At 40.8% G+C, this 101,408-nt stretch overlaps 4 protein-coding genes across 6 annotated transcripts; 1 reads left to right on the plus strand and 3 right to left on the minus strand.

The window, feature by feature from the left end:
* Window positions 1-8,004: 8,004 nt before the first annotated feature.
* Window positions 8,005-25,169, minus strand: LOC139927989 (gap junction gamma-1 protein-like). The gene is made up of 3 exons (XM_071920323.2): window positions 25,051-25,169; window positions 23,669-23,743; window positions 8,005-9,810 (listed from the first exon to the last, which is right to left on the minus strand). The coding sequence occupies exon 3, from the start codon at window positions 9,751-9,753 to the stop codon at window positions 8,356-8,358; it is 1,398 nt and encodes a 465-aa protein (XP_071776424.2). The 5' UTR covers window positions 9,754-9,810; window positions 23,669-23,743; window positions 25,051-25,169; the 3' UTR covers window positions 8,005-8,355.
* A 7,181-nt stretch (window positions 25,170-32,350) lies between these two features.
* LOC139928014 (putative phosphatase phospho1) lies at window positions 32,351-36,000 on the minus strand. Its single transcript, XM_071920353.2, has 2 exons — window positions 35,942-36,000; window positions 32,351-34,491 (listed from the first exon to the last, which is right to left on the minus strand). Exon 2 carries the CDS (start codon window positions 34,449-34,451, stop codon window positions 33,672-33,674), a length of 780 nt encoding a protein of 259 aa, XP_071776454.2. The 5' UTR covers window positions 34,452-34,491; window positions 35,942-36,000; the 3' UTR covers window positions 32,351-33,671.
* A 7,410-nt stretch (window positions 36,001-43,410) lies between these two features.
* Window positions 43,411-54,900, minus strand: LOC139927991 (synaptic vesicle membrane protein VAT-1 homolog). 2 transcript variants are annotated; one of them, XM_071920327.2, is made up of 7 exons: window positions 54,831-54,900; window positions 54,255-54,719; window positions 49,860-50,067; window positions 46,045-46,215; window positions 45,678-45,767; window positions 44,866-45,104; window positions 43,411-43,690 (listed from the first exon to the last, which is right to left on the minus strand). In XM_071920327.2, exons 2-7 carry the CDS (start codon window positions 54,651-54,653, stop codon window positions 43,493-43,495), a joined length of 1,305 nt encoding a protein of 434 aa, XP_071776428.1. In that variant the 5' UTR covers window positions 54,654-54,719; window positions 54,831-54,900; the 3' UTR covers window positions 43,411-43,492. The 2 variants fall into 2 exon arrangements, with proteins under 2 accessions (XP_071776428.1, XP_071776427.1); XM_071920326.2 differs by having other exon boundaries at window positions 54,255-54,890.
* Window positions 54,901-55,449: 549 nt separating this feature from the next.
* On the plus strand, window positions 55,450-89,375 carry LOC139927984 (rho-related GTP-binding protein RhoN-like). 2 transcript variants are annotated; one of them, XM_071920316.1, is made up of 5 exons: window positions 55,450-55,571; window positions 61,750-61,837; window positions 80,235-80,344; window positions 83,790-83,924; window positions 88,286-89,375. In XM_071920316.1, the coding sequence occupies exons 1-5, from the start codon at window positions 55,494-55,496 to the stop codon at window positions 88,538-88,540; spliced, it is 666 nt and encodes a 221-aa protein (XP_071776417.1). In that variant the 5' UTR covers window positions 55,450-55,493; the 3' UTR covers window positions 88,541-89,375. The 2 variants fall into 2 exon arrangements, with proteins under 2 accessions (XP_071776417.1, XP_071776416.1); XM_071920315.2 differs by lacking the exon at window positions 55,450-55,571 and adding an exon at window positions 60,120-60,423.
* Window positions 89,376-101,408: the final 12,033 nt, after the last annotated feature.

A 101,408-nucleotide genomic window follows, 5' to 3' on the forward strand; every position in this document is an offset into this window, starting at 1 on the left:
TCAAGGGTTCTTCATCATAGCATTTTCATAAGGCCTAACAAATTACATTACATTTTTAATGGATGGAGATTTTTTTCCAATTCCACTTCAGTCCTGCCCTGAAGCATCATAATTCCCTTTCAAAACGTTTTGGCCTTTTATCAACATTCATAACTTAGAATTTTGCTTGCCAATTTTGTCTTTTCAAAACAACACATTACCTCTGGCCTCTTGTGTTTGGTACTGAAGCTCTCTCGGGTCAGCTGTTTCAAGTATAAAAGGACATCTTAAACTACATTAAGGAACAACAACAATACAAGAGTGTTCTGTGGTTGATAACCTGATATTTCTGTGTTGGTCCATGGTAGAGTTCTTCAGTTTATTTCAGCAACACACAGCACACAGCAGCATGGAGCAAAATGTAAGCACTCACATGGTGCCATCTGCTGTAAGCAGAGGTTTACTGCACTACACAGAGGTGAGGACACACACTCAAGAAAAATGTTTTCACAAATTCATATAATAACTTTGCTGTGTGAGATTCTTCTGACATTAACACTCAAGTCAGTCAAAAGGATACCATCCACAAGCAAAATCTTCACTCCCCATGATCGGGCGTTGTCCAAAACACTGTTCCCCTGCAGTCGTTCCTGTGAGGCAGATCAGGTTTTAAGGACTGTCAGAAATACCCACAAACTAAAGCCCATAGACAAGCATGTTATCAAACACAACTGTGCTGCGACTACTCACATTGTTGCGAATGGCTTTTTCAAGTAGGGCCTTCCCCCGGCTGCCACAGCCCTGCAGAGACAAATATGGCACAGATCAGATGATTCATTCTAGAGTATACATTGCAATCACACCCAATGCTGTATTAAAACATCCATTACACTATCATTAAAACTTGGAATCCATAAACTCAGTTTAGGGTTTGAACCATTACCATAACTTTTCATGGCAAATACCAATTCTGAGTACAAAATGAAGTACACACAACTAATAAATCTGTCACAGTGGATGCACTCTGCTTGGTTTTAGTGAAATTCTAACTTCTGTATCAATACCAGTCCAAGTATCACACTTTCAATTCTAATTGAAAGCTACAGTAAAAAAGTAATGTAATAAACAAATTACAGAACAAATGGAACAAATCACATGGAGCATGAAAATTCATCTGAAGCATCATTCTCAGGTCCTGTGTTTGGCAAAATTGATCTGTGTGTAAATACACAGTTTTATCCAATGATGTATGATTGTGAGTGATGTTTTATGCAATCTGAAGATTGAAAATATGTGAAGTTCTGTAACAGAGGTACTGAAAACTGACTCTGAAAAACATCAAATATGGCCAAAACTTAAATTAAGAATCTTGAGGCATACATAATCAGAAGCCAGTGTTTAAGTGTTAATGCTCTAACTTTTATGTGATTTTGCTATTGTCAATTGTTGTATCTTGCTCGTCTGCAACATGCTCATCATGATACTGCCTTTTAGTCTATCTTAAGAGTTTTTTTATTAGGTTAAATAGGAGTGAGATAAACAAAAACATGACTAAATTATGATATTCTACTCCTATTAATTAACTCATGGGTGCGTTTTTAAAACCAGCAAAGTTTTTGTGAAACATGTGGGAGTGAATGCGCAGTACCATCCAGCTCGGTCTAGGAGTGCCAGATCGCTGTTTGTTGATGCTGCTGATGGCACTCTCCCTCTGCTTAGTGGGGCCATGGGCTTCTTCACTCCAATTTGTCCCCGTTTTGGCAGCCACACACCTCAGCTCCTTCAGGCCCTCTTGGCTTCCAGTCACAACGAAGCTCACATCCTTGTGTAGAAAACTCTCAACCCTCTTCAGAAGAAGAAAACAACATCCACTCATCAATCCTTGCTGAGCGACAACAATCATTTTTCGTCAAGCCTTTACTTTTCTTTATACAGAATCTAACTTGACCTTCAGTAGGTGTGGAAGTTGTTATCAGCTGGGTGTCTACTTTTCTAGGAGATCAGTGCCTTGTCTGCAGGGGTCAACAACAGAAAACAATCCACAGGCTGCTTCACATGTTGCCAACTGGATTTGGTGAACAATAGAACTTTGTACAGTAAGTAAGATGAAAGAGGTCCTATAGGCAGCTTAGTTCAAATCCACCTTATATATGCCATTTTGATTGAATAGTTTCAGACGCTTTCAAATAATGTACCAATGTTTCCCATACATAGGCTCATTACCACAGTATTGGCATGGCCACCACAAGTAAAAAGTTGGTCAATGTATAGAAATTCATCTAATGTGCGCATCACGTCATGTCTGTCATCTAGCGATGCTCGGATCAGTAGCATTGTATTCAGTCTGACAGAGGCCCCAGTTGTGAAAACTAAAATGAAACTTAAAATTCTACAATGTGCTCCAAACTCACATGTGTTAGTAGTGGTATTTGTAAACAGTAACTTGATACTTTTTAATCGGAGATGTGTAAAACTGATCAACACTCAGATAGAAACATGAGTGCAGTGCAAAGACTGGCATATCGCCCTGTACACAGCTGGATTCACTGCTCTCACTGTAGGTAAGGCTGCATATGCATATGGCTGGGAGGTTAACAGTAAAGAGAAAATGAGGAGACAGAATTCAACCATTCAAAAATGGTCATTCCTGAATCAGAAATAATCTGCATACTCATACTGGTTTTGATAGAGACAAAACATTGCTCTAAGACTGTTTCTTAGGGAAAAAAAGTAAATGTTGTACAGACTTGACTGAATTTTGCCATCATATCACCACAGGAAACAAGCAAGAGGACTTGAAACTTAACAAAACAAAAAAAGCAAAACTCCATGCACTGGAACACAGTAGTAGTGGTTTTAGCTAGTGCACTGCTTTTAAACCAGAGAGAAATTATTGCCTCTGGCACTGATCAATGCTAAATGTTTAGTTTTCCCTCAACTGTGCCTTTAAAGGCAAACAATGTGACATAATGGCCAAATTCTAGTAGAACATTTTACATGTGAAATAATGTTTTGGACCTGGATCAAACCTGACAACAATTCCTGTACACAATAAAACATTCTACTTTTCTCCCCACAGCATCTGTACAAATCGTAGGATCCACATGCACTTTGCCTTCATCTTCACACATAAACCCCTCTCTCTGCTAACTTACCCCTCCAAGAAGGGATATGGCCTCCACCAGCAGGGCAGCTGAGCGGCTCTTCACACTGTCCAGGTAGAAGCACTTCCCCTCCAGCTTCCTCTGCCCAGGACACAGTGCGCCCAGGAGGCCTCCCTCCTCCGGAAGCTGCTGCTGCATGATCCTGGTCCAGTAAAGGAGCTCAGAGCTTACAGGAGACACCAGGATCCTCTTTAAAAGACAGAGCAAGACACTGGTGTCAATTACATGTTCCATTTTTATACAGCCTGTAATTTTCTCTCTCAAGCTCAGAATTTGAATTGAAAAGAGCATGGCAGCCTGATATTGATTAGTTTATCCCAATAAATAAACACATACATAAATGACCCTGACTTCAACGACTGTGGCAGAGCATATTCATGACCTAAAATTTTTTAATAAAATATTGGCGTGGCTGAGCTTTTTTTTCCAGAGAAGAAAAGTTTATATAGGGATATAAGGGTATGTAGTCTGGTTTCCACTAGAGTGTCAGGTAAGCCCCATTGTCCATTGAACGTAAAGCTGTAAAATGCATTCCGACTTAATAATGGAACTTTTTATTTATTTATTTTTAAATGTACTGAAATGTATTAAATCCCTAGCTTTCTTGTGTGTTCTTTCTCATTGTATGAGACAGAAAGTCCTGTCAAACTCCAGGCGACATGTCGCTGTGTATTGTTGCCTTGCTTATCATTAGTAAACATACACCCCTTGTACACATGACTGGTAACGTGGATACATATGATCCACTAAGCAGCATTTATTTCAATACATGGCCTTTACCTGTTGTTCCTACGATGTACTTCCACCATAATATGGCGTGAGGACAGCATTAAACATTGCGAATTACTTTTAAAAGACATAGAGCTTTATTATGCTAATACAGGGAGACGTGTGCAACATTACACAGAGCAGCTGCAAAACGGCCCACACACAATATAGCTAAGCTAGTTAATTGTTCAATTGCTACAAAAACAGAAAACAAATTGGGGGGCTGCAGATCAAAGTATAACAGATGACATTAACCTAGCTTGAGCAAGTACATCTTGAAGCAACTAAAAGGTTTCTCTAAAAAATATGTTTACTAAAATAGCATAGCTTAACTATTAGCTAGCTAGTTAACGTTAGTTAGCTATTGACCCGTTAGCTAACGTTAGCCATCTTGCGTTAAACTGGCAAACGTCTAAGAATTTAGGCAAGAGAAAATGGTTAGCTAGTTTGCAATCTGGATTAATTATACTAGTAAAATGACTTTAATCTGGTGAAAGACCAAATAAAGGAAACCAGCTCACTTACTGTTTGATTACTGTGCGGAAGATATTACGCAGGCTTCTATTGATTGTACGTCCGTAGGTTAGCCGAGGGGCAACCGCCGCTTTTTTAAAAACACACGCGGAGAAGTGCACATAGTCAACGTCATATCCGATGTAATGCCGCCTTCAAGTGCTTTTTGTACACTCCTCCTTCCGAGCTCCAAAGTGGCAAATGCGATTTGCCCCGCATTCAGGTACTTTTCGTCGGAAATGGGACATTTCAGTGAACCTGTAACCATTTGACTATCTACCCTCGGGTCAGGAGCATTATACCAAATGAATCACACCAATATGCTATATCCCTGCTGCGCACCCACACCCACACCCATCCTGTTTTTAGCCGACTGAAGGAAGACCTCCAGGGCCCACCTTCTACTGCCGTTGGTTGGATGAATGGTTCCATGTTCACTTTCATTCATAAAACATATGGTAAACATTCATTTTTGGTGGACATTTTTTATTGTAGAAATCATTATTTGTAATTGCGGTATTTCTGACAGCGGTAAAGGCAGCATAATACCGCATGAATTACAAAACCTGAGAAAAGTATTCCTTTCTCCTGCAAACAAGGATGTAGTGGAGGCTTACACTCAGATTCTCAACTTTTCTTTGCAGAAGAGGGTTTCTCACCTTTTTAGGGCCGACACGAACCAAAAAAATGTCCTGGGTTATTTGGGTTTCATGATAATTTAAAGCAAAATATTCTATTCTACTCTACTCTTTTCGTTGGTAAAGGGTTGATGTTCTTCTTACTAACGGTGGTAGTTAACACAATTTACTATTGCATAAAAAATTCTCAACACTCATAGGTAAACCATCATCTTGTCATTACAAACCTGAGGACACATATATCACATATATCAAACTATCATTTACACACTGCTTAACACAAACACAACATAAAGCCACATTTCCCTATTTCATCCCTTGAGAACCTAATTAGACTACAACTTTGTAATGATTGCCTAGAAATAGTGAGTAGGACCAACTAACATGAATATTTACTAGCCTTAATGTTAAACACATTTGACCGGAAGATGTTTTTCTTCTCTTTTAGACTATATGCTAAAACTAATACAAACATTAGCTGTGGCATTAGCTGCCAATATACAGTATAACATGCATATTTTCAAAACTTGTGATCAAAGCCAGCCTCTATCCACTGGAACCTCATTGAATAGGGCAAAGATTTCCTTCATGGCCAGCAGAGGGCTAACTGTACCTACTGCCTGTAATCCCCCAGTTTAAATGGAATGGCAACTTAACAGGTGGAGCCAAAAAAATTGTCTCTATGTGGAAAGCTATGTAACATGTATTTAGATATATTCAAATCTGTTGTTAAAAGATGAGTTTGGCCTGAGTTGGAAAATTCACTAACTTTTAACCCAAAGGATAATTCAAAACTATATTTTACTCCAGATATTACAAATATTACAAATGTAAACAAACCTTTTTACAGCCTTGAAATGACCTGTCACATACTGGGATAATAGGTGTTTATGTCAGCATCACCAACAAAGAATGTAAGTAAATATAAGGCAAATACTGCAAGACAACTCTTTATATATTTATTATTATTTATTTATGCCCTTGTAAAATAACTCAAAACATGCACTTTCGTTTTTCATATAAAATATTTTCCGCAAATGGAAACACTGGCACAGTGTGAAGGACTGGCATTAATACATTTCAATTTGAAAATAAGGAAACAAAAGGTACATACTGAATGACATGGAATTCTTCATACTCAACCTGGAAAAACCACAACTCTCAGGCCAGATGTAAAGGTATCTTTTGCCATGTAAAACACACCCTAAAATATAGGATGAATACTTAAACACTAATCAAAAGTATGACTACTTGAACAAAGGGTGAGAATGTCATAGAATTAACTTCAAAACATGTCACCCACTAAAATATTGCCAAGAAAAAACATTTGTTAACAGCTGGACAACAGAACAGAAAGTTTGGATAGTGGTGTTAAACTTTGTCGAACACTGCCATTGACTAATACATTTGAACATCAGACAAAATATTAATAAGAACTACTTATTTGTCTCTCCCCCAAAAGTGACACAGGAGTACTGTAAAATACCAAATGCAAACATTTTGAAAACAAACATAAATGCTTCTCCCTTTTCTCTATGGCTAGAGTATTTCTCCAACATAAAACATAATCAATCCAAATCCTCGCACAGCACCTCTGAAAAAAGTGGCTGATCTTTCATTGGTTTAAGGGTTCTAAACACTTCTTATAAAATATAAGACAATAAACAGTATAAAGTAACCTTGCACATAGCAATTTCACACATGAAGGCAAAGTAAAATAGGACATTTGGATTAACCGTGGAAGATATGTGTGTTAGGCGTTGCTGCTATAAAGTTAACAGCTCAAAACCATCAGCATTTCTTCTGATGTTGTGAGGCTTTGGACAGTAGCTCTCTTTATAAGGACTGACATGCATTTAGCTTGATATGAGGGTTGAAGAAAATAACAATACAATTTTGCATCTTCAGCAACAGCAATATTGTTCAAAGCTTTAACCCCTAGGTGGGGCCCATGAGCGACTGTAGTAATGGTGAATACACATGTATAAAAAATACAATTTATCAAAGTGTTCAACTTGCAGTGTTGCAGTGTCCGTATGAAGCAGCTCTTTGCCTGTTTGGTGAAGTAAGGCACCTTAGATGACAGCACAGAAGCCTCCCATACCCACCTGGGAGCAAAGACAGTGTCATAGCACCAACATCTTACAACAAAAGATATCTAACAAAAGATACAAAAGTTATCCAAATATGAATTATGTTCCTTTATTTCACCTTCTTCTACTGTGGTGTTCAGTGGCAACAAACAGTTATTAAAACAATTGTCCAGCAATGTCATACACTTAAAGGGTTAGGCCAGTCTACATCCATTTTACATTATTTTACAATGGTTTTCTTACCTTTAAAAGTAGCTAGTTAAACAGTAATAGTATATAAATCTTGTGCTGCTGGCTTCTTGCAGCAACTTCACATGTGAATACACTAGAACTGTTAAGAAAATAGTTTGTACTAAATCACCAACTGAAACAAATCATAATGAAATCATTAACATTTTGTGTTTCCCCCAGAATTTTATTATTAGCCAGGTGAAAAAGCCTCTGACAGCATTTAGACAATGTGACACTAAAATTCTCCACTGAAACCCAGGATAAACGTATTAATAATACTGATAAAACATATTTGTGAATACTTATGTTGAATCTAATCAAAATCTTGGAATCAATTCAGGTTATGGCCTTCCCATAGGTAAACTGTGTAGTACTGATCAATTATTCAGTTGAATTATTGATCAATTAAATTCAATTATTCATATTATTCATCAGTCGATTCCAATATATTCCTGATCAACCCTATACATTGATATTAACTGGAAATTGGTCAGGAACTACTTACTGCTGTATATGAATTGTTAAGTTAAGAAAAATGAACTAATATGCTTAATATAATTGGTCCCACACTTTCATAGGGAATATACACTGCTTTCCCTTGGGTCATACTACTATACCAAAAGACCATTTTCCACTTTCTTTGTGTGGGCTAAGGAGCTTACTTTGAGGATTATTACCCAGGGGGATGTTTCAGTTTAAAGAGTTTCGGCAAATAAATTAACTTTTGGGTTCTCCCTTGGCAGAGCTATAGAGGGGAATGGTACAAGGTGGATCCTGACACTAATGTTTTTTCATGGTAAGAGTACTATTGTAAAATCATGTAAAATGGGTGACCTACACCGTGAAGTTTTTAATATATGGACATACAAACTTAAAAGGATAGGCGTGTGTTTGTTTGTGTGTGTGTCTGAGTAGGATATGCATTGTTAAAATAACAAAAAAAAGTCACAATAGGTCACAATCTGTACTTCAGATCCACTCAGAATGCTTTCCCTCTTTGGTGCTACTACTGTTGCTACTGCTCCCTCTGTCTGTGTCCTTGCTGGAGGCGTGTCTGGAGGCCTGCCGGTGCTTATGCTCACGGTGAGGCTTGCTGTGTGTATTGTTGTGGCTCTGCTGCTGGCTGTGTGTACTGTGGCTCTGCTGCTGGCTGTAGGCCTGAGTGTCAGCCTCCGGCTTGTGCTGCGCCTGACGGATCTCCTTATGAAGAGCTCTGCGGGCATCACCCGTCCCTCCTCTGGGCAGGTTGTCATCATTACCGGTGTACTGCTGACGCTCCTCTTGGGCGATATTGACGTGGTTCTGCCGGCACGCCATCTTGGCATTACTGAGGTCAGTGAAGGGTAGTGGTTGGTCATGGTGCCTGTTGGATACCAGAAGAGGCTTGATGGCGATGTTGTACCCCGGTGGAGCTGAAGGTGCATTCCAGGAGAAAGGGTAGCTGCCATAATCCTCTCCGCTCACTCCAGCCTCGTTCAGAGCGTCTGGTCCCCTTGTCAGCCCATACAGCTCCTCCTGAGGCAGCTGCCTGCGGCGGGAGCGCAGGATGTCGAAGATGGTACCCGTGCCCAGGTGGAGCATCTCCCATAAATTGAGTGCCAGGCAGAGCAGCGAGACGGTGTACATGATGAGGAGAAAGATGGTCTTCTCGGTGGGCCGTGACACAAAGCAGTCCACGCTGTGTGGGCAGGGCTGGCCTGAGCAGACGTAGGTGGCAGGCACCGACAGGCCATAGAGGGCATACTGCCCACATAAGAAAGCTACCTCCAGCAAGGAGCGGGTCAAGAGTTGAAGGACATAAATGCGCATCAGCCCGTCCTCCTTGATACGCTGGCGCCCATCATGGCGCACCTTGGCTTTTCCTTTTCCACCGCCAGTGTCTCCTCCTGCTCCTCCACCACCATCACTGTCCACCTCGGCCACTTCATAGATCATCGGGTCTTCCTCCTGGTCATCCTCAGCCTCTTCGATGCCCCTATGCTGCCTTCTCCCTGCGAGGTAGTGCTTCTTGGGTTTCCGCTGGGACAAACCACCCACTCCTCCGCTGTCCAACTGTTCCTCGGCCCGGGCAATTTTGTTAGCAGCGTAGCCCAGGTACATGAGCGAAGGTGTGGCCACCAGAATGATCTGGAAGACCCAGAAGCGGACGTGTGAGAGTGGTGCGAAGGCGTCGTAGCAGACATTCTCACAGCCTGGCTGGCCTGAGTTGCAGACAAACTTGCTCTGCTCATCATAGTAGATGGACTCGCCTCCTACAGCCGTCAGCACAATGCGGAAAACAATTAGGACAGTGAGCCAGATCTTGCCAACAAATGTGGAGTGGTTGTGGATTTCTTCCAGCAGGCGAGTCAGGAAACTCCAACTCATGGTAGTGGCGGGTCAACAGAGCGAGGCAACATACACCTCTGTTTCTCCTCTAGGCTTCTGTGGAGGATTAAAGAGAGCAGAGATGATTAACCCTTGTGCGGCATGCATACAAAACCATATCAATAATATGCACATAAATACTCTCAGAAACCATAAATAGAATAGTATCACTCACATTATCCATTATTAACAGATATATTAAAGCACATATATTTATCAGCTTTTTACAGATATATCAGTAACTTTGCATATTCCACCAAGGCAAAGTAATGGCAATAACAGTGTAGAAAAAGCTCTGAGGTCACATTTTCTGACACCTTACAGTATGTGCATTTTTTAGAAATCTCTTAGTCTCTAAAGAGGGCTATCCCTTTGACCCAACTGTTTTTGGACAACCAAAATTGAGGTACATGCATGATTGTTTACAGTGTTCACAAAAAGTCAGTATCAGGAGATACACTGGAAATCAGCTTTTTTCAACTTTAACAAAAATGATCAACATGAATATTAAATATCATTAAATTTGAGATGCTTACAACACTGCCAGGAACAACAGTGAGCAGTAAAAATGTCCGTTTGGATCTGTAGTCATCAAAATAATATGAAATATGGGTGTCATATTTATTTCTAACAGCTACAACTTTCTCAGAGTGTAGAAATTCATTTCAGCAATTAATTTCACTTCATTTCAAGCCCTATTCTAACCCCAAAGGGTGAGTATTTTGCTAAAATAAAAGACTATAAGCACATGTTGTAAGACAATATAATGAGACAATCACATTTACACACAGCCAAAGAATAACAGAACAGCAGTGAAGATTAAAGTATCAGAGATCTTTTTCAGTTTATGCTGATAGTCTATCTAATTAGGAGTATTAGTGTGTGTGTGTGTGTGTGTGTGTGTGTGTGTGTGTGTGTGTGTGTGTACAATCGACCTCTGCTGCAGCCCCTCTCCTACATATTTATAACTGAAGACTTGGCCAGCTAAATGGACATCCCTCCATGGAAGACACATGCTTACAATTAGTTAGGGCAGGGTGCCAGGCAAGCCACACATTATCGCAATGTAAAAAAAAGACAAAGACCATCCTGCAGTGGACAAGATTTCAGTCAACAGTTACATATATATATAGGCAGGCACACACAAAACTACCAGCATCCATGCATACATGTGTTCTTGTATTCTGTGTAAGAAGATTAGAGATAAATGTCACATTCCCATGCTTCTTTTCCACGCAGCTAACACAGTCGCAGCATAACAAAGGGTCCAGAGTCTGGCTCATAGATTGCCTCATGACAGACAAGGTCCAATTGCACAGTAGCGAATGAGCCAATTCAGTGCTGAGCCTGGGATGCGACCCGATATTTAAGGTGATCAATTCAAATGGCATTATCAATTTAGTGCCCCCAGTTTTCCAGATCCACCAAGAAGCACCCTGCCTTGGCAAATAAACTATTCTCCTTTCCTGTGCTCCTTGAGGCAGCAAGCCCATCCATGGTTTACAGCAACTCTCAATCTCTTTTTTATCCCACTAACAACCTCAATTAGAGTGATTAAAAGTTGATGTGGACTGCTGAACTATGGAATACTCGTCCAGACTGAAAGAAAGTGAAGTGCCCTGGACTAGCTAATAGAGAGAAGCTGCCAATGGAGTAAAGAGGCTCAATTAGTTTAGTTAATCGCTACACATCTTTCCCTTTTGGAATTACTCAAACATAGGAGACCTGCAAAAGTGCAAACAAAAGCAATACATGACCTGAAGTATTGGATGTCAGACGGACAGATTTTATGTTCAATGAGCAAGGAAAAAGCAAGGAAAGCAAGGAAAAGTGCAGATTTGAGACTAACCCAATTAGGAACCTACATTATTTCACAAAAATATAATGACAGGAGCATTTCACTCATCCAGAGAGAGCAGCAAGACCAGCGGGTGAGGTTGGCAAGGTAGATTTGGACTGTGAAGTAGCGATCTTAAATTGTAAAAAGGGGTTGAAGCTCAGCTTGCTGATGCAATGCACTTGAGGCAATCAGTACATCATGAGGTTTGTATTCTGTGCCAAGCAGTGTGATGGGTTCATTAATATGAGAGAGGTGACCATTGGCTGAGAGGAAAGACATTGGATTTGAATGAATTGATTTTGACATGATACATTGGCCTTCCACTTAGGCATGCCCCAGTGCAAAGTCAATATATTAGTTAAAATGGGGGACGGAGAGTCATCCAGCATCAGCAAAATAGCAGACAAGTTCATTTGCAGAAAACGGTTAGAGATCCAAAGCCTTCAAGAAATACGGTACTGAAATCTGACAGACAGTTTGGTCCGTGCAGGGACTGGAAAGAAGACCAGAAAATGATTTGCGTTGCCAAGCTATCACTGTCATTACAGTTCTGCATTATTTTACAGCTGTGGCACTGACAGCTGAGCAGTTTGGGATTTGTTCTGATCAGATTGTGGCTTTCTCACATTTAACTGTTTTGAAAGTGAACCACTAACCATTAATTTAAGTTTTACCTACCTTACCTTTAGGGCAAACCTCAGGCAACCCTTGCTTAGGGCTAGGGAATGCAGTGAAAACTCTACAAGAAATCGAGGCGAGAGAGGACGTCACTGAAGGTCTGCTTAGTAGCGCTGTGCTCTTGCCGCTGGCCATTATTATTGAGTACCAGGAGTGCTGGGCTTTGAGACAAGTCTCTCCATTAGCCTTGATTAACGCACAGAAAAATAGATTCTTTAATTCTCCATGCAGTGTAAGCTACTTATTCTAAATATAATTAATGCACTTGTAAGACTTTCTATCAGCATGAAATGGTGTTCCTTTGCTGTTAATTGGCTTATATTGAATGTTTCTGTATCATATTTGATTTTTTCATCCAACAGGGGAAATAGCACGAGGGTTACTTTCTCTGTTGGATTAATATCTTTAATTTGTTATTTACATTCATTTGAACTTCTCATGTTTATCAATGTCAGTATTTAATTGTCAGATGAAAAACATGTATTCTTCGTCTTAGTAGGAAGGACCAGCCGTAGTGTATTAAGTCTTACCATCCTATATTTCATGTGTACATGCATATTTTTAATGGAATGCATGTTGTTAAGTTGTAAAGTTTATATTTTCATGCTATTAATTGACAATAACTTCAAGAATTTTCCAAGTATGTGACCTAGAGAACTCAAACCAACTCTCATCTCATGAGTGATCTCCTCACTGTGTCATCCTCTGTGGATCCTGAGGATACCAGACATATTTCTGCACACAAACACGGCACTGTGCCAGTGGCCAAGTATGACAACATTTGACAACTTTCAAACCCCTCCATGTTCTCTATCCGTGGGATAGAAGACATGGAAACTGACAGCATATAGGGGTCTGATGAGGAGTGGGACTGACTTCTTCTGCATGGTGTGTTGCATGGTGGGGTTTTCCTTGACCTCTCCATGCTTACTGTAGGAAGCGTGAGGTCTGGACTGACACTTTGTGACAACTCTATTGACTTCTGACACATCTGGAGAGGACAGTTTGTCAAAAAAAAGAGGATGCTGTTATACACTGCTCAGTACACTCATGACTATCATGTTATGTGATTCAGCACAAATTTAGACAATGTGGAAAAAAGTTGAAATGGAGCAAGTGCATTACCATACACAATATTTTTTACAAGACTTTGTGTGAATGACAGCATTTAAGCCAAGTAATAGACTTTCAGAATTTCGTCATTTTGGTTCTTTGAATGAATAGCCTAAATGCCAAAATATATCCTGTTTATTTACTTAGCAATTACCATCTTATTATATATGATTCAGTTAATCTGGTAAAGATAAAATTATCAGCGTACCATCTAATCAAACTGTTGTTGTGAAGGGGCACTGTGATGGAGGACATACTGGATGGAGATGTACTTCAAACCAAATTATAAGGACGTTCTCTCGTCTCCCACAGCCAGTTTTCTGCCTGGGGTGTCTGTGTCATCACTGTAATAGCTGCCAAGGGTAAACTACAAAGGGTAAAATCATATGGGAAAGACTGGAGGAGACTGGACTAGCATTGGTAGAAGGAGCTGGGGTTGCCTCTGGGTTTTATTTCAGTAAGAGTTATAGTCATGTTAACTAGGTTAGCTCTTTCTTAGCTAACACAGTACTAAAACTAAGGAAACCAACATGGAGCAAGGTCTGGCCATGAAAAACTAAACTAATTATAACATATTGGTGTTGGCTACCAATATTAGCACCATCTGGAGCAAGCATGTAGTGGCAAGAAATTGAATAGTGCATAAACTTATCTATTGCAGTGTTACCATCCTGTTTTACTGCTGGCATGCAGGGGCAGGGGAAGTTGTGCATCAGTGAAATATGTCATTCATTAAACACTAGTTGCAATTCTCCCTCATAAAAAGAAATATCAACGGCTATTTGATGGAAAAAAATCTAAACAAAGTTTACTTCTAAGATTACTGCATTTTAAACAACTGTAAGTTTATTTCATACTATTTCAGGTAATTTTGTTTTTTAGCATCTGGTTTCAGATTCAAAATTGTCCTACTTGGGCTGGTACTGGTACAAAATATTGTTATAGTTGCTCATCCCCCAGATCCCCTCACAGTCAAAGCTTTTTGCCATTGAAACAAACACAATATCTATGTAGGATGTAGGAGAGGAGATGAGTTTATGTGCATTGCTTGTACCTCTGTAAACTTTCTGGTATGGAAAAAAACAAAAAATATAATACTTTCCCTGTCTCTTTGCCTCTCTCTCTCTACTTCTCTCTCTTTCCCACACATATACACACACAGAGTAGGCCAACTCTTTGTTTACAAATGAAGATGTCACACACTCCTCTGGTGTATACTGAAAATGTTTCATTTCTCTTTGTTGGCAGTGAAAAGTATAAGCAGTTATTTCTTCAGCCAGATGTAGAATAACCGAAACCACATTCACCCCCCAAATGCAATTCACTGTGGAATTGATCTGAAACGCAACAGAGACAAAGTCCTTTGTCTTTCCTATACATGGGTCTGAAACAATGCATTTCTCCTCAATAACAACAAGTTTATCCTTGATTCCTTTAATAGCTGTGCCCTAAACCTCATGTCTAAACATACCCTTGGCAGTAGTATGCAAAGGAAAGAGTAATGACAACAATGGAATGCTTAACCATAATTGCTATTGTTACTGAATGTCCCCTGATGAGCCGTGCACAGCAGATCATGAATGTGTTTCACCGCTCACGTGCTCCATAGACTAAAAATGTTCCCTTCTTTCCAATAACACCATATGTACAGTATATACAAGCTATAAATCTTTTTTGTGCTAGTGAACGAGTTACATGGCAAAACCTTTGAAAATGAATTGCAAAAGATCAAAAATACATCGCTAAAAACCCTTTTTTCTCTATTCCTGAAAAGTTTGCACAAGATATCGAACAAATTTATAGGGAGGTAAAAACACTCAAAGGTAAATTAAACAGCCACACAAGCATGCATGCACACACGCACACACACACACACACACACACACACACACACACACACACACACTTTGGGTGCTTATAACTGGATCATATGTTAAGAGGGATCATCATAGCATCCTCCACATAGACATGAAGACAGGAGGAGTAATTCAGGGCCATACAAGGTTGGTATTACCCACATTTTCATACTTACCCCTTTTATCTCTTCATGTAGAAGAGAAACATGGCCACCTAGGTACTGGAAGTATTTAGACTACACATTTCACTGAAGGATGGGATGATATTATGTGGTTCCTGACATTTACAGAGCACCACAAATGGTTGTTGTAAATGTAGGCTAGTTGCATTTTTCAAATTTTCTGTAAATGTAGGCTAAATGCTGTTCTGTCATGTCATGTCATCTTGTGATCAAAAGGAGCTTTCTGGTTGTGGTTACGGAGCTACGGTCAAGGGGGAGAGTGAAACATTCTGGGGAAACCACAGAAATGAGTGAATGGTGGGAAATGTGACAACTGCCAACTCAACATGAAGTACATCTCGACAGCAGTAATGGCAATACATAGTAGATTTATGTGTATGTGGGGCTGCAGTAGGCTAGTAGTATATTATGAATGTACAGTAAATAGACAATTATCTGAAATCGTTTCATTTTCAAAACTCTCAGGTCCTTCTGTGACACCTGTATTCTCTTCTTCATATCACTGTGAAATACCCATTCTACCTCCAAATGTATCCAACATTCAGCCATAGACTGTAAAAGCATTCAGCTCTATGGAATATGACAGTCACTGATTTAACTAAAACTATGATTAAATCGGGTAAAGTCATCGTCCATAATGGCACTGTATTTGCACATTAACATATATGGCATTACAGTAATAGCTTCCTTAACATTAGCATTCTCTGCAGGGTAAGCTTGCATTTGCACACATAACATTAGTTAAAAGATAATTTACAATTGTGGAATGTGAACATCAAGCTATTTGACGTGCTGAAAAGTAACTGTATATTTCAACTGCAATCCTCTTTTTTTTTTAAAATGTGTTTTCCCTTCCGTTTATATTTAACACATGATGAGGATGAGCAACATAGTTATGATTAACAGCTGGAACAAAAACTACAATAAGGCTCGCATTAGCCTTAAATATGGCACGGCTACACGCTAACACACTTCTCTGTGCCGTAATTAGCAAGAAAAGGTGGGCTGGGGTAAAGTGCTGCTTTGAGGCATAAGCACCAAGCTAACTGGCTGTGCAGAGGCAGCAGGACACACTAGCAAGAGGGAAGAGAGGAAGAGCACAGAATTAAAACACTGTATGATTCAAAGCAGTTGAGCTTTGAAAGTAGGCTACACTTTCCTCTCTGTCAGCCGTACTTCTCATTTGCGTCCATATTCAAATCTTTTTGTCCTCTCCTGCCCTGGACCACCACACAGCTCACCCTGAAAAACCTCCGTCTGACCTGCAGACATCCATCTGCCCCAAACTAGCTCTGTGAAAGTCTCTCTGACTCACTTATGTAGGCTAAGGAGAAGTCCAAAAGGTTTGGATTTATGGGATAGGCTGTGTTTGCATGTGTGATGTGTGTGTATGTGTGTGAGTTGGGGGGTTTCCTCAGCATAGTGTATAATCCCACAATCTAGGCTCCTGCACTGTCACATGTGAATGAAATGCACTTGACATCCATGTACCAACAGGCGACAGAGAGCAAGACAAACAGAGTTAAGTGAGGAGGAAGCATGCTTGAGGTTGTACTTGGACTGTCACTGTATCAAGTCAATTACGTTTTCACATTGTTGTGCAAAATAAGAAAAAAGGTTTTAGGGCTTCAATCAAAAAAGCCATTCTTTTGATTTTGCTTACAGTTTTGATCTTATGGTGGCCACATTTTTAAGCGGCTCCACCCACACTGGCTGAGGAGGCGTGTGATTTTCATCGAGGTGCCAAACCACGTGAAAGGAAAACAACATATTGCTATTTATCCAATTTTTATATACACATTGTGGATATCGCACACACTCATTTTGTAAATGTACTTCAAATTGTATACTTAATTGGTTACCCGTGGACAGAAAACAGACCTAAGCGGTCCATGCTAGTGAACTTGGATAGAACTAAGTGTCATGAACAACATAGTAATTTTTCATTTTCATTTTTATTCTCCCTTCATAACCTGATCGATTTTGAGCCAGTAGTAAATATTTGGAGCTGAGGGGTACAGGCCATTTATTATATCATTTGTGAATCGAGTTTGGCAGGCTGTCTAATTGTGGTTAAAACACTTCTAGTCATGTTTACCTTCCACTGACATCGGTGTAATGTAGATAAATATGGGTCCATTATGCTCAGAGAGCTGTTCTCTGAGCTCATCATTCTTTGAGCTCATCATTCTTTGAGCTCATCATTCTTTGAGCGTGATTCCCCATAATTTTTTGTTTTGGTCTTGTCCAGTTCAACTACCGTAAGCCTACGCAGTACGCACCTAATAAGTTCAAGTTACATGATTCACTCTCTAATCATGTGTTATCTAATGTAATTTCTATAACCAGATGATAATCAAAGGTCTGAGGCTATACCAGGTTATTCTGTACCTACACTATACATACTATACCATACATACAAGGTTAAATGTCACCCATAATGTACAAAAGAACTAACAATGGATGCACATGATGCCATGTGTAATACAGATTAACATTTTCCTGAAAACGAAACCATTTTCAATCCCGGGTACATAAGCGTTCTCTCTTAGTATTTCTGGGAATCCTGTTAAAAAGAAAATAATATTGCAAAAGTCTCCATTAAAGGCTATATCTCAGCCAGTTCCAGTTCCTAAGCAGTGCATGAGTGCAGCCACGCAGTGACGCAGTGCAGCTTGAGACCTCACATTCAACAAATGGCCTGCTGCACACAGAGACAAATATGCATAAACAAGAAGTGTTAGACATTCCTTAAGTGGCCAAATATTAAAATATAAATGATCACGAAGGCTACTGTACTTTCAGTTTGGATATTTTGCTAATGCAGGTGTGAACCTTGGCATTTTGCTTAATTTGGGACCAGTGGAGGAGTAAATAGGGCAGTGCTCACAGGGCTAGAAGCAATTTAAACAAGACTAGGTGTGCCAAAGGGTGGCTGGGCCATTCTGGTCCGTGCACTCAAGTAGTGACTAAGTATACTATCACTAATGGGTGTTTCACAAGTAGGCCTATATTCAAACAATACATTATATGAGCAGGCCAAGCAATAACACACCACCAGATGAAAACCAATATTTGTGTACTGTCATTAAAATGAAAAAGAATTTATAATTCTACAACATTTCTGTTATTATTTAATGCCTTAAGTTATTTTGGCCACATTTTATTAGCCAAAGAGCTGCTGCCTCCAGAGCCATTTTGGTCAGAAAGCTACTCTTCAGTCCCTGGATGAAAAGAACAAAAATGTACGCCATTATTGCTGCAAGGCAATATTGTTATACAACTATACTTTCTAATTACATATTTGTTTACAACTTCAATACTAGCGGCTAGTGTGTGCTACCATAACTAAAGCAAGCTAGCTAGTTGCTAATATCTATGTTAGTGGTTTTCAGTCCCGGTCCTCGGGACCCAGAGCCCTACTGGTTCTGACCTGTCTCATTAGCAGTCATGCGCCTTCTAAAATTGCACATCTGGCTGTTGTGTAATGTCCTATTTGGCGCCCCAGCAGCACCACTATCACCACCCAAACACAAAAACGGATGGCAAGAGACTGTCTGGGTAAAATCCTTCACATCTCTCATTTTCACCTCATCAGCCAAGCTCATCGCACTGCTGCACAACAGTAATTATCCAAGACTATAATTCAATCTCTTCAAGCACAGATGTCTGTTTGAAGATTATGTAGGACTTACTTACAGTATATTCATTATTACAATTAATGGCCACTGATCCCACTATAGGTTATACACTATATACAATGAAAGCCCAGCACAGACACTTAACCCACTGCACCAGAATTTTTCAAGCCTAATTTGGGTACAGCATATATTATTTCTGTCATTTTTAATGTGCCCAGTCACATGCATGCTAATCTACAGCAAATGAGCACATAATCGATCAGCAAATGTACAATATGCCTTCTGGACTGTGTAAAACATTAGCTGTAACTTTATAGGACAGCAGCCAACAGTGTGTCTCATGCTGCAAAGGGATGAGAGCATGCAGACCCATGTTGGCACAGAGATGAGTTAGGCCCTATGTGTTAAATCTTCTCAACTTAAGCTTGTACTGGTAGCAGGGAACTTGTACTGCAAGTGCACTGGACTTTCTCCTTCCATTCTCTCCATTAAATCACAATATGTAACTTTTGAACACTTTTGTACAGTCAGATTTTTGAAGCTTTGTGTGTTCATTCATTTCCATACCCGCTTAATCCTATTCAGGGTCACGGGGGAAACACCCCTCGACAGTTTGCAAGTCCATCACAAGACACACAGACACATAGACAGACAAACACACTCACATTCACACGTAAGCGCAATTTAGAGTGTCCAATCCACCTGCCTTGCATATCTTTGGACTGTGGGAGGAAACTGGAGGAAACCCACGCAAACATGCAAACTCTAAAACTTTAACACTTTAAATTTCACAGAAAAACGTGCCTTTCCACTTACTACTCATCCTTTCATAGCTATGAAATCTTGTTTTTTTGCAGGGCATTGCTTTTGTTGGGGAATACAGCATGTTGCCACAGAGTTTGGTACACTCTTCTGGACTCAAAGTCAAAAATTGTAGCCGTTCTCCCACAGCTCCGATGCAGAATTCTTTATTGTCATATAACTGTGGTTTGTTCTGTCTGACACTCTGAAACCAAACCATGTCCACACAACAGAGGTGACATAACCTTTCTTGGGGACCTAATTCCTGAAATTCTTTCCTATTTTCAATATCTCAACATTTAATTCTTAAAGGTACAAACACTGTAGGCTTTTCTCTGGCTCCCAAACAAAGATTCACTTTATGGGCAAGGAAGCTGTAATTATGGATGAATGGCTGCCACATTGTTTTTTTAATGAGACTTACACACACACATGCACACAGCACCCACACAAAAACACACATGCATAGTGGAGACAATAGTCATTAAATCTGCTTTACAACCTAAAAACGGGGTCCCCATTCAAAAGTGCATTCCAGAGGGAACATTTATAGACTGACACTTTCTTCCCTTTGATCGTCTTAGTTGTTTCATGGACACACACACACACACAGGATCCCATTAACAGTCGTCTTTAAGAATCTCTCTCCATCCACATCCATTTTTCCAATATTACAAAAGATTCCATTAATGCCTGTCTACTACCATCCCATTTCTTTCCATGTTTTTATATACATTTTTTTATACAAATTCCCTCACCAGCCACAGCTCATCCTCCCACCAACACAAAAGAAACACAGACAGACCCTCATAATTAAGCAAGTGGCCCAAGGACACCGGCGCGTGTGTTTGTAGGTGTCTGTGTTTGTGCGGGCGTGTAAGAGAGGGAAGGAGGCCTCATAATCCACAATGTCTGTGAGGCTTCTCTAATTAAACACTCAAACAGTACAACGCAGCGTTGGTAAAAACCTGGGGAAACACTGGGCTTGCTTTTTTAAGATATTAAAGTAGAGAAGCGTTACAAAAACAATTGCTTACAACACAAGTGATTTTTCACAGAATATGATAGAGTGAAATACACATTTGCAGGTAAAAGGGCTGATGATGGCAAAATTAACTCATTAAATACATGGTGAATGATGCACTTCATCAACTTCTATTACATTTTAAAATCAAGTGTAGTTGCTTTTGAATATTGTTTTGATGCTGTTCATGTTGTTACAGGTATATTCTGCTAAGCAATTTTAATTTAAAAACTAATTAATGTAAAACTTGCTCACTCACTTATACAATCAAGTTTCCAACAGAACTGACACACACACCCAGGCACACACACACTGTTGAAATTAGACTTTTTCATTTTGATATTTATCCTCAAGTAATGGTAGTCTAGTTAACCATCCAGGCATCGGAGAAACAGGAGGAAAAAATTGCAGAAGTTTAGACGCTGGCGCTTTGTTTAGAGCAGCGTAACAGGCAGCCAATCAACAGCCTATATGATACAGAGCCATTGTATTGCTTTGATTTGATTTACTCACAGTCCGAGAGTGTACGGCAGTCAGCAGGGACAAAGTTTGGCAAAGACCAAAGATGTAGGCTAAATTCTGGATCACAGCAGTAATAAGGAAGAGAGTGTTTTTTACTTTGATTATGGCTACAATAAGGTGATTTGTCTGTATTACAACAGTTAGTATAGCATCAGATATCCAGAATTTACATGACATGAGATGACACAAAAGATGTTTTATAATTATTAACATGTTTAATAATATCCTTATCAATGTTTTCCCTGTCATTTTATGCAGCTGTGGTGCTTAGGGGGATAATTCTAGTTTTGTCCCACATCTGTCGCTGTTTGGGTCTAAGTTATGTTTCAAGTTGAGGTTGTAGTGCTAAAAGTGTTTTTTAATCATAATACAATCATTACTTCTAAAACATTCGGACTACACCTATTTTAGTTTTAGATGATTTTATTGTAAGACTAAATTACAATGCTAATTGTAATTTCACATTTTCCCTAGCGCACCACTGCTAAATGAATACAGAGGAAACTGCATCTGAATAGGCAGTGGGATACAAAATCAACCCCACAGACGCTTTTTTACATCAAATTGCTAAATGAAGCCCATTCAATCTCTGCAGAACCTGCCTAGTCTCAATATATGCAGTAACTACAACTCCGGAGGACAGGTTGTTTGTGATTAGTGGATAGAGCAGCAGTACAATGCACCTTCCCAGATGTCTCCAGACCAGACCAGCAGCCTCCTGCTTCAGCGGCAGTAAAAGAACTATTTGAGGCTTGTAAGTTAAAAGAGCACCCAGCCACGGGACATGCCTGTCTAAGAAGGCCTCAAGCTGTGAATGTAACGGTTTGTGGTTTCTTTCAAAGCAGTGAATATTCAAATCCTTAAATGACCATCAAGGTGTATATCCTAATTAAAATCCGTTAACATTTTTTGTTTTTAATTTCATTAATCTGAACTGAATATGTAATTCAGTCATGGTATTCAAATATTTTATTTGGATTAAATAAATTGAATTTGTATTGCACAATGAGCCAACTTAACGGATGAACATGGAAAAGCAGCAGAAAAGCAGCAAAAAAACAAACAGTCCCTTTAGGCAGATGCGTCCAAATGTCACAAATTGATTAATTTATTTGGTATTTAGCCATTTATTTGGCTGTACCAATTAGGTACTGGTTCCTGATTGGCCAGAACCTAAACATCAATAAGCCTGGACAAAAGGCCTTGCTATTGGTTCTTAACTCCTCAGGTGTTTCCTTTACAGCCCAGCGTAATTACGCTTTCTAGGACGCCGCTGGCAAAGACATAGCAATTAACATTATCTGTTTACCTACTACTGCGTTTCAATCATGCCGGAGAAGTTAAAACATTTGAAAGTATGGGACAATTTTACTATAGCAGATGGAACTGTTAATTAATAACACTTAAGATTCTGCATGTTTCATTACTGTATCTAGTCTTGAAGACATGGAGCCCACAGGATATTTTAGGGCCACTTTGTGAGCCATCTAGTCAAAGACGTCAAACCACATACAGCATAAATAAGCAGTGAGTGAATGTATAACACTTGATCTAAACACAAGCATCTAGAGTCTAGAGAGCCAGTTTGTGTACTTGCAAAGACAAGTACATGACACCTTGGTCTGTACTGACGAGCTGAAATGTCTTGGCTTGTGGCTTGACACTTTACTATATTTCCCTTAGTGAGAAAAAAGGAAAAACAGGTACTGGGGCACCAGTTGCCAAGATTGTTTTATAAAATGTAAACATCTAATATCCACTTTTCACAGGTAGATCTCTACATAAATGTAGGGTTACTATAAAAATGTGTTTGTAATTTGCATTGACACCTCGCAATGATAGGAAGTACTGCCCAGACAATACTACATAATTAGGAAAGTACATTTTCTAAAGACAATGTGTTCTTCCTGAAAATGTATAGCAACACTGGAGAGGTTGCTTTGTGAGTATCTTGCATATTTGTAAGTCAGTATATTTGATAAAATGTAGTGTACCACTCATTTCATTTCTCATTTAACCTTTGTTCATGCAGGTTTTGCTGAACATGCACCTTTTACCACACAGTCCTCCATAGTCATCCAGTTATACACGACTGGAAACTGCTCAGTACAACTACAGGAGCAGCTGGAGGATAAGAGCCTTGTTCAAGGGAATCTCAGCTGCAGTTATTGAGGGAAGGGAGAACATTACTCCTACACTTTCACAAATCTTTTTACAAATCTATGGTGTTTGGCATAATTGAAGTAAACAGTCATTACCTGTTTCTGTTTTATCCTCCTTGTCCTCCTTGTTTGCCCGGACCAGAAGTCAAAATGATTTCAAACCCCATGCGCCTGCAAAATCAAACACAGGTGAGGACACCGTAAAATACATGTTCAAACTCCCCCCGTTTTTTTAAACTGACAGGAGAACTGTTAATGGAGTTCAATAGTGGGGTTAAATGGAATTTATCTATATCTAATTATTTTCTTTCATACAACCAGTGTTGTGACTTCTGATTTTGCTCTACTCACACACAACTGATATATGGAAATGTTTTCATGTTTTTAAATCATAGAGCGTTAAGTTCATAACTTTGTCTGACCTCTGGTTTAAAATTTTAACTGCATTCTTTAAAAAAAATGAAATATCGTGATATTAATTATTATTGTGTTAATTAAATAAATTCAACCATAACTGTAATATGAAATGCACACACACACACACAATTTGATTTGGCCTATAATTTCAAGTTAATGACTTCACATCCACTTTCCATGTTTACTTCCTGCCAGTAAACACAGAAACAGTTTTTTCTAAGTCAAGGGTTCCCAAGCTTTTTCATATCAAGGACCCCCACATAGATAGCATGTTAGACCACAGACCCCCATTTGTTAAGCTTTTGTCCTAAGGAATCCCATCTAAGAAGACTTTTGTTGTTGTTGGATATGACTGAGTACAGAATAATGTAATAATGTTTATGTGAGGAGATAACACCAGTGGGGAGTGAACCCTGTGATCCAAACAGTCATTCTTACACAGTAGGCTAACTTCCAGTGAGTGAAATGAACACTTAAATGAAACAAATCAATAATTGAAATGAAATCCTCATTTTGCTGGGGATCCCCTGAAGCCCTCACAACGACCCCTGAAGCCCTCACAACGACCCCTGACGGCCCCCAGACCCCACTTTGGGAGCTAACGTTACTGGTCTAGGTAACTAGGAACAAAACAAATGGTTGTCATGATGAAGTTGCCTTGCTAGACAGGCGGGTTTTTTTCTTTATCTTAACTGGAATATGTCGAATAATCATTTCACACCGCTATTCAAACATTTTTTCGAGAGTTAGCTAACTAGTTAAACACATGTTAGCAAATTTAAAAGATTGTAAAACTGAATAGACTTTGCTTGTTACCTTACTAGCTAGCTACCTAATTAAGTTAGCTTGTAACTAACTAATCAGTTTTGAGAGAGCACGTTGACGTTAGCATAAACGACACTTTGTTAGCTAGCAAAAGTTGACTTACTTGACAATGAAATAAAGACAGCAACATCACTTATTATTTCTGGTATTTATCTTTTTTCCCCCATAAACCTCTGGTCAGTCTTCGTTTAACAAGTTTTCACTAGTGAATCTAACGAATACCACAGCATCCTCACCTTGTCAGACGCACATCTGGCGCCGCTCGTCACGGTCTGAAAGCGGTTCAGCACCTCACAAAACAACCGGCAAGATACTTCAGTCCAGGGAGGGAAATCTTCATCGCCTACACAGCTAAATAAATTCCTCGCTTTAACATTGCTGGCGAATGGTTCGCTCAAAAAAAACAAAAATATCCACAAAGTTTCAAAATGTAGATGTCACCAAGTGTCAAACTGACGTATTGTCCTGCAGGAGAGTGGAGAGGAAGACCGTGAACTGAGCAAGGCAAGTGAGCTGGTGCGATGCAGGAGGCGTGTGTGTGTGTTTGTGTGTGTGTGTGTGTGTGTGTGTGTGTGTGTGTGTGTGTGTGTGTGTGTGTGTGTGTGTGTGAGTGTGCGCGCGAAATTCTAGCATTGCATAGTCTTATAAATAAAGAGCACTTGTGTTACTACCATTGCCAGGATTAATTGGCTCACATCTCTCTTTGGTAAAAAAAATAAATAATAATTAATAAGGTAATGACCTGCTATGGATGTAGTGGAGGGTAAAACCACCAAAAGTCAGTTTACTCAACATTTTATTTGCAAAATGGAGTTTCTAAACACCCATATAACCCATATGCCCATCTTTTTTAGGCTAACACAAATCTCTACGATTTAAATTCCTATACATCATCATTAGTGTCAAACTAATTTAAGTTTTATGACGATATAGTCTTTTAAGGAAAAAAGCTTTTATGAAAGTATGGGTTCACATTGTTTGCCTCGTGATTATCATTATAGTTTTCCCACAGTTGTTAACCACTACATCACTGCCTGCTGCATCCTCTGTATCTGCAGTTACATGCCATTGAAGTCTTAATTGTGTTTGAAATACCAGCTCTACCTCTATGTACAGCCAATCTATTGTTCTCTGAGGTTAAGACTTAGTGCCCTCATTTATTCACCCCTCTGATTACTTTTTACCACTGGCATGTTGAAGATTATCTACTTAAGGAATGAAGCCTGTCTTGTTCACACTCCCTTTATCAGCTCCGGACAGGGCGGATGCACAGGTGCTGCTTTATCAACAAAGCACAGGACAGATCATGGTAAGATAGCTTACAGTGCTGTACAGTGAGTCAAAAACACGTCTAGAGCTAGAGCTGTTTGACGGAAGAAGCTGCTAATCTGTTGCAGTTCCTTCTGGTTCAAGCCGCAGAAAATACCAGATAAAGTTGATTGTCACAGATCACTGAGTCTGAACTTTATGAAAAGGGAGCAGACAAGAGTTCGCATACAGCTGATGTATTTATCCACGCTGTTCTATTTAGACTGAGGCTGAGACTGCACAGACACTAACAGTTTTCTTTTCACCTTCCTTCCAGATACAGATCCTGGATCTGTAACAAAGCTTGTTTCGGCAGGAGCTTTGTGCCTTCTGCCATCATGGTCCTCCACAAACTGCATCAATAATATCATTTTCTACTATTGACAAAATTGTCTTTGTATATCTTTATTGTCAAACTCTATTAAACTCTGATTCTCCATTATTTTTTATCTATCTATCTATCTATCTATCTATCTATCTATCTATCTATCTATCTATCTATCTATCTATCTAATATATGTTTGGTGGTGTTATATTTTAGTTGTGTATTGTATTTTAACTTGTATTTGTGGTCGAGATTGTGATCAAATATTTAAAAATCAACCAAAACTACACGTGGCTTTTTTTTTTTCCATTTAAATTTTTCAGTTCAGAATTAACTTAATTCCATTCTGTGTGCACTTCAACGACTACAAAGATTGTATCTGTTCAAAATCTGTGACTGATGACGTGCTAGGACTCTTGCTTGTTTTATCTCCACTGTTCCTCTCAAGGACGTTAGACCGGCTTCAATTCAGACAGCAGAGCCCACTGTCTCCTTTCTGTCTCTATCTCCCACACTGTAGCAGGTGCAAATCGACTGCTTCTTCCAAGGAGGGGCGTCTCTGAAAGCTATTACCTTCACTCTTAGCCGGCATTGTATTTTTTGCCTATCAGCAGAAGAATCAAACACAGAGGAGGGGAAACACTTAGACCCTAATCAGCCTGATAGCGTTTTGGCATAGGAAGCCCATGTTCTACTACAGAGTGACCTCTTACAAGGCCCAAATCCCTTAAGTGAGTTATGTTTCACCTCGGAAGGAGTAATTGAATGGAGAAAAATCGATGAGGTTATCCATAAAACCAATCATCGGATAGCACTGGCAATTTAAAGCGTCTCAACAGTTTGGGACTCCTCTGTTATTGGCGAGGGAAGGGTCACATCAGTTGGGACTGGTGGTATTTGGATATTGGCAGGGACTCACAGCAGGATGACAGAGAGAGATGGGAGGCTGTCATTGATGACTTTGAAATCCTCAAAGACTATTTGTCATCATTCTTCACAGATTGATGTCAATTAGGTTTTCCCTCCCATTCACTTACCTCCTGAGGTCACTGACAATTGGATTGGGCAACAAGTTATCTTTCACCCATTTAACCATAATAGACACAGAATGTACTCTCTCCCCTAACAATATCAGCCCTAATATGACCTGAATTGAAAGATCAATTCTGGTAATATCATCTGGAGCCGTGAGTTGCATTTTCTCTCTGATAGGAATCCAGACTTAACAGAAAGGTTTTCAAAGCAGACATGCATGAGGGGTGTTGGGAAAAGGAGGGGGAGAAGGGTAGCGAAAGAAAGAAAGAAAGGAGTGAGTGAGTGAGTGAGTGAGTGAGTGAGTGTTTTGTACAGTCAGCTTTTTGCTGGTGACATTATCATTAGGGGCCTGGACTGACAACAGAAAATATAATGGTAGACAAAAACAGTGACACAGAATCACCCGAGGGACCGAGTGACACAATAAATACAGAGAGAAGGAATGAGACGGAGAGAGAAAGAGAGAGAGAGAAAAAAGATAGAGATGTGAGATTAGATGCAATGATAGAGTAGGGGGATTGACTATATCTGATATGACAGAAGGCATTGTGCAAGAGACGGGTAGAGAGGAAGAAGGTAATAGGGACGAGCTGGAGGAGGGGTTAAATGACAAAATGGGCTGAATTCCTTACAGTACTAACTGAGAAAGCTGAATCGGCAAATTGCTCGGCTGACTTCAGCAGCATTTCAGACTCACTACTGCGTGAGCGGAGTGACACGGGGCACGCACCGACACCAAACGTCATCTCCATCGCCAACAGCCTTGAGCCTCCGCTGTCATGTTCTGTGAGAGTTGTTTCATCAATTCACATCAGCATTACTGTAACAGAGGGAACCCGACTTGTGTCACGGTCACTGGGTTTTCTCACTAACCCAGTCTAACAGAATTCCCCGACTGCTGGTAAACTGTACGAATCAAGAAAAATCCTTAAGTCTTCTTGACCACCAGTCATTTTTCAGTTCAGCATATACTGTACTGTACAGCACAGTCCAAAACATAAAGATGTGATAAAGATGAATTGACTTGGCGCCATCTTCAGGTCAAGAGATTTTTGTGCACAGTAGGTCTACAGATGGGTAGATAGATAGATAGATAGATAGATAGATAGATAGATAGATAGATAGATAGATAGATAGATAGATAGATGTTTGTGAGTGCAGTATTTTGTCAAGCAAAATAATGAATGTTGCAGTGAAATAATACAAGCCTAAATATGGCACATATTTTTCATATTTAGTCATAGGCCTGTAGAGATTATTTTCTGGCGTATTTGCTCCAAAATCTGGCCCCTTTTCTTTAATGTTCATTAATTCATTATAATTTCAGTATAATGATGATTTTGTTGAGGACTGTTCCTCTTCAAGGAGAACATTCATTCAGTCTTATATTTTCTATTATGCTGTCTGCACACCAACTGCTAAAGAATTTTGGAAAAATGTCAAAACTTAATATCTGAGCCTCAAGGCCAGAAAAAGTATTTTGCTAAATTCTTCTTTGAGTTTGGTCAATTTGTGCACATATCAGTACAGCCTGAATGAGCCTCAACTTTCTCTAATAGTCTTGATGAAAATGTAAGTTTGGCCTGTAGTTTCTGGGATTCAAGGGATCTAGTATCTGTTTTAAAGTGTGGCTGGACCATTGCATGCTTAAAACTGAACAGGAAGATTCCAGATAGTAGATACAATACACCTATTTCACTTCATGTAAGATACAGTATCAGCCTACACCCACTTCTCTGTCTGTATGCGTCCACCTTCAGCCACTCTCCTAGGCCTTTGGGTGCCATGGTGGTGGCACAGGTTTGCTCATCTCATATTAGTGTAAATTTCTTGTTCCTCCTCTCTCACATGTGTCTGTTTCCTCATTTGAATTCCATGTTGTCACTGTAACTCACTCTACCCCCATTGATATTGTTGTCCTTTATTGCCCCCTACAGTAGGTCCACTTGATGACTTCTTAGAAGAACTCGGCAACAATTCTCTGCACATTTCCTAAAGATGGGACACCCTTTAGACGACTTCAACCTCCCCAAATTAAATTCTATCATTTCTTTCCTTTCCTCTTTTCACCCTCTCTGCACCCCTATTACGGTAGGAGTGCAGAGAGGGTTGGACTTGGTCTTCTCTAGAGCTCTTCTCTTCATGACTAACCTCTCTGTAACCCCTCTTCATAGTTCTAACCACCAGCTTATTTCCTTCCCCTCTCCCCCCCTCTAAATTAGTCTCTTATCCCACCATCGCAGCTTGGTGTAACCTGCCGTCCCGCCGTCCTTCCTTCCTCTCCGCCTCTGTCCACTCCTCGCTCCCTACCCCTGACTCCTTCCTGTCTCTCTCCACCTCCACATTTCTCTCCTCCACTCTCCTCTAGACCCGCCCTTGTGTCTCCACTTGCCCCTTGACTGTCTGAAGCGAACTGAAACTGAGGCAGCTGGGAGAGAGCGGCACATGGCTTGTTGGATGATTTCTCCCACTTTCAGTCTTTCCTCTCCTCTCTTTGCTTCTGTCTCTGCTGCTACATCAACCTTATACTTGTCACCTACTCATCATCCGAGGCTCCTTCTCCCAGCTACCCTCTAGCCCTCCTCCTAAGTTACTCACGCACTTATCTTCTGTTCTCCATGACACTGGCTTGATATTTCTCTATCTTCACTCCCCAGTCAGAAATTCAGAACGTCTTGACCTCATCCCCTGCTCCCTCCTCCAGACCATGATTGCTGATCTGCTTCCCTTCCTGACCACCATGATTGACTCATCTCTGACATTTGGCTGCACACCGTCTGCCTTCACTCTTCTTTTCAAGAAATGTACCTTCGATCGATCTGCCATCAAAATCTACAGGCCAGTATCACTCCTTCCTTTTCTCTCCAAAACTATTGAACATGCTGCCTTTAACCACCTCTGTCACAGAATAGCCTGTTTACCCAAACCAGTCTGGCCTAAAAATGTTCCATTCTGCTGAGACTGCACTCCTAGCTGTCTCTGAAATACTCCACTCTGCTAGAGCTACTTCTCTGTCTTCTTTCCTCATCCTCCCAGATCGATCCTCTGTATAACTGTAACCACCAGATGCTCCTTGCCATTCTTAATGAGCTGGGGATCCGTCGGTCCGCTCTCTCACGGTTTGTTCTTTGTTCCCACCTGTTGGACCGCTCTCATCAGGTAGCCTGGAAAAATACTCTGTGTTCACCTTTTCCACTGGAGTCCCTCAGAGCTCAGACCTGGGCCAACTCATCTAAATTAGATCATTGGCTTGATCTTCATATCTCACAACTTCTCCTACCATTGCAATGCCAGTACTGTGCTTTTCTTTTCTTTCCTCTGACACTCAGGTTGAGGTGCACCTCGTTTTGCCTCCAGCTGGATCTCACCACCTTAATCTTTTCCCCAGGCATCACTATTGGCGAGAACACGCTGACTCCTTCCCAGAACACCAAGTATCTTGGTGTGACTCTACACAACCAACTGATAAGGTAAGATGAGCTCAGTTGATCCCTAAGGGGAAATTGGGGAGGAGTAGAATAGGAGCATGACTATGACACACACAACAGAAACAGATTAATCAGGTAATGGCTTTATATTCCTGTTACAATGATGTATTACACACATGATCTCATTTTTGATTAAAGACACATACACTCAAGATACAGCAGAACACACAAAAATGCCCAAAAAAAAAAAAAAAAAATGTAGCACATTAGCCCAGCATAGAGTCCTGATAACACATTATTGTACTTGGTTGTTGTGAGGCCATAATATTATTTAAAAATGTTCATCATAAAACACTTTAGTTTGGTAATCTGGGGGCATTTACCACAGCTAAAACAGACCAGGAAGTGCTGCTGAAAACATGTTAAGTGTTCCTTCTCTTCACCATCCTGTCAAGTACACAGCGCTAATTATTGCACAAAACTCCATGTAAGTCTTACAGATACACAGGCAATTCAAGTAAAAGTAAGGGCCCTTGTTACATTTTGACAATTCTAGCACCATAAAGCCTAAAGCTCTCCGAACCTTAGTCTCCTAGTCACAAAACATGAATTTATCAGCTATTGATCTCAGACACTATGGCATGGGGTCGAATTCCAGCTGCCTTGATTACACATCTCATAAACATATATATATATATTTTTCATCACAAATGAATATTTTGTTCTTAGAGCAGCAAATTTGAAAGTGCAAATAAACATATTTTTATTAATACCTATTGCTATGTTTGCTTGTTAACACTTTCTTCTCTCCCTGAGAAACTACAAATTAAACACTGGTAAAAGGAAATTTCCAGTATTTGTACAACGTTATGTTGTTCGCTATGGCTAGAAGTATGTAATCAATTAATCAACAACCTTGATATTAATTCGTTTTCCCTTAAATGCCTTCATTAACAGCACTTAGCACATATACCTTATGGTTAGCTGTAATGGACTGAGGAAAGTTATTTTAAATGGATGTGTATTGTTATAAATATTTAAAATACTAAATTATTCCAAACCTCATACTAACATTGACCTAAAATTACTAGACTGGATGAATATCACTGAGTGTTTACATGCACACAGTATTCTGGTTGCTAGCAAAAACAGTATTCTGCTAAAGGCCATTAGCAGAGTATGCCAAATATTAACATGGAAACTGAACTTACACAGGCTGCAAGTCAACAGATGTATACATGCCTGATGGTTTGTATCGGTATATCCCAAGTGTCTGGTTTCCCAAAATCAGGATAGGAACTTCACTAACCCAGGTTATTGTAAACACAAACCAGGACAAACCAGGATGGGACATTTACACGCCACAACTCCAAAACAGAATACTCTACATTTATCCTGAATATTAACAGAATATCGGTGTGCTCATAAACGTACATCAGTATATCTTAATGTTCCATTTTCTGTCAAGAATTCAGTGAGCCGTATGAGGTTACATGTTGAGTCGTAAATGTAAAAAGAGGCTGAAACACTCATAACCATTCACTCCTATTAAATCTTTCTTTTAACTTGGAATAAATACAATCATAATGAAGAGGTTGGCCTATTCATAGAAAAAGACAATTAACCTTTAGCTAATGTCAATATTGACTTGGACTTTAAATAGGCTACAGGTGGACTGGCTGCTAGGAAAGTTAGTACTTTGTGTTAGATGTGTGAAAACTGTTTTCCAATGTTAACAGAGTTGCAGGGTATAATGTTGGGCCACAGTGCAGGTGTATGGGCACAGGCTTGGCTCTCATGTTGGTGTACATTACAGTTGTATAATCAGGCCCTAGATTAGGTATCAGTAACAAGTGGTAGTGAGTGTGTGCACCAGAGCGTCCTCCACAGGTAGTGTGTGTGTGAGTTTCTGTCACCTTATCCCTTTGCTCTTCTGTCCTTGTCCTGTGGGACTCTACATGTGTGGCCTTTTGTCCCCGACAGTGCTATAACACCTGATCCTACTCATCTGTCTCTCGTCACGGCCCTGGATGAATAACTGAAAGTGTTTAAGTGCAGGGTTTTGAAAAGAAACCTGTCAACATAGAGACCCCCGAGGACGGAAGAGTTTAAAGCTGTCACTCTCTGCCTCTTTAGAGTCACCGCTCTCTCACATGTGACACAATCCAAGGCCCACCTAATTATAGATTGCTAAGAAATGTCAGATACAGTGAGTTAGTAAAATCTAAAGCAAATTACATTCATATTGAGGGGGATGGTGTGTGATCATGGGCTGACTGCACTGGATTATAATTAAGTTCACACTGGGCACAACTTTGGTTGAGAAGATCTGCAGCATTTTGAGCAAACTTTAGAACCAGGACTTACTTAGCGCATCATTAATACTGTATATCTCTATCATTGATCCTGATCATATTTATCATAGACCTTATTTATTTTCTAATGTGAGTCCTGTTCTAATGCTGCATACACACTTTAACCCAACAGTGAACATGTCTTGTTACATAACTTTGATCCAAGTAAGTAAAAGGCTTTGATACCAGGCTAGCATTAAAATAAGTGATTCAACTAGATCTACGCACTCTACTTGGCTACATCTTTATACACTGTACCAAGTATGGCTGGGATAAAATCATGCATATCCTGCAGCTCTGCAGGACTGGGGTCGGTGCGCCTTTGCTATAGTGTCCTCTCTCTCTCTCTCTCTCTCTCTCTCTCTCTCTCACACACACACACACACACACACACACACACACACATCTCATCTTTCCTCCATTAGTTTCTTCAGGCAGTCCACCACGTCCTCACCGCTGGCCCAAGGAACGATGTTGGCCTTGAAGTTGGCTGGCTGGATCTGCTGCATCTCCACCAGCAGCCTGTGCATGGGGAAGTCCCTCCTGGGGAAGGCTGTGTCCCGGGGCCCCAGAGCCAGAGAGGGGCAGATGTCATTGGCCCCGTCTCCCACATAGAATACCCTCTGGAAGGGGGCGCCACCGCGCTCCTCCTGCCGATGCGCCAGATACTCCCGCAGGATCACCTGCTTGCACATGTTCTCAGGACAACATGAGCACGAGTGGGAGTGGAAGGGGAGCAGCACAAGCCGGCCAGACGCATCAAAACTGGCCGGATTCGTGAAAATCCTCCGGAAAAGGTGGAGCGCCCCAACGTGCTCCAACCACGTCTCGATGAAGTACATGTTGGCGTCGGAGACCACCACCAGCTCAAAGTCCTGCTGGTGGCTCAGGAGATACTGGAAGAGGGCCGGGAGGCCGGGCGTGGGCAGGATCTTCTCCACCGCCGAGCGGATGGAGTCCTTGGATACGCCCTGCTCAGCCATGTAGGCCAGGACCCGCTGCATGTGCTCATTGTAGTGCCCCTCCCTGTAGCAGTCCTTCAGCCAATCAGGGAGCCGCTGGCCCGGCGCAGCACGCACCACAGCATCATCGCTGCTCTCATTGATGATGGTCTCATCGAAGTCGAAGAAGACCAGAAAGCGCTGGGCTGGTGATGCGGTGTGGGAGAGGTTTGAAGGAGCAGCCATGTCTGGGGTGTGAAGAAATGGGATGGTGCCTTGCCCTTCTCTAAGGTGGGAAGGAATAAAACACCGTCAGTGAATAAAGGTCTTAGTTGTTTCTTTTTGAAGGATAATGGATTCTGAACAGAACACTGCATCATCTGCAACATCCTTTGTTTTTTACCGTAGCCTACTCTAAAAAAAAAAAACTGTTGGCATGATACCAAACTAGTCAGCAATTCCATAGTAAACGTTACATCATACTGTGTCACGGGTTCAATTAAACGGCAGCACTGGACCAACCAGGGCAGAGGAAAAGATCAGTATTTATAACTACTCATAATTAAGTCATAAGCTGTAGGGGAAATGTATGTTTATAAGAGGAAAGTTAGAGATATACAGTTTAAATTAAACAAAAGGAACACAGAACAAACAGGATGTGCAGTACACTTGGTTGAAGTAAACAACCTCAAAGAAACCCATGTGCATTTCAGGGAAATATCAAACTTTCTCTAAATAAAACTTGAAGAATGTTTAAATCACTTCAGCAACCTCTGTTATGCAACACATAATTATCTTCACAGCCATACCAATGAACAGCTCCCACTTGCTGGCAACATTCCAGTACTCCACATAGACATTTATTCACTCCCTTCAGGGGAAAGAGCACATACACATAGGCCAGACCTCGGAGCGGTGCCATATTTATATAGGAGATATGTTTCAGGCACAAAGCTTCCACTGTTGCAGGCTTGCTGTAACTTGAGTGAGGAGAGAGGGTTGGACTTATAGCTGTTACATCACTGCATATCTTGACCATAAGTGGAGCAACTGAGTGGGAATGACAAGCCCCTTATACCGATGTTACATATAGCTTTGGTATGTAGGCCTACATACTGTATATACAAAATGGTGTATATCTATCTATATATATAGATATATAGATATATAGGTAAGTTTTGATATAAAATGTTAAATTAAATGGAAAAATGTACTATATGCCCTAGAAGGCTTCACATTGGTTACCGCATGCAGGAGGTTGATGTTATAGCAGCAGCCATGCCATTTCTTAACCTAGTTTTTGACAGGCCGTTTGAATTAAGCCTGCATGCAGGCTGTCTAAATCCATACCGTTACACCATTGGGGTTTGGTTGACGCCTATCCCGTTAATAGCCTTCAAGAAAGTGTAACAGCGTCTGCGTAAATGTCTTATATTGTACCGTTTGGCTGCACCGACGCATTATGACAAGTGACGCTTCTTTCCCCGCGGCAGCTCCCTTACTAATACGGCATACATACAGACTAAGCTATCTAATTTTAAACCGGGAGAGCTATTCCTGTATGAGAGGTTACCCTTGAAAGTCATTAGCGCGGCTCTCTCACAACTCATTAATCTGTCGGGCTGTTAAAGCGGCAAAGATCAAAAGGCAAAATTAAATAGTAAAATAACCACACACACGGAGACAGAGAAAGAAGAGCTATAAAGAATAACACAGAAATATATATCTCGGCCTACCGGTTTGGGCATGTGAGCAGCGTGGATGGTAGGTGCCCGGCTCCGGCAACCGCATCCCAGTGACGCGGCAAGATTGTTAAAGGAGACTCCCTCAGAACCGGAGAGGGCATTCCCATTTAAGACAACCGAGTCAAGTCAGACAGCAGCAACACAGCACGTCCGGTCAATTCTTTCAAAATAAAACCCATCATCGACGAACATTGCAACGGTTTTTAATTAATAGCCTACATAGTAGCTGCCAAAGAGAAAATAAAGAATCCGTAGCATTATGTCAAAATGTAATTTTCACGGCAGACTGCTATCATTTAGGCCTACTTCCCGTCAGATGACTGCCACAGAATGTTTGATCATGTTGCCATGGAAACGGGTATTTTCACAATTTCAGACCTCGTCAAATTGATGTTTTAACGTGGAAAAGGCTTCATTTATCTGAAAATTTCAATGATAGATATGTTGAAGGTGCTTTTTCCATTGTCTACAAATGAAACATAGCTAGTACCAGAATTCAATGCCAGCCATCTTGGTCCCTATGAAGTGTAGCAATTTTCTATTCATTGCTATTGTATGGAGAATTCCTCTTCTATGGACATTTAGCAGTAGGCTGACAACAACAACAACAACAACAACAACAATTATAATAATAATTGACCTGGTTTTCTAGCCTGTGGAAGAGACACATATAGAGTCATGCATACTGCAATACTGAAAAACACAAGTGGTTCCTTTACTTCCTGCTCAAAATGTTAATCTAAAAATAGGGTTAGAAGTAGAAGATTGGCATGTGTTTCAGCCAGTTGGAGGGTTAACCAGCGGACATTCACCCAGACACGAAATCTGCAAAGTATGTGTCATACAACAGGCTGCACAAATTCTTGGAGCGGCAAGAACAAGATAAGACCAAGAGTCATGTTCTTGGCTGATAGAGAGAAACATAGTGTTATCACTATATGAAAACATGACAGCCTAGAAACTGAAGGAGAGGTTTCAGTGGTACATAACAATTCTTCAACAATTCAAAAAAACTCACATCTATTCTCTGTCTAATTTACAGTCTGCATCATAAGTTAATTACAACCACATATTCTAGCAGATGCGTTTGGGCAGGCAGTTGATTGAATATGAAAAGTTAAATTCAAAATTTCTAGGAGGTTTTGAATTGGACCACAGAGAGCTTGTGTGTGAATGACCCGCCATAACTTTCTGAGGCAATACATGAATATTGTCTGCATTATAGTTTTGCTGCAGGAGGGTATTGAACACCACATAGGCTATATGTTTATCAAGGGTGGAAAGTAACTACATGCAATTACGCAAGTGCTGTACTTAAGTCTATATTTGGGGCACCAGTACTTTTACAAAACTATTTACATTTTAAGGAACAAGTACTTTTAATCCATTTCACTTCATTTTTTGCTCCAGTACACTTATCTGACACTTTCAATTACTGGTCAATTTGAATTAAAAAAAAAATATATTGAACTAGCCAAAAGTAAGAAGCAGCAATCAGAGCCAGCTTAAGGACCACCAACCCTTTTTACAGGTTAATGTATCAAGGATAGATGGGGTTGAAATTATTGTATGATAAAATGTGCTGGTGTGCTGAGTTGGAAGAGGGGGTGCTGGAAAACAGGTGCAGAAGGAGGAGGGGGCATGGGAGATTGTAAAATGGCTGGTGAGGAGCTGGATCTGCTCTTAGGATTTTAGGAGAAAGTGGGAGGAAAGGTGGGGAAATTCAGGTGGCATTGAAAACAGGTGGCTGGTGAACTGGGATCACTATGGGTTACTCAACCAGGGGTAGAGAGTGAGGTAGGAGGCTGGAGCAGGGTGAGGAAGAGAGCTGGCCATCCAGAGAGGCCTGAGGCTGATGGGAGAGTGGACACGTCCAGGAGGGGAGAAACCCCATGAGGGCAGGGGAGCTAGAAGAAATGATGGATGAGTCAGGCCTTGAGGAGGAGCAGCAGTCACTGAAAGACATGGGAGAGGCGGGGGAGCAGAGGGGAGTAGGCCTATCACTGTATTACCACTAGGGTTAGTTAGGCTGATATATTGTTTTGCCGATAAATCAGACCGATTGGTCTTTTTTAATAAAAATCGGATATCAGCCTGTCAATGTTGTCCTCTGCCGATATGATGGAGGTGAGGTAATTTAACTCAACAGCTTTAGGGGTAACAGTCTGTAAAACCTGCAATGCACCCTGCCTTAAGGAGCTGCTAATCCACCTATGAATTTCATTATCCTGGATTTCAATGGAAAGTTTTAGTGTCACCTGATGGTCTAAAATCTGTGTTTCGACCCTGCCAACAATAAAACTCTGGGCAAAACACTGAATACTTGTGTATTGTGGAATGTTTTGGCATTAAAATGGTCAAATTTAGAGACAGTTAATACCAGCACAAAACCTCAGCCATCAGCATCTTCAGTTCCCAAAATATCAGTATCAGCCAATCCATATCAGCCGACCAAAGCCATGTGATGGTGGCAGGAACTTCCTCAGAAGCTTTTGCTGCTTGGGCAGAACTGGAAGCCGGATCAATGATGCTTGAGCTGGGGAGCTTAGAGGGATTAAAAACTGACAATTATCATTAGATGTGAGGAGACTGAGGCCCATCTTCTCAGATTGGTCCAGACTGGCCTGCTTCTTCTGTACTGGCAGAGACACCACAGACAAATACATGCCTGCGCATGCAGATACAGAAACACACAAACACACATTCACAAAGTATTGTACAATATCTATCTATATATCTATCTATATATCTATATGAATTGACACTGTAACACTCTCTAAGTAAGTGATAAAAGAATTACAGGTTTAGGGTTTGGCAATGACTCTCCAGCTATTCCAATATCCAATAATAATTCTACACGCTTTTACGTTTCTATAGACAGCTGACAAAACATCTTTTTTAAAACTTAAACAATGTGATTAGCAATTAATTTATTTTGGGGATGAATTATATACGTATCATGGTTTACACTATAGTTATTAACATGCTCAATGTGCCATAGCTTAACTGACCACAGGGGGGAGCCATTGATTTAGTAAAGACCACATATGCAGCATGAACTCTGAGCTGCAAAAACAGAGAAAAATACTTTAACTTAGGTCAAAACATCTTAGAAATATCTAAAGAAACATACTACACCAGCCATCAGGCTGTGCGATGAGCTGATCCTGGTGCTGGAGAGACCCGTCCCCTCCATGAACCTCATTGATTACCTCGAGGGTACTCCATCGAGGAGCTCAAGGCTAAGGTAAGTGGGTGGAGGGATGGATGTGTGTGTGTATGTGTGTGTGTGTGGTGTCCCTCAGAAGTGCAGATCAGGCCACCCAGGGTCAGCCTGCCTTAAAGAGCTGCAAACCCACTGAGAATTTTAGTGTCCCATGGTCTGAATGTTGTTTTAGAAGAATTTCCACCCTGACAATCTATCTAAAGTTGTATTTCTCTCTATCACTCTCTTTTTTTTATCTCGGATCATAACGAAGCAGCTGGTGGATGCAGCCATAGAGGTTCACTCCAAAGGAGTCTTTCACCGGGACGTCAAACTGGAGTGAAGGAGGAATCTGAGAGACAGTCTACTGGTTTTTCCCCCTTAGTTGAAAGAGGGACACTGTGAATGGGAGACTTCTTTGGATTATGCAAGCAAGAAGTGCAAATGTCCATCATGCATTGGCATCAGCCATAACAATTTGTCGATGCTTTGGTTGTCAACACATTTTTCCCTTTGATCTGAAAAGGTCGCTAGTCCCTCCTGAGAAATAAAGTCACCTGGGGGAACTGAAAAGTCACTAAGTCTAGAGACAACGTCGCTGAGTTGACAACAGTGGTGTCAACTACAGGTCACAGTAAGCTGCCATGACCTGACGATGCTGTAGTTCTTATGGTCACCGGTAGAGGTCAGTTAAAGTCACAGATTACTCTTCATGCTCTGAGCACCATGGAACCAGTTCAATAATTCACAACCTTGGAGGAAGATATTTGATAACACTTTAATAACACATCAGACAAATTAGTGCCACATGAACATAGATAAGATCAGAAGGCATATGCAAGTGTGTATAAAAAACAAGTGAAGACTTAATGTTTATTACATGCTTGCCAGCCGTGAGCCTCTTGGGAAATAATGTAACAACAACAACATTTTTCTGTGACAGTCATGCATGCAGAAAAAACCTCTAATCTTTCAGTAACACCACTTATTGAGACGACAAAAGGTTTGGAGTCAAAAGATTTTACAAGTCATTTGTTTACAGTCTTGGATAACATCATGACTTCTAACTGACAAGATTAATAAACTCGGGATAGAGAACAACAAAATATTTAGTCTATATCTAGTTTATTATACTGCAATTGAAATGTAATGATAATTGTACAGTTTAACAAAAAGTGTGTGGACCTGTGTGCTTCAGTTGTTGCATGGGTCAATGTTCATTATAAACAAATAATTTTAGTAGCTGATTGTGCATATTAGGTGATGATTTGATGATTTTCTTGTTTTACTTGAGGTTTGAGTTTTTTTTTTCTAACTCTTTAAGGCTGTCATGATAAAAATGGTAATATCTTATTTTGATGTATCCAAAATTTGTCTAGATAAGGAGTGATTTACTGTATGCATTGACTGTAATTAGGGTGGTAATCAATTAAGCTGTTGTGGGATGGAGCCCATCTTATTTCATAATATGTAAGCCTACAGTAAGTTTTGTTTATTGACAAGGTTCTGGAATTTTGTAGTTATTTAAAGGTGTTAAGGGAGTTTTTAGCTGACCACTAGATGTCCCTCATTACATGAGCTCATATCAATAGGTTATCTAGGGGTCAACTTTTATTATTGGTTTTGAGTTGTTGCGTTGAAGTTAGCCAATATACAAGATTAGTGTATGTTAGCAGGTTATAATGGAGTTGATTAGATTGAAATTACCTTTGAAGTTTAAGTAATTTTCAATTAAGTTAGTTTTTTAAGTTGTATGATAGTTTTGAATTATTATTAGGGACTATGCCCATAAGAGTAATCTTACATGGGAGCCATCAGACAGCTGATAGGTAACTACCACAGGCATTTAGACATGCAGAGTTCAACAAGGACCTAAAAAAAAACCTACAGTCACTTCAGTGACTGTAGGTTAGGCAACTTCAGTCATCTAGATGGATCTAGATGTAGATACTTGCTCTGCCGGTAAGTAATAAAGAAGCAAGGCATTTTTCTTGAATATCTAAGTTTACACATTAATTTTTTATTATTATGGTTGCAATATTCTGGCGCACAATGGTAATGCTTTATTCTCCCTGACTGCTTGCAGTTGGCCAAGTAGGAGTGTTTGAATGCAATCGCATGCCTTCTCTCAAACCATTTAGCATTTGTTAAATATTTGCTAGCAAAGAATTATAAAATATATCTTCACCAATTGTTCCTTACTTTGGTGTGCAGACTACTGCTTACTGTCAACAAACCATAATCGAATGGCTTGTCATCTAATCATCTAATCTAAAAATAAACTAAATGTTATCCCTTTCCTGCTTATGGTGTCCATATATCAGAGCTGAAGACAGTTAAACTCCTCTGGTGAAAATGCAATACTATGGCTAATTCAGGAGTGTGCATTTGAACTAGCTAGGTTGGTAACATTTGCATCCATCATGCATGGCAGGCATAAGGCTTGTGGGTTCAATACTGGGCAGAGTGTTACCCCAAAAGTTAGCAATTATCCTTGGATGCATGAATAACCCCTACACAGATTTAGACTGCTCACACTGGCAATAAGGTAGTAAGTGTAACTTCATATGGTGAGTGGCAATACTTCTTAGGACCACAAGCACACAAGCAAGCAAGAATGAGACTCCAATCCCCATTCCAAATCCACATCGGGTCTTACTTCATACTAAGAGGAGGAAAACTACCCAAACTTAACAATACTTTTTCAGGTCACTGAGAAAAACGTCACAAATGTAAATAACATTATCTGAGAAATTTTGTTATTAGTCATTTTCTAGACATCAAAACAAAGTGAGCTGGAGAGGGAGAGAGTTTAGAGAGAGTTTAACCCCAGAGACTGACACCAAGCAGTGGGTAGGGGAGGAGGGGGGGGGGGGGGGGGGGGTTGAGTTTGTGTGGGGTGGATGAGGAGGAAAGCGCTCTCTCTCTCCTTTTTGTCTCTGTCCTGTCTTCTGCGTCATCGCATTGAATTACATCCACATCTGGAAAAAACATCTGTATCCTCTGCACACTCAGCCAACTTCTAAGGTCATTAAGCAGATATGCAAAGCAATGAAAATGAATAACATGAAAGGCTAATAATCCATCACTATATAAGAGCTTTGACATGCCACTGATACATAATACAAAATGCTTAGGAAAACTTACAGTTTGACATACAAGCAAAGCATCATCCCATTTTTTCTCCAAAAAGGGTTTAGACTATTTGGAAGAGGAATCCTTGAGTTAAAACCTAGTTCTGTAAACCTGGCACGAATCATTCTGATTTTGAAGAGGCACTGCAGGACTTATGAAGCCGATCAATCACAGGAGAAGCCCTAGAGGAAGCTTCGGCCTTCACACAGTGTGCCAAACTGTTTTAGCACAAGCTCAGCGTGACATTGTTTGGAAGAAAATAACCTAAAAATCTTTGCCAAAGCAGGGAAGTCCCACTCTCATTGTGATTCACAGTTGGCTTGACGGCAGTGGTGAAAGTTGGCTTTTGATTTGTTACACTTATGTGTGGAAAAAATAACAAGCAATCAAACAAAGCACACCAAGATAATGGTCTTGTGTTAATATTAAACAGCTATATCAACAAAACAATCTCACAAGGCTGTTTTTGAAAGCTTCCTCTAGAGTGGCCAATTCATATTAGACTAAAAAAAGCTATCGAATAGACTAACATCATTCATCGAAGAAGGGAGTACATGAAAAGACGCAGTGGTGTTGTCTCATCTTTACACAACATTAGTAGTGGATCACAATCCATGAAATTAGACTAGCAAATCACCACTGCTATTCCTAACAGGTCCTACGTCAATGCTGGAGGACAATACATGGGGTTGGCTGGGTTACTTTAAAAATGCATTCCATTACAGTTACTACTTCATCAAAACTGTAGTGATTACCCAAACTCAGTAATGTATTCTGATCACTTTCAGTTACTTTCAGGTCACTTTCCCTTACTTGAAGTACAAAGGTACACATAGGAAAAAGTGAAAAATTACAAAGTTCAGGAAATTCATTTCAGGTTTGCATACAGACACAAATTTTCTTCTGTGCCTTATTTTATAAATTATAAATGGCCTTCTGCATTTCTCGCTTTTACTTTAAAAGTATTCCCAGAAGCAATCCTCTAATTTTTCCACAAAGATCTGTAATCAGAATACATTCTTGTTTTAGGTAACATAACGGAATACAGTTACTTTTTTTTGTATTAACACCGTTACTAAGCAACCCTGAAATACACTATAGACATATTGCACAACAAATCTTTTTGGGCAGTTGAACAACAGAGAAAATCATTGTGGAAGTGCTTGAAAATACCATTCAAATAAACTCAAATAAACTCTTACTCAATCCTCCTCTGCTTTGACTTCCTCTGTGTTGGCCGCCTCTTTCTTCTCTTCGTTGACGGTGGCTTCTGTTTTGTCCGCCGCTTCTTCCGGCTCTGGGTTGGATTTCGGCTTGTCTTCCTCCTTCTTGGGTTCAGGAAGAAGGACGACTTTCCCAATGTTGTGGCGCTCATGCATGCGCCTCATTGCATCACCCACCTGGCAAAAGACAGAGGAGCAGATGTACAGATTAGACAGTTTTCCTCCTTAAGAAGAGGGAATCCCTGATTTGAATCCCTGGACCGTGCAAAAATCTGTGCAGAAGTGAATAACTAAGTCGCCTGAAAAACAAGTTGCTCAGTGGTCGACAACTGAAAACAGATTGTGATGGACAGGTCCCAGGTGTGAGACTCAGTGTGAAGCAGAGTGTTGCTGAACAACAGCGGCATGCCCAGAATACATTCCCTAGGTAAATGAAGATTAAAAAAATGGGTACTCTGAGGAATATATTATTAATTCAGCTAATTATACATTGTATGACAGGTAAAGACAGACATGCATGCCACCGTGAGCACCACTAATACCTGATCAGTCTTAATGGGGAGAGAGATTTATGAAAATAGTGCATTTCTATGATTTCTATGCTACAATGTCATCCGTACTTCCTATTAATCCCCTGCTTCAGCCATCTGCAAACACACAGACAGGATTCTCCCTCATCACACTCAACATGGAAGCATCCTCTCTGACTACTCCTGAACCCAGTCGGAGACACTCAAAACACAGATATCCCCCCTAATGGCTGATGCCACGGCAACATCACCTCACATCACCATCACCTAGCAACAGCTGCTGAGGACCGTCTCATCTGATGGGGTGACAGAGGCTCGCTCGTCTGCCACAACATGCGAGTGATGGGAAAGAGGAAAACACCACTGGGAGCTTCGAGTGTCTGACGCACTAAAAGCATCAATGAACCTCCTGTTTCTCCCACAGTGGATGAACTTCAACAGCTTTCCTCAGTCCAGTGTGTCACGATGATTAAAATCTTATGTCGGGCTAAAGCTGCAACAACTTGGGCCTGGCCTGCCCACTAGACTTTTTTATTTTTTTTTGGCATTTTTTGTCTTTATTTGATAGAAACAGTAGAGAGAAACAAGAAAGATTATATATAAAACACTTAAAACACTTAAAAATAAATGCTGCATTTGACAATTTCTACATTATGAAATTCATACTGCAGAATACACATAGATGCTTGTTTACTGTAACTACACTAATTTTGGAGATTTTCTTGCATAGATATACATACCAACTTCTAAAATCAGCATACTTAAAAGGCCTACTGATCTGACATCTCAGATAAATGCTACACTGAGATTTGTTACACTAACCTCCTCAAAGTGGTAGGTTGAGTCAATGCGGGGCTTGATCTTCCCCTGGCCGTAGAGCTCCAGCAGCGTCGCCATCGTCCGGATGATGAGCTGCTCATCGCTCATGTGGCCCAGGTGGAAGCCGCACACGGCCTTGTTGGCCTGCATCAGCTTCAGGGTGGTGATAGACAGCTGGTTGTACCAGGTCTTTGCCATGGCCAGCAGGTTCTTCTTCTGGCCCGTCACGCAATTGGCCGCACCTGGAGTGAGGGTAAGGAAACAGAATAGAATAGAATAGAATAGAATAGAATAGAATAGAGAAGTCAGTGAGGCCAGACCATAAATTGCTATTAAAATGTCTAGCATGTCCCTCTAGAGACTGGTTACAGGCTAAAGTTTATCACAGTGTTATGATTTTAATTATGAATAGGGGAATATGTGAGACAACAACAAGCAATAGGGACATTACAAAAAAATATAAATATTTTAGCTGAACATCAGATTCATATCAATTATAGAGCTAAATCCTAAGGGAGGAATGAATGAATATTATTTTGGCTGCCGTTTTCATTTTGAGTCAGATTCCTTTAGGAGGTGTGAGAGTGTGAGCTATAGGCTAGTAGGTCAAGTCTCACACCAGATGTGTGGGTGTTGGCTATCCTTCGAGTCCTCTTGAATGGAAAACTAATTTGTATGCCAAAATGTCAGACTGTTACATCCAGAATGAGATCATTCTGGACTAAGGTTAAACCTCAAGTTAAATTAACAATATGCAGCAAAGGGAACTCAAAGAATGTCTGGAACATCAGTTTTCTCCAGATGTTGTGCCTTACCAAACACTATAAGTGTGCCCATTGGTTTCAACAAATTGTAGCCTTTTTGGGTGTCTGAGCCACCAAGTGGGTCCAGGACTATATCCACTCCTGTGGAGAGACAGAGAGAGAGACAAAGAATGGGTAGAGTACAAGAGTGAGGGTGAGAAACATTTCTTTGTGTCGACTTGAAATGAAAGTGATACCAAAAAAACAAAACAACAGATAAACTGTACAAGGGAAATATGAATTCAAGAAAAAACAACTTGGCCTGTCTGTTTATGGTATTAACTAACAGTTTTGCAAATTGTATTAAACTGATGTTTCATATTTTTGCCTTTACACATTAAAATATGGAGTACAAGATGACCAGAGTTACTTATCTCACCCTTAGGGCTGATTTTGCGGATTTCCTCCACATAGTCCTTGGTGCGGTAGTCGATGGGGTGAGTTACCCCGCCTTGGACAATGGTCTCGTGTTTGGAGGCTGATGCCGTGCCAAAAACAGTCACATCCTGCACAGTCTGACACAGCTGAGTGGCAGCAATACCCACACCACCTACAGAGACAGAGATGACATTACCAGCAACTGTTCTTCCACATGCTGCAGTATAAATAAAGTTCTGCATGATCACTCTCTGTAATGCTAGGTGATTTAACCATGGAAAATGAAAGACATTCTTGTTATTTCAACTTTAATTGTAAGAGTAACTGTAGGTATTTCAGTATTAGTATGGAATGGGCCAAGAATTGAACTGTTAGCTACTCCACATTTAAATTGTTCTCATCTGCCAAATATGAATCACAATCTGAAAAGCCAAGTGCAATAAATACAGGGATTTGCCTGACATTTGTTGGTACAGGAACACACTGACAAATCACATACATAAAGTACAGACAGGCACACACGGTAAGGGACAGCAGGACCTCCTCTTTAGTGCAAGGAGTCAGTGCAGGATATACAATGAATAGTAGAATATGGTACATATTGCTCTACATATCTACATTCAGCATTCTATCATGTATGTATACTGGCAGTGTGGCTCACAGTAGATTACAGGATGTCAGAGTCAAGCGGTGCATTAGAACAATATACCATGAGATATTTGTACTGAATAAGATGGAAATGCATGTACTAAGTTCTGAGCATTGTGGAGCATGGACTTAATTCCTGAGACGAAAGTGGCATAGTGTATAAAAACCTGTGCAATGAAAGGGTAATAGTAGATAAGGTAATAGTAAATATGACGGACTAAACATTAACAGTAGCGGGATTACAGTGAATTCCATCAGTGATAACAACACTGGGTAATAACAAATCGGATGGACTAAACAGTAACAGTAGTGGCATTACAGTCGATTCAGCAAAGGGGGATGATGGGAGGTTTCCGTGTGTTTTAGGATGGTTGAGTCGTAGCAAGACTGGCTGAGATGGCTGACGGCTCTCAGGAAGAAATTCTTGAAATAGCAAACAGGTGCTGGTCTTCATGCAGCATCTCCCAGAGGAAGGGTTTTGGAACTGAACAGGATCACCAGCAGTCCCTCCTGCCCTCTTCTTCACACTGGCATCACACGGCTGATTCACAGAGGTCAGCTGACAGCCGCCCACTCAACCCACTCAACTCTGAAACTTGGCCTTTGAGTGGCGGGACTCAGAGGCAGAAGAGCACTAGAGCGTGATGGTGGATGTTAGGATGCTTACAGTAACTGACCTGCAGAACTGGAAGCAGACTGGTTGTGAAATACTGAACTTACTCAGCTGCTGCAGCAAGAGCGTCTTTTATTCCTTTACTCCTCTGTTCAGGGTGAATTTCAGGCCGTTTCAATTAATCAGTTCTCCAGCCTCAATAACTCACACTTAATGGTAACAAAACTGTGAGGCTGAACGAAGTTGTGATTCATGACACACAGAGAAAACCTTGAAGCGAAGCCTTGAGAAGAAGAAGCTAAGAATGGCGTTCACCTTGTTGCTAAGGAACCACTGTAATTGGTTGATGGGAGCAGTATATCAAATTATAACATGATGGCAAATGGAACAAAACAGAATGGAAACAAAGAACAACATCAAACTCAGTATAACAACAAATGCCAACAGCCACCAGGAGAGCGCAAAGTTTTTGTAATCAGTACTTTTATCCTTCACATCTAAAATATTTCTCCAATTAGGAAAACTTTTCCTGCTTAAATGCAATTTTCAGGGAGACTTTATAAACAACATTTTTCAATAATGTTTTGTAGACTTTACTCTTACTTTATGTCTAAGCCCAGCACAGAATGGATGAAATAATACTGCAATTAAGATGTGGAGAACCATGATATTTGTCCCATTATTGGAGAGTGATAACCACACTCCTAATAAAGCTGTCTGAGTTTTCGCATCAGAAGTTATGACACCTGCCCAATATATCATCAGCTGTTCTTTTTTCCAGCTACTGTCTTTGATTGCATCCAGTCTTCATTCTTCAAGTCTCAGCACTGGATAAATTGTGGGAAAGATACATGGCAGCAACTGAATTACCAATGGAGCAATACGACTGCAGTTTATGACAGGAGGAAAATTATTGGGGTTGCTTGTATCCTATAGGGAAGCAGGTAAATTAAATTTTTTTCCAGTCAATAAAAGCAGTATACAAGAGGAATATGACCAGAACCTTCTTCTGCAGTGTATGCAAACAACTTAATTATTCTCATAATCAAAGTAAAGCAATAACTATACATGTAAACATAGTCATTGATCCCCTAGGTGCTTTCGGCAGAATTTAGAATTGCTTTTATCTGACTTTACTGTCTATACATAATAATTCCATCAAAGGGAGCATGTACCTGCTCCTTGTTATGTGGAGGGTATGTTTTCAGTCCTGTTGCGTGGCTACAGACAATATTTTAAGATAAACAAGACATATTTCTCTTTCATGGTCTTGGAGCTGTTTTTTTGAAATGTCATGTGTTGCCAAAGCAACCATGCCTGATAATGATCTAGTTTGCCATTTTATAAACGAGCTGCCTAGAGGCCGTGTCTGTGGTTCACACACACACACATGGATGTCAACAACTCCCATTCCCCATTCACACACACACTCACACACACACACACACACACACGCACGATATCTTCACCTTTGACCCACGATCTCCTGGCTGATAATTTCCTACACAGACATGTGGCTGCATTCAGAGAAGTGATTAGTGACCTGGAATGACCCAGCTGTAATATTTTACAGAACGACCAGAAGACTCGGAGATGTTCAATGGGCTTATTTGACAAAGCCCAATCTTGTACTATAGACATATGAGCAATTGAGTCTCTTTCTATAATGACTCCAGTCAATTTTAATTGCTTGAGACTTGACTTGATGCATGAAGAGAAGACTTGAGACTTGACCTGACTTGGGTTCTGGGGCCAGTTGCATAAAGCTAGTTTAAGACTAGTCTAAGCCTAAGACTGGTTTTAGATTCTCAGGTTGGACTAATTAAGACTGTCTGTTACTTAAATATTACGACTGACTTATTTTGAGGTAGGAATGTTAGCCACCTTCCCCCTGGCTAATCTTGAGTTAAGAACTTTGTTGTTATGGCAACGAGTCGGCCTAACTGTCAGAGTGGGAAGTTTAAATGCTGAAGCTGTTTCATAAAAGACAGCAAATCTCAGTTTTTTGGAAAGACCTGAAGAAGAGAGCGAGTCTTTAGAGACAGAAACAACCCATTAGAGATCTACAACAATCAAGAAGTTGTAGGAACAGGTAAATATAAGTGTCTATAGCAAGTTTGACTTGAGGTCACATTTAAGTCTAAGACTAGGTCTATCTTTATGCAACTGGCCCCTGGTGACTCAGGACTTGACTTTGACTTGTACTTTGATGACTTGAAAAGGTTTCTAAAGTCTTGACTTGAGATCTTGTGTTTGTTTAAATGACTTAGATTGAAAGTGATGAGATTTATTCCACCGGACGACTGAATTTAAATTCTGTTTTCTGAATTTGTATGGAATGATTGAATTTATTGAAGTTGAAACTGATTATAGAAATCAAACTCATGATGCTCTTACCAAGTTTTTATCCTATTAAAACCATATTGCATTGAAAAGTCCTACATATTTAGTTTTCTTTAAGAAAGAAATTGATACTGGTCTCTTGATTTGTTCTGACTTGCAGTATGTGTGTGTGTGTGTGTGTGTGTGTATGTGCACGTGCCTCTGCGTCTTACCTGCTGCCATGTGGATGAGAACACTCTTGCCTGGCCTGATGTTGCCCATCTCAAACAGCATCATGTAGGCGGTCAAGTAGTTCACGGGGAGAGCAGCGCCCTCCTCGAAGCTCATTGGCTCGGGCATGAGGAAGGTGTGTTCAGCCGGCACGACCGCCACCTCCTGCCACATGCCGCTGCGGATCAACACGATCACACGGTCCCCCACCTGACGGAGGGAGGAGGGAGGAGGGAGGAGGGAAGAGGGAGAGAGAGAACCAAGTTAGTGAGGAGAGAGGCGAGTGGAGACGAGAAGAAGCAGAAGTGAAGGAAGGGAGGAGAGGAAGAAGGAGAAAACAAAGAAAATGGGAGGAAGAGATAGAGAGATAGGGAGGGAGAGGAAGTTGGTGGTGGTGTGTGTGTGTGTGTGTGTGTGTGTGTGTGTGTGTGTGTGTGTGTGTGTGTGTGGTGGGGTTAATTCAGGTCCAATTGGAACACTTCAATATTATTCCACAGCAGCAGAGAGCAGAGCTTATTCATTTTATAATGTAAGAACTCGTAAGAACGTACAATTCAATCAACCTTGAAAATTTAGCACTTTGAGGCTATAAAGGGAAAAACTTGTATGTGATCACAATATAAAAACAGCTGTAAAGGATTATTTCAGCAGCCCAATTTCTTGTGTCAGCCTTGCTCTCGACTATGAGATACTGAAACTTTTTCAGTTCAGCGCTGCTATACGAGTCGGGACAGGGGGCTTATGGGAAACGCAGTTCCTACTTGTGTGTTCTTCCACAGAGAAGTGGCGCTGTAAACATTTCACTGGTGTTGCGAAACATGCCAAAAAATGAAGGGCACAGGAAAGAGGTCTAATCCGACTGTGAATGCTGCAGCGCTTCCTGTTAACACAGCTTCAAGATCGCTAGGCCACGCCCTCTTCCTGCTGCACACACACTCGTGACAATAGACAGATCACACACACACACACAAAGAAATATTTACACACAAACACATGCACACACAGATATATTAACACCATATTAAAACACTATATCAAAAACACAAGGTCACACACACATTTTGCATATCACTGTTGTCATGAAAACCTCATAACTCATAATAGTTTTAATATTTTCCTTTCAATCGAAGGATTACATGTTCTTCTATGGGTTGAGAAAATTGTGCAACCCTTTGTCTTATGACACTCTTTTAAATCCCATTGGATAAATGCAAAATGCATGGTGGTCAAGCAACATGGCTGTTCTTCTCGGCTCCTGGAAAGTTGACATTTTGGAGATTTTGGAGGGTTTCACAGCAACAACATGTAAAATGGACCAGTAGTGTAGCAGCATCTTAAACAGGGATGAAACTGCTACCAATCTCATCACACACCACTAAGATGATCAAAATGCTTATTTGCCAAAACGCTGGTGTATTTCTTTTAAGAAAGCTGGTTGGATAAGAATGAAGGACAGAAATTGCTGTTTCCATCTTGAGCAAAATCAATCAGGATGTGAGGATGAATCAGCAAGAGACTCTGGGAAGGTTTCTCTCTCCCATACAACACGTCTGCTCTATCTCAACTTCACGTGCTTCTTATAGGAAATGGCCTCAGCCCTCTCTGTCCAGGTCTGGCAAAGCCCCGCTGCTTCAGCCAAGAGCCACAGACAGGCCCAAGGAAAACAGGCTCAGCCCCTCTCTCTCTCCAAAAAAACACAGGGCTTGGCTTTCTGCTGCTGTCCGTCTCTCCCTGCGCTGCTGCTGCTGCTGCTGCTGCTGCTGCTGCTTCTGGTGTTGTTGTGGTCTGGTGTCTTGTGGTCTTGCTGCTCCCTTCCAAAAAAGAGGTGTTGGAATGCACCACTCCCCCCTATAGGATTCTTGTTCTTGGAGCATGGAGAGGAGGATGGAGGGAGGAAGGAGAGGAGGGCGGGAGAGGAGTGTAGCAAAGTGAAGGAGGAGGAAGAAGAGGAAGAAGAGGAGGAGGGAAAATTCCAGACTGACACTGAGGGACAGGGAGGAGGTGCACTAGTGCAAGTGTATTTCCACATAAGGACGGTACATGCAGAACTTATTCATAAAAAACAGTATAATGCAAGTGTGTGCATCCATGCCGCACACACACACACACACACACACAGACAGGCCTGAAGGAAATGGCTGATTCAAAGGTCAGGTCTGTAGATCAAGCAGATTGGCTCTTGTCATGACGGTGTTATTGTGTCCAGCTCTCCAGCGAGGCTCTAAGCACCCAAAGGCCTGTCAATATCTTATCTCATTTCACTATTCAGTCAGAAACTGGGCGGCAGGTTGGTTAAGGAGGCATTTGAGTCCTCTAAGATGCGCTGGTTCGATTCTTAGCACTGACAGTGTCCATCCTACAGAAGCAAACCCACATCCGAAAACCTCAGAATGAAAAGTAGCTACCATAAGCGAAATATTAAGTGAGATATCTGAACAAAAAAACAGTTTTCAGAGTCTTTCTCACAGATATGGAATCTACTTTCTGCCTATTAAAACATCTGAAAACAGAAAAGCACTGAAATGCATAAAGTATTTATCTGATGGTAATACTGTGTCCATGTAAAATTGTAACACTGTCTGGATGTAAGAGGATACTCTCTTGACATCTCCTCTGGCAGTTTTTTTTCTTTTTTTTTTTCTTTTCTTTCTTTCTCATAAGTCATGTCTTAACTCTTTATTAACATTTGTTCAACACGAATGGAATTGTCTAATGCACTTTTTGTGTAATTGTCATTTTCAACTGTTTCAATACAAAAAATAAATAAATAAGCCAAGTTTTGCGACATGAGGTAATGGAGGTTGCTTGCAATATGTTGCTGTGGTTTTATCGTTTATATGTCCTTGTAAAAATAAACCTTCCATACACAACCGGTGGCATCAGAGGTAAAAAACTCCCGCTGGAGAGATCTGAACCTTCTCCCTGAAGCGGGGAAAACATCGCTATAGCTGCAGGCAACAAGAAGGCTCCAAATGGGCCAATCTGTGGTTCATTGGATTTTAAAGTGCACATCTCACAACTAACAACATCATGAGCCAGTCTGAGTCATCCCTCCTCACCCTGCCTGTCACTCGCCACTCTATACTGTCCAATAAAGCAGAAATGCCATAAAAACAATAAATAAAGGCTCACAAACCCTGGCAGATATTGATAGGCGGATCTGGGGAATTTTATTGGGTCAGACAACATTTCTCAATTCTTCAATAGGAGGGTTTATGAGTTTAGAGGTGGCGAGGAGGGAGTGTTTGAGAAAGCCCATAGATACTGCAGATGAGCAGCGTACCAAATACTAGCTATTGGACAGACTTCCTAAATCTAAACAAAAAATATTAGTCTTTCCAAATTGTTAACACTTGACCTCTGGAGAACTCTTATCAACCAAATGTAAATGGTAAAAGGTAAATGTAACCTTGTGCTGGTGATAAGCTTGTAAAAACAGATCAAGGACATCCTGTAAATCAAATGTAACAAGTCTTGTAGGCAGTAATGTTACATTCTGCAGCAAGTGAGCCTCTATCCACACAGGTTTCCAAATGCAAAGGTCGCATTAGATTAATTGATTAGACTGATTGATTGGGTGGAGCTTATTCCTACCATTTCTGCTCTTCTATTCTTCATAAATAACACTTTTCACATAATAATTCAGAAGATGTTTAGAGATGCTTCAAAATACACAAAAATTGACCAAAAAATGTATATGTACATATGTATATGACATCCATTTGAAAATATATTTTGGATATATGGGTAGATATGTTGTCAGCAGCACTTAAGAAAGAAGAATGTATTTCCAGTGTCCAAAATATATAATCTGTAGGCTATGTACTCTTTTTTTTTTTGGCAATTTCTGTGTAGGCTATTTTAAAAGCTGAGTCTAAACACATTCTTTTTTTTTTACAGCCTGCAGCCTAACAAGAGGTGAGGTAACGCCCAACTTTAAAATACAGACTGGAATTATGGGACTTATTGATAAGACTTGTCTTAAAATGAACAAATGAGGCAGTCATAACAGCCAGTGGGTCATGATGTTGGTCAGCGGTTCACATGCCGTGGAGAACCGGTAGTATGCAGATTATCATTCCAACCAGTTTTCACTACTTAGCACAACTCTAACAAGAGAGACGGAAACTAATCAGTGAAGTAAGCTGGTGAAGTGTTTTGCTGTAATGATAAAACTCTTGGACAGGGTGGGATAAGAAACAATGTGCCATGATGGACCAATAGGATCTGCAGGTTTTCATCCCAACCAAACACTACACCAGACAGTGAAATGAGCTGGTGCAGTGCTTGGAATGAAACCATCATACTCTTGGCCCTCCCTGGCACATGATTGGACACCTCTGATCTTGGTGCTTACGGAGGGATTTCCCGGGTCTGAGAGAGCATTCGGTACTCACTTTTCTATCCTTCACATCCTCCCCGACGGCTTCCACCACCCCGGAGCCCTCCATGCCCATGATGACCGGCGGGGAGGGCAGCAGCTCGTACAGCCCCTGCCTGGCCAGCAGCTCCGCGAAGTTCAGCCCGCACGCCTTGACCCGCACCAGGAGCTCCCCGCCCTTCAGCTGCGGCTTGCTCTGCGTCTTCACCTGCAGCTTCACCTTGTCGTAGCCCCCGTACCCCGTCAGGACCAGAGCCCGGCAGGGGAGAGCCTCTTCCCCCGCCGCGGGGCTGCTGCTGCCGGACTCCTGCGCCGCATCCGAGGAGGGAGCCGGCGGCGGAGGTTCATCTGGTTTCTTCTCCTGCTCGGTTTGTTGTTCCTGTTGTTGTTCGGCTGCTGCCTCTTCGCCAGACATGATGAACACTTCCGATTTGCGCTTCCTCGGCTTTAAATTCACTAGTTCTGCCTGTTTAGGGCGTTCCTGGAAAAAAGCACTTTATCAGCAAAATCTGGAGGCAAATTAAAAAAAATCGGTTTATACTGATGTATATAGTTTATACTGATTTACAGTCATAAAGTAGATTAAACTTACTGGACACAATCGTATATCCTATGCAAAATCAGGTTATTTCTGCGTGGTTTCCAGTGTACGCTGTCTGCTCAAAAAGTGGCCAGTGTCAAGTCAGCCAAATTCAAAATGGCTGTTCCCGTTTCAATTTCCAAAATAAAACCCCCCTTGACGAGCGTGTTGAAACATTTTGAGTAATATCTCTACATACTAAAGTGAAATAATACAGATATTTAGGGAGGAATATATATATTTTGTCAAGGTCAACGAAAAATATTTTTTTAACCCGAAATTTACTTGTTTATTAAGCACTTTGTCGAGAGGAAATGTCATGAGGAAATAAAATGCCATGCCCTATAATAAAATAACAAATAAATAATACTATTTTTAATATCTGCTTACAGATAGACCTTCACTCCATATTCAATGTAATGATTCCAGTATTCTGGTACGATTTCATTGTTCTGTACACTCCAATACTTGTTCCCTTGAAATAGAAAAAAGTAGACCTATGCTTTTATTTTAAATGTCAAATGCGTAACTTCCTGTATTTTTGCAGCTATCTCCGGTTAGCTTGACGCAGCTGAAAAAGTGACAGATCCGTTGTGTTGGCACGGAGCGCAGAGATGTGAGCAGAGGGGAGTGGCGAGCTTCAAACCACGGAGAGTGGATTACTGGCAGAGAGAAATGGGATTATTTGAGTTTTCAGTTGGAGCAACAGGTGAAGATATGGATGTACAGTATGGGGGCAGTGCTGTTCAGCAGGTAAATAACTGTTACAAGCAATGATTTCCTGGTCAAAAGGTGAGCAAACTAGTGTGTGGGTATCCAGTTGGTGGCCGTCATAATGCAATGGGCAATATAAACAAATCAGTTCTATTTTCAGAAAAGCATTCAGTTTTGACCTTATCTTCATATAATTTATCAGGTTCATGCTAATTAATAGGATGTAGGCTATATGAATTTATTTCATAAAGATCTTTGTCAAAAGGTGGGTTAACACTGTTCTGCAAATAACAAGATAGGTAAATCAAGTTTAGATCATATATAATACTATATATACAATGTATATATTGTGTTTTTAAATTGATGAGGAACATTCTGTTTTGATTCCACAATATTTCAAAGCAAATATCCTAGATTTACTACATTTATCTAACATATGCAGTTTGTTACTTTAAAGAAAAATGTTTGCACAATGTTATCATTACATATATAGGCTACAGTATATTTCAATTACCGACCTCAAGCTAGTCTTTTTAAAGGAAGCAATCAGAGTGTCCTTGGACCCCTATGCAAGAGGTGAGTGCTTCGAAGATGAAACACTGTGTAGCAGTGAAAAACCTGGATATTAGAATGAACATGTGTGTCTATGTATTTCTGTACTTTTCCAGCTGGCAACAGCCTATGGCATTGCCTCTATTACCCAACCACATACACATACATACACACTCACAGATGCCGGCCACCCTGAAATGTCACAAACCTGCCAGAGAGGTTGCTATCTCATCATGTCACTCATAGCTGCGTGTGTCAGATGGGAAGTGAAGGGATGGTGAGACAGATAAAGATGTTAAAGGGCAGGAAATACCTTGTTTAACAGAGAGACACATGGCAGGTCAGGGCTGCCATTTTCTATTTCCTCTCCCCCCCTCAAGTCTGAAATAAACTGTCACTGAGGTATGGAGAAGGGCTCGATCTGGACAGATATGTACACAGGCAAGGGTGTGCATGCATACACACAAGCACACACACACACACACACACACTGTCACATGCATGCACACACACACTTGCATCATACAGCAGATTCATAACAGACTAAATATGGGTCCAAGGGAGATGTTTAACTATTCAGTGTCTTGTGTGTGTCTATATTGCACACACACACACACACATGCACACACATACACACACACGCACACACACACAGTGACCCCAGTTTTTCCACTACCAAAGCCTTTTTCAGTCACATGTGATGTTTTTGATTGCACAATGTGACTACTTGTTGCTGAAGTATTGCAATCTGTTAAAAACTAAACAGCTGCTATCAGTCACATTGCGAATTGAAAGGTCAAAGCCATTATGCATTTCATACCCTTATAATGTTGACATAGGCTACTTATAATTTTCTGCCAAAGGTTTCTACCTCTTATAAGCTATTCATATGTCTTCTCAGACTTTGCCTGGTCCTTATCACGTCCCCCTCCCCCCAGTTCCCCCCAAAAAGGCAGAGAGTCTGGGATGAATCTTACAGCTAACAACCTCTACTGTGTAGAGGAGGATGGGAGGCAGCTGGCTACTTCTGTCTCCACCAACACACCTTTCCACCTCTGCAGCACTTTTGAAGTTTAGAAGCACTTTTGGCTACGGTTAAAATCTTTGAGAAGTTCTTTAAAAGAATATAGCTCATCCCAAAATGAAAAGTCAGTCGTTATCTGCTCTCCCCATGTCAGCTGAAACTCCTTTTGAACTGCAGTTCAAAAGGCACGCACACACCACTCTGGAAGTCTGCTTGTCAGTGATGAAAATATAGGAGATAACGAGGTAAATATTGGACTTTTGGACCCACGGTGCAATCGTCTGGCTACAAAACACTTGCCGTGTGCTGCAGGAGCTGTTTGGAGAAATTTGATGGCCCCATTAACTTCAATACTTCGGGAGAAGGCTGAGGTGGAACTATAGAGGCTCAATCACTGTGTGTTTGGTGGTCTTATACCAACTTCAATGGAGGTTCAACTGACATGAGGGTCAGTAGATAGACTGAAGTAGAGACTGAATTTTCATTTGGGGTGAGCTATTCCTTGAAGTGAAACTTAAAAGAACGAGTGAATTGTCCATTATTTTTTAAAGTCAATTCCTCCTAAAGAGGGATGATCCCCCTCTAGAAAGTGTCAAAAGGGCTACAGAATATGAAAAGGTTTTTTAAAGTTTTGAGTCTGCAGGCTAATTGAAATTATTACTTCTAATGACAACTTGGAATCCAGGAAGGTGATTTTATATCCTTACTGCCTCTGGACCTGACTAACACATGGTTTCACGTTGAGGACTGGATTCTGAGTGCAGGTAAGAGCAATGACAATGTAATGGAAACGTGTGAAACCAGCACATTGCTGTTTCGGAGTGCTTGCCTCACTTTGACCAGAAGGTGGCGCTAAAGACTTGGCAAAGACCCATTTAGTTCCAGTGTGCAGGTGCCTCCAGCTCACAGAAAGAATGATTATTGATCACCGATCTGTAAGTGTGTCTTTTTTTTTGTTGATAAATTTCATATTCATTTGTCCAGAGTGGCTCATACCAAACCTAGTTCTAGTTCCCTTGTTTTGCATTGAAATTAAAGGTATTGTCGAATCGCCACTTATATTAAGTTATAAAAAAAAAAAAAAATTAAAACATCCATACTTTTAGAAAAGATTAAGTCGATTGGGGTTTACAGATGGCGCTGTAGGCTAATTTGTTATTGTCTCCAAACATTTTTTCTTTTTCTTTTTTGTCTGTAGGCTATTTGAGATTATAGTATCTGTTGGTCGCCCGTGCTTTACTTTTACGTTGTGGAACCTAATTGGGATAATTGGGATATTATTACAATATGTGAATTGAATGTTATATTTTTGTAGTAGGCTACATTTTTCAGTTAGCAACATTGGGGGAAAAGATAACGGGGGGTTTTCTAAGTGTCTTTCACCCGATGATTTGGAGAAGGGGCTGAAAGTGGAAAATTGTTCCAGCTGGATAATCTTTGTGTTAGATACGGACATAGAAGGCTGGGGATACAGATTTCTATGCTTACTTGAGGATATCTAATTTATAGCCCAGTACTCATTCAAAACAGAACTTTAAAGCCTGCCAAATACTGCATGAGAAGCATGAAAGCTGTGAGAAAGTATGTAGAAGTCTGTGTTTCAGTATGAATTTATTGTTGCCTGGGAAGTGTTGCAGATTCTGCAAGTAATCAACAGGATAATCATTTTCATTTCTCCACCATTCCATTCCTCTGACTATCATTCATTCAGGCACGAGAGCGCGCACACACAAGCGCGTGCAAGCAAAGACACGCACGCGGATACAGTAAACGTGTGTGTTTATGTGTTGTTGCCTACACGATTGATTGTGTTGTGTTGTTGTAAATGGGTAAGCTATGAATTCCAGTCAGTGATCAGCACAAAGCAACCAACTATCTATATAAAATCAAACTATTCTCATTATAGGTTTTATTTGATTTAGATGATTTATATTGTCCTGAAAAGGTGGATAAAATGATTCACAAGGAAAAGGTGGGTAAACTGAGTAACAGGCCTATCCCTCCACCACATGACTAATTCCAGTGAAAAATAATTCAGTCAGGTGATGCTGTGGGTTACTGAGACAGGAATCCTGACAAGTGACATGCAAACAGGGTTGGGCCCTAAACGCCTGTCACTGGCTGTTACAAACTCGGTGCAGAGGATGGAAACTCACACCGGCAGCCAGAGCTGCGTCAAGCCAGCCGGAGACAGCCAGAATAAAGCCGAAAGTAAGATAATTGGGCCTTCAAAATAAAAGCCCGTTTTTGGATGAAATATACAGTATATATTTTATTGATCCCCATAGGGAGATTCTCCTTTAGCTTGCCCCAGTCCAGGGAGGTCAGAGGTCAGCTGGGAGGGATATTTAGTGTCTTGCTCAAGGACACTTGAGCCAATCCTAACCCCCCCCGCTCGTCTGGTTAAAGGATGGACTGTAACCACCAGGCAGTCCTGCCGCCCCTACTTGTCACTTTGGTGCAGAAGCTCACATTCTGTAGCATTTAGGAACAGCTATGTGACAGCTATGGGTTAAAATTTACCTTTTTAAAATAATAGGCTTCCTTCCAAGCTGTAGGCTATATACAGTATAGGCCTATATATACTATGTAACTACCCTACCAACTATAGCCATATGTATATAGATAGATAAATAGATAGATAGATAGATAGATAGATAGATAGATAGATAGATAGATAGATAGATAGACAGACCTAGCAGGCTTATACAGTATTTGTGGATTGTATTAGTGTGTGTGTGTGTGTGTGTGTGTGAATACATGCAATGAAAAGGACATTTTGGAAAAATTTCTATTTTTTCCTAAATGTGTTTCCATGTAGGCTACTACAGATTCCCTCTTAAATATATTCTCCATTCTCACTTTGGTACTTTGTATTGCTCAAAGGACGTTTCAGCACCTTCGTCAATAAGGGTTTTATTTTGGAAAACCTGACCGGAAAAACTATTTGTTTTTTTCCTGCCGCCTTGACACAGGAGTCATCCCAGTGCTTCACTGTCACCAGTCCAACAGCCAGGATCCCATTGCGCAGAGCATGCCGCCGAGTTTTGACTGGAGCAGCCTGTGGAGCTGAAGTTGTGCCCGCTGGATCTGAAGTGTTGCTCCGGGAGTGACAACGTTCACACCTCCACACTCAACTTGTTCAGGTCGCGTGGAGCTAAATGACAAGTAGGCAGCGATACAAAACCACTCACTGATACACGGGGCACTATGGAGAGCAAGGGAGTCAGCCGCTGTAAAATTGTGGTGGTCGGCGATACGCAGTGTGGCAAGACGGCTCTCCTCCACGTTTTCGCCAAAGACTCGTACCCAGAGGTAAGAGAATATTAAATTAAAGAAGTATTGCAGTCTGAAGGATAACTGATAACTGCAGCAGGGGCGTCAGGTCCCTAAACCCCACGGCACGGCAGAGTCCCTGCATCTAATAGGATGGGTTTCCACTAAAACCTACAAAAACCGCTTGTATCGCCTAAATTTGTGGGAACAAGTAGGGTAATAACTGATGACTGATAAGATATTATTTGGTTAATGTGGTACAGTGTTTGACGTAGGTTACCAAACTCTGTTGCAGACGCACAGCGCAGCGGGAACATCGGTCCTGGATGCTCCCCTGATGTCATTTTTATTTAGATATGGCTTTCTAATTTTCTGGTAGTTTTTTGCTTGATCTTTGCTCTCCATCATAATGATAAAAACGAAAAATAAAACATAACATTTTGAGTTACTTAGGTTTCGCGTCCATGCCCAACTGACGTCCGTGCTACGGCATTTGAAAAGGAAATCCGTTGAGCTCTATGCGCTTTTGCGCATCGCGCGCATCAGCGCCCATCAGTGATACTGCCGTCGGTCAGTTTACCGGACCAGTCTGGTCAGACCGCTCTATTATTGGAACATAACCGGCTCGGTCTCCGCAACAGCCAGTGTGTCGAAGTGCCTTTGAGCAACACACTGAAGCTCTGCCTGCATGTAGACTGTGTGTTTTAGAGTGTCATTACATTGTTTTTAATGTGGAGACCGAAGTACTCTAACATTTCTAATGATAAAAATAAGAAATAAAACAATTCACAGAATAAACAGTTTAGTTCTCGAAGATATTAACTACTCGGCTATTCTTAGAAAATGATTTAATGTAGAGGAATATTAATGAAGTTATTACACTAACACTGAAGCATGTAACCAACAATCAAAACTGAAATGTTCAATGAACATCGACATTGTGCAATAAACACTGAACATTTTGAACATCAGCAGTGAACAGTTTAAACGGATAAGCCTACCTATGGGCCTACAGGTTTTTTTATTGAAGTCCTTGAACTGTTGAGACTAATGAAATCAAAGCATGTCGCCCTAAAACGCTGAATTTGGAAATAGGTCAGTGCTCAGAATTGGCCTCATCTGCTTTCCATGCACACCTTCTCCTGCCTCTGATGTTCATCACTGCACTTCTGCTAGACTTGATAGAATATATTAGGACCCGTTTTTTACCTTACAATACCTTGATAACCTGAATTTACTGCCTCTTGAAGTTATGTTAAAGGCTTAGTCACTAGTCAATAGTCACGGAAGTGTAAAAATGAAAAATTTGACCCTACATAACCCATCAGCTTTGATCTAATTATAGTCACCCATGTCTCATTTCAGAATTATGTTCCCACGGTATTTGAGAATTACACAGCCAGCTTCGAGATCGACAAGCAGAGGATCGAGCTGAACATGTGGGACACTTCAGGTAAGGAGCACTTCAGGTTGGGCTTGAATATCATTCCTTATATTACAAGATTATCATGCCGACGTGAAGGGAGATGAGCCGCATCGAGCCACGCAGGACCAGGCGCTGCAGACTGGCAGTGAAGTGACTCCTTGAAGCATTCAGCAACATCCAGGCTTTGATCCAAAACATTAGCAGCCACAGCTAGAGAGTGTGAGGATAAGCCGTTGGGAATATTTAATGACGTTTGCTGTATTTCAGACAAAATTCACATTACCAGCCGTTCTTTTCTGGGTGTAGACATCAACAGAAAGAGCAAACTGGTCAGTGTGTAAAAATCAACACCATGCCAGTGTTTATATAAGTCCACTCCCATCAGAGATAATTTGACACTTTTAGATGAACAGCAGCATCGGAGCCAGATCAGTGAGTGGACAAACAACCCTCCATTCAACACTTGTCAACTCCAAATAATTGTCACAGAAAAAATCATCACTTATGAACGCTGGAAATTGTGCTGTGGCCATGCCAGCCATGATTTGGCATCATGACCAAAACCACACCACATAGCAAACAGTGTTGATAAGCATTGATATTTCAGTGACAATTATTTTGAGTTGACAAGCACTGATTGGAGAGTTGTTTGTCCAATCATAGAGCTGGTATGACTGTGATATAGCTGTTCAAATCTATTTAAATGTGTCAAATTAACTCTGATGGGTGTGGATATATACAGTATAAACAGTCGTAGCATTGATTTTTACACTCTCAGAGTTAAGTTACCGGTGACAATTTGGCTGTGGAGAGTCATTTTGCATGCTCTAGGCTTAACTCAAACAGCTGACAATTAGTTTAAGTGTATAAACCGCAAACGGTCAGGTTCTTTCAGTCTATTTATGCAAGTTAACTTTCTCCCTTTGAAGGCTGGGTAGCCTGTAGGCCCTTTCTCGCTTCGTTTCCACTTACGCAACAACGCCCTAAAACTTGTTCTCACACACCAGAGTGTAACTTTAATGTGCGCCGTTCCATTTACCTCAACCCATGGAGACAGACGGACCAGCTAGACAAGCTGGAGATTAAGAGCTAGTTTCTGCGGCTTGTGTTGCTCACTGGTTTGGGGACTGCAGTGGGTGAGGCCACTCAGCTGTCTTTGAACAACACCCATCGCAATTATTGGTTGTTTCACTCGCCTTTGTCTCACAGAGCTGTGAGGTGTAGAACAATTACGCCGGGAGAACACTTAAACAGTCATTTTCTCCAACACACAAACAAATGAATGCACCCTTTTGTGTAGGCCTATAGCATATGCCATTCAGTGTTTTATTACATTACACTAATGGTATTGCCTTGTGTACAATAGAAGCAGAGCAGTGTGGGAGCTCCCAGGTGTGAATGTGTGTAACTTTACGAACGTGATGCAGGGTGTCGCTGAAAAAGAGCCTGCACGCTCAGCAAACCTTCCCTTGATAAATAAAGTTTACAAAAATCTATTTCTATCTTGGCATGCGTGCTGCTGTGAAAGAAAACTGTAGAGGTAAAAGTCTGAGGGCAAAGTATAATTAATTGGATTCTTGACAAGTTCCAGATTTGAATGATCTAGTTTATGGCAGGTGATGCATGTCTGACCCTCGCGAGCTTCCTTAAGCTCTCCACAGGCTGGAATGGGGAGACGACGCTTTGCCTCCCAGCGTCCCTGCAAGCTATTCTGGAGCGGTCTCAGGAGACAGGTGCATTGGCACCTACATCAGTATTAACAGTATTCCCCTCGGTGCCTGCCTTTTCTTACTAATGACTGAATAGGGGGATTATAGTGACTTGGCAAGCATACAAGGATCTTGGGCATGTGTGTTTGTAAGTGTGTACTGTGAGTGTGTGTGTGTGTGTGTGTGTGTGTGCGTGTACTGTGAGTGTGTGTGTGTGTGTGTGTGTGTGTGTGTGTAACAGCACCAATACCCACAAGTATTTACTTCTGTTCTCCCTTACATTTGCCATTGCTTATGCAATAACTGTTTTGTTTGAATGTGTACATGCTTTTGTTGCTGTGTGTGTGTGTGTGTGTGTATGGTTTTGCATGCATGTGCAAGCATGCGTAAAAGACAGCCAGGCAAATGTTTAGTGTACAGTGTGTGTGCTGGCTTGGCATGCCAGTGTGTTCAGCTTGCATGACAGCAGGTGAACCAAACCAGTGGGAGTGAGGCTGTGACTGGGAGTTTGACATTGAACAAGTAGTAGGGTATAGAAAAATGTGTTGTTTTTTTTTGTTTATCACTAAATATCATAACAGTTATATTTTGAGTGTTTGACATGACAGCTGCTGGAAAAAGGCAGGGTATAAGCCACAATTACAGACTACTTTCAGGGTGAATTTTCCATCAAAATTTTGAAATATAGTATTTGATAGAGTAGAGTATATCATAGAGTATTTGAAGTTGTATTGCTGGGGGAAATGTACCAGTTACATCATGTCATATTTCAAATTTGTTCAGAAAGTGCTTTTAACAAAACAGATTCCTGACAAAGAGCTTTACAGAGATAACAGAAAACAAACACATCACACATTTTCAGATATGAGGCCAGTGCTCCTGTGTGTGTTTGCATGTGTGTGTTTGTAAGACCACATTTCCCATAAGTCCCGTTGCTTCCTGTTGCTGCACTCCACCTTCCACGGCGGGTGTTTGTTTTGAAGGATAAAAGTTGATAACAGCCCTTGATAACAGTAAATATGCATTTTGACGAGTTAAACTAGTGAAGTTGAAACTATGCATTCAGAATAGTGGAAGTGGAGTAAAGTTGTGTGTATTACTTGCCAAAGTTAAAAGGGTTCCTGTTTTGTGTCGTAAAGCAATCCAGTAGATTTCCCATGAAATGTGACTCAGTGACACACAGTGTAAAATGCAGTGGAAAGGCTGCTGGAGGCTGGCAATCTGCTTAGCAACGGTCTCATTTGTTTACAGCAATCATAATAATGTCTCAGAATTAATGTGCTAAGGATTTATTGATGTTAAAATGCTGCACCAAGCACCTTAAAATCACCAGACAGTCTCATTCCCAGACATTTTGCAGGAAGCTGGATAAGACGATAAAGAGAGAAAAACAAAGAACAGGAGACAAGAGGAAAAAAACAGATTAAGAGGGAAAATAAGAAGGGAAGAGGCATGCCAAGCTGTGTTGTTCAGTCTTACAGAGAGGGAAGAGGAGAGAAAGCATCCAGAAGTGTTAGGCTAGGTGCCAGAGCCAGCCTCCAAGCTGCCCACTCAGTGTGGAGACGCAAACATTGGAATTAATTAATCGGGCACTTGCTGCGTGACCAACCACTTGCCCTCTGTCTCGTCCGTTCTCCATCTCGCCGCACCACCCACTGTCACCTCAGCCTCCTCTCCCGCCTCCCTCCCTCCCTCACTGCCCCGCTCTCGCCTGCCTCCACATGCCCTGCCTCCTAGCCTCCTAGACTAACCTATATTTCTCTTACTTCTTTCCTCCTGCCTAACTTGATTTCTCCCCCAATCTTTCTGTGTACATCTCTGTTTCTCCCCATTGTTCTTCCAATCCCCCTGCCATCTTATCTCTTTCCCTTTCCTTCTTTCATGCAGTGTTGTAGTCTGGACCTTTTTGGCTTGTGACCCCTCAAAACAAAGCGATGCCTAGTTACGACCCCCGTCAAGGCGTGCATATGGTGGTTAACAGTTCAACCAAAGAACAATTTTGGCTTTTCAGGTTGTTTCATTTGCTTAATTATCAGGAGGCAGAGAGGCTGAAAACTATTCAGTATTTCACAGGAAAAAAGTTAAAATTAGCAAAAAATCAGTATATAGTATAAATATGTTTTTTTCCTATCCCATAAATAATTTTGCAACCCCCCAAAATTATCTTGTGACCCCATGGGGTCAAGACTAGGGCTGAACAATTAATACAAAAATTCAAAATCGCAATAAGACCTTATGAAATTTCCAAATCGGAGAAGCTGCAGTTAATTGCTTAAGAGAGAGGAGCATCCAAAATGGATTTCTAAACAAGGGTTTTAGAGATCCGTCTTTGGCCAATGAATCAAATACAATGTTGGTGAAAACCTTCCATCATACTTAAACTCAGTAAATCCTGCACACTGACATAATTTTTTTTTTTAACAAAATAAAAAAAAAAAAAAATTTACAAAAAAATGTAAAACAATTTTAAAGTTCTAAAAAAATGGATGACAAGAAAAACTTGTGATAATATGAATCGCAGTTTAAATTGAAATTGCAATATGCTGTCAAATTATTTCAATTAGATTTTTTGTCAATATCTTTCAGCCCTAGTCAAGATGGAGACTAGAACAATGCGAATCCAATTCAAGACCATGACTGTAATTTGAGTCTGATTTGAGTCGGGTTTGAGTCTGTTATCATAGTGAGGGCTCAAAAGTTTACATCAGCTTCTCAAAACACTTTATTGCTGCTAATTTAAGATTATTTAATCGGCAAATTGTCACATCAGTCACAGACGGGGAAATTACGATACAGTATGATAACCTGAATGCAAGAGAATTGGTGTGAATAAACTGAATCATGCATTAGGCGATGCAGTGGTTATATATTGAAGAAATATTGATTTGAGATGCAAAGCCTGTTGGCCCTCACTTGAAAATAAACAAAATAATTTCTGTACTCAAGTAACAAGTAAAGTTCTCATTTGAAAGCGGCTCCTGCAGTATTTTACTCCGGTCCAATCACAGCAAATAGAAAAACAAATTAGTCTCAGATGATGCGAGTGAAGGTGATTACGATGACACTACAGCTGTGTCTTGAGATAAATTTCCAAGTCTTTGCTGTCTGAGATCAAGTCAAGAACGAGTAAAAATGCCGTCAATTGCCTTAAAATGTGGCTTCAACCGATCTCAAGTACTACAACACTACTTTCATGTCGAGATTTCTCCTCCACTCCCCTTCTTCACTTGATCTCTTCCCTCCTTTAAATTCATTAATTCTTTTTTGAACCCGCTCTTGCTGTCATCCTCTCACCAGTCCCTGCTGTCTATTTCTCTCCCTCTCTCTCTCTCTCTCTCTCTCTGTCTCTCTCAGCTAAATCAAGGTCAGGAACCCCACTCTATTGTGGCAATGCCCTCTCAGCATTCTTGCACTTAATTAGTTTATCTTGCGCTCTCTTTCTCTCTCTCTCTGTCTATCTGTCTTTCTGTTTCTCTCTCACTCAATCTTTCATTTCCCACCTTTCATTTCCTACACCTTTCGACTCCCGTATCGCTGTTATCGTATGAAAACCTTGTAACTCCAATTTTGGGGATTTTCAAACCCACTGGATAATGTCAAAATGCATTGTTCTCAAGCTAAAAAGAGGCTGTTTTTCTTAGTTCCTGAAAAGTTACAAGGTTTTCCTCCACCAGCCTCTCCCTGCTTCTCAATCCCTTCATCCTTTCCCCCGCTCAATCCATCCTGGCCATCTAGCATTCCCAGATACCACATATGGTTCACTCTAATCTGTCTTTATGTGCTGTGACAAAAGAGAGACGTAATCGCCGGAGAATGGGCTGTGGTTGGTGGGCTGAGTGCAATCTCACCATTGATCTGTTTCTATCTGACCAACCCGGCAACTGGCATCAAACGCTAACAACAGATGATCTAGATGTAGTGTGGATGTATGAGGCGATTTGTGGAGATTTTGTGTGCAGGAGAGAGAAAAAGAGATGATGGGATAGAAGGGGGGGGGGGGCTGAGCCTGCCTCGAAGAATGACAGATAGAGAGAGAGAGAGAGAGAGAGAGGTTTTTTTTTTCAGTGACGTGTGCTATCACCCAGTGTGATTTTATATCAGTGGCTTTGCTCTCGCATTGACTGACTGCCCTCTAGGACCGTGTGTGAGTCAGAGCTGCTGTGACTCGGTCTCTGAGGATTTCACTATTCACAAGCATCTGTTCTGGACTGTTATCAACCAGTTTGCTCACATGAGGTTCAGAAAGGTCAAAAAGTAGAATAGAAAAGACTCGAGCGTGACCTTTAGGTTAGTTCATTATCTGGACTTATTAACGAACATGTCGCACAATCAAATTTCATTTTAGAAAACTAGGTAAGTATAATATATACTATTAATTATATAATAATAAATAATAATAAAATTATACAAAAATTATTTAAAAAATTATATAATATAATAAATAATTATATTATATATAATTATTTAATGGTGTGTGCACATATGAAAGACGTAAGGCATGTAGAGATTTATTACAATAAAGCACTCTGCACCATAGTGAAAGGCTTGAGTACATTGGGAAACTGAAGCTCAGAAGTGAGGTTATTTCTAAATGGATGGTACATGTGAAGCCTTATGTAAATGTTATCAGGCCATGCAGTCATTTTTTCTGAATCGGGTACAAACAATTTGAAAAATGATGGATCAAGCTGACTAAAATATCCAAGTACAACTTTGGAAATGAGGTCCCAGATCAGATTTTATTGTGCCGAGTTGTAGCAAAGGATTGGATGTACTGATTCACTCCATGGTTAAGATTGGACATATTTGACTTTAATGCATCTAGTGGCTTCTAAGACTTGGCAAGCATACAAGATGTAGATTTTACATGACTATATTTTGGTGTTAGTATAATTCACCCCATTGATAGCGGCTTCAGACTTTTAGCAAAAATAATTAGCCACTTCTCTGGAGCAGGACCATTTCGCTCCTGTCGTGGAAACCAGGATAACAGGGTGTGAAATTAGCTCTAGCCACTAGTAAATGTTGTGGCGGCTGGTAAGTCTGTCAATTCTACTAGCTATAGATAAAGAACCAGTGTTTTAGAACCTGTGTTTTCTATTGTAACATCTACTGTTGCTGCCAAATCCATTAGCGTCTGTGGCTGGCTGATGGAAAAAAAAGTAGTTTCATGCCCTGTAGGATACTCTTGCCACACACAAAAAAGCAAGCCTCCAAAACATCCGGGCTTCACAGTCGAGCGTGTGAAAGTATTAGGCAAGAGTCAATAAAACAACAGGCTCAACCGGCAGTGTCATGTCTAAAAACACAGCGGACAAGGAGGGAACGTACTGAGGTGTGTCTCCCTGAACTCTGTCCCCCAGGCGTCTTCCTGTTCAGGACTTTCGTGCAACTTTGAAGGTTTAATCTCAACTTTCTGCGATGCTTCCTCAAGGACCGGAGGCCTGACACGCCAGTGAGAGCATGTCTTAACACACACGGACACACACACACGTTTGCATGCACAGAAACACACATTGATACAGACGTAGACTTAGATATAGATATACAGACACACACTCCAGCCGCCCTTTCTACACACTCTTTTCTGTCCCATATCAGTGCTGCATACTGCAACACACCACTGCCTCTGTTTGCCTTTTAAAAACCCTGTTGCATCCATCCATCCATCCATCCTTTCCGTTGAGGGAGTCGGTGGCTGGGATAGCCTTAACAATCCATCATTCATTCATGAGCAGCTTTTATGACCCCAATTACATGTTGGCTCCTTGAAAGCCTACCCAGATGTGCTGTGAGAGAGTGTCTGTGTGTGTGAGTGGCACCTGGCTCCATGACAAAACTGAGTGGAGAAAAGAGCTCGGTGTGTTGGAGCGTTTCAGAGGCTTTATGGGCAGAAGTGCCGATGCCGGTGAAATGGGTTTTTAGTCCAAGCGCTATTGGGGTTGTCTGCAAAACGTGTGTGAGTGTGTGTGAGAAAGTGCTTTGAGAGATTAGAAGAGAGAGAAAATAAATAAATAGAGAGAGAGAGAGAATCTAAGTTGGAGGAATGTGTGTCCGAGTGTCGAAGTGGAGTGCTCCCTTTTAAGTGCTCAAAGCTATGAATAGGAGAAAGTGAGTGGAGTGGAAAAGCAGCAGAAGACTAAAGCGAGTGTCAGTAGGTTTGCAGGGTGCGAGCTTGTGCTCCAGTCAACGTGGGCTGATTCACTCCCGCTCATGGAGCCCATTAGAAGGCCCAGGGTACATTGAAAATCAATGGCCTAGATGCGTCTCCATTGTCATTCCCAGGAGACTCCCTGTCTGTCTCTCAGCCACTGGTGCATGTGCAACTGAGCGGTCTGTCTTAGAGAGCCAGGAGGTCTGGATGAGTCATGAACTCACCAACCTTAACTCTTAACTCCTAAAGGTGACTTTCCTAACTGTTCTCCAATATTGTTTGTATTACATTTACAATCAATATCCATCCGCTACGTTTTGGCCAAACGTCTGACCAATCATCTGTTGTCACATGGCATGTTTCAAAATCCCTTTTTCAAAAGAATATTTCTACTTCATATCAATTGATGCAGAATAAACAAAATATCTTACTAAAACTAATATTTTAAATGCAACTTAAATTGGGTTGGACTGTCTTAGCTATGAAAATCAGTATTTTCCTAATTCAAGAAAGACCAAAAAAATCAAGTGAATATCAATGACATTCAGTTAATTTAGATTAGCCCATGCCAAGCTTAAATAATGTGGGACAATCATTTTCAAAAGCACTGCATGGCTGTGAATTTTAGAAATATAGAAACAGAGATTTTGAAGTGGATACACAGAGGAATTGTATTGATTGCCATCAGTCATTGATTAGACTTTGGGCCAAAACGTAATGGATTAGTCATTATATTATGCTGACTGAAAAAAACTAGTTCGATTTTGTAGAATAATTTGTTTAGACACACACACACACACACACACACACACACACACACACACACACACACACATAGAGAGGGCACTCAAGGGGTCTATCCATCCACTCAGGGAACTTTAAAACCCTTTCTGTCTCTTATCTATAATGCAAGACGGAGCTATGACCACTCCATTCGACCCTCCTCACCCTCGCCATTACTGAGTGAGACTGAGGCTGTGGAGCTGCTGACTCTGTTTCTGCAGCACTGTGATATAATCAGGATATAAACACCAGTGTTTCCTAGTTTCACACTTCAAGATCCTTGTTTTAACAAATGGCTTGTATTACATTATAAGGTGGTACACACATCAGCAGGGATTCACTGATCCCATACTGAGCAGCATGAGCCGGGAGCCAATCGATATTGGTTTATTATGGAAAAAGTGAACATAAAAATACAATATTATCCAGCTGATCCAGTATAAAACACAACAGTTCAGATATTCAGTAAATGGTATTTACTGTTACTTAGACACGAATGATCCCAAGCAAAGTGGGCAAGTTATTGCTGTGTATGGCTTATTAACAGCTGTGTAGTTATTGTGTGTCTGTATTTAATTACTACTCTAATAAATTACTGCAATAATAAAAGGGGGTATTGGAACATTTTCCTTTAAGGAGGAAATGACAAAACCACTATGGAGCAGTATATGATAAAATTTTGACTGAGGAGACATGTTTGCAGAAAGTCCTACTGGATTTTTTTGATGGAAAAATGGAAGTAAAACTGTAACTGATAGCAAATATTTTGACCAAAGTTACTGGATTATAATGTGCATGTAAACACTTTAATATACATATACAACTTGTGATACACATACAGGTTGCAACTTTATCTTTCAGTTCCAGGTTTCTGAGTAGATTTTGGTCTGTTAGGAGGCTTTCACACCTACATTGTTTGGTCCAGATTTTACAAACATTTTGCAAAGTCTGGATCAGGTGTGAACACGCCATGCAGACTCGGGTGCGGACCAAAAACTTGCAAAAGTTTCTCCAAAAACGGGAGGCCTCGGTCCTGTTCCATGTATACTGTGGTACGGATAATTTCTGATGTGAAAACAATTTCGATTAAGACTCACGAGAAAGAAGAAATGACGATATGTGTGTAATGTTTTGTTGGCTCACAGCAGATTGTTTGGATTGTTTTTAGCCAAATTACATCAAAGAGGAAAGAGATTATGACCCTAGCTTGGTCGGTATTGTAATCGCCTAACCAGTAGCGACCGCGGAGTCATTAACGATATTCTTTCCTCTGTTTTTTTCTCCACCGTCGGTAGGGAGACACTCTTTTCTTAAGTGCAAAATGTCACACCTGCCTCTTCGTCAGTATTTTACGAAAACGAACGTATTCCCACTCACCTAATGCAGACATACTGTTGACAGGGGAGTTCTTCTGTCTTGTCTATACTTTCCCCAAGTCATTTGACCCTTCCTTATATAGATTTTAAGCCTTGAAATCTCACTAGCTAGAGAGAAACCTACCGGCTGCCCCAGAGCGGAAGTACATCCGACACATCGCAGAGGATTATGTCGCCAAATTAAAAGTCCCCCGGAATAATATATGGTGTACCATTATAATGTGAAAACGCCCTCTAGTTCGATTTTTTTGCACTCCCACCATCATATCTGTCCAATAGGTCCGCTTGATATTAGGCAATGTGAAACGAACTGGAACAATACAATGTAACAGCCTGGCAAACTCTGGTTGGGACTATTACAGTGTGAAAACGCCCTTATTAGTTTCCTCATTTCTGTTGGCTTCACCATCTGTCAGGTGGGGTGGGAGCAGCTGGACGAGACGTTTTCCTGCTACTGGACAAGATGTTTTGATCGGAGGTTCAGACGTTCTCTATCGTTGCCGTGCGGCGGCGGAACATACGGCTGCGCTGAAGCTGACAGCATATAAAAACACAACAGGAGATGGGAGGTTTAACGCTAAGGGGAGATGCCCAGATGCCAGTCTGTGCCCTCTGTCATTAATCTCAGGGAATCCTGCGGGGGTTACTGCTGATTTCAGGCAAAACTGTGCTCACTGGCAGCGGCTCCCTCTGTGCCCATTGAGCTGTTAGAAATATGCCAGAACTTCACGTAGAGTTTCTCACACTGGCTACATTGAAGTGCAGCCTGCTAATCTGTTACTAGGAGTCACCGAGCTCCACTCTAAATGAAAAACCTCATCTAAACACTTGAGACAGACTAGAGTAATTTGATTAGCCTCTGCTCCGGATTGAAATTTTAATCCTGTTGAAGGACCTTGTGGCTGATTGCATCAGACAACTTCAGCTCACACATTTCATCCACGCCCCAGATAGCAGGGAGTTCAGTTTAATGATTCCTACTTTAAGACGACACCGTAGGTAGAAGACTCACAGTGCGGACTTGTTCAGATCAGTTCATGAGATGTAATGGGTGTAAGTGAGCCATTTACCAAATACACACAAACACACAACATGGAAAACCCTAAGCTATTGTTGCATTGTGGAGGGATAAGCACGCTGAGTAAAGACCATTTGCCTTTTGATGCGATTGTCAGGCTATTGTTTGGTGTAAAAGAAGAGCAAGACATAAATGTGCATGACAAAAAGCAGTGTGTACTCCAGTTAGATGAATACCTGTTGTGTTTACACTTAATGTGTAGGTAGGCCATATTTATGCAGTGTGTCTATTCACAGAAATAGGATCACATACAACATCTTACAATGTTTAATTCCACCATAAAATTGAATTAAACATGGAATTGAATTGACCTAAACACCTATCTACTTGAGCTTTGTGGGCATGCTATTGTTTGAGATTTTGGTAACACTTTACGTTAAGTGTTCATAATCATAATCATATTGTAAACATGAGCGTTTTCTATCAAAGCAGGATATATATAAACTATAATACAAAATACAGTGTGCAAAAAGGTTGAGTGTTTTATGGAATTACAATAGCTAATGAAACTCTCCTGTCACACTCATATCATTTTTCTGATACAATTATAATATGAAAATCCTCATAATGCGCTTATAATAATACACTTCAGGACGTTTGGCGTGTTTTTTTCCAGAGAGTAGAACTTAAACCAAACTGAAATACCAAGCATCAGTTCACAGGTGCAGAATTTATGTTGCGCCAGCATGTAATCTAACAATTTAAAGATTTTATTTCCATTGAGAAGTCTAGGCAAACAGTCTGTGAATGCTATAGTTTTTGCAACACTTGAGACAAAAAAAATCAAGACAGCTCTACTCTACAGATGATATAATCTATATTTACTCACTCTATATAGAGTGTATATACTCATATGTGCTATCGCTATTGATGATTAATTGACACATTTTCTGTAGTAGATTTTCCCTCAACCTAACCCCAACAGCAGCTATATATATTCCTACGTGCCTAGAATGTAAATCAACAGTTTGTAAGAAAAAATGTAAGAAAACCATTTATCTTATCTTTACACCTCAATGGACGGCTCAGTTTAATCAAATACGGTGTACAAAACGGGATAAGGAAGGAAAAAAAAAGAAGATATCAGGCATGACACATTTCATGTTAGAAGGAAGTAGAGCACTGAAATTTGAATTAATTCTGGACAGAGAGAGAGAGAGAGAGAGACAGAGAGAGAGAGAGAGAGAGAGAGAGAGAGAGGAGGACAGTGTCTGCTCTGCAGGGCGTCTGAAAGTGTGTGCATGCATGTACGCTATGTGATTAGCCACGCTGAGAGGGTGTGTGTGTCTAGTGAGCAGACTCCATTACTGTATGATAATCACTGTGGTGGCATCTGAGCATCCAGGTTGAGGCTTGTTTCTCCTCCGTTAGACACCACCGTCATGTTGGGCCCACTTCTCCCTCGGCAAGAGTGTATCAACAATACTTAATCCCTGTGGGGGGCATTATTTCACTGTGTTCAGGTGGTGGCAGAAAAAAATATAGAGATTAATGACGTTGGGTTTTACTGCCATTCCCCCCCCTGGATGTATTTCAGGAAGATAGACCTGGGTGAAAACATGAAAAAAGACACACTTTTGTGACAGAGGCACGACTGTGACAAACAAGGTTTTTAATATTAATGAACTTTATCGTGTTGTGATGGAAGTCAGCAGACCAAGATGTCAGAATTAGAATGATGATTCACATCAACTGATGATTAATAATGCCTTTGTGTGCAAACAACATGTGATGGGGTGCATTTCTTTTGAGTCATGCAGAGCCGTGAACACGGAGCGCTCCGGCTCTGAAACCTAGTCTGATTGTCTGTTATCGCTCACCTTGGAGCTTCCGTCTTGACTAATGAAGGAGATTTTCAAACAGACAACAATGGATGTGGGTTTAATAATGAGTTTTACAACTTGAGACAAAAAGAAAAAAGGAGAAAAAAGGAGATATCTCTGACCACAAACTAGATTTACCTTTACTGTATATGAGCATCGAACAGATAGTATACCTCCCTTTGTTTCTTAATTAAGAAACCTGCCTAAGGGTGCTAATTAAAAGGATAGTTCATCCAGAAATTCTAATTCATAAAAAGTTTCTATCCCTCTAAGCTTTTGCGGTACAGTCTGGAATATATTTACATAGTCAAACAATGTTATAGATCAGGGAAATGTTTTTCGGGGGGGGTGAATTATATAAGGATATAATATGCTCTAACTCCCTATCCTGTGTCAGGAGGAGTGCTCGGCTCTGGTCTCTTCTCACCTCTGCTTTCAGGGTTTTCTTAGGCTAAAAATTCAGCCAGAGGGAGCATCATATGTCACTAACAGGAACTACAAGCCTGGCCACTTCTTTCATGCCAAAAACAGCCTCAGTGTCTTGAACTCTGATGATGCGGCTCGCTTGGTTCAATTATTCCAAATTTGCAAAGCATGTCCGTGAATATGACACTCTATCCATCTCCATTTGTCAGGAAATATGAGTCGCATTTAAGAAACTTGCATAGTTCTCACAAAAGGACATAATTCAGAACACATTACCTGATTCATTACATGATAAATGTAGGCTAGATAACTGTTAAAAATGATGGCATTAAATTGGGATTACATAAGAAAACAATGGGGAATGGGCAACACATGCTGCCAGTGTGTTGTTGTCAGCAACCAAACAGACAAGTGAAAAAAACAGAAACACAACTCTTGTTAGCATCAGACATCAAATATATGACAACCCCATGTGGAGTCACAGCGTGGCATCGCTGTTTCCCAGAATGTAGAATTTTCCTGCGCATCATTGTGTCAAACTGTATGCAGCACCTACACATCTAACACACACACTACTTGACATTTCATTGGCCCCTTGCCAGTGAAACTATAAACACAAGTAACCTGTGCTCACTAGGGAAGGCCGCCGTTAGATAGTGCTGCTAGAAACAAGGATACAGAAAAAACGCCTGTTTATATTGTTTTTTTCTGCTGTTGTTTACAGTTGCTTTATTGTAAACAATGAAGATTATTACCATACTAAAACTGAAGCCTTTCGTGTCAAAGTGTTATACATCCATTCATAAAAAAGTGTTTCAAAAATGATGATTACATCCACAAAAAAGGTAGGTATTTTACTATTTTGCTTGCAAAGTCCTTATAGGGTAATACTGGTGTTTTTGCCAATCGTCTAGGTCAGTGATTCTCAACCTTTTTCATATCAAGGACCCCTAATTTAGTCCACATTAGGGCCACAGACCCCCATTTGATGAGATTTTGTCTCTCAGACTCAAATCTGAGAATATTTTTATTGTTAGATATGATTTTGTCCAGAATTCCATGACTATCTGTATTGTAGGTAAAGAGATAGCAGTGAAACTATGACCAAAACAGTCATTCTTCTACATTCTCTAATTGTGTTAACTTCTTGTAAATGAAATAATGGTGAAGTTTAACAATTCATCAATTTGCTGGGGACCCCCTGGAACTCCCTCAAGCACCCCTGGTGGTCCCCGGACCCCACATTGAGAGCCAGTGGTCTAGGCTGCCCCTCTCCTTGACATTGCTCCTGCTGGTGTCTGCACACAGTCAGCGTAGTCAGAGATATCAAGACTCGTTCTCCTAACTTCAGAAGAAGCCATTTGCTGCCAATCATTTTTGTACAGCATGAAAAACAACTTCAACAGACGATAATCCATCTCAATAAACATGAAGGTTTAATTTGGTTCTGTCAAAGTTTCTTTTATTGTTATTTCATTGAGTGCTTTCACACATCAATACAGTCTGCTTACTGTCACCTGAGACCCACAGCAAGAAATGGAAGGAAATAATAACTCTATAACTCTTAATGAGTGTAACTCTAAATGACACCAGTATTCTCCTTTAAGATAAGACAATAAATGCAGTATTTCAGCGGCTGATGCATCTTCTGTGAGTTTGTTCTTGATCAAAGGGTTTTTAGACGGAGACAGATGGGCTGAAGTTTCATTGTGCTGTGCCAGAACAGCAGGCATCCTCCCATGGGGGGCATCATAGTACCGGTCTCAGAGAGGGTCAAAAAGCCGAACAGATCAATAAACATTAGCTTCTGCTCCAGTGCTGAACATGGATCAGTTCACGTCATGGAACCTTGAGACTGGAGCTTGGCTTGCAGTCTTGTGTGTTTGTGTGTGTGTGTGTGTGTGGGTGGGTGTGTGTGTGCACGCCCATGTGAGTGTGTGCTTCTTGGGAAGGAGCAAGTGAGCATTATCGTTACCCAGGATTATGTTAATACCACGTTTTTGAGGCTTAGTGCAGCTGAATTCATTTTAGGCATTAATGATTTCTTAATTTACTGTTTTTGAAGTATAGTATGATAGCATTATATGAAGTTGCAGACATTGCTGTCACCAAACCAACAAACTTTGATCCTAAAATTCTTATTTCTGAGCATCAGTAGTGAAGCCGTGCCATGCTTCACACAGGATGACGGCCCAGACCTTCACTGTCAGCACTTCTCTGTTATGTTTGGAACGTTAGAAAACATTGATAACATTAGAAACACCTCCTATGTGTGGCTGGGATGTGTAATAACACAAATCAAAAGCCTTACACACTTTGATTTAACAAGACTTTTATTCAAAGCTGGCAGGTATCTGTCAGTTTTATTTATTTGCCAGCCATTTTGTTGTCTGCAACTGTAATGTGTCCCGGCTTTTATGGGGAATAGTTTTCCTCCTCCATTATTTCTGCTTCAAAACAAAAAAACAGCAACAGAAAGCTGTGTAAAATCCCTTTTTAAAATTACATTAAGGCATAATGGAGTTTTCATCAAGTTGTTATTCAGCATTCTGCTATGCTTATTTTTACTCCTCGCCTCGGGAAAAGTTTGTGTGGAACGTACTTTAATTGGCTGAATCTGAGCCTTTGTGCAGAGAACACCCAAAAAAGGACAACTGAAGGCAAACCTGGCAACAAACCCTTGCTGACTCACATTTTATCCGCTGTCACTTGAATCAATGTTGTTTTTCTGCGTTTTCCCCTACAGAATGTTTATAGAAAATGTTTGAGTTGTGATATCTAAGAAGCCTGTAAGAAGGAAAAATATCTCAGCATGAATTATGAACGTAATACAATACACACAATTCACATTATTGTTATTATTATTGTTGATGTTGAGATTTTTTCCTGCCTTTCATTGGTGATGGCTGCCACACATCTCTGTTGGCTGTCAAGCCTTCATATGCAACCAATTAGAGACTTTGTGGTGGGAAGCCATAATGACATCCGGTGCCAGCCAGCCTTCTATACATCTGATATATTAAGAGGCAGAAAATTGTGTTCAGATGTGGGCATCAGAAACAATTAAGCTATATTTTATTTGGGTTGGTCTCTATATGTGTAGCAGTATTAGTTGGGTGGGCAGATACATCATTTGTTATTTTGCAATCGTCGGCAGCAGCGCTAATGATAGCAGCTGACCAAAAGACATTACTCTGCATAGCTGTAGCCTATATAGGCTTGGCTTACTTGCAAAAGTGCTAACTAAGCAGCTCTGCAAATGATGACTTCTTTTACGGCATCCCATAGTGTTGCCCAGATTGGCCCAGCGATATTTCATAAATAGACTTTGCATGGCATCAGGTAGGCTGAGACTAAGATCTCTGTCGCTCCACTCAGAATGAAACGGCAGCTAAAAAGACGAGGTTTCAGCAGCGCTCGCTTGTTTTGACAGTAATTTTCTTCGACTTCACACCATGCGTTTGTCTTTGCCGTTTGAACCGGCTGTCTGGCACGGGCACAAACTTCCTAAACTTTTTGCAAGGTTATTAAAGGTAAAGCTACACTGTGTCGGTAACATTCAGAGGGAATCAGCTGAAAATGGGCCCTTATCCTACAATGCTCTTAGAAGAACTGCTCCTGTGGGTGTATCAAATTTAGACTAAAGCTAAGACGGAAAACCTGAACGCTGAAGATGATCGCAGCTGCTCTCTGATGCAGAAGTCAAGCCGACACAGTGTGAAGCGGAGCTGCAGCTGGTGGCGCTGCTCGCTGCTGCCAGTGGGTGTGTGTGGAAGCTGAGGACACCATGGGTGGTTTATGGGGACTGTTGGGTTCGCTTCAACTCTCTCCAGCTTCCTTCACCTCTCATTGAATTAATTATCCTCATTTGCTGTGTGTCTGTGTGTGTGTGTGTGTGGTTAGTTTATATATTTGCAGCTATAAAATGCTAAAACACAAAGAAGGAAAAATTAAACGGAAATTAAATCAAAGGGACAGAGAATGTGGTTGTGAGTGGGAGTGTGTGTGTGTGTGTGTGTGAGGCAGGAGAGAGAGAGAGAGGATACAGGCAACTGATTTGGGGTCTGGGCACTGTCCCTCGTGGGCTTATGAGGGTTTTTTGTGAAGGTGTGTGTGGGTACATTTGTGTGTGAATGTGTGTGTGTGTGTGTGTATGTGTGAACCCCAGGAGCAGGAATTAGTCAGAAAGACAGGGGAAAGAAAGGTTGTGGCCTTTAGTTTGACATTTTTGACCATAGAAACACGACCACACACACACACACACGCACACACACACGCACTTATGTGTTTTGCTTTGAGGCCACATTCTGACAACACAACAGTCAAATTAGGAATTTGGCCGCTTGTTTCCCTGTCTTGCACACATATGTTGGCCTCCAGGTGTGTTGATGAACTGTGGTTAAAAAGTGGAACGACTCGCTATAGTTGAAGCGTCTGCGTCAGTGTGTTTTACTTTAAAAGTTGGATTATTTTCAGAAGAATTGGGGATTTAAACTCTGTGAATTGGGTTTGCATGTTTGTATGTATGTATGTGTGACAGCGGCTGAAAGTCACTCTCGTCTACGCGCATTCTCTCTTGAATAGATTTTTGTGAAGTTGCCAAAGCCTTGTGCATGGTGACAAAAGAATGCAGTATAGGAGACAATCAGGGTGCTGGAGGGGGAATGTTGTCCCCTCTGGGCAGGAATGTGTCCCCTGGGCCAAGTCACAATGCTCAATTCACACTGGGCCCCCTGCAAAAAAAAAAAAAAAAAAAAATGCCATTCTGAAATACCAGGTGATGCTTTGTGTGAGCCATTCATTATATCACTGTCACATGTCTATCTGCTCACGTATTCAAGACTGTCAGGCTATAGACCAGGGGTTGTGGATGAGGCCCACTCTGTTGATTTCAACAGCCGTGAATTACACCCACGCACTGCCATCCACAGAGTGGGTTAGTGCATGGTAATTACATCTAGTTTTGCCAAAGGTGCGCTGTAATGAGTCATGTGGTGAGAAAAAATTTAAAACTGCATTATATAAAACTCCTTTGGTCATGTCTGTGTGTGTGTGTGTGTTGTTTTTGCCTACAGGTTCGGCCTACTATGACAACGTGCGGCCGCTGGCCTATCCAGACTCGGATGCTGTGCTCATCTGCTTTGACATCAGCCGTCCGGAGACGCTGGACAGCGTGCTGAAAAAGGTCAGTGTCAGATTAACAAGTGTGAACGTGATCCTGTGCAATTTGGCCAAATTTGTCTAAGTTTTTCAGGTACATTTTGCCTTCAGACAGACCTACTAAAACTGTTCTTGTGTGAGTGACTATCTTGATAAATCTAAATTTTCTCTTAATTTTCACAGCTGAGAAAAACATAATCTAAGAGAGAGGATTGACCATCAACATACTATAGAACAGCCACTTTAAGTTTGCAGCATGGTTATCTATATAGTTTAGACAATTCAGAAAATAGCAAATCTACAAATGGGAACACTAAAGAATGGGCTTTCACTGGGTCACATTTCCAAAACCTTGGGGAACCACTGGTGTTCACCTCTCCGTCCCACGAAACAGAGCTGTTTGAGCGTTGAGCATCAAATGCGTGGGAGCGTTCGACGGCGGCTCCTTTCAGTGTTCCAACATTCCTGTTGTCAACGCCATCACTCATCGATGACATCATCAAAGCGAGACAAAAACCCTCATGTCTCTATGGTGGTCTCACATCTTCTGGGGGTCCACTTGAGAGCCAACTTGAACCTTGACCTTATGAGATGCCCTGATTATTCCGTGTTAACAGTGATGAATATACCACTCTCACAATGGATGCTCAGGATGCCAAAGTGACGTGTGTGTGTGTGTGTGTGTGTGTGTGTGGGGGGGGGGGGGGGGGGGGGGGGGGGGGGGAGATGGACTCACACCCAAGCGTTCAGATACAAGTGTTTGGACATTGAATATAAGTGCTTCAGTGGTGGCAATGTCCAATTGTGTGTTGTCTTTGTTTCCGTTTACGGCATTTTTTGAAAACTTATTTTCCCTCTGCGCGCTTCCATTCCATTCCTCAAATATTGGCCTTGAAACAGATAGCACTTCTACTTCGTCTTTTCTTCACACTGCCATGTCTGACAGCCCTCCTCCCCTAACCGACTCTCGCGCCCTCCAATTCTCCTTTTTATATAGAAAGGCAATTTTTTTCCTCAACATTGCTTCTATAAGCTAGAAAAATACCCCTTGACTCCGGATCACTTATCTTTTTCCTTTTTTGTATCCTTTGTTCTCTTCAGTCCAATCTCTCTTCAATCGCTCCTCTAAACCTCCCATGTTAGACTGTCTGTATCTCTCTCTTATCTAGCATCCCCCTACCTAACATCTTATCCCCTTCTCTACCCGGCTCTCACCTTTTTTTCATTCCAACCCTTGCTCTTCATCCAGCAACTTTTTCTCAGCCTTTTCTTTTTTCTTGACTTCATGCATGCATACCTTCATCTCCCATGCATTCTCCTGTCTGTCTGTCTGTCTGTCTGTCTGTCTGTCTGTCTGGTTTGTATGGGGGTATTGGGTTCCTCGTGAATGAAGCGCAGAGGGTTATGAGAGTCGTGATGTGGCAGTCACTACACTTAACCCTCAAGGCTGCTACAGATCCTTGACTTGTACATACTGGATCTCTCATTGTCACTTTTTTGACGGCAGCCAAAGGCCAGAAGCTGCACAGAAACTACAAACACTTGGCATAGCATCAGCCACACACACGCGTACACACACACACATACACACACGTTATTTGCTGATTATGTAAGGGAGTGGAATTGCAATCTCGGGTTTTACCAACCATCGTTTCACTGCTGCTGGATGTAGCACCCAGGAGTCAGTAGTGGAAATACAATAATAACAATACTGCACCAGAGAGTGTTGTTGTACACACACACACACACACACACACACACTGCTTATATTGTTCACACGAGCTTAGGAACCTGATAGTGTTTTGATCTGGGTATTTTGATAACGCACTTACCTTCCCTGACTGTAAAAGTGTTAACTTTTATGACACATTTATTTGCGGATGAAACGTATATGAACGGTGTTAAAACGCTTCCCAAATTGAACTTCTTCAATGAAATTCTTACTACTGAAATTGTGTCAAAAATACTAAGCCTCCGTTTTCAACGTTTGATAAATCAGAGTGGCAGCTCTGACAGCTCGCATTCTGCTCTTTATCTAGGACAAAACTCTTACCATTTCTTACATTAACACAAACAAGAAGTCGCTCATCCCTTGGGTCCTTTGTGACTCATCTAAATTGTTGCCATTCACCAGTCGCACACTGTTTGGTAGAGAAGCCTATTGAAGGCAACAGCTCACAGTGCAAAACAGCACAACGTGCTGCAGCCCGTAACAACAGTGACACAGGCATCTGGGAGAAAGGATCCCTTTGTAATGGAGAACAAATGGAGAAACAGTGCTCAAAGTGGTTGGCTGTGCCATGGTGTGAGGAGATAATGAAAGGAATCTCAGAGAGAAAGAGACAGAGTGAGAGAAAGAGAGAGAGAGAGAGAGGACTCTTCATAGTTCAAGTCATGTCTGTAGTCTCTAATGGGTATTGTCTGTCTCTTACTGCGTCTTCTCCCATGGTACACACTGGCATTTGTTATGTCCATGTGCTCCGTGCTGCTGTGAGCTCATGTTGTAGCAAACCGAACAGGCATATATTATTAAAGTGTTGTGTTGTTATTGTTTTTCTGTTCCGTCCTACCCTGTTCTGTTGAGGCCTGTTTCCATGTCGCACGATTGTCATGTCAAGTGACTCATGGACTCATGGAAACAGGAGATTCCTATGTCAGATTTTCAGATAGAAGCGTGATTCATGTCGAGTTCCATAGATTTATAATTAGTAATGTGCTGCATGTCCTTTGGCTCTGGGCCCTTGAGCTATCAAGGTTTTCACATTCTTTTTTCAAAAATGTACTTTTGTTGGACATTTAGACAAGCTGTCGTATTTTCAGATTGACCGACATTTTGAAACTGTCCAGTGGGTTCTTGGGTCCCCAGGTTTATGATCATATGGAAGATCATGCAAACTTTAACTTAAAATACCAAAGCAAAACCAAAATTAGTTAAAACGTTTTCCCATAACTGTGAATCTAGTTAAGTGCTGGAGTATAAATGCAGTCAATTGCAGTCACTGTGTAAAACAGAGTAATCAGATTGCAGATCCTCTTGAGAAATTGGAGATTATTGTTGCACTTCTCCTAGCCATGTTTGAATGGAAAATGTTTGTTTTTATTGTGAGATCACAGATACAAAAATATAAGATTTTATACTAATTGTTGATAATGGCTGTAGATGATACGATAAGCACTTCATTGGAATAAATTGTTTACCCTCATATTCTATAGATGGTGAAGTAATCCAAAGGTAACAGAGTAATCAGAATGTATTAGTGATTAATATAGTGGATGATGTTAGTGATTACAATTTTAAGCAGGTAATCAATCATCTGTAACAGGTTACGTTTTGAAAGGAACCTTCTCAACCTTGTTAATTAGAGATCTCAGATCAGCAGAAGTTTAATCAATACAGGCTGTGACCCATGTTACCCTCTGGTTATCCATATGTGATTTGTACTGATGTGTGGTTCTCCATTGATCCGCAGTGGCAAGGCGAGACCCAGGAGTTCTGTCCCAATGCCAAGGTGGTGCTGGTTGGCTGCAAGCTGGACATGAGGACGGACCTCAACGTACTGAGGGAGCTTTCCAAGCTTAGACTCATTCCTGTCACCCACGAACAGGTGAGGAGTGCAGCCTTAACCCTTGTGATGTCTTCATATTCTGTATGCTCCCCTTGTCCTCGGGTCAAAAATGATCCGGTCTCACTGTCCCTCCTAGTATAAAGCCTCTTCATTTAATTTTTAACCCAAAATCTATTTTCCAGGTCCAGGTATTCTGTATTTATTCAGTGTACACCACTGTACACTGTACAGTGCTGTACGGTTTTACTGTAAAATATACATCATAAGTGGACTAGTACTGAAGCACCCCTGACTCTTTTTCTTGCTAGGAAACCATTTTTCTCGTGAGAAAAAGAGTGTTCATAGTTACTACAAATCATTTATAAATGTTTTATCAAATTGTATTTAGTCTGTAATTGATTTAATAACTGTCGGGTCAAAAATGACCCAAAGACAATCTTTGTACCCTGATAGTGTACAGCTTATATAAAAATATAAAAAATTTAAATGTTTCACTTTTTCTAATTGTAAGATCACTCCAGGAGAAGTCATTGAATTTCATGCAGAAAAAAAATAATTTAGGAGGTTTTCACTGCTGTTAAACTCAGAAACGGGTCATTTTTGACACGAGGACAACACAAGGGTTAAAGGATAATTTGTTTGTATTCTTCCTATGAAAGCCCAGTCAATATGTGTGAACTCTCTCCCTAAAGATAGAGACAAGAAAACTAAGACATGAACTTGTTACGTCATCAGCATGTAAAATCTGGAGCTGGAGCAGATTTTCTTCTTATATATGGAACAAAACAACTATCATTATCAACTCAGCATCCCTTTTTTTTTAATTCACTGCGCAATCATCCATCAGCTCCAGTGATGCAGACTCACTGCAAAGGCTTACATTACATTTTCTGCAGTTGGAACATCTGTCAAGACAAAGAGAAAAACAGGGAAATCTCTCATAGATTTCTTGTATCCATTACTTTAACTGAAATTTAGAATTTGCAAGGTCATTCTTCCATACAAATGCAGCACTGGGATAATAGTGGATGCACATGGTTTTTAAAGGAGAATACTGGTGTCACTGAGAGTTATAGCCCACTTACTTCTTACTAGGCCTAGTTTACATTTGCCCCAAGAAGCAGAGATCCATTTGCAATGCATGCCACATGTAATTAGATTTTTTTTTTTTTACATTTATTCGTTTTTTATCGATTTTATGGTGTCAAACCTAGCTTGAAATCAACTGCTGTCAAAGTCAACAAAGACACCACAAATAAGAAGACATGACTGTGAATAAATAAAACATAAAATTTGTTAGGCGACACGTTTTGAAGTATTACTTCCTAGTGGAGATTTCCATTTCTTCCTGTGGGTGTCAGGTGATTGACAGTCAGCAGAGATATGAAAACACTCAGCTCAGGCACAATGAAATAGCAATAAAACAGAAACTTTGACATAACTGAATTGAGGTTTCAATGGATTATCTTGCTCTGTGGAAGTTGTTTTTCATACTGTACAAGAATGAATGGCAGCAAATGGCTTCTTCTGAAGGGAAAACGAGTGCAGATATCTTTAATTCCCTAAAGCCTCACTGATGTAGGTACACACAGGTGTCCTGCATACAGCTAATGATGTGAATGGGTTTGTATGTCTGTATGGGTATAGACCTGCCTATCATGTTTGCTTTGTGTCCTCTGATGTCTTAAGACCGAAAGCTTTCTGTATTCTTCCTCCCTTTTATGTGTAAAATATTGAAAAAAATTAATTTATATAAGATTATAATATCTGGAACATGCATGACAAATGTTTTGAACTCTGTTCTGTGTAATTTTCTGCAGCAGTGATTTTCATTTGCCCACAGTAACAATGATTTACGTACAGATTTAATAGTATTTTCCTTGACAAATGAGGCCCATTGTTTTGCTCCCATCTGTGCATAAACAAAACTTCAGAAAATGAGTTCTGAAGATGACATTTGGTTCTGATCATAACTTCCCTAAATATGAAAACACAAGGAGCATAAAAGAGCTGGAACTGAATGATGAGGGAGACAAACAGTAGGATGTGCGATAATACAATTGTTTTGTTTGTGTCTTGGAGCAATGAACAATGGCGTGCATGAATTTTAATAGCCTATTTTCATGTTAATGTAAATTCCCCCTTCATAGCAGCCCTTTGTTGACAAATTAATATTTTCTCATACCTCTCAGAAAGCAAAGGTAACAACCTTGACTTTCCTGTCAGTAACAGCATCAAAATTGGTCCATCAAGATCTCAAATTAGTTTATCTGCATAAACTGATTTAGCTCCCAATCCACAGAACCCTCTGGTTACACCAAAACATCCACACGTTCTCCTTAAAGCATAATTGCTCCAGCCATTTTCAGACTGGACCCTATTTTCCCATCTTTTTCCCACCATTCCTTTCATGTCGGACCAAAATCTTGTCAATTGCTTCACTATAGAGCTACTTACATCTTGTTTGGCTGGGTGTGCAGCTCCAATACAGTCCTAACAGGCCAGTGGATACACAGCATGTCTTTTCCAATATATTTACATTCTCTCTGTACTGAGACATGTATATATTTAATTTCCATCTCATCCATGACTTGACAACTTTCCCTGTGTATTTTACACTTCTTTACACAGCGGTGCATGTACTGTAGACAAGGAGCTACAGTTGGTGAGCAAAGAGTAAACAAGGACAAACAAAGAGTAAACAAACAACTAATGAGACAACTGTATGAGCAAGGCATGACTTTAGATTTTCATTTACATATTTTAGCAATATGTCAGAGTGACCATATTACAGAGTGAGCAATGTGTTGAAAAAGACATGCTTTGGGTGCATTTGGGGTTGATTTTTGGAGTGCAGTCCCTTATAGGACTGTATGAGAGAGCCTGGCACTCTGCCAAGCAAGATGTAAGTAGCTCTCTAGTGAAACAGCTGACAAGATTTTGGTCAGAATTGATGGGATGAGATGGGGAAATGGGGTTGAAAATGGCCAGAGTTATACTTTATAGTGCATTGTGAACTCAGAACCAAGCAGTCCCACTCGCAAAAGTTATGAGCTGTCCTCAATGAGCCCCATTCAAAGGACGGCCCTGCCTCTAATGCAAATCAAATAGCCGCAATCTGGGACTGGTAAATTCCAGCCACTCAGCCAACTGATGTGATCCCCAGGGGAAGAGGACAGTCACAAGAAAGAACCGCTGATGAACTCTGTGCCTACTGCTGTAATCTGCTTAAGGTCAAAATTGAGACTTGAAGTGTTGGAACATTTCCCTTAGTGCAAAAATAAAGCCTCCCTAGTTAGACAGCTCAAGCCTTTAATATTTTTCATAGAGGAGGAATAATATCGCCCTGTCTGGCTGGTAGATATTTCCTCAGCATGGCATGTCTCTAACACTGATGACTGAACACCTATGCTGTCACAGAGTGTAGGTATTTCATTGCCAATGAAGTTAGTGAAAGCATCTGATGACACTCTCAACAAAGAAAGAGCAAAGTAAGGCGAGATTCTCCAGAGATAGAGACACAGAGGAAGACTGAGTAAGAGAGGTGCTATTTAAGCCTCCCGTCCCCTGCTGTGCCTCTTCTATGAAAAGACCTAAAGAAGGATCGGCTAAATCAATAGGAATTGTACCTAGGTTCCCCTGTCTTATTACAAGATAGACCCAAGTAGACAGCGTCAGAGTTGTTGGAGAAAAGGTAAGTATAGCAAAATGAAAGCGCCTCGTTGAAGTTCAAGTGGCCCTGATTGAAGATGGTGCTCTCCACTGCTGGGAATAAGCTCAGCTTTTACGTTTGAGTTTTGCAGTTGCACAGATAGGCCTTGAATATTTCATAGCTGTGTGGAGGATCTCAGCTTTCTCTATACTTCTTATAGTGTAGGGTCTTGAGAGGGAAGCATCTACATGACCGAGTGTGATGGTCTAAGACGCAACAAAAGCTAGGCGAAGATAAACTAATGGCAGGTAATAAATGGTAATAATAAACTTGATTTCTATAGCGCTTTTCAAAACAGTGTTGTAGGTCCACTGTGTATGCATGACTGCACTCATGGTACTGAAAAAAATAAAAGCGTCCACCAAATGTTATGTTATGTAAATGCTTTATATGCCTTCAGTGAATTACATTACAATTTACACAGGATTTATGTATTCCAAAGGTTCAACATGGTCCAAGGACATTTAAGGATACAAAAAGCACATGACCTGGCTCTCTCTCTCTCACACACACACACACAACCTCTTTGTTTCTTATAGTTGGCTCGGACTGCTAGCTCTCAGCACTTGAGTCACCCGGTCATGAACCAATTGTGCTTGAAGTTTTGAACCCCCATTCTCAGTGTTGTAGAGCCTTTACTGTTTCTCTGTCCACTCAACAGACTGATGTTCTCTCTCTCTCTCTGTAGGGCACTAATTTGGCGAGGCAGATTGGAGCCGTGGCCTACGCCGAGTGCACCGCCAAATATTCCGAGAACAGCGTCCGCGATGTGTTCCACGTCACCACCTTGGCGTCCGTGTCCCGCGTCCATCGGCCTCAGCTCAAACGCGCCGGCTCGCGACGCGGCCTCAAGCGGGTCTCTCAGCAGCCGCCCCGGACTGAGATTCACGAGCACCCACCTGCCATTAGAAAGGACCGGGCCAAAAGCTGCGTGCTCATGTAGGGCCGGAGCGTACCAGCAACCCAAATGTGTGTGCAGATGGACATCATGTACCATACTACACATGAACTTAATTTATTGGTTAATTCTTGTCAAATCTTTGCACTGCATAAAGGGACAATGTGATGAAAACAACAAAGAATGCTATACTGTGGAGTTCTTTGAGGAATCGTTTGTCCATCATTGACAAAAGCTCTCACTGTTATTTTTCTTTGTGGCCCTGTTTTCATCAGGGGAAGCCATTGTAGTGGCGACGACTATTTTTCTTCAGCCCATTTACTTGAGCAAATGGACAAAGTGACCATGGACGCCAATGGGTTGGCTAGCTAATGAAATAGAATGACAGAAAACAGTTGAAAGTGAATGTGGGGAATGGAGAAAGAAGGAAAAAAAAAATCATTTGAAATATCACAAGATGAGGAACCAGCTGTAAGGGGAGCTGGTCTTGACCTCTATTATGTTGTTTCCTGTTCTGAAATGCTATTCTCTCTATAAGTGTTTAAGTAAATGAAGCACAATAAGATGCACGCAAACTGTTCAGTTACCCGTAAATGTCAGGGAATTACATTGTTGTTCCACTTCATATAATCAGTTTAAAAGAAAGATTTCTAGTCTAGATAGACAAAAATTAATGGGCTGAGATGACACTAATTTTCCTAAACCACAAGTGCTTTTAAGATTTAGAATTGAATAATCACTCACCACATAATACTGAAGTGTTGTGAAATTAATATTGTTCTGATAATCTACATTGGGAAGTACAGTCACAGAGGGAGAAAGGGGGGTGACTGTTACACTGTACATGTGATACTGAAATAAAAGAAACTTGCTCTGCTAAGTGGTGGAAAGTTTTTAATATATGACATATTCATTTGGCCATGATCCAACACGGTCAGAAACTTCAATGTATTTAAACTGCTTTCCTTGAAGAGGAGCCCATCTTTGATTCATACTTTTGTCTTGGCCAGAATTTTTCTAACTGCATTTCAGTTCATTGGAGCAGAGAGGAGAGTAGTTCCCAGCTCTGAACATTTTGTCAGAGGAAGACAGAACATTTCTCTTTGAAAAAGCTCTTTCTGTTGGGGGAAGATAGAACATTTCACTTGAAAAAGACAACTCAGTGTTTCCAAACTGGATCAACAGCACATTCACAGTTAAACACTGCCCCAGCTCAATAAAAAACATTGCAAACACTAACTTTGCCAGGAAAACATGAAAAACAATAAATCAACCCCACGCACAAGAGACCCTATGTGTAATAACTTAAGATAAAATAATAACATATAATAAAATAATAAAATGATAAATAGCCAATCACAAGAGAACACAAAGTGCAAGCAAGCGAGCAAAAACAAATTGCAACATGCACCCTTGAAACCCATGAAACCAAATGTTTCCATGATCAATGAGTGAGAAACAACAAGACACCAAAATCTGGCCTATTTGAAAAGGCTTGCATAATAATTAACATAATCAATTTGGAATTGCTAATTTAAGAGTCAAAGCAACATGAAATTTATTCAATTCCAATTCCAAGGTAATAAGCAGGCATCTCGCTTGCAGAAAAAACCCCACAAATTTACAAACAAACACAACTCCTTGGTTATGTGATGGTGTGTAGTTTTCTGTTGTTGTGAATTCTAAGTGTGTTCTAAGCCGTCACGTTCTGTGCTGATGCTATGTAATGCTATGGTCGTCTGCTTTGCACTGACGAGTCCCTCGGCTCCCTGGTCAGTAAATAATGCTTATCATCTCTCTCAAGTCTCTGAGGCAATGACAAATAAGAGTGTGCTGGCAGGCGGGTTTACAGAGGCCATAACGTCCCCATGGCAGCGTCGACACCTGCATGGTCTATGACTTTAATTTGAAGACTTTAATATGAATGATAGCACACCTTGGCATTCAGTATGACATGAATTTGAAGTGTAATCCTGATCATGTTTGAAAAAAAAATTAAATGATTTTAAATGATTAAAATGCTGGCTTTATTTGCTGTTTTATTAACCTTTTTTCACTAATCTATTACTAAAGCAATTGAAAGTAGGTCTAGGCAGCTGCAATATTGAGGGGCAGAATAATGAATGGCCCCTGCCATTGTACACCAATTAAAATAGCTTTTCTCCAACCTGCTGCAACTTTAAACTACTTCACAACTACAATAGGTAAGCTGTACACGCAGCAGACAAAACAGCAAGATATTAATTGTTTTTACAATAAGAGAATAAGAGAAGAGAATTGTAATTCTCTTGCAATAAGAGAATTGTATGTTCCAAACAAGAGGAGCTGCTAAAACTCCTTTACATGTAGGCTCCCTTGTGTACGAGCTACAGAGAAGAGTAAATTAGAGTTAAATTTTCATATGCCCTTTCTTTCTCACCAGAACAGTTGTATCAATGGCAACATCTTCATAATTACCTTTTTATAAGGTGTAATCAGGCATTAGAAGTTTCAAGCTGTGCTTGATGTCACCCCTCCAAAAGTGTTATGTCCATATAATTTTATAATGCAATGCTATTCCATCTCTATGAATGACCTACCCTCCTCTACAGTACAGAGGATCCTATGAGTAACTGGTTGTGACTGGAAGTGAGCTTTAATATACTGTATATGTAGTGTTGAACGTCCATCCATGTACAACTCATATCAATCACATATTTCTCAAATGAATTGGGTGAGGACAATGTGAGAGGGCCATGACCATGTTGGCTTTTTCAAACGGGTTTGGTTTGTGTTTTTGTCCATGAGATGTTGACAAAACCAGACCACATTGTATTTGTCAGCCTAAGGCTAATTTTCACATCCTATTGTAATAAAAAAAAAAATAGTATATTCACGCTGGTATTATCTTCACACTTATAGAAATAGTTCAGAACTATTCAGCAACATCATATATTCTGTGAACAGAAGCCCCTGATATTCAAAAATGAAAACAGTTGTTTGAATTGAATCTGCAGAACCTTGTGCTCTGACCTTTAACTGTAACTCTCGTTCCATTCGTTCCCCACCGCCACAGATGAGGCCCCGCAGCAACTTGCTGCCTCTGTGAGCAACGGCAAAGTGACATTTCACAGCATCGCTGCCATGTTGCCATGCAGGGAGTGTGAGGTCGCACCACATGCCTGGGGCAAGACCAGAGCGGACCTCCAGTCAAGGAGAGGACATCCACACAGAAGGAATACACTGCTAGTACTGCATTTTTATGAGTTTAGTTATAGTTTGCACTTTGTATTAATTTCATTACATTGTGCTAGTGGTGTTAATATTAGTTGGTCAGAATCATGGATAATGATTCTCACTTACTAATCTGGTGTAATTCACAATATAGTGCCTCAAAGTTTATGATCCATGTACGAGGTCATCTTCTATATTATCGTTATCATTATCATAGAATAAGCCTACTGGCTGTGTTGTCAATGTAATCGGGTCTAATTACATTTGACTTTCGTACTCACAACTCCAATACTGTGCACTTTAGCTTTGCATAACCATTGCAGCCCTAAAATCAAATCAGGGGAAAGATTTGCAGGCTACAACGACAAAGCCTCAGGCACTGGGTCAGCCACTGCCTTGGCGGAAGCATGCTTGTTGATGCTGTGGAGAGCATGGATGATGTCACTTTGCAGTCCTTCTAGCCTTCGGCTAAAGTGAGCAAACATGTTTAGCAAACATTCATCTCTATCAGCTTGTCCCTGTTGCTTCACCTGGCTTTCAATGACATTCAAGTCAACAGCCACCTAATGTAGTGCCTGCAGACGACTTCAAAGACCGAACATTTACAACACAGTTACAACAATATAATATATACAAAAACAATACAATAATCATCATAATCATAATAAACAATGTCAGGTGATGGTAAAATTTCACAGATTGGTGTCAAGATGACCATGAACAATGAAACATCTGCTGTAACATATGCGATAGTTCAAGTAGCCCTCCCACTTCCCCGAGAGGGGTGTGGCCGGAACAGGTATCTTACAACATGAATTAAAAAATGATCAGCAAGGTATGAGATCTGAGATGATGACAAAAAAGATCATTAGACCCTCATATGGCGAATAGAATATTTTCCACTGTCAAAAATGACATAGCATCTCTGGCTATATAATCCATCTTTATGTCTTTAGGTGTTACAATGACAGTATAGCCAAGCTGAGTTCAAATTGATAAATTCGTCAGTGGTCGAGTTCAAATGATAGTAGAAATGGTATGTATCTCATGCTATACTTTACCTTTTACACTAGGCATTTTGCTGACACTCTTAGCCAGAGCCACTTAACAATAACTGCAACAGTAGAATAAATTTAAATTCCTAGATTGCAACCAAGAGTGAGCCTGGGTGAGTGCCATTACAATATTCCTGTGACTAGAGGATGAACATGTAAACGACAAGTGCTAGGAATAGAAAAACAGCTACAGGTACAATGGATTTTTTTCCCAATGTAAGAGCAAATTAAACCAAGTAGAGGAGGAAGGTGGTAGAGGAGACATAATTCAGTCAGGAGAGGGTGATGTGAGGTACTTCTTGAAGAGATGAGTTTTCAGCCTGCGACCGAAGATGGGGGGGGGGGGGGGGGGTGACTCTGTTTTCCTGACTGGAGTGAGAAGGTAATTCCACAACTGGGGAGCCAGCAGGGAGAAGAGATGAGTCTGGGCGGAGCGATAACCGGGTTGTTGGAGGGAAGGGAAATCTAAGCAGCCGGTAATGGCAGGGCTAGCGTGTAGGGCTGGACCATGACCTGGAAGTCTGGGGTTGTAGCTGTTTTAGCAGCATTGAGCACCAACACCAGGGTTCTGAATTTGGTACAAATAGGCATGAGAAGCCAGTGGAGGGAGTGAACGAGGGGGGCACCCTGGGAGAATTTGGATAGGCTGGTGTATGGGACTAGGTGTAGGGGCTGAAGAGAGTATTTTGGGAGGCCGGCTATGAGCAGATTGCAGTTGTCCAGACGGGAGATGATTAAAATTTAAACAAAGAGCAGGTTAGGAAGGGTCTGATGCAACAGATTTTTTAGATGGCAAACCTGCAGCACTGGGTGATTATGGGCCTTACAAGGCAGCAGATTGTTTAGACTCACATTGAGATTCTTGGTGGTCTGGACAGGAGTGGTGAAGGAGTAGAGGGCAGGATTTGCAGGGGAAAAAAGAGCATCTCAGTCTTGGTGAGATTGAGTTTGAAGTGGTAGGCAGACATACAACTAGAGATGACAGTTAGGAGAGCAGAGATGCACACCTCAGTCTGAATGTGAGGGGGACAGAAAACAAAATATAGAGTTGACTCTCGTCAGCATAGAAATGCTAAAAGAAGTTGTGGAGATAACAGGTCCACGCAATCGAAGAAGAGGAAGGGGCCTCAGACTGACACCTGAGGGACCCCACTGGAGACGGGGTGTAGAGTGCCCCTCCTTGAGACCTGCTTAGTGAGGTAAGACAAGTAGGAGATGAACCATGAGAATGCAGGCCCAGAGATCACCAGCAAGGAGCATGTGGTGGATGACCGTGTCAAAGGCAGCAGAAAGGTCCATGATGATGAGGACTGAAAAAAGAGAAGCCGCTCGGGCAAAGTGGAATGATTCACTACTTCAGTGGCTGTGTTGAAGCTAGACTGGTTGGCGTCAGACATATTAATACAGAGGGGGAGAGATCAAAGGAGTAAAGGACAATAAGGAGTCTGAGATATCCTGATTTTTAATGGTGATGTAACAGCACATCTCAGGCCAGTGAGAAGTTGTCAGAGGGCCACAACATTCTGTATATGACAAAACCCTTGCAAAATTTGGTAAACATCTTTAAAATAAAGGCATTTTGATATACCTCATTAATTAATCAATTTATTTATTAATCCCCCAGGGTGGAAATTCTCTTTTGTAGAATTTGGCAGGCACAGCCAGCTAGCACAGCTCCTCTGTAGCATGTAGGAGTTAAGTACTCTGCTCAAGGATACTTAAGCAGTTATGTTCTGTCTCACTGGGGTTGATCTACCAGGAGTCAGAACATCCAGGATGTTGTCTCTGTATGAATAAGCTGTGAAGAGGAACCCTTACAGAAAAACACACAAATTGGGATTCTTCATTGCACGCACCCGCCTCTCTCTCCTGTCCTTCCTGTCTCTCTCTCTCTCAACTGTTGACTATCAAACTATAATTTTTATCATTTTTAAGCTTGATACTGTTTTCAGGGTTCACAAGGTTTTTCTGTAAGGGAAGGAACTTTATGTACTTTTGAGCAAGACAGCAAGAGAAAATCTATCTATATTTATTGCTTTTCCCACATTATTATTAGATGTACCATTATCTCCACACAAACACACTTTGCAGGGGGTCCATTTTTCATTTTAATCCCACTATAAAGTAACACTGATCAGTGACCACCTAGGCTCAACCCTTCTGCATCTTTAATGCTTTCCCCGCTTGCACAGTGTCAGTAGTCATAAAACTGCACCCTAATGCTCTGAGGGTAGAAGACGCCTGACAGCACTGATCTATTATCAGTTCATTTTACTCAAATCCTTGCCTTTACCATCAGAAGGAAAAGGAATTCAACTGATCTAAGGCTAGCAACAAGCATCAACTATCCAATACAAGCTACACAATGGCAATGCCAGGGTAATGGTTGCCGTGTCAGAGGGAGAGTGAGTCATTAAAAATGCAGGACCCATTTAAACAGTATGTAAAATTGAGCAGATTAAAAATATATGTGGCCTGTGTCCACAAGGGCCAAGGCTTCTCCTTCTGTTCTCTCTGTACAACAATGAAGGCGGCAAAAATGTGGATTCAAGGACAGAGAAAGCACATACACACAACAAAGTTCACTGCGCATGCAAGCACGCATATAGAAGATAGAAAGGTGATGTTGTAATGGTTTTCACTATGGTGTGACCTTTGAAATTGTAACTAGGAGTGAACGAAGCGCATACTGGAAGGCCTCAGATGTGAAAAATGCTCTGTTCCAACTGTAACTTCAGTGTCCTTTTTTCTACAGGAGGAAATCTTGGTGGTGGCACAGACTTGCTCACAAGTACAAGGAAACCTCTACACTAGCTGGTTGGCTTTCTAGATATCTTCCCTATCCATGACCTGGCTTTAAGCATTTTGATGAAAACCCACTTGTATGAGAGTGTTTGGGTTGCGGCCATGGGGTGATAGCAAAATACGGCTGAAATGTTGTGGGAGGCTGCAGGCCAGAGACGAGTGAGAATCACAGTAGCAAAGCGTGACAGCAATCAGGGTCATCACAGACAAGTGCACTCATTATTCACAGCATCTAGACTACCGAGTGCTGATGTGTGTGTGTGCATGTAGAGTGCACACAAACACCCACATCCTCACGTATCGAAACACAGACAGCACCTAAAATAGCTGGGTTATACCCATTAAACCAATATATTAGAACGGATGGATTTCTTTCTTGTTTAGGTTCACGTTCTTTGGTAACAGTGTCTGTGTAAGAAGTTTATTTTATTTTAGATCAGTCCATTGCCTCATCTGAAGATTTGAATTGAAACTGACCAACCTTGTAGTATGTCCAAGACGCTTTTAAAATATGTTTGTAGAATTAAAATAAAGACATTGTCAAATGCTATACAATGCTGACCACAAACATTTTTTGGCACTCTCCCATATGAGTCCATAAACAGTCAACCACTGGGTATATGCTCAGTACTGATGTCACTAAGACACAGATGATCACAGTGATGTGGCCCATATTGAGCAGTTCATGTTAAAGTATGTACGCTAATCATTTTAACTCTTCCAGGTATAGATGTTATAACATGATTAGTGAAGGCAAAGCCACATTTTAAATCAAAATAGACATTCCAATGCTTAATGCTAATGTTATGCAGAGAAATGTGAGCAGTAAGGGTCACAAGACACCTGAATCTTCAATGTTACTCTCATCAGCCATCTATCATCATATCATCATAACCATCTATGTTTTAGATTGAGCAACAGCGTCCATGAAACTGTTTATGACTATTGTTTTAGCTCTTGTAGGAGGCGCAGACAAACTCAGGGCAACACTGTTGATGTGTTACTGTAAAAAACAGAAGCAATCACTCTATGCTGACTTTAGCTGGGGGGTAAATTACTGCCCTCAGGTGTTCCATGTGAATGCCAATCTGCTTGTACGCATGTTTGCATACACACACACACACACACACACACACAGTTGCACACCAAAACATTCCAGATGGCCAACCAGATTGTTCTGTACTAATTTCCCCTGCGAAACATTTCAACAGAAATATCATCCACTGTGGGATAGACCATCCCAGGCTGAGGCATTAAGACTCAACAAATCCAGACATCTAACAAGCAACCTACTTTTAGACAAAGGCCTTCTCACACACGCACCCTTAACTAAATCAGTGTCCCTAACTTGGGTACCTTGTGACCAGTAAATGACATACAAATCTCTTATTCTCAAAATTGGAAAATTACATTCTAGTGCTTTCTGACAAAACCCTTCTGTCTATGAAACTAGCGAAATAGTCAAGCTTTGCATTGGCTGGGAAATCACTCATAAAACGAATTATTCAGTTGATTGCGATGTGTAGTAACAGAGAAAGCAAACAGTATTGCATTGAGAGAGCAAGTACTGAGACTTTACTCCGTGTCACATTGAAGCCCCGCCTCCCATTAACGAGCATTGCCACAGTTAGAGACAACTGAGCTGAATCTACACGCCACTGCGGCTCTGCATTGAAGAATCAGCTGATTGGAGGAAAGCCGCATCCTGGCACTCTGGCATTGCACATCTGGCATTTAAAAGCCCTCGGAGCAAAAGCGCTGACATTACTGTTCCTAGAGGGCTGTTTTTTTTTTTCTATTTTTGGCCACCTGGCTTTTGAGTTGAGAAGAGTTGTTGTCATGGCAATCAATGACACTGTCTGCAGCACTTGCTTTTGTTGTGTGCAGCCATGTCACACACGTAACAATTATTGATATTTGTTTATGGCACAATCGAAAATGACCATTCATTCTTTCAACTGGCAGGTGGTGTTTATCTGAAAAAGTCCTGAAGCTAAAAGAGGAGAGCCTCGAAAACAACAAATTGAGAGATTTTGCAGAAGAAAAATCACATTAGAAACCAAAAGGAGCAAATTACTCTACTTTTCTCTAAGATATATGGCGGATGCATGTCCTCAAAGCCCATCACATCCTATTTGATGCTGGAGATACATTTTTGCCATGTAATTTTCATACCTTCCCCTTCCTCAGCAGATATATACAACATTACTAGCTCTTTGGGCACAATCCGTCAAGGAACAAACATCTTCAACAGTGTAAAACAAAGGAAGTTAAAGTCAATACTTTGGCCTTCAAGCCAACCTCTATGTGGGGTTAATATTGAGTGCAGTCATTCAAGTGGACACAAGGGCTTGCATCCTTGAGGCGTCACTTTTTCCATTGTAAGTTCATTCTACTAGAAAGGAACAAGCCTATAGACTGAGACTGGCCTACAGGAGTATGATGTTTTTCTGCTACGTCGTTGTCCTTCAAAAGCCCTCTTTCCACTTGTTCATTGGATTTTGGTACTAGAGATATGGCTTCCCAACCACATTTGTTCTTCTTATTACATAGTGGACTACATCACACTTTCTATCACAACTTAGCAGACCCCTGTCACATCCTCAGGGATCTCGAGTTAGTGCTAGAAGTGGAAGCGTACATTATTAAAGTGGTATGTTTCCCATATGTGAGGAAATGCTGTCCCACGACTAAAGATATTGTCCAGGCTTGTCTCAGTGTGCAAGAATTACTCGCATTTCTCATGGATTTGACAGAACTACAGCACGAGAAGCCTTGAGGATAAAGTTTAATGTAGCTTGATGTTATGCAGGGAAAACAGTGACATGCAGGGCTTTTTCTAACTTTAGCTCTACATTGTACAGAATGCACAACTGGCCAATCAAATAACTCCCTTTTACTAGGAAACTGTCTAACAACTAAATTGTCTGAGGAGTGTGATTACATTTTGGTGCACTTATAAATCTCTTCATTACATTTTCAAGTGAGCTAAGAATCTATAGTTGTAGAGTGTTATTTTGGTATATTGCTTTGCTGTATGTCAATCCAAACACCGCCCAGTTAAGGAAAGAGTAATTTGTTGTACAGTTATAGGTAGGCATTTATCTGACAGGCCAATTTCATTCCAAAATCTGGTTCTACATGGAGTGGGGAACCTGGGGTCACAGTTGATTGCAGGATGAATTTAAAAAAAATATATAAAAATAGAATTGGAGAAAATATATAGCCTACTCATCAAGTTCAACAGTCATCCAATCACACGGATGAGCATGGCCTCCATTATGGAGCACTGGTTATGAGATGAGGGGGGAAATGTGTTGAAGGTTGATAAAGCTAAGGAACTTGCTTATCTAAGTGAAGTTATGTGAACAAACCAGACAGGTAATGATACGCCGTTTTCACTCAAATCTTAGTAGCTGTGAACTAAAATGAACTCCAGACAGATAGGGGGCTGATTTTGGCGAGTTGCGCCGGTTATTGCGCAATGTCAGAAAGCTTGACTCACACTGAACCCTGAACCTGGAATGATTTAACCAATTAAAAAAAAAAAAAAGATAGAAAATGGTGTTAGAGCTGGTGAGGCAAGAGGGAGCATTTTTTAATGGTTGGACAAGCCTAAGAGAGAACAAACTCTTTGACACAAATTGTGTTTACAATGTGAATGGGTGTGCAGAACTTCTCGGCAGAACTATTTTTGTGCTGCACTCAGTATTTTATAATGTTTTTCAAAAAAAATAAATGTGTAAGAAACTATTATATTTCTTATTCAAATATTTATCTCAAAACTGAATAGCCAGCATTCGATTTTTGCAATATTTTGGTAATGAACCAGGGGGAAATGCTGTCATCAATCTTTTAAAGGACCCAGAACTTGCCTGTTTTGTTTTTGTAACTTTTTTATTTTAGATATGAACACAAATTTGCTTTTTGTTTATCTTCCCAAATAGCTAGAATTTAGACTTTGTTATGAACATAAAATCATTGGCTTCTTCCATGTTTGCTGTTTTCACCAACATTTTAGTAGTTATGAACTCCAGACATATGGGGTTTGATTTTTTTTTTTGAGTTCCGGGCTCCAGTGTGACTTTGGATGTTTGCCTAAGTCTGGTTAGTCATGCTTTTCACTGTGTTTGCTTGACTGGCGCTGGTGGCTCACCTCAAGATAGTCAAGGAAGAAGTGTATCTTATGCATGAAAAGGCTGGCCACTCCCAGAATCTAATCCATCCACACTTAGTCATTGGTAAGATAGTGGCTCAACAAAGGACTCAAGAAATGCTGCAGGTTATGGATGCCAGAAGACCAGATGAAAGGTTAAAGTGAGTGGTTATTTGTTGATAATAAGGTGTTTCAAAGCAAGCATGCAAAATAGGGGGATGTCTTCCTGACTGAACTTGGTCTAAGAGCTTCATTATCAGCAGGATTGTTCGTCTGACTGCCTTTGGGCTACTAACAACATTAAGCTGTTAAGCTAGTCTGATATTGGCTGCCTTCTATCCATGAATAGTCCAATAGTCTATTTTCATTCATGAGAAGTTTAGCACCAACAACTTTAACTTGGCAATGGCATGCAAAAAATGTCAAATTTGATTCTTCTTAGTCTTTAAGATGTTTGTCCAATATTGGCCATGTGACACTGAATATATTTCTGATTCATTGGTGATTTGTAGTGTGATGTTACCGTCCCGCTTGAGGCTTTCTCTGCTTACTGCACATTTTTGAAAGATGCAGAGGAATGGGAGCAGAGAGGGAGTGTGTGTGTGTGTGTGTGTGATACAGAGGTTACAATTCACACCTTCTGGCCTGAGTAAAATGGACTGTGTTTCTTGTGGCAGTACTTTTGCTACAGAAGGATCATTCCCTCTCTCATCTAAATTTACATTAGGATGGTAATTTTACAGCTCATGCGTATTAGAAGATGTGAATTTGGTGTGGCACTCTTGGTGCTGATTGATTTCAATGTGTTTTAAATTGTACCTTTGTCACAGATTTTAATCTTTTACTTGGTAACCACTGCCCATGAATAAATGCAGTATTTGAATGCGGTCTCGTTTGATGTGTGCCTCTCATCTTCTCAAGCTTACAGGCAAGCTTGTACACTGCTTACAAACAGAGGTCATTGTTGTCCCCTCACATAGCCCATTCCTCTAAATCTCTTCTCTCTCATTTTATTCCCACACATTGGCTGTTCAATAATTCAAGAAAACTCTTGGCAGAGCATGTTCCTGCCTTTTCCTCCCCCTCTAAGCGTATTGGTTTTGTTCAGGGAAAGCTACCGGCTCTCCACCACGACCGGAAAGCTTGTATACACCAGGGCTTTGCAAACACCAACCAAAGAACCGTGGAGCAGGGGTGAGAATATCGAAGAACAGGCATGACACAGGCTTATTAAAATACATAAGACCTTGAGAGGATACCATAACACGGGGAAGTCAAGGTAAATATAAACAGTCTTTTTCTGAAACCCCAAGGATGAAATTGCTAGTCTAAGGCTTCTACTTTAGTCAGGGGTTGGGATTTCTTGACCTCTAAGCCAAGCTAGTTTTCTAACCTGCATAATCAACACCCTTCATGTTGCCAAGTCCAGGCAGTGCGGTGATGGTCCCTCAGAAAAATGTTGAACCCAGCAAAACAGTTTTAAAGTTCTGGAAAAACATTCATATCAAGCTACACTATCCTTGACTATGACTTCGGAAATTCTTTCTTTCTTAAAGTAACTAAACACATTTTTTTATAAGATGCACCATTTACTCCCAGGCTGACACATTTTCCATTTCATAATTCCATACTTTGCTGTACTGAACTAACTATGCTGTATTACTGTAGCTGCAAATTGTTCTCC

This window comes from Centroberyx gerrardi, chromosome 20, assembly GCF_048128805.1.
Source record: "Centroberyx gerrardi isolate f3 chromosome 20, fCenGer3.hap1.cur.20231027, whole genome shotgun sequence".
In the NCBI taxonomy this organism is placed as follows: domain Eukaryota; kingdom Metazoa; phylum Chordata; class Actinopteri; order Beryciformes; family Berycidae; genus Centroberyx; species Centroberyx gerrardi.

Bases quoted from the DNA above. Each gene is read 5' to 3' on its own strand.
- LOC139927989 (XM_071920323.2), bottom strand. From the start codon at position 9,753: ATGAGTTGGAGTTTCCTGACTCGCCTGCTGGAAGAAATCCACAACCAC.
- LOC139928014 (XM_071920353.2), bottom strand. From the start codon at position 34,451: ATGGCTGCTCCTTCAAACCTCTCCCACACCGCATCACCAGCCCAGCGC.
- LOC139927991 (XM_071920327.2), bottom strand. From the start codon at position 54,653: ATGTCTGGCGAAGAGGCAGCAGCCGAACAACAACAGGAACAACAAACC. The intron at 50,068-54,254 runs GTGAGTACCGAA...TCCCTCCGTCAG, and splicing joins AGGATGTGAAGGATAGAAAA to GTGGGGGACCGTGTGATCGT. The intron at 45,768-46,044 runs GTGAGATAAGTA...GTCTCTCCACAG, and splicing joins CCGCAAAATCAGCCCTAAGG to GAGTGGATATAGTCCTGGAC.
- LOC139927984 (XM_071920315.2), top strand. From the start codon at position 60,319: ATGGAGAGCAAGGGAGTCAGCCGCTGTAAAATTGTGGTGGTCGGCGAT. The intron at 60,424-61,749 runs GTAAGAGAATAT...GTCTCATTTCAG, and splicing joins CCAAAGACTCGTACCCAGAG to AATTATGTTCCCACGGTATT. The intron at 61,838-80,234 runs GTAAGGAGCACT...TTTTGCCTACAG, and splicing joins GAACATGTGGGACACTTCAG to GTTCGGCCTACTATGACAAC.